At 47.2% G+C, this 142,502-nt stretch overlaps 2 protein-coding genes across 6 annotated transcripts in view; both read left to right on the forward strand.

Annotated features, from left to right (window-relative positions):
• The first annotated feature begins 15,762 nt into the window (after nucleotides 1-15,762).
• On the forward strand, nucleotides 15,763-87,692 carry Nfyc (nuclear transcription factor Y subunit gamma). Of its 5 annotated transcripts, none has more exons than XM_052715636.1 (10): nucleotides 15,765-15,952; nucleotides 52,530-52,642; nucleotides 64,139-64,210; nucleotides 66,483-66,596; nucleotides 71,410-71,505; nucleotides 76,434-76,607; nucleotides 80,015-80,173; nucleotides 83,529-83,636; nucleotides 85,809-85,868; nucleotides 86,879-87,692. In XM_052715636.1, exons 2-10 carry the CDS (start codon nucleotides 52,538-52,540, stop codon nucleotides 86,996-86,998), a joined length of 1,008 nt encoding a protein of 335 aa, XP_052571596.1. In that variant the 5' UTR covers nucleotides 15,765-15,952; nucleotides 52,530-52,537; the 3' UTR covers nucleotides 86,999-87,692. The 5 variants fall into 5 exon arrangements, with proteins under 5 accessions (XP_052571601.1, XP_052571600.1, XP_052571596.1 ...); XM_052715637.1 differs by lacking the exon at nucleotides 15,765-15,952 and adding an exon at nucleotides 16,322-16,640; XM_052715639.1 differs by lacking the exon at nucleotides 15,765-15,952 and adding an exon at nucleotides 27,034-27,247.
• A 13,380-nt stretch (nucleotides 87,693-101,072) lies between these two features.
• Nucleotides 101,073-142,502, forward strand: part of Kcnq4 (potassium voltage-gated channel subfamily Q member 4) — a 50,849-nt gene continuing 9,419 nt past the window's right edge. The window contains exons 1-9 of the mRNA XM_052717838.1: nucleotides 101,073-101,386; nucleotides 129,640-129,730; nucleotides 130,293-130,419; nucleotides 130,618-130,793; nucleotides 131,392-131,517; nucleotides 131,927-132,037; nucleotides 132,206-132,301; nucleotides 134,571-134,659; nucleotides 136,261-136,422. Of these exons, the coding sequence (XP_052573798.1) occupies nucleotides 101,073-101,386; nucleotides 129,640-129,730; nucleotides 130,293-130,419; nucleotides 130,618-130,793; nucleotides 131,392-131,517; nucleotides 131,927-132,037; nucleotides 132,206-132,301; nucleotides 134,571-134,659; nucleotides 136,261-136,422 (1,292 nt within the window). The remainder of the gene's footprint in view (nucleotides 101,387-129,639; nucleotides 129,731-130,292; nucleotides 130,420-130,617; nucleotides 130,794-131,391; nucleotides 131,518-131,926; nucleotides 132,038-132,205; nucleotides 132,302-134,570; nucleotides 134,660-136,260; nucleotides 136,423-142,502) is intronic.

A 142,502-nucleotide genomic window follows, 5' to 3' on the forward strand; every position in this document is an offset into this window, starting at 1 on the left:
TAACATTCCTGGTTCTCATAGTGCTTCTCTGTGAACACAAGGACCTCTGTGCCCCCAACATGGGACCAAGCATTCAAGCCTAAGAGCTGATGGGGCCCCTTCTCTTTGAAACCACCACAGTTGCCAAACTCCAAGGGCCATCCCACAGCAGCTCTTCCCTCTCTTCTCTCCTTGTGGTTCCACATGCCATTGACGGTCCTTTACATCTTTCCATTTTCCAGCTCAAGGAAGTAGATGGAGCTGGGAGTCAAATGCAGATCAGACTGATTCCAAATCACACTCTATAACTAATGCTCCCCTCTGCCTCCCAACATAGATCAAAAGTCTAGATGTGTGCTCTCTACTACCTGCTGATCTGCCATATGTAGCTTTTTAAGTTTTTTAAGGATCTTGTTGAGTACTTTACCACTGCACTTTTTTTTTTTTAAGATAAGGTCTCATGTAGCTCAGGTTGTCCTTAAACTCATGGTCCTCCTTCACCTCTGGCATGCTAGGATTACAGATGTATACCACAGACTGGGCTAAATTGAAATTGAAATGAAATTAGATTAAAATTTCAGTTTCTTAGTGTGATGGCTGGTCTTGGCTGTCAAGTTGACTACGTCTGGAATTAAAGCCCAAGTAGCTGGGCACACCTGTGAACAATTTGTTCTGGACTGGGTCGTTTGAGGTTGGAAGACACACCCTAAATCTGGGCCACACTTGGTGGCAGCCTATATAAAAGCCGTGGAAGAAGAGCGCATTTGCTTGCTCTTGGCCTGCTTGCTCTCAATTCTCACTGACAAGTTCATTCCCTCATTGGCATTAAAGCCTGTTTCTTTGGGATTCTGACGTACACTGAAGACCAGCCGAGACATCCAGCCTCATGGCCTGAACAACTACTGGATTCTCGGAATTCCTGTTGGGAGATAGCCCCTGTTGGACAATCTGGACCACAGCATGTAAGCCGTTCTAATAAATCCCATATATATATGTTCACTCTATCAGTTCTACTCCTCTAGAGAACCCTGACTGAAAAACTCAGGCATATCATCTTTCCAGAGCTCACTAGTGACCTGTGGCTAACATCCACTGTGTTGGACAGAGCAGATATATAAAGTGTTCCCACCATCACAGGAAGCTCTATTGACAGCACTTTATTTTCATTTCCTAGAATTTTATTGCATTTTATTTATTTATTGTGTATGTGTGTGTGTGTGTGTGTACACGCCACAGCATGTGTGGAAGTCAGAAGCCATCTTGTAGGAGTTCATTCTCTCCTTTTATAATTTGGGTCCCTGAGATCCAACTCAGGTCATCAGGCTCTTCGCCTATATTACACTCTGAGCTGTGTTGACAACCCCCCATTTTTTGTTTGTTTTGAGATAGGGTGTCTTAGTTAGGGTTTTTAATGCCGTGAAGAGACACCATAACCACGGCAACTCTTATAAAGGAAAACATTTAATTGGATGTGATGGTTGACTTTGGTTGTCAACTTGACTGGCTCTAGATCAATAGAGAGACAATCACTGGGTGGGGCTGTGAGGGTATTTCCTGGAAGGATTAACTCAAGGAGAAAGACCCTCCCTAACACCAGGCCCAGAATAGAGGTCTGGAAGAAAAGCAGGTCTGCCTTTGCCTGCCCACATTTTCTCCCTGCTGATAAGTGTATCTGCTCTGTTGTTGCTGATGCTGTGGCTGCCAACATTTGCTGACATTGGAACCCAGCTCCTCTGGTCTTCCAGCGTGGGTAGAAAACCAATCTTTTAGGCTTTCAGTGCCAGACTGAGGACCGCCAAGGTATCTAACTCCAGGCACTGAGCAGCTAGCCTCTCCCATGTGCTGACAGCTACTGTTAGACTGAAAGTCAGTGTAATAAATCCCCTTTGTGTGTGTGTGTGTGTGTGTGTGTGTGTGTGTGTATTCATTCTATTGGTTCTGTCCTTCTAGAGCAGTGGTTCTCAATCTGTGAGTCAAGACCCCTTTGGCAAACCTCTATCTCCAAAAAATATTTAATTGTGATTCGTAATAGTAGCAAAATTAGTTATGAAGTAGCAATGAAATAATTTTATGGTTGGGGGCCACCACAACATGAGGAACTGTATTAAAGGGTCGCAGCATTAGGAAGGTTGAGAACCACTGCTCTAGAGAACCTGACTAATAGAATGGTCTTGAACTCATGGCAATCCTTCTGCCCTAGCCTCTTGCGTGCTGAGATTACATGTATAAGCCATAATTGACTCTGTCAGTATGTTTTTATCTGGTAGTATTGGCGATCAAATCTAGGGCCTCATCGGCTTTATCACTGGTCTGTAGGCCTGGCCTGAAGTTCAATTTTCTGAACTTGTAACAGGCTTTCTTTTGGGTCACCAACCATCTCCCAAATCATGACACAGAGACTTCTTATTAGTTAGAATGCTTGGCCTTGTCTTATGATTGTCCCACTAACTCTTATAACTTAAAGTAACCTGTTTCTTTTCATCTACTTTTTTCCTTGGAGCTTTTGACCTTTCTTTCATTCTATATGTCCTACTCTGTGTCTATCTGGTGGGCATCTCCCTTTTTTTCTCCCTCATTTTTCTTGTCCCTTCTCTATTCTCTCTGCCTGCCAGCCCTGCCTATCCCACCTCTGCCCTGCTTTTTATTAGACTAATCAGGTGCCTTAGACAGGCAAGGGGAAACAGCAACACATCTTCACATAGTTAAACAAATACAGTATAAACAAAAGTAACACACCTTTACATAGTTAAAGTAATAGTCCACAACATAAACAAGTGTAACACTCCTTCACACAGTTAAAGGAATAGTCCACAACATAAACAAGTGTAACACTCCTTCACATAGTTAAAGTAATAGTCCACAACATAAACAAGTGTAACACACCTTTACATAGTTAAAGTAATAGTCCACAACATAAACAAGTGTAACACACCTTTACATAGTTAAAGTAATAGTCCACAACATAAACAAGTGTAACACACCTTCACATAGTTAAAGTAATAGTCCACAACATAAACAAGTGTAACACACCTTTACACAGTTAAAGTAATATTGCACAACATAAACAAGTGTAACACACCTTTACACAGTTAAAGTAATATTGCACAACATAAATATAAAACATCTTTAATAAGTAAAGTGATATTATACAACATGAATTCTTCATGCAAGCTCTCCCTTACTTCCTGTCAGGAAGTGGACAACCAGTGTCTGGTCTGTCTTTGACTCCCACTTTTCTAGGTAGTGTTACTCTGTCTCCCACTCTCCAGTATGCTTTCGTTCATAGTGACAATGCTTGCTGCCATCTTTTTTCACAACAATGCTGACTAATTAGTGGATGGGCACGTTGCCAAAATTAGCCCATGCAGGGTCTCTACCTCCCAGGAATTGGAGATTGATCCTAAGAATCCAGTCACCAGCATAGTTTTTTTGTTTTGTTTTGAGACAAGTTCTAGATATATAAGTCCATGATAACAAAAGAAAAGAAAAAAGAAAGAAAAACTTCTTTGTAGCCCAGGATGGCCTCTAGTCCTGAAATTATAGGCATGCATCACCACTCCAAGATTCTGGATGATGATGATGATGATGATGATGATGATGATGATGATGTGTGTGTGTGTTTTGTTTTTATTGTAGTCCCTGCTGGCCTTGAACTCATTATGTAGCTAAGGCTGGTCCTTGAATGCCTAATATTTTTATCTCTACTTCCTGAGTTCAAGATACTAGATATGTGCCATCACCTTGGCTCTTCATAGTGCTTTGAATGGAGGTGACTTGTGAGCCATGGGTGACTATGTTTTATAGGATATGGATTGTGGAATTTGGATTCTTAGAGAGATACATGATGAAACATGGGAGCTAAATATGGTGCCACACATCTGTCATTTCAGCACTCAGGAGGCAGAGGCAGGAGGAGTGAGAGGTTCAAGACCAGCCTGGCCCACATAGCAAGCCCCAGGCCCATCCTGCCCTGTAGATCAGGACCCTTGACTTTAAAAAAAAAAAAAAAATGAAAGAAATATATAGAGAGGAGAGAATGTCGGGTTTACCTGACTCCCTCTTCTTCAGATGCCTTTATGCTCTGGAGGCTCTCTCTGAGGCAGGAATGGCTGTAGCCTAAGGCATCTAGAAGAGAAATCCTGTCTCTATTACATTTTTATTTCAAATCTTTGGCAAGGATTTGTTTTGCTTAGCCTTTGGGTCATGTGCCCATCTGTTAAGAAATGGTGACCTAGCCGGGCAGCGATGGCGCATGCCTTTAATCTCAGCACTTGGGAGGCAGAGACAGGCAGAGCTCTGTGAGTTCGCGGCCAGCCCAGTCTACAGAGCAAGATCCAGGACAGGCACCAAAACTACACAGAGAAACCCTGTCTCGAAAAACCAAAAAAACAAAAACAAAAGCAAAAAAAACATTGTATTTTAGTGGGATGGGGCACTGTTGTGCCACTGTGGGTTCCAGGGATCCAACTCAGAGCACAGTCCTGGCTGGGTCTTGTGGGCAAGACAAGGGACAGCAGGAAATGGAAGAGCAGGCAGGGGATGGGAGGCCGTGTAGGAAAATGTTTGCCCTGAAAAGACACAGCCACTCTCCTGGCAGTGTGCCTACAGGACTATACAAAATGTCTCTGAGAGGGTTGGATGGAGAGATTATGCCTTGGGACAGTCCATCAGAGGCAGGAAGAGTGGACTTTTCCAGCCTGTTCCTGCCTGTCTCATCTCCCATTAATCAGTTTGTCTCAAGGGTAGTTGCGTCCCTTGTAGCAGGCAGCTTTCACCAGTTCATCTTGCAGCTGCTCCGGAAGTCACATCCTGTGTTCTGTGACGTAGTGTGCTACCAGGGTATGGACATTTCAGGAGAAGGCACAGACTCCAAGGTGACCTCAGGCAGCAAGCACACTTTGTCAGCCATGCCTTTGGGAGAGGTGCATCAAGTGGTTAGTGATTTGGAAACCAAGGGATGCTGAGATTCTGAAGAAGCGGTAGACTAAACGGTGGATCTCCAGCCCTACAGCTGCCCAGGCTCAGACCCAGGCTAATGATTTGGCCTGCCCCAACATCTATGGTCTGCTGGAGCCTGTGAAGGGACCTGACCCGCAGGCCCAAAGCTGCAGGATCTCCACAGCACAGGGTGCCAGCGGGATGTCCAGGAAGAGTCCTAGTGGGACCAGGGGCCTTGAACCACACCAGTGACTCTTTGCAATGAACACTTGCAAGTGGAGGTGTATGAACCAAGGAGTATACGGCGTGACTTGTTGGGTCACACTGCAGCTTCCATGACAAGATTTTTAATTCCTTCCCCCATATTTAAAACTTTTATCTCATTTTATTTTCTTCACTTTTTTGTTTTTGTTTTTTCGAGACAGGGTTTCTTTGTGTAGCTTTGGAGCCTGTCCTGGAACTCGCTCTGTAGCCCAGGCTGGCCTCGAACTCACAGAGATCCGCCTGGCTCTGCCTCCCGAGTGCTGGGATTAAAGGCGTGTGCCGTCGCAGCCACCACCACCACCCGGCTATTTTCTTCACTTTTCTCTCTTGAATTTTGTTTTATTTGGCGGGGAGTGGGGAGAGATGTAGGGGTGGAGGGTGGATGTGAAACGACAGGGAATGAATGGGATCATGATACATGATGTGAAAAACACATAGAATAAATGTATTTTATTAATTAAAACAGACAATAAAATTGTGGGTCTCAATCAATATGATTGGTCAGATGGAGTCATGTGCCTGCTCCTGCTTGGGATGGGGCTTAGGAGAACAACCACAGAAGGAAGCTTCCCATCCTGCCGCCCCTCATGTCGGTACATCCCCAGAAAGCCAGAGACCAAGAAGCATAATGCAAGAAACTCATCAAAACAAAACAAACAAACACCTGTGGGAGAAAATGGGCATGGACTGGGGAAGACTGGGGGAGCTGGGGAAGGCAGTGATGCAGGGTTGCCCCTGACTGAGGGATAGAAGGAAGGAAGAAGCTCAGAGGGAACCATCTAGATGGCAGCGTAGTTGTAGATAAAGGTTGGCGAGGGTACTGGGGAATCCTTGAGTCCAAGTGGTCCATCAGAAAAGTAAAGTGTTTCTGGGAACAGCGGCCTGGGGCCGGGGGGGTGGGGGGGAGGAAGGCCTCAGAGTAAGGGACAGTGGATTTCAGAGCTCTGTAGCTCCCTGTTGAAAATTACAGTGCCTCCAGCCAGAGAGCTGAGAGTTATGTTCATGGGGCTTTATACCCTCTGAAGCTGGAATCAACAGAGGTGAAGGATGACTCCACAACCTAAAAAGGGTGGCAGTAGGGGAGGTAGAGTGTGGCTAGCCACGTGAAGAAGCTCATAGCAAGTTCCAGCCAGCCTGGGCTACATGCAACCCTGTCTCTAAAGAAGGAAGGAAGGGAGGGAGGGAGGGAGGGAGGGAGAGAAGAAAGAAAAAAAGAAAGAAAGAATTGTTACCAGTTTAAAGTGCAAAGGGATTTCAGTTGTGTATTGAGACAACAGGTTCATCCCACAGCTTACAATCTACTTGTAATTGAAATGCCACATGCCCAGGCTTGAACTTTACATACTCGGTCTCCATCTGGATACTACCTACCATTGTTCCAGGTGCAAAATCTGAGAATTGTACCAACACCCTTATTTGTCTTCTGTCCCCTGTCCCCTCAATAGTCATCAACAGTCAATTCCTTTCGATCTCACCTCAGTAATCCGCCCCCTCTGCATCCATATCCTCTCCCCGTATTCTCATTGCTGATCGTGGGTTCAGGTCCTCATCACATCTTCCCCAACTATCATAGAAACCCTAACCGATCACACTAGTCCATTGACTCTGGTTTCTGGATTGTTTTATACACAGTTTTGACCATATTACACTGACCTTTAGAAAAACTTCTGTTTGGAATGTTAAATAGTGTAGACAATGGAAAATAGCAAGTTACTTACTTTAAAAAATTGAACATAGGCTTGTTATATAATTCAGTAAGGTCTCTTGTAGATATACACCCCAAAAGAGTTGAAAGGACTCCAACACCCCTACACTAAGTTTTGTGGTGGTTGTCTTGAAACCAGATTTCATTCTGTAGCCCAAACTGGCCTTGAAATCACAGAAATCCTCTAGTCTCAGTTTCCCCAGTATGAGCTACCACACCCTGCTCGTACACTGGTATTCAAAACAGTATTATTCATAACATCCAAAGGGCAGTAATGAATAACTCAACTGCCCATTACTGGAGGAACTGATAAATGAAGTGTACTATACTCACACATTAAATAAAACATTTACTATAAAAGAGAAACATGGTTACCAATGAGAGATGGCATACACTTTTAATGCTAGCACTCCGGAGACAGAGGCAGGCAGGTCTCTGTGAGTTTGAGGCCAGCCTGGTCTACATGTGAAGTTCCAGCCCAGCTAGAATTACAAGGTGAGAGTCTGTTTAAGGAAGAAGAGGAGGAGGAGGAGGAGAGGAAGAGGAAGAGGAAGAAGAAAAGAAGAAGAAGAAGAAGAAGAAGAAGAAGAAGAAGAAGAAGAAGAAGAAGAAGAAGAAGAAGAAGAAGAAGGCAACAATTACAACCAGAGATGGTGACACAATCCTGTAATTCCAGGTAGAGGGACTGAGAGCTTGAAGTGAGCCTAAACCACATAGTGCCTGGGCTGGGAGACAAATCAGTGGATAAAGTTCTTGTAGCGTGTGATGGTTGGTTTTAATGTCACTTGCCACAAATTAGAATCACCTGAATAGGGAGCTGCATTTCTCATATCCTTAACTGATGTGGGAAGACCCACTAGAGTGTGGGTGGCACCTTCTGGTCCCAGCCCGGATTTAAAAGGGGCGTGGCAGAAGGAAGGGAGATAGTTGTCCTTTGCTTTCAGGCTCTTCGCTCCTGCCTGTTCAGCCCTCCTTTCAGCTGGTGTGTTGATTTATCCTTCTGTTGCTGATGATTCCTTCACTGGGGACAGAACCAGCATTTCCAGGCTTCCATCACTGACGAGGGATCAGCAGCTCTCCAGGAACCTTCCAGGTTTTCGTCACCAGATTGGGACTGTGTAGGCACCCACTGAACGACTGACTACTGGGTTGTCAGCCTATGCAGTGAACATACTGTATAGTTGGTGGGACTACTCCAACTAAAGGAGGCACCCAGCTTTAAAGACTGAGCAGATGCTGGACTCTCAGCCTCTCAGGAGTGAAACAACTGTTACTACTTAAACAGAAAGTAATTTAATAAACCCTCTTCATATATGTATATATGTATATATATATGTATGTATATATTCATTTTATCTCTAGAGAACTCTGGCTAACACACTGTGCAAGCATAAGGACCAGAGTTGAAATCCCCAGCACCCTTATAAATACTGGGTTGGTATGGCAGCCTATCTCTAATTCCAGCACTTAGAAGGCAGAGAGGAATCCCTGGAACAAGCTGGCTAGACTTGCTAGTCTTAGCAGTGAGCTCTGGGTACAATCGAGGGACCCTACATCAATAATGTCAGCCTTGGGCCTCCATATGCATCCACAGTCATATACGCACATGCACTCACACACATGAAAACATACATTGCACGCACAGAGACACCAGAAAAACAGAAAAAGCAAACAACTCCTGCCTCAAAACAAAGCCAACCAACCAAATAAAAGAATTAGTTGAAAACAAAGCAAAACCAAAAATAACTAACAAAACATAATCCAACCAACAAAAAGCCACCACTAACTCTCCCTGGCAGGAAATTAAACCTCCATTTGACCCTTTATATATCCATCAATGGAGCCCTCACTCCCTATACTTGCTTATAGCCAGCTATACATGGCTTGTTCTTCACCAATTCTCTTCATTTTCCAAGATCTAGTTCAAAGTCACCTCCTTGCCGGTTTGCCTGAGTTCCCTCCACTATTTCATCAAGTGGCTATAATCTCTCTCTCTCTTTAAAACCAAACAGCACATCACTTTATCCCTCTGTCTTCCTCTCAGATCAAAGGCAGGGAGCACACCATGAAGGGAAGTGGTTTCAGAAATCCAGCTGGCGTTCTTCCAGACAGGCCTCCCTGGAGTGCTTAGAACCTTAAGGAATTTGGCATGGCCCCAAAGATGGTCTTTAACTTTTCACACCAGAAGCCTGAGTTTTACGGTGATTAGAGAGCAGAACAGTCTCCCGTGATGGGGAGCTTTGACAATCACACACTCACAGTAACTCTCATTTATTTATATATATCAGATCTGATGGATTTATGAGGAAAAATACCAAGTATTTTTGTTTGTTTTCGTTTTAGTGGCACATACCTGCCGTTTTAGCTACTCAGAAGGCTGAGGTAGAGGATGGCCTTGAGCCCAGGCATTGGAAGGCCAGCTGGGCAAGAGTGAGACACCATCTCAAGTAAATGTTTGCTGGGTCAGCATGCAATCGCATCAGGAAAGCATGTGTGATGACTATTCTTGGTTGTCAACGTTGACTACATCTGGAATTAACTAAAACCCAAGTGGCTTGGTGTTCCTTACCTGTGAGAGATTTTTATTGATTGAATTGTTTGAGGTGGAAAGAACCAATCTACATCCAGATTTTTTTTTTTTTTTTTTTTTTTTTTTTAGTTTTTTTGAGACAGGGTTTCTCTGTGTTTTTGCGCCTTTCCTGGAACTCACTTTGGAGACCAGGCTGGCCTCGAACTCACAGAGATTCGCCTGGCTCTGCCTCCCGAGTGCTGGGATTAAAGGCGTGCGCCACCACTGCCCGGCAACATCCAGATCTTTTGAGGTGGAAAGATCCACTTTAAATCTGGGCTACACCTTCTGGTGGCAGCCTATATAAAGGAAGCCTTTGCTTTTTCCAGGTTGCTCGCTTGTTGGCCCCTTACTGGCATTAGTGCCAACTTCTTTGAGATTCAGACATATACTGAAAACCAGCTGAGACATCCAGCCTTATGGACTGACCAACTACTGGATTCTTTCTGTTGGGAGAAAGGATTGTTGAACTAGTTGGACCACAGCCTATAAGCCACTCTAATAAATTTCATAAGATATCTCCAATACTAATGTTATTGTCTTAGTTTGGGTTTTTATTGCTGTGAGGAGACACCTTTTCGATATTGTTGTTGTTTTTGTTTTTGAAGACAGAGTTTCTCTTGTGTAACCTTGGCTGTCCTGGAACTTGCTTTGTAGACCAGGCTGGTCTTGAACTAGGATATCTGCCTGCCTATGCCTCTGGAGTGCTGGGATTAAAAGCATGTGCCACCACTGCCCAGCATGGTGACTGTTATAAAGAAAACATTTAATTATGGTGACTCACTTACAGTTTCAGAGATTTAGTCCATTATCATCGTGTCAGCATGCAGGCAGACATGGTGCTGGAGGAGTAGCTGAGAGTTCTACATCTTGAAGGCAACAGGAAGTCAACTGACTTACTAGATGGTGTCCTGAGCATAGCCCGCCCCCACAGTGACACACTTCCTCTAACAAGGCCATATCCTTTCCAACAAAGCTATACACCTCTTAATAGTGCCATTCTTGCCGTGTGGTGGTGGTGGCGCATAATCCCAGCACTCGGGAGGCAGAGGCAGGCGGATCTCTGTGAATTCGAGGCCAACCTGGGCTACAGAGTGAGTTCCAGGAAAGGCGCAAAGCTACACAGAGAAACCCTGTCCTGAAAAACAAAAACAAAAACAAAAACAAAAACCCCAAAAAATGCCATTCTCTATGAGATTATAGGGAGCCAATTACATTCAAACCAGCACAGTTACCTTCTGGGACTACCGTGTTTTGGGATGTCACTGTTGATCAAGCCCTTTGCCTCAAAGAATCTCTCCAAATAGAATACAATCAGATCACTGGACAAAACCGATTAAGCTTCTGTTTCTTACATTATATTCATACTTGCCTCCTTTGAAATTCTTCCCATATGACTTGACCAGTTTGTTTGTGATCATATTTGTAGATAAGTTCTTGGTTAACTCCCAGAGAGAGCTGTGGAAACAGCCAAAGGAATCACAGTGGTTTATAAGAACAAAGATGTATTTCTTGCTCAAACGACATTATATATCACATACGTTAGCTGTGACTCTGCTCATTTTCATTCTTGGAGAAGAAGGTTTATTTGTGATGTGCTGTTCTCATGGCAGGGGAAAAATAATAAGGCAGGACCATGGACAGTTCATCAATTTCTTCTTGAAAGGTTTTTATGCCAGCACTTGGGAGGTAGAAGCAGGAGGGTCAGAAGTTCAAGGCTATCTTTGACAATATAGCAAGTTCAAGGCTAATCTGGGTTGCATGAAGCCCTGTCTCCCTTCACATTTCCAGTACTTGGCCCTGTGCACGCCGCCAGGTAAGAACTAGGCAAACACTCTGCTACTTGGTTATATCTCCAGTCTTTGTTTATATTTCCTTGATCAACACAAGGCTAAGTTGGTGTCACATGCCTGGCACTAGAGAAGTGGAGACAAGAGAGTTCTGACTTTGTTTCAAACAAAACAAAACCAAGCTGGGCATCATGTCTCAGGCATGCAATCTAAGCACTTGGGAGGTAGAGACAGGAAGGTCAGGAGTTTGAGGTCATTCTCAACCACATAGCAAGTTAGATACCAGCCTAGGATGTGTGAGACCCTATCTAAAACCAAGCAAATAAAAACCAAGACAAAAATCCAGGCTGGGGAGATGGTTCAGTGGGTTAAAAGGCTTGAGTTACTATCATGAAGACCTGACTTCGAATTCTCAGCTCCCATGTAGAAGCCAGATGTCATGGTGTACATCTGTAACCCAGCCTAGGTGGGACAGAGACAGGCTGATCCTTTGAGATTTCTAGTCAGCCACTCTAACCGCCCCCCCCTCCCCCAGCTGATGACCCTCAGGATCAACAAGAGAACCTGCCTCAAAAAGAGTAATACGGAGAGCAATGGAGGAAGGCATACTCTGGCTTCCATGTGCATGTATGTTTACATGAACATGTACACATATGTACATGTCACAAATATACAAATTAAAAAAAATTTTAATTGAAAACAAACAACAAACAAAAAATCCAACCATCTAGCCATCCAAACTTCAAAACAAGACAAAACTTACTGAGTTTAATGGTTTGAAGTTCCCTAGGGACTTGCCACACTGGATTTCAGAAAGGGAGGCACAAAAACTATGGATAATAACCCAATCCACAGCGAGGATTCATGTTCATCTTGTGTTCCTATTATATTGTTATCAGTTATAATACTGACCACTGAAATACCAAAACACTTTAGTGCTGGTTAATAGCTCCTGTTCCCTGGCCTTCAGCTAACTCCCCTTCTCTGTGATCTGTTGCAACATAGTATCCAGAAACCAGCAAGTGAAGGGTTAAGAAGTAGCACAGGATACTTTTAGGGCACTAAATGGACGCTCCCTTTTTTCCCTCCTACCATTTTTGTGCTGGGGATCTAGCCCAGGGTGCTATGCACAGTGAATACATGTTCTTTCATGGAACTACATGCCCACTCTGAGTGGACTTCTTTTTATTATTTTTAATCATATGTATCTATGTGTGAGTATGTGCAGGTAACCCATGAAGTCCAGAAGAGGGCATTGGATCCCCTAGAGCAGGAGTTACAGGTGGTTGTAAGCTCCCCCATGGGTGCTGGGAACTGAACTCAGGTACCCTGGAAGTGCAGTGCACAGTCTTAATCACTGAGCCATCTCTTCAGCTCCTGTAAGTGGACTCCTCTGCTTGACCAGTGCTCCAGCATTATTTCTTTTTTTTTTTTTTTTTTTTTTTTTTTTGGTTTTTCGAGACAGGGTTTCTCTGTGTAGCTTTGCGCCTTTCCTGGAACTCACTTGGTAGTCCAGGCTGGCCTCGAACTCACAGAGATCCGCCTGGCTCTGCCTCCCGAGTGCTGGGATTAAAGGCGTGCGCCACCACTGCCCGGCCCATTATTTCTTAAGTAGGTAGTTGTTGGCTAATTTCCTTTCCTACGTAGACCTTCATTTAGTTTAATTCTAAGAGCAACTTAATTTTCAGGCTCTGAAGGGAAATGGTCTGCAGCCCCTGCACACTGTCCATACTTGATTACTTGGGCTGTTCCATGCACAGTTTTTACAATTTTCACAAACATAATCTTCTAATAAATATTGGCAGACTTCTCAAGTTTTTCTTTGTTTAGATAAGTTTATCTCTCTTTATCAACTCCCCCACCCCTTAAATGTAGCAGAGGATTACCTTGAACAACATTTTTTCTCATTTTTTTTTTTTGTGTGTGTGTGTGTGCATGCACGTATTTGTGAGGGGTATGCATGTAACACAGCACACTAGTGGAGTTGATAGAAAAACTGCCTGAGTCTGTCTCTCCTTCCATCACATGGACCTCAGGCACTGATTTCTGGCTATCTGGCAATTTAGTTTTCTCGATTTTGAATTTCTGATTGAATGAAAAAAAGAAATAAAAAGAAAGGAAGGGACATGACTGCTCCTAGGTATGGTGGAGGAGAAAGTTCATTATAGATAAAAGTGAGAGTGTAGATAGTGGCAGGGACATCTGGGAGAGTCCAGGCTGAGCTGGGCGTGTGTGTGTGTGTGTGTGTGTGTGTGTGTGTGTGTGTGTGTGTGTGTGTGTGTGTGTTTGGGATGGAGGGTAAACAGGTGCAGCAGCCAGGTGGGCAAAGGTACAAAGTGTCTGGATTATATAGGGAAGAGCCTTTGGGGGAAGGGCAACCCAGCCCCTGAACTGGAGAGTTCAGGATAAAGGGCAGGGTATACCAGCCATACCTTGTAACAGGCAGAGACTGAGGGATGCTGGGAGAGCCTGGAAGCCAGGTCTGCTTTGATACATTAAATAGGCACCTCAGCCATTTGTCTAGGGGTTTGAAACTTAGTACTGATCCTTCCACTTTCACCTTCAGGGTCTTGGGATTAAAGGCATGTACCACCACACCAGGTTTTATGCCACGCTTGAGACTGGACCCAGGGCTTCCACACCAGGCAAGCACTCTGAACCACATCCTGAGCCTGCCTCCTCTTTCTGGTGCTGGAGCATACCCCAGGGCCTTAAATATTTTAATAACTTGCCTCCTCAGCTACATCCACAGCTCAGTCAATATACAATTTCTTATTTAGTAAAACATGTCTTTTTTGAGCTGGGGATAGTAGTTTGTGTCTGTAATCCCAGGACCCGAGGCTAAGCAAGGAAGATTTTGCTGAGTTTAAGGCCAGAGTGGACTACATAATGAACACCAAAGCAACCAGTTATAGCAAGACCCTGTCCAAAAACAAAAAGTAAAATGGTGAAATACTACCCCCCCCCAGGCAAATGGCTGACTTCCATATTATGACCCCTGTACTTCAGCATCCTGAATGCTGGATTAGAGGCATGTTTCAACACACCTAGCCCTATTTGTGTGTGTGGGTGTATTTGCATGGGTACGCAGGTGCCATAGAAGGCAACATCTGGATGTCTTTAATGGCAACTCCACCCTATTTTTTGACACAGGGTATCCCTATGTAGCTCTGGCAGGCCCGGAACTCGATTTGTAGACAAAGCTGCTCTTGAACTCAGACATCCTCTTGCTTCTGCCTCCCAGGTGCTGGGATTAAAAGTATGTACTATTATGCCTAACCCTAACCCAATGTTATAGACAGGGACTCCCACTGAACTTGAAGCTTGCTGATTCAGCAAGGCTGGCTGATTTCCTTTCCAGCCCTGTAGTTACGGGAGGACCCCTGTGCTAGCTTCTTACATGGGTGTTGGGGATCTAACTCAGGTCTTCAAGATTGTAGCAAGCACTTTACTGAGCCACCTCCCAAACCCATCTTTAATCTTTTTATGCTAATTCTCAGGTTTGAAAATGTCATCACTGTGGTGATATTTGTAATTTAATAAAAGTTTGCCGATAATCAGAGGACAGAGCCAATCACAGAGTTAGCCGTAGAGAACAGGCAGTGGTGGCACACACCTTTAATTTTAGCATTTGGGAGGCAAAGGTAGAGATCCATCTGGATCTCTGAAGAGTTCAAGGCCACAGGATTAATCCAGTCTAAAAGAAAAAGAGCAAGGGAGTGGTGGCACACACCTTTAATCCCAGCATTTGGGATCACACACCTTTAATCCCAGCACTAGGAAGGTTGAGACAGGAAGTGATATGGCTGGGCAGAGAAAGGAATGTAAGGCAAGAGGAGACAGGAAGTCAATCCTTTCGGCTGAGGGCTCAGGGGCATTCAGGGAAACAGGATCTTCTCTTTTCGTTGAGGAGTTGGCGAGGTGAGAAGTGGCTGTGGCTTGTTTCCTCCGATCTTTCAGCATTTACCCCAATATCTGGCTCTGGGTTTTCATTATAAGACCATTTAGGATTCCTGCAACACATCACCTTTTCGGTTCTGTTTTTCAGTTGTACTATTGTGTGTGTATGAGCGCGCTCTGCGGCGCCGGTAAGATCAGAGGACAACTTTCCGGAGTCTTCTTCCGGTCTACGGGTTCTACAGCTCGAACTCAGGTTGTCAGGTTTGCTGAGCCATTTCGCTGGCCCCCGCGACTTTTTCAACTTGGAATGCTGGCGAAGTTCTTCTCCCCCCACCATTCATTTCCTTGAAAAACAAAACACGGAAAACTATTTCCTAAACACTCAGAAGCACGCACATCAAAGCTGAGATCTTCAGGAATAGAACGTCCTCGGAGGTCACCAGGAAACGCCTCCCGAGGCCCCGGGAAGGGGGCGGGGTCTGAGAAGTCTCCGCTCTCACTGATCCGTTTTGCCCGGCAGTCGGCCCTTCTCAATTCTCGCGAGACCTCGGGCGGCTCAGCTGCTGCGCACTACGCGGTGCTAAGAGTCAAGGCGCCGAGAGAGAGGGGGAGGGGCGGGGGGGGGGGGAGAGACGGTACAACGGCGTGGCCGCCATCTTGTTTGCGCCCCCGCTCCGCGCGCGCTCCGTTTTCCGTGACGCACGCTTCCCCCTCCCCTCCACCGCGCCCGGGGCCTCTGCATTGCTCGACGGCGCAGCAGCGCGGGGGCGGCTGCTGTCTTTGCTGGACTCCGGAGCAGAGAGGCCTGTGAGTGTATGGGAGCTTGGGCGAGGAGGGTGGAGAGGGCGGCGGCGGCGGCGGCGGCGGCGGCGACGGCCAGCCGTGGGGGCGGCGCTTCCCGCCTCTGGCGGAGATCTCACTGTCCTCTGCGGCCGCCGCTGCACTTCGGTCGGGCCTGCCGCCGCCATGTTGTGTCTTCGCCGGGCCCGCCGCTGTCGCCGCGGCTGCGCTCGCGGGGTCCGTGCGCCTGGGCCCGCGGGCTTTCTCCCATTGGCGGAAGGCGACTGCGGGGGGGCTCGCTCGTGATTGGTCGGCGGCGGGGAGGCCGCGGACCTGGCACCTTATTGGTCACGCCGGCTCCGGCCTGGGGGGTGATGAAGGAATTGGCGGCTGTCGGGATGCTAGCTAGCTAGCTGCTCAGGCTGCGGGGGTCGGGGAGACCATCCCTCCAAGGCCAGCGTGGCGAGGAGATTCCGGGGCGAAGCCGGAGGCCCTAAGGAGAAAGAAAGAGTGGTAGCCTGGCTTATGGCCTGCAAAAGGGGGCACTCCTAGTTCCAGAGGCACTCAGCCAACTACAGATGGGGGGCGTGCAAAGCCCCTGGTTTGTAAACACCGGAACAGGAGTTACAGAAGAAGGGTCTTCTAGATCCAAGGGTGCTAGACGTGGAGCGTGAACCAGCTTGGGAATGACCCTGAATAGAAGTCTGAGTGCATGGTATGGGAGTGGAGGGCCTGAGAACCAAAAACACAAGAGTCAGACGAAGGATTTTGCTGTAGAATTCAGGTTTTGAAACCCGGAGGATTTGGGTGGAGCCCCGGAGTTCATTCTGGGTTCTGGCATGGGGTGTGAGAAACAGGTAAACAGAAAGAGGAATCCCATTGGACAGGTGTGTCAGGTTTTAGACACTGAATGCCAAATTTAGCATTGCATTAAGTAGGCTCTGGATGGTATTTGCATAATTGGGAAGTTAGGGATTACAGGGTTTGGGATCATGCTAGTTTTGAGATGTGTCATATGAAATTACAGCGTTTGTGATCGTGCTAGTTTTGAGATGTTTCATATGAAATTTTCCTGCCATTAGAAGAACACAGGGTCAGGGCTTTGTGCATGATAGACAAACGCTACCAGCTGAGCTACACCCCCATCCCTAAATTTGATCTTTTTACCTTCAGTTCGGAGGTACTGAATCACGGTGGTCTGTGAGTTAAACTCAGGAATAATAGAGCTACTACTACCGTGTATTGCGTGCTTACATTGTACTAGCTGGGGTATATGTGCATTATATGTCACACAGATAATAGCAGTGTTACTCTCATTCTCTGAGTGAACAGTTTGTCCATTGCTGGAGCCAGGTGCACTGTCCCTGGTTTGGTGTTGCTGGAGTCCCAGCGGGCGGGCTAAGGTGGGAGGGTTGCTGGAGCCCAGGAATTTGAGGTCAGCCTATACGATATGATGAGGCTCTCTAAAAGCAAAATGAAACCACTAGGAATTTACTTAGGTTTGCAGCTAGTAAGTGATCGAGTCCAGATCCAGGCACAGGTCTGTAATTCTCAATTCCTACACTCTAGAATTGTTCCTCCCCACCCCCCCCAATCTCTCTCCTTCCCTCCTCTTCCTTTCCCTTTCTCATGTAGTCCAGGCTACCCTTGAACTCGCTGTGTAGCTGATTCTTGTCACTCCCGATTCTTCTGACTCCACCTCCTAACTGATGAGATTATCCGGAGGGCCCTGCCATGCTTGTATCTTGGAGCTCTTATTCTTTTATATTTTGAAATTTTTATTGCATTTTTATTTATTTATTGTGTATATTTGGCTGTGAGCCATCACATGTTTGAGGTCAGAGGACAGTTTGTAGGTGTATGTTCTCTCCTTCCACCGTGTGAAATCCACGTGTTACATTCCAGTCCTCAGGCTTTGCCAGCCTGGAGCTTATTTTATATTTTATTTTTTATTTTTACTTTATTTTTTGGTGTTTCGAGATGGTTTCTCTGTGTAGCTTTGGAGCCTGTCCTGGACCTCTCTCTGTAGACCAGGCTGGCCTCGAACTCACAGAGATCCGCCTGCCTCTGCCTCCTGAGTGCTGGGATTAAAGGCGTGTGTTACCACTGCCCGGCCTTATTTTTATTTTTGAGATAGGGTAGAGCAGGCTGGCCTAGAACTCATAGAGATTGACCTCTTGAATGCTGGTATTAAAGATAGGTGTCACTGTGACCAGCTGGAGCCCTTATTTATTTTTTTTGTTTTTGTTTTTTTTTTTTGAGACTGGGTTTCTCTGTGTAGCCGTGGCAGGCCTCGAACTCAGATCCTCCTGCTTCTGCCTCCCAAGTGCTGGGATTAAAGACCTACCACCGGGCAAGAGCCTTTATTTTTAAAGTCAGTATTGCCTTGGTACCATAGATACCTTGTTAGGGAAAAGAAACACTTGCCCTTTATCAGAAAGTTTTATCTGCAGCTGTTTTTAAGCATGTTCTTTGTGTTGAGGTCCTAAAGAGTAAGAGAATCTTTTCAAAGTCGCTTAGCTTTGTAAAGACATGCCTTGTCTATCCTCAGTCACTGGATAGGTGACTTCATTCCACTGGACAGCATTGCCTCACCTGTGGAAAGCAGTGACTTACTGGTAGAGACGGACCTTGGTTCCTGGACTGGTGATGTAGCTCAGTTGGTAGAGTATGAGTCTAGCATGCAGTAAGCCCTGGATTTGATACTAGCATCCAGTAGTTGTAATCCCAGCACCCAGGAGGTAGAGAAGGAAGGCTCAGTAGTTTGAGGCCAGACTGAGATATGTGAGACTCTGTCTCTAAATTAATCAATTATTAAAATGAAATAAAAATAAAGGCATGATCTTCCTATGTAGCTCAAGCTAGCCTCTAACTTGGGATCCTCTTGTCCTGGCCTCTTGAATATTTAGTCTATAGGGTATATTTTGACTTTTTCTTTAACCCCTTTGGTACAGTGCCCAGAGTCACATGCCAGGAAAGTATACTACCACATGATTCCAGTGATGACTTCAAGTATTAAGTTCAAGTTTACCTCATTCATTGGAAGGAGAATGGCAGAGGGCATACTTAGGGTCATAAATAACCTTAAATTTTATTCCAGCCTCAGATATTACAGTTTAAGGACATTCCTTAGCTAGCAAAGTTGTTCCTTTCACTTCTACTTGTTTCAGAGGAAACTGGTTGTGAGTTATGTAATGTCTTATAGTCTCTCTTTTGTTTACTCAGGTTCTCATGCATGAACTGGGATATTAGGGAGGTTAACATACAGCTCATTTTAGTATTTTCCCTGCAGAGACTCAAAGCACCCAGCATGTTTTCAGTGGATTAACTGCTGGAGGCAATGGATTCCATGGTATAGCAGCTGATGTTGGACCTAGGAAAGATCTGTGTTGCTGCAGTTTCTGCAGCTTCTACTCTGTGCTGGGGTATAGTCTTGTCTGAGTTTTAGATTTTTCCTTTGTAAAGTAGTAATTACAAGAAATGAGTATAATTGCATGAGAAGATAACACTGTGGACCTTAATAAATGAGAGAACTCATTATTTTCTTTTTGGAACGGCATAAAATGTGCCATTCTAACTGACATCCAGTTAGAGCTTTTTCAACAAGGAGGTCTTTTATAGTTCTCTCCTCCTTTGTGTGCAGTAGGATTCCACATGGGGGAGCAACCACTGATAGAAAAGAGAAACCTCAATCATTTGGACTATTGTGGCTTAGAGGCTGATTTTCCATGGGCCAGTGTGAGGTCAGTCTTAAACTTGTACATGCTCAAAGTGGTTGGGTAATTTGTTTCAGGGAATAGTGTCTTTTGATAGCTTCTGTTAACTTCCAGTTGCAGCCAGGTAAAGACGGTGGTGGAATGAAAAGCTTTTCCTATTTGCTAGAAGCAATTTTTTAAAGTTAGAACAACCAGTATTCCATACAGAGATTTATAGTAATTTTTTTTTTTTTTTTTAGTTTCCCTAGTGTAGAAAATTTTAGTTGAAGTTGGATTTTGGTTTGTGTGTTGCAGAAGATAACATTGTGGGGGGAAAAATCTGCCTGCCTTCAAGACCTTTTGTCAGGTTGCAAGATTTGTTTGCACTCTTCCACCTTTCATGTTTCTCAACAGTGATGTGTTGAGAAGTCTTTGAGAAGCACTCATGGTCATCTCCAGTCCAGTGTGGGCTCATGCTCCCAATCTGCAGAGAGAACTTTGTAATGGATAGATAACCTTCAGGTGTAGTTTAGAGAGGTGACTACAGACTACCTTTTCTGCACTTGAGTGTTCCTAGAATAGCTTTAAACTAAAGGTTTGAAGTGTCAATGTCTAAGGTACTTAAAGGTGTCCTATTTAAGCTATACTGTCCATTTAAAGTCAGTAGTATGTAAGATTCAAGGATTGCTCTGAGTATGAACCATAAATAGTAATCTTGAACAGTCTTTCAGTAAGAGAAGAAGTGAAATGACCCAGGAAATTATACTACATATACAGTGTTTTTGTTTGTTTGTTTGTTTTTCAAGACAGGATTTCTCAGTGTAATAAATAGCTCTGGCCGTCCTGGAATTCACTCTTGCTGGCCTTGAACTCCCAAAGATTCGCCTGCCTCTGCCTCCTGAGTGCTAGCATCAAAGGTGTGCGCCACCACTGCCCAGCCATATAGAATGTTTTATATCATGCCACTGGTGGAAAGCTATGAGTTTCTAAAGCTCTTCATGGTACCTAATTGCCCCAGTCCCTACCTAGACTCAAGCTGCAAATTGTCCAGGTAGCTATATAAAGTGAGGTTCTTTGCTCAGTGATAAGAATGCATATGATATGTCCATTTTAAGAGAATGAGGGGTGCCAGGCAGTGGTGGTGCACGCCTTTAATCCCAGCACTTGGAGGCAGAAGCCAGGCTGATCTCTGTAAATTGGAGGCCAGCCTGGTCTACAGAGTGAGATCCAGGACAGGCACCGAAACTACACAGAGAAACCCTGTCTTAAAAAAACAAACAACAACAGCAAAACAGAATGAGGGCTAATGAGGTATATACCATCTTCACAGTTGAATATCTGTCACTTCTGTCTTAAAAATCACTACTTTCCCAAGAGGGCTCAGTACCATAGAACTTGTTCATTATGAAATGGACAGTTTAGGAAGCAGAGTGTGCTTGGCTGACAGTAATCTGGAAGGCAGAATATTTTGTTTATGGTGATATTTAATGTCATTTTCAGTAATACTAAACTTAAAGGAAAACATAATGTGCATTAAACTTTATTTACTTACTTAAGGCAGGATCTCTCTACATAGCTATGGCTGTCCTGGAACTCACAGAGATCCTGCCACTGCCTGCCTAGTGCTGGGACTAAAGTAATGTGCTACCACGCCCAACTAGTGCATTAAACTGTTAGACAGCTATCCGAGTAGAGTTGCCTGGAGTCTCTCCTTCTACAAAAAATGTGTTACTAAATAGTGACCAAGTGAAATGTAATTCCTTATTTTACAATTATTAGTCAGGCCTTTGTATGTGTATGTTTGTGAGAATTAATAAAGGTTTTGTGCTATAACCATTGTGTATTGGAGCTCAGGTGAGATAGGGCAGACTGTGAATTAAAAATGAATGATCTGTGCAGGATAGCTGGGCCTATATTGGGAAAGGACTTTTCTGAGAATGTCTCAAAAGTGACGTAGATTCTTAGAGATTATTATTTTAAAGGTTATCCAATCTAATCGGTAATAAGTCATAATTAATAGCTCATTTTTTTGAGCTTATAACAGGCACATTGTTGTTGTTCTGTATGTGTCATTAACCACTGAGTTCTGGGCCATCAGAATGACTCAGTGGGTGAAAGTGTTTGCCATGCAAGCCTAATGACCTAAGTTTGATCCTTAGAACCTAAGGTGGAAAGAGAACTACTTCCAGAAGTTGTCCTGTGACCTCCACAGCCCACACATGGAGTAGTAATAAAATAACATCACAACTACTGAGTCTCACTGATTTTAGAGAAATCTTAATAGTTCCCTTTTTCTCCCACCTTCCCCCAGTCCCTCTTCTCTCCTTACTCTCTCCCCCTTTCTCATGCCCCCCCCCCCCCATTTTAAACAGACTTTCTCTGTTTAGACCTGGCTGTCCTGGAACTCAGTGTGTAGATCAGTCTGACTCAGAATGCACAGAGATCCTCCTGTTTCTGCCTACTGAATGCTGGGATTAAAGGCATTCATCACCATGCCTGGCCTCTTCTCTCTTTTGAGGCAGGGTTTAGTACACTATGTAACCCAGGCTGACCTCAGCCTTCTGAATGATGAGGTCACACATATATACACCAGCATGCTTGGCTTCCCATTCGTATTTTTCACCACTGACTGCTGTCATACCAGGGGCTCTTATTCTTAAGATTTTAACTCCCCCAAGAAGCCCTCTGAGCAGCCTGATTTTTAATAGGCTCGAGGCTTTACATACTATTGACTTTAATGAGGTCCTCTGCTTATCCTTCTGTAGCACTGCACATACGTCCTGGTAACTAGCACAACATCATGATACCTGGGTTAAATTTCTTATAATAGACTTTAACCCCATTGAAGACAGACATTGTGTCTGGTTTGGGATTCAGGGCTCAGCACCGTGCCTGTGCCTGTACGTATTTGTTGAACAAACAGTTATTTTAATCTTCCAACCTTGTGGGCTGTTACAGTACAGGAGACTGGCTGCAGTAGAGCTTTAAGTAACTAGCTTGAGGCCATCAGCTACACAGTCATGATGATGAGAAATTGGAGTCTAAATCTGTCTAGGTGGGTAGTCTGGGCTTTTGTGTGCTACTCTACATGGCTGCTCTTTTCCTTTTCTTGTCTTTACATATCCTCGTCAAGTGTTGAGACAGCCTGTGACTAACAGCCCCATTCATAGCTTTCCAGACAGCTTGTCCCCATGTTTGGACAGCTGAGAGCTGAAGTAAGTTCCTCCAGAATAATTTTTCATCCATTGATCTCAATTTATGCTTTGGTTTATCCCTGCCTGCCCCTCTCCTCGTCTGTGTGTGTGTGTGTGTGTGTGTGTGTTTTCTCGAGACAGGGTTTCTCTGGTAGCTTTGGAGCCTGTCTTGGAACTCACTCTGTAGACCAGGTTGGCCTCAAATTCACAGAGATCCACCTGTCTCTGCCTCCTGAGTGCTGGGATTAAAGGCATATGCCACCACAGCCTGGCGTGTGTTTTAATTTTAGTAGAGTCTCACTATGTATCCCTGACTAGCCCGGAACTTGCTGTGTAGTTCAGGCTGGCCTTGAAGACTATGTTTTACTTAACTGAATAATTTAGAATTTATCATCTATTAGAGGTCTTTTTCCCCCTCATTCATTCATTGAGTAACCATTTTCTTTTTTTGTTTTTCAAGACAGAGTTTCTTTGTGTAGCTCAAGGTACCATTTTCTAAGAACCAGTGCAGCATTCTTTTATTTTGAGGATATTTATTGCTCTTAATTGTTCCTAGGTTGCCTTTGGGGAGCATCTTAAAATAATTATTAAATTGGTTATTATTGTTTGTAGTTAGGATTGAACCTCGAGCTTTGTGTGTGTGTCTGTTTCTGTGTGTGTGTGTGTGTGTGTGTGTGTGTGTGTGTGTGGTGTCTGTGTTAGGCAAGTGCTCTACCACTGAGCCACTAATCAGCTCCTCTTACTTTTTTAGATGGTATCATGCTATCATCCTCCTGCCTTAGCCTGTTACTGGTATTATAGGCTCTCACCATCAGGCTTAGCTATTTCTGTCTTTTCAAGATATGTTGATACTTAAAAACAAACAAGCCTTGAGGTAGGTTTGATTTGGAAGTAGCTAATAGTAATTCAGAACTAAGTCAGGGGAAAAATTTGTGTCAGAAGCTGTAATCCAGTAAATAGCTTCTGATTTTCTTTCATTTGCTTATAACTTTTTTTGTTTGTTTGTTTTGAGATTGGGTCTCTGTGTAGTTCTGGGTGTCCTGGAACTCAACTGTGTAGATCAAGCTGGCTTTGAACTCAAGAGATTTGTCTGCCTCTGCCTCTTAAATGCTGGGATTAAAGGTGTGTACCACCATGCCCGGCCGATTTACTTATAACTTTTTTTTTCGTTTTTCTAGATGGTTTCTCTGTGTAGCTTTGCACCTTTCCTGGATCTCACTCTGTAGATCAGGCTGGCCTCGAACTCACAAAGATCCGCCTGCCTCTGCCTCCCATGTGCTGAGATTAAAGGCGTGCGCCACCACCGCCTGGCCCGCTTATAACTTTTTAAAAGATTTGAAACACATGCCAGGCGGTGGTGGCGCACGCCTTTAATCCCAGCACTCGGGAGGCAGAGCCAGGCGGATCTTTGTGAGTTCGAGGCCAGCCTGGACTATCAAGTGAGTTCCAGGAAAGGCGCAAAGCTACACAGAGAAACCCTGTCTCGAAAAAAAAAAAAAAAGAAAAAAAAAAAAAAGATTTGAAACACACATTAAAATACAAAGATTTGGCATTAAAGTAATTTGACTTTTGTGTCTTTAAAACATCTGGAGCTCAGAGTGCAGTAGGTTAGTGTTTCTTGTTAGTGCTTGCCCTTTAGATAGGCATTCACTCTGCAGTGTTCTCCAGCAGTCACTGTCACTATCCCGTTTACTGACACTGTGGCTAAAGCCAAGATTGGTTTATATCTTTGCAAGGGGTAGGAGGGCCTTTTTTTTTTTTTTTAGACGGGATCTTGTATAGCTCTGGTTGGCCTGGTAGTTACTGTGTGTAGCCAGGGTGTCCTTGAATTCATTGAAATCCTGCTTTAGCCTCCAGAGTCCTGGGATTACAAATGTGCACCTCATTTATATATTGATGCTGAGCACCGGGAACACATGCAGAAAGACAGAAAACACAGTTGCTGCCTTGAAGAATCTCTTCTGTGGTAATAAAGGTGTTTTTAAAAATAAATTAATAGTATGTATAAAGCACTGTAGTAAAATGTATGTTTAGATATTGATTGAGTCCCACTATATTACAGATTTGCTTAGTGCTCTCATTTATCTCAGCTCTCCTGTGAGTTAATTCTGTTTTATCACTTTCAACATGAAATGAGCTCAGGAATGCTTAAGTAACTTGGCTAAGATCAAACAGCTAATAAGGAGTTTGGCCAAGAGCATGAGTTCTCACCCTTCTATGAGAGCACTGAAGCTTGAACTGTGTAACCTGAGTTACAGGTTTTCTCTCTTAGTGATGAGAGTATTTTTTAGGATGAGTAGATGCAATTGTGTGGTATAGAGAGCTGCCAAGATTCGGGGCCAGGGAAGAACGAAAGTTAGAGTCCTAGATATCCCATGAGGCACTTAGTCTATGGTAATATCAGCTAGGGAAGAGAAAGTGAATGGGTCAGGTTGCCAAATGGAAATTCAGGGATAATTTGTGTTTTCTTCTCACTGTGGTTGGAATTCTACTGTGGTGACCGCTGATGAGAAATAGGAGTTGAAATGTTTTTCTTGTAAACTGCCAAGAACTAATAAAAACTATGCCCAAGAACTTCACAGAGTAGCAAGGGACTTGATTGGTTTAATCTGGTACATCAAAAACAGAGTTGAAAGGCAGACTTTTAGAACAATAACCAGACCTTGGCTGTGACTGGTGGTGAAAGGCCTGGATTTCCGGCCTAAAAACCAGGGATTTTTAGTTCCAGCTGGGAGTCCTCTTACACAGTTCTTTACAGCTGAGGAATTGCTTGCTGCAGGGATACAGGACATAGAAGGGAAATTACCACAAAGTAGCTTTAGGGCCTTAGCACAAGTCTTGTTTTCTTTTTGCATGGTGTCCTCTGTAAAAACTAGAAGGTAGAATTAGATGGCATTCAGCACTTCATATTTTTTCCATGCTTATTCAAGCATAGCATATAATGTACTTTATATATATTAATCCATTTAGTCCCTACAGTGTATACAAACTGTATTACAAATGAACTAACTATGGTTCAAGCTTAGTCTGTGTCATACAATTAAAAGGTAGGTTGTAGAGCCCAAAGTCTATAGGTAACTCTGTGGTTACCCCTGGTGACCTTCAGTACCCTAGAATGTTTCTAGAAACAGCAGTGAGCCAAGTAAAACTATTAATCTTTTCTGAGATCACTCCTGCTGCTTATTTAACAAAGCAAAAAAACCCAGGGTCTTGTTATGTAGACCACACTGGAATTCTGAATTCTTTTGCACCATCCTTCCTGCTGGTTAGCTGGGATTACAGGTATGTGCTCCCATGCCTGGTTCAGAGTTTTGATGTCATAGAAGGCATTTTCCCCTCCATCACATTTTCAGTAAGTTGAAGTGGAGCATTGTGGTGGGCTTCTTTTGAAATGCTCCCGCCAACTTCATACATTACCCCCAAATCTTCCTATTTGATTTGTTGGTGTTTTAAAATAAAATGCATTGCCTTTGTAGTGGTCTGTGCTTTTAAAATAAAATTGCCGTGAATACAAAGACAGGCACCTTTTTCGAAATCCTGAAGACTGTTGTATGAGCATAGCTTTACTGATATTATTGAGAAAGCTGTTTTTCTTTGATTAACCCTGCCTGGTTTTATTCTTCTTCTGTTAATAATGATCAGTAGAAACCTAGAGATATATGGTCACAACTTTCCAACCTTGTGCACATTGCTTCTCTGGTTTACTGCCATAGGATACTGTAGCAATGTCTTACAGACACCATTCATGGCCAATCAGAAGCAGTGAAATTATCTTAAATTTTTTAAATGGAACTCTGTAGCCAATAGGAAATCCTTTGGGTGGGAAGTGTAGCGAACCTTTCCTTTGGTTTTTAAGAACAATTCTAAATTTGCCCTCCCCCGTTTTTGAAGCGCATGAGACCATATATGTCTGCTGTGTGCATTTGCTGGGTATTTCCAATCCTTAAGTTCTTGGGTTTGAAGTGAAGAATCTGACCCCTGTTCTGCTTCTCAAGGTAACTTTAAAACAGGAAGTGTACAAAGGAGGTAACTGATGACGTGAACAGCCAATCATGGCTTTGTATTCTTAGCTGATAAAACGGCTCAGCCAATGGGACTGCTTTGGAGGCAAGGTTTGGTGTCAAATAGCAGGCTAGATTGAATGCCTTTGACTGTTAAAGTGGAAGGAGGCTGCAGGCTTCATTGGAGCCTCAGAGTTTTTCACTGAGGCAGGGGTCAGCTGAAAGACAAAGAAAAATGGCGAATAGTTTGCTGGGGGGTGGGAGGACAGCTGTTCGGGTTTTCACTGGAGTGGACATTCCAGACTCAGGTTTCTGCATCTTCTGCTGCCTTTTGTCCTCCGTTCTTTTTTTAGGGGGAGGGATAGGAGTGACTTAAATTCTCCCTGTCCGAGGAGATATAAATAACTCCATGTAAAATTAATGCAGTTCTCGGTAAGTTTAATTCTTTGTTTTGTGTTGAGCTGATAGAGACTGGTAGCTTCAGAGAGTATAGACAAGTTGCACTGTTTCAGAAAATGGCCACTTGACATTCCATGCATACCTTCTTGTGCACCTAGATTACCTTGCTCTGGTTAGATTTTGCATGTCCTTCAACTAGGATTTTCCTGCTTTAATATCGACAAGACAGATGCAGGAAGGGCTAATCATTTTTCATGGGCATACAGAAGCAAAGCACTGTGTCTTTGCATTGGGTAAACTTAACTGTTTTCTAAATAATTTTCCTTTGTTCAAGTGCACTGAAGCTTTTCTCCAGAATAAGCTGAGTTGTTTTAAGAGTTTTTCTATTTCCATGCACTTCGTTGACACACATGTTTTTAGAGATAGAAGCCACATTAATGCTCTTTCAATTTGTTTGAAAATATGATTTGCAACCGATGCAGGTTCTAATGCGAAAGGCCCACATGCCAGCCTGAAATTCTCCTATAACTTTCTTGATCTACCTGTCTGTCTCTAGATTCTAATAAGAATCAATTAAGTCTTTGTTGTTAAATGTTTATATTAATGTGCTGGTTAGTTTAGAGGCCAGTTAAAATTCGAAGTGACAAGGTTATCACATTTTTGTCAGCTGTTGATTTGGTTCTTTTAAATGATTCAAGCAAAATGCCTTTCATTTTCAGTATGAAATGTTTAAGGGGCTTACCTGCAGTTTGTAATTAGAAAAGTTAAGAGTGTAAGTAGCCTTTTTGCCCTTGATAGTTACCCCCTTCTTTAAGGATGTGAAGCTAATAGAGGTTGCTAATCAGTAAGTAACAAGTCAGTTCTTGTGAACAGTGGAATCATTAGTTCTGTGTACTAAGATCTGTAATATGCCTGGTTTTTAAAAAGCAGTTCTTTGTTTTTCTCTTTATTTGCAAATACTGAATGAAGGTCATTGGAACATTCCTGCTGCAGATTGAGTGTGGAGCAGTGAGGCAGCAGTAGCTCTGGACAGGGAAGGGAGGAAGCAGGCCTGGCTAGAGGAGAAGTTTGGAAGGTGTTGAGCTGCCTTCCCCTGCTTCCTCTTGAGGAAAGGATTTACCTGAGAGGATTCATTGGGGTTTAGGTTTAGACACTTCCAGCTGGAGTGGGATAACAGCCCAAGTTCCTGGATGCAGGCCTTTGTCGCTGCTCTGAAAAGTGACCTTGAAAAACTGCCGAGGAGTTGAAAGATTGAAGGACAAAGTTTGTTTATGCAGATTTGAACTGAAAAGCTCTCTTAAGATGAAAGACTACTTCTGGATGTTCTATCCAGCAGTTACTAGGAATCTGTTGTAGTTTAGATTTGGAGTTTTTAAGTAATAGGCCTGCTTCATCTACCATTTCTTTCTCACCCTCCACCCCCAGAAAAAAAAATTCTAAATTCTTCTGCTAGGACAGTTGAGTGAATTACCTAACAGATTCAGAATTCATTGCATGGTACTCTCTCACCCTTGTAATCTAGAGGGTTCTTAGTGAAGAGAATGGTATTCCAGGAGCTCAAGTAGTTGTATTTGTGAAACTCTTTTTGGTAGGAATGCTCATGGTAAAATATTCAGTTTGGGGGAGTTTTAAGTCCCAAGAGAAAGGAGTATGTGTTAAGTATTAAAATTCAAGTGACACTTAATTTAAATGTGTTGTGTATAGGCTGTTGGTGTATATTAGTTATTTCAAGTTGTATGTTAGTTTAAAAAAAAGATGGAGGTATCAGTGACCTTATTGGCTCTGAGAGAGGCCTGGAGAAGAGGGATAAAAATGAAGATGGGGAAAATAGGAGGCTGAGACAAAACTGTGTACTTTAGAACTTTGTGGAGCTAGTTGCATAGAAAAGTTTTCCATCTTTTTGAGGTCACCCACTGCCTGGGAAAACACATACAGGAGTGCCTGTATAAGGCCTGACGCAGCTGAGATGTTGTTTCCTGTATGTTGAATGGCATTTATGGACCCTTCATTTGATTCTTTGTTGAATGGCGCTGATACATTCCCCTCACTTAACACATTAGACTTGAAAACATTTTCTAGACAAAAGAGGAAAACTTTATATCTGGAAAGAGCAAAAACCTTATGGAATTAACATGGAATTAACCGTAACTCAGAGGGGATATGGCAGGAGTGGTAAGGGCCAGGGAGGCTTGGCTAGGGTTAGTTTGTTCACTCTGGTGACAGACTATATTTTGAGGCAGTAGAATATAAACTATTTAAAGCCAAGAGTCCTGTGTTCAGATCCCAAGGTCAAGTCACCTGTTTAGAGTCGACTTATAAAAACATGGGACCTAACAGACCATAGCTCAGTTGGTAAAATGCTTGTCTAGCATACGGGACACCCAGGGTTTGATTCCTAGCACTTCATAAACCAGGTATGATGGCCCATACCTATAATCCCAACTTGGGAGGAGGGAAGCAAGAGGATCCAGAAGTACAAGGTTATTTAAGACCAGCCATTGTCTCAAGAGACCTAGAAATAGCAGTTTGGGAGGTGGGATTGTAAATGTGTATGGGACAGGATTTGACCTTGAGTGATTTTCTTTACCATCCACTGTTTTTCTTTTGAGACAGGATTTCTCAGTCACCTGGGAGTCACATTGGCTAGACTGGCCAGTGACCCCCAGTATCCTTTTGTCTCTGCTTCCCAGTTACGGATTACAAACAGGCCTGTAACACCAAGCCTGACATTTTGACATGGATGCTGGGTATCCAGACTCGGGTCTTTAGGCTTGTATTTGCTTGCTCATATTCCTCCCACTTTTTTTCCTTTCTTAAAATTTTTTATTACATTTTTGTGTGTGTGTGTGTGTGTGTGTGTGAGAGAGAGAGAGAGAGAGAGAGAGAGAGAGAGAGAGAGAGAGAGAGAGAGAGAGAGGATCGTGCCATGGTGTACATTAGAGGTTAGAGGACAATTTCAGCAGTGGGTTCTCTCCTTTCACCTTTGTGGGACCTGTGGGCTGAACTTAGTTTGAAAGGCTTGGAGGCAGGGTCTTTTATCTGTTTAGTCCCCCCACCCCAACCTTATTTTTATTTTGGGATAGAACCTTATGTAGTCCAGGCAGGTCTAGGATTCTCTGTGTAGTCAAGGATGACCTTGAACTCCTGACCTTTCTCCACTTCCTGGGTGCTGAGGTTACTGGTGTACACCACTTGGCCTCAGGGCTGAGGATGGAAACTAGGAGCTTGTGCCTGCAAGGCAAATGCTCTGCTGAGCTACATCCCCTGCAGCATCTTACTCAGTGGTGAGTCTTGAATGAGGTCCTGTATGTTGTCAGTTCTCTGCACATTATGGATTCCTGCATAAATATTGCCTGTTACTGATGCAGCCTAATTGAGGGACTTAAATGTTTATGGAGATAGGTACAACATCAAAGAAAAAAATGTTGGTGTTACACGTTTATAAGATAATGTTTGATTCCCTCACTTGCATATTCCTATTTGTGTTAACAGGATCCTATTTTTAATTAATTGATTTATTATTTTGTGTATAGGTGTGGGCATGCATATGAAATGTCACAGGTGTGGGAGTCAGAGGACAACTTTCAGGAATCAGTTCTCTACAGTTACCATGGACTTCAGAGATCAAACTCAGGTCCCAACAAGTACTTGCTTACACATCTCACTAGCTAGAACCTGTCTATTTAATACATGTGTTGAGATTATTGAACCATCATCCATAAGTATTTCCTGTGAAGGATTTTTAACCCCTTTGTCAAAAATTAAGGTTCTCAGCCAGAGGATTGAGGAGGCCATCACCTTCTGTTAAACAGGGAGTTCAAGGCTAACCTGAGCTACATGAGGCCATCCTCAGAACAAACAAATTAAAGACCTCAGAATAGAATGAAGTGATAATACTTTGTTTTTAAAATGTGTGTGTGCACATGTGCATGTGCATCTGCAAGCTGCTGCATACATGTGAAGATCAGAGGATGACCCACTTATACATGGATTTTGGGATCAAACTCAGGTCTTCAGGCTTGCCTGGCAAATGTTTTTACCCACTGAGCCATCTGGCCTTTGTTTAAAAAATGGAATGCTGCTTTTAAAAACAACATTAAACTTAGGAGCTTCTCAGAATAAAGACTGGGAGCCTGTTCTGATTGGATACTGAGATGTGCATTTTATTTTCATGTGGGTAAGTTGTAATTATTGCTGATTGCTTAGCAGGGGTTACAGTTTTAGTTTGTATGCCAAATATTTATAAAGTACACTGGAGCCTTTTTGTTTGTTTGCTGTGAAGTCATATGATCTTTCTGTCTGTGATTATTTGGGAGCTTGAGAAGTAGCTATAGCTTGTAGAATAGTAGTGAGCAAGTAAATGTTGAAATGAGGACTTTAAGAAGAAATTAGGACCCGTTAGAATCTAAGCATGAACATGAATCTGACACAGTTGTTACTGTGTGATGCTTCTTTGGTATAAGTGGTAGAACCCCATGGAGGTGCTTTCTCTCCTATTTTACATGTCTAGTGTTACCAATTTTTAGGATTGCCCCCCCCCCAAACACTCACATTGATACTTTGTGATTTTTGATTTCCTGTCCTATTGAGTTACTTCCTCAGGCATGGTCAGTCAGCATTGATGTTGGCCTCTTTTTTGTGTGCATTGAAAAACTTAATTCAGACAGTAAGATTTAACAAAGTTAACATTTATTTAGCTAAGTTCCTTAGCAGTATATGCTTAAAGCAGCAGCCTTGGTGACTGGGCTTTTTGTTCCTAATTATGATTAGGCCACCTTTTCAAGAAGCTGTATACTGGGGCTGGAGAGATGGTTCAGTGGTTAAGACTTGCTCTTCCAGAGGACCTTGGTGCAGTTCCTAGCAACTACACGGTGGCTCAAAACCACCTGTAACTCCATAATGGGCCTCTTCTGGCCTCTGCAGACACTTGCCATGCATATAGTGCATGTACATAAGTGTAGGCAAAATATGCATACATATGAATTAAAAATAAATAAATCTAAAAAAGGGTAAAAACAAACAAAAAACCCAAGTTGTATACTTTTTTTTTTTTTTTTTGGTTTTTCGAGACAGGGTTTCTCTGTGTAGCTTTGCGCCTCTCCTGGAACTCACTTGGTAGCCCAGGCTGGCCTCGAACTCACAGAGATCCGCCTGGCTCTGCCTCCCGAGTGCTGGGATTAAAGGCGTGCGCCACCGCCCGGCCCAAGTTGTATACTTTTTGTGGGGGCTTCAGGAATCTAAAAAGCATTATTGCTGCTCCCTTCCTTCCTTCCTTTTTTTTTTTCTTTCCTCTCTTTTCCTTTTTGCAGTACTAAGCATCAAACCCAGGGCCTTATAAGGCTAGGCTAATCCTCCACTACTGAGCTACATTCCGTAGCCCCTAAAAAGCATTCTTGAAGCGGATCATGGTTGTCTTTGCGAGTCAGATTATTTTGCCCATACTCATCCCAGAGTTTGATTAATGCTGTGTTAGACTGACGGAATAATTTAGGCAAGCACTGTATAGCACATCTGCGGCTCCCTGGAGTCAGGGGATCTAGTCTAGTTTTTCTTGGAACAATTGAGGCCAGAGAGAGTTGGGGTTCTGTTACGATCTCAGCTTTTTAGGTACTGGCCGGGTAAGATCAGAGCTTTTACTCCCACTCAGTTCATTGCATTTTTTTTTTATTCCTGTGGGTGGTTTTTATCTTTTATGTTTCTTTTCCTTATGGTACACCTGTACAGGACACAGAAAGAACAGAGAAGTAGGCCATGGAGGAGGTTCAGTAGTCCACACATGGAGTCTCTTGGTTAGAATGCTTGCTGTGGCAGCAGGTTTAGTGTCCCTTTGGAATTGAAAATCTCTTGCGTCAGCCAGTTGCTTGTTCTGAAAACTGAGATTCAGCTAGGAAGCTAATGGTGCCCACCTGGCTGAGGTGTCTTAGAGAACTGGGTGACTTTTGTGTATTACAGAGAGGTAAAACAAGGTACACAGCATAACACCTGCGTGCCAGCTCATGCTGTTTATTCTTATTTGTTAGTAATACATTTGAAGAGCAAGCTGTTCTCACATATGTTTGGGCCTAGTTCATCAAATGCGTCTTTAATGTGACATTTTAATGAAGTAAAGATTCTAACGTTTGACAAGACTAAAAGCAGGAGCCTTTGTCTGTGTATGCCCAGGGTAATATTTTAACTGCCAAATTCCCACCCCAGCAAAGTGGTGTCATTGTGTGCTCATGGGTAGTTGTGAAGTTTTGTTCTTTGTTTATTCTTTGGTAGGATGTTTTGAAATTTTTAAAGTTTTTCTATCCATTGAATAAAAATTAGTTTATTGAAAGAGTGAGGGATTGAACTGTATAATTTACATCATATTAAGTCCTGAACTGTACTGTGATTGAAATTGGTGGTAGACACAGTTGGAAAGTATGTACTTCATGTCTGCATTATGCAGACTTTAATTTTCTTTTTAATCTCTTCTTAGTATTAGGGCCAGCTCTTCAGGGCTTGGTCAGTTTCTACTTATTATTCTCATCTCCTGTCTCTCTGTTCAGTAATTGACCCAAAGTTTTTCTCTACTCAAAGTATTGTAAGTTAAATTACCATTTAACACCCTGTAGTATAAAAGGGCAACTGAAGGATAAATAGCAGATAAATTCCAATGTAAAAGACTAAAGGGAAAAAAAACCCTTGTAAGTAACTTTCAAGTTGCATATAACATAGTTTGTGACCTTGTGTTCCTTTGTTCAGAGGAAGAAAGATGGCTGCGTAAAGAACTGCAGCCAGCTGCAGTGCTGATTGACTTGGTGATCTTTTTGTTGTTGAAAGTACTGTCATTTGGTTCCATTTCCATGGTGTTAATTACATGGGAAACTAAATAGAAGACTACATGACTAGAAATATTCAGATAAAATTAGGGTTTCTTTTCTTTACCTATACTCTGTAATTCTTACCTCTAAGGAGATTCTGAAGTTCGATGCTTACACATTCTTTCTCACCAGTTCATTATGTCTGCGTATTTTTGCACAAGTAAAATTTTACCCTAGGTCTGACAGTCTGGTTAGGGAGACATGATGCATATCAAATATTAGGAACTGATGTGGAAAGTGCAAGGAATGTAGCTCAGTTGGTAGAGTACCTTGCCTAGCATTCATAAAGCTTACCCCAAGTGGTATCATGACTCTGTAATCCTAGCACCGGGGAGGAGAGTGGGGGGAGTCAGATGCTGGAGGATCAGAAGTTCAAGGTCATTTTCAGCTATATGGAGTGTTAGAAGCTAGCCTAGGCTTAAAATTCAGGAGAGGAGACCTCAGCTTAAGAAGGCAGGCAGTTGAATTGGCTCTATCAGACTTCAGGAGGTAGAAACATGACTGAGGCATAGGTGACAGCAGGAGCAAGATCATGATTCACAGAGTGCAACTTTTGCACTGAGGAGAGCAATAAATAGGTTACCCTGCTCAGAGCATGAGTGAATGACAGGAAGGAGTGGTAAAAGAAAGACAACTGGGGAAGTAGGGGTCAGGTGATGGAAAGGCCTTGACACTGAGATCAGTTTCTGCTTGACATTAGTGACTGTTGAGGATCTAGGGCAGTAGATTGCTGTGGCTTTATCGGAAATGTGCTTTCACTAAATTTGTTGCATATCGTATGTAAAATGAAGATGGTACTAGAAATTTTGTGATTTTTATTTTAACTTGATCTTCCCTTTCTTGAACATAAACTTTGTAGATGACAGTGTCAAATGGTTGGACATGTCTGACATGCTAAAGGCTTCTGAGGAAGGTTAGAATTGTTGGTAATGTAAGTAGCTTACAGTTGTACTTGGCTCACAGTGATAGCTAAATGGGTCTTAGTTACTGTCATTGTAATCATCATTTTATTACTGCATGGAGGTGATGGAGGCCCAGAAAAAATGATAGTAGCATGAAGAAAGGTCAGGTGAGGACAGCACTGTTGAACACTGTCATTACTTAGTTCATGGAACTTGAGGGACAGCCTGAATGACTAGCAGAACAGAAAATGAAGGAGAAATGGAGAAGGTTTGGAGAAAAGTAAATTTGAGTTTGGCCATGGGGAGTTTTAGTTTTGTTTGACTTAGCTTTCCAGTTGGAAATGTCCAGTACATAGATTGTACATTTAGGACTGGACACTGGGGGAAGTATCAGAATTGGTAGTGTATTTGGGGATCCTCATCGTCCTCTCCCTCCCTCGTCTGTGACAATACTGGCGTCTTGTGCCTGGTTGGCAAGTGTACCACCATTAAGCTATATCCCTAGGCAATAATAATTGGAATTTAAACTCATAATAATTATAGCTAATCTGGGTGACAGATAAGAGAGAATCAAGGGAGAGAATGGTCAGAATTTACCAAGCTTCATGTCAGAGGTAGAGACACAGTGTTGGGCCCTTGTGGTACGGTGGCACAGGCCTTTAATCTTTGGCTGAGGAGCCAGAGGCAGGTGGAGCTCTGAATTTGAGGCCAGCCTGGTCTCCATAGAGTTCCAGGCCATCCAGGGCTACATAGTACACCTTATCTCAAAAAACAAACAAGCTAGAGAACATCTGTAACTAGGCATCCACAACAAGGTAAACATATTACTTAGCTCTCATCTTCCTCAGAATGTTTTGAGTACCATATGTGCATGATACCTGGTCTTGAGTGAGGGCATCATTTCCTACTTCTAGGTGTATATGCAATAAGCTAGTATGGGCATTTCTTTGTGTTTTGCCCTGCAAGAGAAACACAGCTCTAGAACCTGGTGGTCTTGACTTCCTCTAACGATGTGTAGATATTTTCTTGAGGTCTTACTAGGTAGTTGAAATGTGTGTATACAGAAATGTCCATCTCCATCCAGGGTAAAGATGAGATTCCGGGGTTGCACTGGATTTAGTATTACTGATATTAACTTTGAGAAGTCTGAAGTGGGAAACCAATGAAAAATGCATGTGTAGGAATTTGACAGTCCTTGTTTAGCAAATAATTTACATCCCAAAGGGATAGAGAACCACTGATCTATAAGCTCTAGCAGAATTTTCACCATAAACCACCTGTATTTAGTTTCTAGAATAACTGTGTCATAATTATCTTCAATCAAAAAGAAAGACAGTAAGAAACTTGTCACTAGAGAAATAATTGTAAATTTCCAGCTGTCTTACTTGGTTATTTTTATCCTGAACTCTTGTGAATTTTTTTTTTCTTCCTGGTAATTAACTGGCCAGATGCCCGTGCAGCTACTACTCTCAACAATATCTAAACTTGTAACAGTATGCAATATTTATGTGAATCAGTACTTTACAGCTAAGTAACTTTGTACTCTGAGTTGATATTTCTGATGTGGGTAGGACAGAGAAAGATCTCCATTTTGAGGGTGAGGAAGCAGGCTGCAGAAGCTGATGAAATGAGCCCAGTGCTCTTTACCCTGCACTTCCCCACTGTGTCTAGAAAAGTCTGTTCTAAGAGACTTAGTCCTCTCTGTTCACCCTTTCCTGTATTGAGGCTTCTACCCAAAGACACAGTTTTGTTTTTTATTTTTAAAAAGTTTTTAAGTGAGTATGGCTCATGCCCATATTGCTACTACTTGGAAAATTAATGCAAGAGGATGACCAGAATTTTAAGACATCTTGTTTTATAGAGTGAGACTCTGTCTCAAAACAGGAGGTGGGGATAGAGGGGGGATGGGGACAGGACAAAAACTGGGTGGTGGTTGCACATGTCTTTAATCCCAGCACAGCCTGTTCTATAGGGTGAGTTTCAAGACATCCAGGGCTACACAGGACATCCAGGGCTACACAGAGAAACCTTGTCTTTGAAAGAAAACAAAACAAAAAAACCAAACAAAAGGGACGTAAGAAAATTTCTCAAGAGTTCTCATTCCCCCCCCCCCCCCCCCCCAATCAGGGTTTCTCTGTGAAGCAGTGCTGGCTGTCCCGGAACTCACTCTGTAGACCAGGTTGGCCTAGAACTCACAGAGATCCGCCTGCCTCTGCCTCCCAAATGCTGGGATTAAAGGCATGCACCACCACTGCCCGGCTGAGAGTTCTCATTCTTATATTATGTAAATGATCACTTAAGTTGATTTTAAAAGGAACAAATGCATAGTAAAATTGAATTACTTTGAAAGGTTTTATTGAAAAAGGTAGCGTTTTAGTCACTTTTCAGAACAAATTATAAGTAGATACTTTGGGCAGTAATAAATATTTGGGGAATTGCCTTCTGTGAATCCTAAGTTCACTACAGTCATACAAATAGATACTTTCCAAAATGTACTTGGTTAGAGAGTTAGGATTTCTGTGGTCTTTTTCAGCCATGCAGGTGCACAGTTTGTGGTGTGTATTGGGTCTTTCCCTTGAACTACAGAGATCAGTATTTTTAGATGAATCATAGCTGGACAGCCTGCTTTAGATAACCTAGCTACGGCTTATAGCTCCTGCTTTACCCCCAGTGAAGTAATTAGAAGAAAGGAATCTGTGCAGCTATTGGAGCATTTGTAAGGAGGGCTGACTAAGGCTGTTGGGTACTGTAGCAAAAGCTCACCAGGCCCCAGAAAGTGAACTGGGTCTACAAGGCCACTCTGCTTTTGGCTGGTAACCTGGTGGTCTAGTCCCTCTCCTTGAAGGATTCTGCTGCTTACCAAACTTGAAAACTTTAAACTTAAAATTATCAGTTTCCACTTTGAAAAGTGTGTAGCATTCTGGTTACTTTGCACTTTAGATCTCTATTTTTCAGAATGATTAGGAACATTAAAGGAAGAAACAATAAAATAAAGATAGATGTATACAGGGGCCAGGAGAGGGCACCAGATCCCCTGGAGCTGGAGTTACAGGCAGTTGTGAGCTGTCTGATGTGGATGCTAAGCTCTGGTCCTCTGCAAGAGCAACAAGCACTCTTAACCATTCAGATAACTCTTTCTTGTTTTAAGACAGGGTCTGTCACTGTATAGCCTTCACTTGCTTGTAATTCTCCACTTAAACCAAGCTGGCCTTGAACTCACAGAAATCCACCTGCCTCTGCCTCCTGAGTGCTGGAATTAAAGGCATGCACCACCCTGCCCATCTTGAATAACCAATCTTAACAAAAGAAGAGAACTTTAACAAAAGAGCACAGGACTGGCCAGGCAGGAGGATGACTGCAGGTTTGAGGCCAGCCTGGAGGTATATATAAAACAGGTGGGTGTGGTAGCATTCACCTGTAATCCCAGTGCTGGAAAGGTGGAGACAAGAGGATCTGAGTCCACAAGCCAGCCACTCTAGATAAATCATGGCCTCCAGATTCAGTGAGAAATGCTATCTCAGAAGGTACAGTAGGGCCTGGAGAGATGCTTTAGCAATTAAGAGCACTGACTATTCTTCCAGAGGACATGGGTTCAATTAATTCCCAGCACCCACATGATAGCTCATAACTGTCTATAATCCAGTTCTAGGAGATCCAGTGCCCCTTTCTGGCCTCTGTGGGTACCAGGCATGCAAGTGGTACACGGACATACATGTTATCAAAACACCAATACACATTAAAAAAAAATGAAAATATGGTAATGAGGCCTGGGGATCCAGCTCAGTTAGGGTATTTGACTAGCATATATGGAGCCTTGGGTTTGATTCCTAACAACTCCTAAACTGGGTCTGGTGATACATATCTGTAACTCTTGAAAGATAGAGGCAAGAAGGATCAGAAGTTCAAGGGATATGTAGCAAGTTCAAGTCCAGTTTCATACATAAGAGCACAGGATATGGGTTCAAATTTCAGCTCTGACATGGACTTACCTCATTACCAGGTTTCTCAGTTTTCTTAGATTAATCTATCAGATGGGAATATTTGTACCTGTGCTCCCTTTTTTTTTTGTGTGTGTGTTTGTATTGAGGACAAAATAAGTAATGTAAAGCTGCTTCAGAAGTATAAAGGATAGGACTGGCGCAGTAGCTCAGTCAGTAATGTTTTTTGCACAAGCATGAGGATATGAGTATGGATCCCCAGCACTCACATAAAAAGCTCGGTATGGCTTTTTGTACCTGTAACCCCAGCAGGAGGGAGACGGAGGCAGGAGGAGGATCTGTGAGGTTTGTTGTAGACAAAGGTCTTAAAAAGTAGAGTGAGCCCAGCCGCACTTTAGACTCTTAGCATTGGTGGAGAAGGTGCCTGAACTGGCCTACTCCAGTAATCAGATTGGTGAATACTGTAACTGTCATTATAGAGCCTCTATCTAGTAATTGGTGGAAGCAGTTGCAGAGACCCACAGCTAGACACCAGGCTGAGCTCTCGGAGTCCAGTCGAAGAGAGAGAAGAGGGATTCTGTGAGCAAGGGGCATCAAGATCATGATGGGGAAACGTACAGAGACAACCAAACCAAACTAGTGGGAACTCATGGACCAATAGCTTTGGAGCCTCTATGGGACTGGACTAGACCCTCTGCAAAGGCAATACAGTTGTTTAGCTTGATTGCTTAAGAAGCCCCTGATGCATGAGCGGGCTTTTTGGAGCCCAGTGCCTATGGTGGGACACCTTACACAGCCTTGGTTCAGAAGGAGGGGCCTGGACCTGCCTCAACTGAATGTACCAGGCTCTGCTGACTCCCCATGGGGAGTGCCTTGGAGGAGGTGGGAATGGGGGGTGGGTTGGGGGAGAAGGCTGGGGGGCAGGAAGAGGGAGGAGAGGGGTACTTGTGGTTGGTATGCAAAAATGAACAGAAAATTTCTTAATAATAATAAAAAAAAAGTGAGGAAAAACCCAATGTCAACTTCTAGCCCTCATACATGAGCATACCCATGCACACACACTTACACACAAAAGTGTAAAAGATGTACAATTGTTGGAGATTAATGTAACCATTTATTGCTTTACACAGCAGTGGGAGATTTGGGTTTTGGTTGTCTTGGAGAATTAGTTCCTCCCACTCTCAATAATCAGTATAACCAACCCTGTATTTACAACTTTTGTAAAACTTTCCAGGGAGGTCTGGACAGATGGCTTAGTGGTTAAGAGCACTGTCTGCTCTTCCAGAGCACCTAGGTTCAATTTCCAGCACCCACATGGCAGCTCTAGTTCCAGAAAGGTGATGCCCTCTTTTGGCCTCTGCAGACACTTCATACATGTGGTGCACAGATATACATGCAGGCAAAAAAAGAAAAGAAAGAAAGAAAGATGTAAAGAAAATTTTATTCTCTGCTGGATGGTGGTGGTGCACGCCTTTAATCCCAGCACTCGGGAGGCAGAGCCAGGCAGATCTCTGTGAGTTTGAGGCCAGCCTGGTCTACAGAGTGAGTTCCAGGACAGGCTCCAAAGCTATACAGAGAAACCCTGTCTCAGGGGGGAAAAAAAAATTAATTCTCTCTCTTTTTTTTCTTTTTTTTGTGTGTGTGTGGTGGGGGGTTGGGACAGGATTTCTTTGTGTAGCCTTGGCTGTCCTGAAACTAGCTCAGTAGACCAGGCTGGCCTCGAACTCAGAGAGTTCTGCCTGTCTCTACCTTCTGAGTGCTAGAACTAAAGATGTGCACCAATACTGCCTGGCTAAAAAAACATTCTCAAAAAAGAAAAAACCCTTAAAGCCCTTCAGGTCTGTAATTGGGAATTGCTGTCTCCTTGCTGTTTTTAGACCTATTAATTTACTAGCGCACAGTCTCTGTTGTCCAAGGAAACGTGTGATTAGCTATTGTGCTGTATGTCTAAAGGAGAACAGCTCCTCTGCATCCCTACCCTTTACTTCTTTCCTGTCACTGTTTTTTTTTTTTTGTTCTTCTATTGGATTATTGCAAAGCGGTTTCTGTATAGATGAACACAAGTACTTAAGAAGGAATCTTCCTATATGCAAATTTCAAAAACCTGAGGCTAAGGATTATTGAGAACGTAGAGTAATTCTTGAGGAGCCTGTGTTTGGTCATTGGGTTCATGGCCCCTTCACTATATGCAAGGCATGTTTGTCTTGAGTGTGTGCCAGAAACAGATGGTATGTAAGAGCCAAGAAGAAAATAGGAGTGTAGACATTTGGAGCTTAAAAATAATATGCTAAAATAGTAATAAGCCGTATTAACAAGTCTGGAAATGCTACTTATAGAAGTAGATTTGATTGTACACTAAGGATGTTTTGAGAGGAAGGAGAAATGTTGTTTGGGACTAATTAGTAAATGTATTAAATTTCCTTATAGTTATAATGGAAAGCAAAGTTTCCTAATGGATGCTATACCTTAAATCTTTAAACCATGAAATGGTCCTCAGAATTCTTGCTTTGTAGAATCTTTCTGTATTTGGGAGTTTAAATAGAGCTGGACCCAGCTGGAGCTTTCTTTACTTTAACTTTTACGGATGGGTTGCCTGCTTATGTGTCTGTATGCTTGTGCATACAAAGCCAGAGGAGGCCAGAGGAGGGTGTCTAGATCCCCTGGAGCTGGCGTTATAGACAGTTGTGAGCTGCTATGTGAGTGCTGGGAATTGAACCCTGTTCCTCTGGAAGAGCAGTCACTGTTCTTAACCATGGAGCCATCTCTCCAGGGCCAAGACAAGGTCTCACCATTTGGATTTGGCTGGCCTGAAACTCACTCTGTAGACTAGGCTGACCTTAAACTCAGAAATCTGCCTGCCTCTGGCTCCCAAGTAATGGAATTAAAGGTGTTCCCTTCCAGAGCTTTCTTTAGAACTCAAAACAGACTTTCTCTTTTGGTGATAGGGGTAAGTGGGGTCAGATAGTGTGGTAGCTGCCCTAGACTATATTCTGATTGCTTCTACAAGATGAAATAGCCTTGCACTCCCAGTTTATATAAGCCTGCAGTGTTGAGATATCTCCTAAAGATTTACATGTTTCTGAATTAGTCTGGAGGGAAAGCCTGCATCTGTCCTGATCACTGGCTTTCCAGTTTTTAAGTTTGAAACGTTCCTAGTCACTTCCAGCTTTAATTGTTGGCCTTTTTTTTTTTTTTTAATTAAAACATTTCATTCTAAATTAAGTAGTTTAAGAGGATCTTAACTATCTGATATTTATGAAAGAGATGGGAGGTCTTTTTATTTTTATTTTTATCTCCATGCATGTGAAACACAGGGCTTTTTTTTTTTTTTTAAAGAAAAAAGTGACATAAGTAAACAGAAGAGCTCTGATGCCTGATGGTCTTGAGGCGTGGTACTGTCTAGAACTGTTGGGGGCATGAGTATGTGTCTGTCGTTGAGCCAACAATAGTGGCTCTAAGGAGTTAGGTGATTACCCAAGATCATAAACATACAGGAATGGTTAGTAAGGACCCCCAGGTCCTATGTGTTTTCTTTTTACTTATACTTTACTACCCCCCCTGCCTGCCCGCCCTGCACTGTTCACAGCTGAGTACTCATAGATGTCAGTATGTCAAGAAATTTGGGAAGGGAAAGGATAAAAGAAACAGCACGAAAAGAAGCCAAGGAGAGCAGGTGTGATGTGGCTTGTGTGTGTCCCAGCACTCAGGGGCCTGAGATGGGAGGATGACTTGAGAATGGGAATGGGAGCTGGATACTACCCTGGCCGTGTGTGTGTGTGTGTGTGTGTGTGTGTGTGTGTGTGTGTGTGTGTGTGTGTGTGTGTGTGTGTGTGAGTGTAGAGGGGGGAGAGGGAGAGGGAGGGAGGGAGAGAGAGAGAGAAAGAGCGAGAGAGAAATGAAAGCTACAGGGATATTGGAAGCACGTGGATGTTTGGTCTAAGGATTTAAATCAATAATCCCTTGTTGAGACTAATTGTCTTTGAATATTCTGAAAATACATACACCTGAAAACAGCAGAGAGCGGGAGAGAGACTGACTTAACAAGTTATACTATATAGATGGTCATGAGCCACCATGTGGGTGCTGGGAATTGAACTCAAGACCTCTGGAAGAGCAGCCAGTGCTCTTAACCCCTGAGCCATCTCTCCAGCCCCGTCATGTCATTTGTAAATTCCAAATTTCCAAAGTTGTCATCTTTGAAATACTATTTAGAATTATACTTCATTTTTGGACACAGAAATCTTGCCAGAAATTGGGCAAACGGTTATTTATAAACCTCAGATGGAGTCAGGCAGCGGTGGCACACACCTTTAATCCCAGCGCTCGGGAAGCAGAGCCAGGCAGATCTACATAGCGAGATCCAGGACGGGCACCAAAACTACACGGAGAAACCCTGTTTCAAAAAACAAACAAACAAACAAACAAACAAACAAACAAAAATCTCAGATGGTCCAGGAAGCAAAATGACTGTTCTCAGACACAACCTCACTGCATAGGCCTTGTTTCTAGTTCCAGCTGATGTCAGAATTTCCTTTAGTCTTAGGGCCTGAAAAACTAGTTGCTCTCCATTCTTTCACAAGAATGTGTTTCTCTCTTTAGGCTGGAGAGTCAAAGACAGTACAGTTATTATTTCTGTGGGGCCAAGGGAGCAGGTCCAGTCCACTTTTAATGAAGTGAGTTAGGCATTGGCGAAACCACAGAAGAGCTATGTGGTCCAGGGAAGCTTAAGCTTTCATGCCATGTTCCCTTTTTTTTAGGGGCCACATTGTATTTTCGGGTCTGCAGGTCCTATGGTTTCTATTGAAAGCCATGGACAGCATAAGCAAATGAGGATTGCTGTCTTCAAGGAAACATCATATATAAAACCAGACCACATGTCATACTGGTTTTGTGGGCAGTAGTTGTTGGGCTCATGCTTTAGCCTTCTTCACTCAGTATTTGGTCCTTTTACACCAGCCTGTAAACTAGTGATGGTAGTCTTTTATTACTGTCTGGTTTTTTTTGTTTGTTTGTTTTTGTTTTTGTTTTTTTTCGAGACAGGGTTTCTCTGTGTAGCTTTGCACCTTTCCTGGATCTCACACTGTAGACCAGGCTGGCCTCGAACTCACAAAGATCCACCTGCCTCTGCCTCCCAAGTGCTGGGATTAAAGGCGTGCGCCGCCGCCGCCGCCGCCGCCGCCGCCGCCGCCGCCGCCGCCGCCGCCGCCGCCGCCGCCGCCGCCGCCGCCGCCGCCGCCGCCGCCGCCGCCGCCGCCGCCGCCGCCGCCGCCGCCGCCGCCGCCGCCGCCACCCAGCTGCTCTTAACCTCTGAGCCATTTCTTCAGCCCCCCACAAGCAGGTCTCTCAATCTGTAGAGCAATGTTATTTTTTCCCTTCTGAAGTTGTCAGTTTGTGATTATTTTTTTGATAGAGAACTGAAGGTTTGAAATGACTTTTAGCCAATGTGATTGATAATGGCATATATTCTAAGGTTGATCTATATGAGAAGCAGATTATTGGTAGAAATCTTTATCTAGAAATTGAGTTTTCAAATTTACCTTTGATCGTAATTAGATGTTATCTAATGTAGTGAGCACAAACTAGCTTCAGTCCCACTACTTTCTTCCTCATCTGTTTATTCAGATTAACATTCTTTTCTATTCATTGTTCCATTACTGTTTTAAATATAACACTCTAATTTTGGCTGGTTTACACAAAGAATTTGGAGCTAATGATTTCACTGAATACTTAAGCAGAACTGGAACTAAAAGTGACAGAGGAAGACATGGTCAAAATGATTAAAAGATGGGAGGGGCTCAGTGGTAGAGCACTTGCCTCGTATGCAGAGGCTTGGGTTCCAGTCTCAGTACTTGGGGGTGGGAATTGAACATAGATGTAATCTTAAGCACTTAGGAAACTAAAGTGTGAGTGTTGAGGCAAGCAGTGAACTCTGCATAGTTCCTTGGAGGCCAACCACAGTAACATAATGATACCCTCTCTTAACATCCAGAGCTCCCCAGTGCCGTAAGAATAAACAGTGACTGGAAAGGAGTCGGGATAGGGGCTTTCCTACTTTTTTTTACTTGGTTAATTGATTGGTGTGTGTGTGTGTGTGTACAACTTGTGGAAGTTGGCACTCTAATTCCACTATATGGGGATCAAACTCAGGATGTGGGCGTGGTGACACATTCCTTTACCCACTAAGCCCTATCTTGCCCACCCAAGATAGGTGCTTTGAATATCAGAACATATTTGTTGGTTTATGTTAAGTTGGAGGCACTGGAATAAATAGTTGATAACTTAGCCTAAAAGGCCTATAGAAATTGGGTTGGAAACATTAATAGGAAGTGATGTAGGGCTGTAGTGATGGTTCAGTGGTTAAGAGAACGTGTTAACTCTTTCAGAGGACTTGTTCAGTTCCTAGCACTTATGTGGCAGATCACAAAGGCTTATAGCTCCAGTTCCAGGGGATCAGTGCCCTCTTCTGGCCTCTGAGAGCACTGCACACTTAGAGCACACCCATTGGGCATGGGTGGGTGGAAAGAAACCAAAAAAAGTGGGTAGAGTGTGTGTGCATGATTGCTCTCCAGATAGTAAAGGTCTAGAATTTATTTATATTTTAAAGAATTGGTCTTTTTTGTTTGTTCTTTTTTTAGATAGGTTCTCACTATTCAGCCCAGGTTGATCTCAAGCTCTTATTTGTTTATTTGTTAATTTAATCTGAAACATTTAATCCTTTGGCCTCTGCCTCCCAAGTGGTGAGATTGTGCTACCATGCTAGGCAATAAATGGTCTTGGAGGGAACTTTCTATGGTTTATGTTTTCATTGAACAGTTCTGTTGTGACAGTAGGTGTGTTTTTTGTTTATTGAGACAGGGCCTCATGTAGTCCAGGCTGGCATTCATTATGTAGCTGAAGTTGACCTTGAACTCTTTCTTGCTTCCACCTCCCAAGGGGTATGTAGAATGAAGTACATGCCAAGGAATAGAGAATTAAAAACCTAAAGATAGAGTTTTATCTAATCGGAAGTTTCTCTTCCACCCATCGGTTCCCAAATAACCTCTCAGAGGCTTAATATTAATTATAAATGTTTGGCAGATGGCTCAGGCTATTACTAGTTAGCTCCTACATTTAAATTAACCCTTTTCTATTAATCTAAGTATTGCAATGGCCGTGGTGTTAACCAGTTTGCTGGCATGTTGCTTCTTGGGCGGCTGGATGGTGTCTCCCAGACTGAGCCCTTCTTCACCTGTATCTCTGCTTGGATTTCGCCCCTGGCTCTATCCTGCCTTGCCATAGGCCAAAGCAGCTTTTTTTTTTTTTCTTTTTCTTTTTGTTTGTCTGTCTGTTTGAGACAGGGTTTCTTTGTGTAGCTTTACTCCTTTCCTGGAACTCACTCTGTAGCCCAGGCTGGCCTCAAACTCACAGAGATCCTCCTGGCTCTGCCTCCCGAGTGCTGGGATTAAAGGTGTGCGCCACCACCGCCCGGCCAAAGCAACTTTATTTATCAACCAAAGAGAGCAACACATATTCATAGCTTACAGAAAGATATCCCACAGCAGTTTTAGAAGAAGTTGTATCAAATATTCCAGTAAAGCCTTAAATTTTTTTAGTTTAATTTTATTTTACAATTTGGTATATTTTTTAGACAGGGTTTCTCTATGTAGCTCTGGCTGTCCTGGAACTCATTTTGTAGACCAGGCTGGCCTCAGATTCACGTAGATCTGGCTTCCTCTGCCTTTCCAGTGATAGGATTAAATATGTGTACCATCATGCCCATCTAAAATTTATTTAAAATTACATTTGTTTTGTTTGTGTATGTATGGAGGTGCACATATGCCATGGCATATGTGTGGAGGTCAAGGAGTTGATTGTCTCTTTTCATTATGTGGGTTCTGGTGATCCACTTCAGAACTTCATAGCAAGTTCCTCAATCTGCTGAACAGTCTTGCCATCCAAGCCTTACGTTTCTTTGTATCTTTTTTTACTTATTGGAACTCAATATAGTCTCCAATTTGCATTGGTCCTCCTGCTGGTAGCCTCTTGAGTGCTGGATTTCAGGTGTGCAACACAGTACTTTTTTGTTTGTTTGTTTTTTTCCAGACAGGGTTTCTCTGTGTAACAGCACTAGCTGTCCTGGAACTCACTTTTGTAGACTAGGCTGGCCTTGAACTCACAGAGATCCACCTGCCTCTGCCTCCCGAGTGCTGGGATTAAAGGCATGTGCCACCACTGCCCAGCAACACTTACTTTCCTTATTTTGATTTTGGTTTTTTGAGACAAGGTTTTTCTGGCTGTCCTGGAACTCACTCTGTAGACCAGGCTGGCCTCAAACTTGGAGATCCTCCTGCCTCTCTCTTGCAAGTGCTGAGATTAAAGGCTTAGCTCACCATTGCCTGGTTTATTTTGATTTTTTGAGGCAGGGTCTTGCTCTGTAGCCAGGTAGTCTGGCTTTATTTCTTATATTTTATGAGACTGGTGTTTGGCGGCCTCTGCCTCCCAAGTAAGTGCTGGGGCTAAAGGTATGCGTCAATATCACCCAGGCCTTGAATTCTGGTCTTGCAGCTTAAGGCAAGCATTTTTATCTGCTGAATCATCTTACCAGCCTGAGAAAACTCTTTATTCTGAGATTCCTGTGTAACCACTTCTCTTGGTTGTTCAGGTTCAAGCTGTCCGTTTTCCTAGAGAGGCCATATTCAGTGACTCTCTTGCCCATCTTGGTAGTTACCATACCATGTGCTAGTTGCTGTGAGGGAACTACAGATGACTCATACTTAGATCAGACTCAAGGAGGGACTACTAGGTGAGGGAGGATATTTAGAGAAGTCTTTGTGGAGATGTTGAGTTGAGCATTAGAGAAATAGCATTTTCATGATGGACTTTGAGCCTTCCCTCTTTAACTTTGGAAAGGAAACCATTTATAAAATCAGTTAATTTAAAATCACATAAATTAATAGATACTGGGAGTTGAAAATACTTTCAGCAACAGCATTGAATACTTCAGCTCATTAAACAGGAAGTCTTATTCAAGTACTTATAAAGTAATTAATAAACATGAATAATAAATTTAATATCAATAATGAATTAAATCTGAGAAATTCTATATTGCATTTTTGATAAGAGTGATGTAAGTTAATGTGCTTGGTCTAAAGACAGTTTTATCTTTTTTAGCATTATATAAATGGCTTTATCCAGTGGTAGGTAATAACTTAACAGAATGAAAAGAATCCTAAAGCTCCTGATTTCCTCAACCTCCTACATAGTCTCATTGTGTGGACAAGGCTGGCCTCAAAATTGCCGGTTCTGCTTCTGCCTCCCAAGTGCTGCCATTAGGAATAATTCTTCTAATTTAAATATGTGGTTCATCACCCAGATGAACCATGCATGTTTTTCCATGGGGTGTAAAGATTATAAATGAGCTAATTTTGTAGCAAGATCAATTCAGTTGCCATTTATGTGTTAATTACTGCAATAAGTAACTCAGGTTGCTCCCTTCCCACCTCTGTTTTGAGAATTTAGTCAGCAGAATTAGTTTGTATTTATAGTTAGGCTGTGTTACTTTAATACTAAAGTATGCTTCAGTGAGTAAATACTGAAAACACAAGTTTTTTTTTTAAGTGAACTGTATTGCTTGAGATATAGTGTAAATTTTAGAGCCAGTCCAGGTGGCTCATACATTTAATCCAGGTAGAGGAAGAATATGCACTGTGTAATTTAAGGCAAACTGCACAGATGGTTGTAAAAGTGCTTCTTGAATTGTGCACCCTTACATTTGTGTGCGTAGATGGAAGATCAGAAAACAGAGCTTACCAAACAGTTCATCTCACAGGTGTCTGTGCTCCAGCTAAATCTAGTCATCAGCAGCAGGTGAAGGAAAGGTATCACTAGCAATGGTACAGATTTTCCCTTCACTGGGTAGCAGTCTGCATGGCAGAGTGTGCTAAGGTCAGACCTGTCCATTATTCCCCACAACAAAGGTTAGAGTAGTTCTGTTTTTTCTCACTCAGTAGCCCAGGCTGCCCTCCAACTCAAGTGCTGAGATTATATGTATAAGCCACCATACTCTGTATTAAATATAGTATTTTTGTGTGTGATGCTAGGGAACCCAGGGCTTTGTGAATGCTAGGCTAGTCCTCTACTTCTGAGCTACATACCCATTTCCTAGTCACTACTACCCTTTTTTGAGACAGGGTCTCACTATGTAGCCTAAGCTAGCTTTGAACTCAATATCAGCTCCTGAAGGCTGCATTTATAGGTGTGTACTACCACCACATCTGGCTAGAAAGATTTTTATAAAAAATTTGCCTATTTAACAAGGTTGATTCTCACTCTCTTGTCATGAATATTTTATAGGAAATTATTAGTAAAACTAAATTAAAATTTTCTCCATGGAGCTGGAGATGTAGCTCAGTAGAATGTGTGCCTAGTAAGCACCAAGCCTGAGTTTGATCTCCATGACCACTTAAACTGGATGTGGTGATATATGTTTATAATGCCAGCACTCTGGAAGTGGAGGCAAGGGGATCAGAAATTCAAGGTCATCCTTTGATATGTAGAGAGTTCTAGGCTAGCCTGGACTGTCTCAGAACATTATTTTTCCTAATGATTTCTGTGTTCTGAGTACATCTGAAGTGCAATATAGGCCCAGTGGTAATAAATGAAGTGTCATAGAGCTGTGTTGTGAGGGATCTCTGTGGGTATTTAGTACTTAAGATTTTTATCTAGTCATTTCCAACTGTGATTCACCACTTCCCTTTAACTCTTTCCAGAAAGTTAAGATCACATTACTTCCCAGATACTTAAAGAGTTCCTGTTGATGTATAGAGCTGTTTATAGCCCTCCAGCATCAGAAAGTGGCTCCAACCATTTTCCCATTACATCATCACCCATTACACCAGAGCAATCTGCTTTGAAGTCTTAAGTGTTGTGCCCTCCCCCCAACACACACACACACACACACACACACACACACACACACACACACACACACACACACTCTCTCTCTCTCTCTCTCTCTCTCTCTCTCTCTCTCTCTCTCTCTCTCTCACTCTCTCACTCTCTCACTCTCATTTTCTTTATAAGGAAAATGGGGGAAAAATCAGACTGGTCAGACAGTCCTTAAACAAACATTTAGCAGTGATTTGAACATCCTAGGTTTACCAGCCATCCCACTCTGCTAGTGGAGAAGACCTACCCAACTGTACACACATGAAACCTAGAAAGTTATACATTTGAAGTCAGGTATAGTGTCGTATGCCTTTAATCCTAGCAGAAACAGGCAGTTCTGAGGACAACCTCATCTACATTGTGAGTTTCTGGACAACCAATGCTACATAGTGAGACCCCTTCTGGAAACAAGGCAAAACAAACAACAACAACAAAAACCCCAGAAAGCTGCATGTTTGGTCATGTGATACCTGGCTCTGGTACTTTTCTTTTAGCCCTGCAGAATTAGTTCTAAATTAGCTCACATAGTGGGCTGGAGAGATGGCTCAGTGGCTGAGAGGACTGACTGTTCTTCCAGAGGACCTGGGTTTCACTTCCCAGCACCCACGTGACAGTTCACAACGGTAACTCTAGTTCCGGGGGAACTGCCACCCATGGCAAAACATTAATGCATATAAAATAAAAATAAAATAAAGTAATTAAAAATTAAAAAAATAGTTTACATAGCTCTATCAGTGACTTGTCACTGGCATATTAGACTTTTTCAAATAATTCTCTACAATAGGAATTCTTTAGGAGATCAAAAGTTTCTTGTCCTTAAGTTGTTGAACTGTTTTCTGGTGTTAAGCGCTAGCCAGGTAAGCATTTGAACTAGAGGTTTTGAAAACACTTTGTTTCGACAGGTGCTGGTGGCGCACCCCTTTAATCCCAGCACTCAGGAGGCAGAGCCAGGCAGATCTCTGTGAGTTCAAGGCCAGCCTGGTCTACAGAGCGAGATCCAGGACAGGCACCAAAACTATACAGAGAAACCCTGTCTCAAAAAACCAAACACACATAGACACACACACACACACACACACACACACACACACACACACACACGACCAACTCTTTGTTTCTGTAAGTTTTTCAAAGGCATTATAGTATTTACAGTGATGGCTCCTGGGGGAATGCTTCATTTTCCTTACTACATTATAAAGCAGTTGGACAAATGTAGGCTCTGACCTTCCTCTTTTCGTCCCAATTTTAATCCTCTTCTTTTACCTGTCTTTGTTTTTTACCTCCAACATTTATTTTGTGTGTATGTGAGTGCTCTAGCACCATGTGGACGTCAAAGGACAACTTGAGGAAGATGGTCCTTTCCTCTTCCCGTGTGGGTGCCCACTGAGCCATCTCACCCCCACCCCTTTTCTTTCCTCTCCTTTCTTTCCTTTTCCTTTGTTTCTAAAACAGGGTTTCATGTAGCCCAGGCTGGCAAACTATTTTATCCAGAGCTGACGTTGACCTCATCCTCCTGCCTCCACCTCACACATGGTAAAATTATGACTTCAGCTCTTAAGAGCTTCTAACATTTGGTGTGTTGTGTGTGGTATTGTGCCAAAGCAAACTTGGAGTTATGAAACTATTAGGGAGTGCTCAGTTTCATTTCAGAGATTTCACACTACCCACTTAATTACGGTCCTGCTTTAGCATTTTTAATATCCTTATTCAAGACAGATTTGTTGGCAATCAGAAGGAACAATCACCATCAGAAACTCCAGAGAAATGGAGTATCAGTGTTTAAAAAATAAGTAAATAAAAATAATAAATGTGACTATTACTGTTATTTTACAAACCTCTTTAGCTTTCTCTTCTGTATTTATCATCAAACCCTTATGTATATGCTATAGGCTATGGCATGGAGTATGAGGAGCTATGGATAACTTAGGATGCTTTGAAGAGAATAATAATGAAAATTATGGGTTAGACTGGGACTACAGAATGCTTTTTTCATTCCCACGGGAAATTAAAACTGCAGATTCATATGAGGATTTCAGTTGGCTTTTCTCAAAACTTGATTTTCTCCCCCACCTCTTCCTTTCTTTCTGTTCGTTTGTTTTGTTTTGTTTTGTTTTGAGACAGGGTTTCTCTGTGTAGACCTGGCTGTCCTGGAACTCACTCTGTAGACCAGGTTGGCCTTGAGCTCAGAGATCCACCTGCCTTTGCCTCCTGAGTGCTGGGATTAAAGGCATGTGCCAACACTGCCCGGCTAAAACAGTTTGTTTGTTTGTTTGTTCTGTTTTTGAGACAGGGTTTCTCTGAGTAACAGCCCTGGCTGTCCTGGAACTCACTTTGTAGACCAGGCTGGCCTCGAATTCAGAGAGATCTGCCTGCCTCTGTGTCCCGTCTGTCCCTGTCCTGTGTCTCCTCACTCCGCAAAGTGCTGGGGTTAAAGCCACCATCCTCCGCTGCCCAGCTCAAAACTTAATTTTCTAAATTAGAACTTTTTGATAGTCTGTGCTGTAATCCAGGAAAATTTTGCTCCAAATATCTTTTGTAAAGATGTTATAAATATGTGCCAGAAAGCCTGTCAACCCAACATATACCTTAACACACTGAAACAATTAGACCAGTTGAAAACATCTACAGATAAACAACTAACCTGGACAGCGAGTATGACTTTATTATTTCTAATTAGTTTCATGTCTGTGTGTGTTTTCAGTTTCGAAAATGTCTACAGAAGGAGGGTTTGGCGGTACCGGCAGCAGTGATGCCCAGCAAAGCCTCCAGTCCTTCTGGCCCAGAGTCATGGAAGAAATCCGAAACTTAACAGTGGTAAGGAAGAACAATGAGCTTCTAAAGCAGATCAGCAGAAGCAAGACACAAACCTTTTATTTTCAAGCATGTTTACAAAGGCATAGTGCATTTCTGATCTATAAGTTGGGGAATGAAAGTAGAATTTCCCTTGAACAAGGCACTACCAGGGTATTGTTTGTGACTAAGTAGTTGTTTGGATCCGCTACTTGGAGGCAGACTAATGTGAAACTGGTACTTGAGGAAGTACAGAGAGGCAGAGGTTGCACCTTCCTGTAGTAGTTAGCCTGTTTCTTTAGCCTAATTCATTGGCTGTACCAGCTTTTTATAATTTGATGAAAACTGTTGAGCAGCTTATTTAGCAGATGTGTTGTGAGCCAGCACTCTTTCCAGGTGTTAAAAGATACGCTTAACTGGGCAGTGGTGGCGCACGCCTTTAATCCCAGCACTTGGGAGGCAGACGCAGGCGAATCTCTGAGTTCGAGGCCAGCCTGGTCTACAAAGCGAGTTCCAGGAAAGGTGCAAAGCTACACAGAGAAACCCTGTCTCGAAAAACCAAAAAACAAACAAACAAACAAACAAAAGATACACTTAGATTGGGCTTTCTCAGTAGCAGCAGCATTATGATGTTCTCAGGGGCTGTCCTTTGTATTTTAAGTTGTTTAGCAGCATCCTGGCCTTTACTCATTAACAGTCAGTAGCAGTTTTCCCCTACTTGTGAAAACAACAAAATACTTTCATAGACTGGCAAATGTTCCCTTGAGCTAAAATCATCTCCTGTTGATAACTGTGGACTTAGAAAAGTCACATGCAACCCCATCTTTGAGGAGCTTACAGTCTTCTATACAACTAGAGTGAATTAGTCAATAGGTATTTACTCAGTATTTATGGACACAGTCACAGTGGTGAGTCCTGAAGCAATAAAAGGGAACATGCCCTGAAGACAGTGTAGTACCTATTTTCTCTCTAGTTGAGCTAGAAAAGGCTTTAAATGACAGCATATAGAGATACTGAGATGGCTCAGCAGGTAAAGTGCTTGCTACCAACGTGATGACTTGAGCTTTAATAAAACTTAAGAAGAAGCAAAAAAGAAAAACAAAAAACAAAAAACAGCATGTTTATTTTTATTGAGTCTTGAAAGGTGAATGAATGAGCATTAGCCACATGGACAGGATGGTGTAAGCAGAGGCTTTTCTCTGTCCTGCCAGGTTCCACAGCCACTTCTAAATAATCATTCAAAGGCTTATATTAATTATAAATGATGGGCTGGTAGCTCAGGCTTATTACTAACTAGCTTTTACCCTTAAATTAACCCATAATTCTTACATATGTTTAACCACATGGCTTTGCACCTTTTCTCAGTACAGCATCCTATCTTGCTTTCTCTGTGTCTGGCTGGTGACTCCTGACTCTGCCCTTCTCCTTCTCAGAATTCTCAGTTTGAATTTCTCGCCTAACTTCCTGCCCAGCTACTGGCCTGTCAGCTTTTTATTAACAATAAGAGCAATGCACAGGGTACAAAGATTGTTCCACAACAGGATGGGAAAATAGTTCTATCCTAGGCAGCAAAAAGAGCACGTGCAAAGGCTTGGAGTCCCAGAGGAAAGGACCTTGTGTTAGAGGAATAACAAGAAAGAAGTTCCGTATGATAAAGGTTGGGGGTAGGAATGTAGTGTGTGGTTCAGGGATAGTAAAGGAGAAAGGCAGGATAAAACAGAAGTATTTTCAGAATACATTGTCATGTTCTTAATAAAGAGCATTCAGTTTGGTATCTTAGCAAGTACTGAAGGAACTCCCTGTGTCTTGTGCCATTGCTGCCTTAGAGGTATTAGCTCGCTGGCAGAGCAGACCCTGGATTTTTTTCATGATGTAGAAGCTAATGTCTTCGGTTTAGTGGTATACTAAACCAGTAAACCTAAATTTGGTATACTCACCAGGTGGCGGCGGTGGTGCACACCTTTAATCCCAGCACTTGGGAGGCAGAGCCAGGCAGATCTCTGTGAGTTTGAGGCCAGCCTGGTCTACAGAGCAAGATCCAGGACAGGCACCAAAACTACACAGAAACCTTGTCTCAAAAGACCCCCCCCCCCAAAAAAAAAAAAAAAAAAAGTTTGGTATACTCTGGTAAACAAGATTGATTTGTTTGTTTACTCAACACATTCTTAATTTTTCATCTACTTTGGCCTGTGCTGGCCTCTGTGGCTCTAGTAGTATGCCGACAGACTAGATCATTGTACTCATGGAAAATGTGTTCTCTCAAGACAGACTATAAATAAGTAACAAATTAAACTAACTTCTAACTGTGATAAATACCCACTGACACTGGGGTAATTAATGTTCTGAATGGACCACTGGGTGGTGTTCGTTTACACAAAAGGATAATTGGGCTTGGCTGAGCCTTTCTGGGTGGCTGTGGGCAGAGTGGATTTCCAGTGAGAAGACATGTTTCTTTTAAGTGTTCCCAAGTGTTGGTTATCCGTGCTGTTTCAGATAGAGAACAAGGGGGCTGACAGTGAAGTTACAAAGTCAGAAGTGGGGTGTTTTACACAGATTTTTGGAAGATAATCTTTATTAGGATTTTCTCTTTTGGGTTTTTGTTTTGTGTGGATTGTTTTTGTTGTTTTTTTCTTTCCCGAGAGATTTCTCTGTGTAGCCCTGGCTGTTCTAGAACTCACTCTGTAGACCAGGCTGGCCTGGAACTCATAGAGATCCACCTGCCTCTGTCTCCTGAGTGCTGAGATGAAAGGCATATGCCACCATCACCTGGTTAGTCAGAGTTTTCTAAAAGTACAAGTACGTGTGCATGATTGGCTTACAGGACGCAACCCAGATAGTCCACCAATGAGTGTCGTACACTGGAGAAGTCAAGAATATGGCAGTTGCTCAGCCAGGCCCAATCTGGTGCTGAAGGCCTAGAGAGGATTCTTGGAGGGCTGCTGGTCTCCAGTCTTTGTTGGAATCCTGAAGAAGTTGGTTCTAATATCAACAAAGGAATGCTGCAGCAAGGCATGGACTTGCCATGGACAGGGAGGGCAAACAGACAGAGCAAACAATTCTTTTCTCTGTGTGCTTTTAGGTAGGCTGCCACCAGGTGCCACTCAGATTTAGGGATGGGTCTGCCCACTTCAAATAATCTGATCAAGAAAATCCTTCACAGGAGTGCCCCAGCAGTTTGTGTTTTAATTGATTTCAAATACAGTAAAGTTGACAGCCAAGATTAGCCATCATATAATCTAATGGTTACATTTATTTGATTTTAAATGCTTACTTGATTTGGGTCAAACTGGTGCAATATGTACCCTTCTGGTTCAAGTTTTGTAGGTGAAGAGAAAGAATTGTAAGAAGAAAGTGTTGTTCTTCCATTGACTTAACTAAAATTTTCTTCTTGTATATCTCTGAAAGATTTCCTTAGACCTCTACTGTAGCATCTGCTTAGGAGAGTGACTGACATATAATAGCTGCATGATGAATGACTGAATGATTCAGACTCCACTCCAGACTTAGGGCAGAGCGACGCCAGTTCCAAGTGCCCATGAGAGAGTGAGGTTGGGGTGTTTGTTCTTTCTAAGAGCAGGCCTGTGGTAGTCTCAAGCGTGCAGCACACGGAGGCCTCCACTTCTCTGACATACCTCTGTCTGTGTAGCATTTTAGCACTTAATTTGGGAACTTGGTGTTGCTTAAAATCAGACTTTTGAGGGAAGGGAGTTGACAAGGTCTTGCTCTACAGCCTTGACCAGTCTAGAATATACTGTTTAGACCAGGCTAGCCTTGATTTTCAGCACTCCTCCTGTGCCTGCCTCCCAAGGGCTGAAATTACAGAAGTGTACCACCACACTCAGATTGATAACAGACTTTCCCAGATTGTCTTATCCTCTTAGCTGATACTTCAAAACATGAAACAGATTTTAAAAAGTCTGTTATGCTTAAATTATCCAAGTATAAGTAAAACAAGAATATTTGTAAAAGTGGTGTGGGACTCAGGTTCCAAAGCAAGTACCTAAACTTTGACAGGTGGTATTGTATTTCATGATGTAATGAACATACCTGTTCTCAGTTGTTTTAGTCTGAATCAAGTAATAGCAATTTATCCTTCATCTCAACTTGACCTTCCTGCTCCCACACTCTTAAAGTCCTGCAATTGGCCATGAATCCAAGTGTTCAGATGGGGATGGCATTGGTTACAAATCCTAATGAGTAATCATGCCCGTCAGTGATTACATAAAACATTCTATATTCCTGTTCATCAAGTTTCTAGGAAGAGTCAGTAACAGATGTTTCCTACCCTTGTAAGTGGTGGTGGGGATCTCATTGAGGATCCAAATTTTCTTCTACCCTCTCTGTCTCTCTCATTTTGGGGGGATAGAGAGTGTCCTTTCAGCATCCCAAACACTACAGTTATAAGCATTCTGAACCATGTGAAGTCATAGTAGACATCTTGTCATTGAGTTTTATAATTGTTGGGACCTCTTTGAGGGTGGGGAAGAAAAGGCTAACTTAGCCTTTGAGGGTAGTGATTTAGGTAGGGAGTGGATGGATCAAATGGTGAGGATCCTGAATCTTGAGAAATCTAACTTTCCCCTGACCTACTCTCTATGTCCAGTTCAGCCTTCAGATAGCTGTAATTTAGTAATTAAGTCATTTTCCTTTCATTTACAGCTTCATCTTTTCATGGTGTAACACTTCATCTTTTCATGGACAGTGACATTCCTAACATGACAATCAAATCATGTAATCAAGCAAGAACATTGAGGGTTGATGGACTGTTAAAAGGTCTGAAGAGATGACTCAATGGTTAAGAGCACTGGTGGCTGCTCTTCCTGAGGATCTGGATTCAATTCCCAGCATCCACATGGTAGCTCACAACCATCTGTAACTTCAATCTCAGGAGATACAATACCCTCTTCTGGTCTCTGTGGGCAACAAGCACTCATGTAGTCCATAGACATACATGCAGGCAAAGTATTCATACAAGTAAAATGAATAAAAACAAACAGGTCATGGGCCTGGCATGGTGGCTTCCTTTAACCCCAGCACTTGGGAGGCAGAAGCAGGTAGATCTCTAGAGTTCAAGGCCAGCTAGAGCCACACAATGAGACCCTGTCTCAACAACAAACCATAAAACAGGCCATGTGCTGTGAGCTCTTTCTGTAGATCTATGCTTTGCAGACTTAATGTCTATGAGAGCCCCAGAAGGGAATGCAGGTAAAAATTAATTCTGATTTAGTAGTCTGAAGTGGATCCTGAGTTTCCTTTGCATTCTTAGGTAATGCCATTACTAGTCTAAGGATAGCATTTGAGTAACAAGACCTAGTTAAGAGAGTGGCCCTCAATGCTCATTCCTAATGATAGTTATGAAGGGAATTTTCAAAACAACTTGATGTCAGGATTCTACCCTTGGAGTTCTGTTGTGGTCAGTCTGCAGCAGAGCCCAGGTAACTTGATTTTCAAAAGCTTCCCCTAGGCAATTCCAAAATGAAGCCAACCATGAGAATTATTGCTTTAAGAAGGATGAGAATCTTGACATTCTGTAGTGTTTCAGTGAGCTGAGTAGAAGAGATTTCTGTTACCTAAAACTCTGGATTCTGTAGTACAGCTTGAAGAACTCGCTGGTTTTCTTTGGCTTTCATCAGAGTAATTTAGGGACTCTTGAAACTTGGCACTTTAACATGGCGGTGATTTAAATACAGTTCTCAGACAGTAGTCAGGAGCATGAGAATGTTCAGAGAGTCTGTTCTGCAGCTCACTGATCCAGTTCCTGAAAAGTTGAGGAAGAGTTTGGGTGATAGTCCTTCCTCTTGGCTCAACTGGAAGAGAGGTCAGTACTGTTCACACTCACAGGGCTGCCAATGTGAGAGCCAGGGTGGGGCTTCAGTAAGCTCGTAGTAGAGAGACCCCCTTTCCTGCAAACTTACCTTGGGCTCTTATGTGTGTCTAGGAAGCTGAGATGGGAGTACAGAAAACTAGGCTGCTGTCAGGAACACCTTACTTTCATAAACCCCATGTGTCTTAGTTAGGGTTTCTATTGCTGTGAAGAGATACTGTGACCACAGCACCTCTTACAAGGAAACATTTTGTTGTTTTTGTTTTGTTTTTTTTTTTTTTTGGTTTTTCGAGACAGGGCTTCTCTGTGTAGCTTTGCGCCTGTCCTGGAACTCGCTCTGTAGCCCAGGCTGGCCTCGAACTCACAGAGATCCGCCTGGCTCTGCCTCCCGAGTGCTGGGATTAAAGGCGTGCGCCACCACCGCCCGGCTCTGTTTTGTTTTTTTTAGACAGGGTTTCTCTGTGTAGTTTTGGTGCCTGTCCTGGATCTTGCTCTGTAGACCAGGCTAGCCTCGAACTCACAGAGATCTGCCTGGCTCTGCCTCCCAAGTGCTGGGATTAAAGGCGTGCGCCACCACCGCCTGGCTACAAGGAAAACACTTAATTGGAAGGGAATCGCTCACAGTTTCAGAGGTTCAGTCCATTATCATCATGGCGGGGAGCATGGCAGCGTACAGGCAGACATGAGGGAGGAGTAGCTGAGAATTCTACATCTTGCAGGCAACAGGAAGTAGACTGACACACTGGGTGGTATCCTGAGCATACGAGACCTCAAAGCCCACCCCAACCATGACACACTTCCTCCAACAAGGCCATGCCCACTCCAACAAAGCCACGCCTCCTAATAGTGCCACTCCTTATGAGATTATGTGGGCCAATTACATTCAAACTGCTACACCATGTTATGATCCATTTTTCACAGAATGCCTCTTTAAAAAATTTTAAAATATATTTTTATTTTATATATATGAGTGTTTTTATTTTGCCTGTGTGTATATATATGCACTCCATGTGTGTCTAGTACCTGTGGTTGTCAGAAGAAGGCTTCAGGGCCCCTGGAACTAGAGTTATAGATGTTTGTGAGCTGTTGTGTGGTGCTGGGAGCCAACCCTGAGTCTTTTTCAAGAGCAGCAAGTGCTCGTAACCACTGAGCCATCTTCCCAGCCCCACATAGTTCTTCCTCTTTGGAGAGTTCAAGGCTTGGGGATCATGAGATCTCACAAAAGAAAAAGGTTGGATAGGTTAGCTTCAGGGAATTTGATGCTCTCTTCTATCCTCTGCAGGCGCTCATACACACGTGACATAGCATATACATACATAGATACACATGAGTACATACAAAAAAATCTTTAAGAAAATTCTTTAACAATTTCATGCATATATGCAATGCATCTTGATCATACCCACCCCAGATCTCTCCCTCTAGACATCCCTAAATGTTAGCCTTCCACTTTTGTGTCCTTTTTAAAAAGAAATAGCTCACTGTTCCCAGTTAGTTCTACCTGCATGGGCATGGATATGGCGTCATCTGTGGGAGTGTGGGTAATCTAGTAGTGACCACACTCCCAAGAAATGACTTTTCTTCCTGCAGCTGCCCTCTGTTATCAGTAGCGCCTCAGTTGGGGGTGGAACTTCATGAGTCCCTCTCATCCATGGTGAAATGTTGACTGGCTTGATCTTACAGGTCTTGTAGAGGTAACTATAGGGGCTGTGAGTTCCTGAGTTTAACAGCCATGTCATATCTTGAAGGCTTCACAGTATTCCTCCCAATACTTCAACTCTTACATTCTTCTTACCCTTTTACCACAATTTCCGTGAGCCTTTGAGGGATTGATATCAATGTCTCATTGAGGGCTAAGTGCTCAACATTCAACTATTCACAACACTTTGACCAGTTATGAATTACCCACTGTAGAAAGAAGCTTCTATGACCAAGATTGAAAACAGCATTAATCTATGGGTATAAACATAGATATTTAGAAGGCAGTTTTACATTTAGAAAAAAAACCATCAGTAATAGGGTCCCCCAAGGGTCTTTTTTTTTTTTTCTCTCCAGATCTAGAGTGCTAGCCATGCATTCCTTCCTATGGAGCAGGCCTCCGATTAAATCAGAAAGCTGTTGGTTACCACCCAGCATTGTGCTAGTATTGTACCCGAAGGTATAGCCTATCTTTCAGGTCGGTACTGTGTGATGCACCATCCACCACTCAGTAAGTCAGTTGATAACTTTCCTCTCTTGCATAGCACCCTCCAGCACTATCAAAGCTGGTCATCATTGAGGTCAGTCTTAGTTTAATTTCTTTGTTCTGCAACCAAAATGTGTTGTGTCTTCAGCAATAGGATCTCACTGTCTAGCTGTGGTGGGCATCAAAGAGCAATGGCAATAGCGTATGTTGTCTCGTGTGTGTGTGTGTGTGTGTGGGGGGTCCTCTGGGGCGTCACTGACGAGTAACTCATAGGGGTGTATTTTATACTTGGCACTGAAATTTTCATTTAGTAACCCGTGCTTTCTGACAGAAGCACGGTCCACTCAGGCAGGGTACCTCCATTCATACTCCTTTTTGAAAAAAAAAAATAACATTTTTTTTTTGTTAGCTTACATAGCAATGGGTTTCCATAAGGCTTTGGGGTGTGTGTGTCACTGTATACCAGGATGGCTTTGAACTCATAGATATGCCTGCCTTTTGAGTTCTGGGACTAAAGGTGTCTGTCACCACACCTTCAGTTTTGGATAGCTTATCACTCCTTCATCCGTCTTCATCCCCTTCTTTAACCCTGGTATTCCTGCACTCTATTTTCCTAGTATCTGTGTTCTGCTATTTCCCTTATTGCTTTTCTATTCAAATTGGAAGAAGTTTTGTGTGTGTGTGTGTGTGTGGGGGGGGAATTGTTGTTTGTTTTGAGTCCTATAACCCAGTCTGGCCTTGTACTAATCTTCCTACCTCTACCTCTCAAGTAGGGGATGTGCACTACTGTGTTTGGTTTTCCTTGTTTGTTCTGTGTAGTACCTTGCTATGTAGCTCTGGTTGTCCTAGAACTTGAAGCAGTCCTGCCTTTGCCTCTTGAGTACTGGGATTACAGTCATGTGATGACATACTGGGCAAAGGAGGGCTTTTTGATTTTGGAATGTGTGTGTGTGTGTGTGTGTGTGTGTGTGTGTGTGTGTGTGTGTTAGATTAACCCTGTGCTTTGGTTACGTAATCCTGGAAAAATCTTGTAGAAATGGCATTAAATGACAAGTGGCAGCTCATTTGCAGGAGAGCGAACTCCCGTGGTCATGTGCTGTGTGTATCCAGGGAGAACTTTGGGAGTTACATCCCTCACCTTCTCTCTCTCTCTCTCTGGCATTTCTGAACAGTGTTATCATCTTGTATGATGTGCCACACTAGTAAGAAGGCAAGGGATAGATTGCTGTGATTAAAGACTTAAAAAAATGCCTTCAAGTGTCTGGCCCTAATCCATCTCCCTCTTGCTTCTACTGTCCTACTGTCCCGAGTCATACTTTTGACACTGCAGGTGTTTGGTGCTTCCTTCCTATTCACTCTGTGAGAATACAAGTATCACTTGAACATAATCCTGTCACCTTTCCTGTGGACAGTTCCCGGCTCTTCTTTCCCTCTAGCCCCAGTTTGCCAGCTGGTTATTTATTCCCTTCCTTGTGTCCCTCTTTCTAGTGTAAGAGACTATATAATGTTTTTGATGTGACTGTGCTTGACAAATTACAAGTTCCTCAAAAATCGGGGTAGGATGGTACTTTGTACTTTCACACAGTCACAGGTGACGTAGGTTGGGTTGGGTTGCAGGGATGCAGTAAATAAAGAGGAGCAGAAACAAGGTTAGAAAGAATATGCTCTACTCTCTTCTGGTATTATTGTAATAACTGGACCTCTCGGCCTCTGTCACTCCAAGGCTAGTTATAGTGGAGGCTTTGAGGAGAATGCTACCTAATTTGGAAGACAAAAAGATTAAAAAGTGATATTTGAATTTGTAGAGCTGAGTGAAGCTTGTTCATCTGTGTAGAAACATTGGGTATCTTTTTTGAGTTTCTGCCTTGAAGGTATTCCTCTCTGCTGCCAGTTCTTTTTTGTTTGTTTTGAGACAGGGTCTCACTGTGTATCACTGGCTGGCCCGGAACTCACTCTGTAGACCAGGCTGGCCTCAGACTCACAGAGGTCTGCCTTCCTCTGCCTCCCTAGTGCTGGGGTTAAAGTTGTGCGCTATAGTGCCCGGCCCTGTTAGGTATCTTAGATATTTTAATCCTAATCATTTCTCCTAACTCTATATATATTAGTTATAAGGGAGAAACTGGGAAGCCTAATGATCTTTTTCTAGAATGCCTTCTTTGACATGCACATTAAGTTTTCTGTTGCTTTTGGAAAAGAAAGTTCCCTGTGCTTGTTAATTTTTATCAAATCTCAAGTAATAGTTCCTTCTTCTATAATGTGACAACGTGGATACCCAGGTGATCGCCCTGGATTTAGAGAGTCACACTCTAGGCTCTTATGGAACAGTCATTTAATGCCTAGCTTCAGCATGGACTTGATCTCATTAGCACTTCATTACTGCTCTAAAATTCCAAGTTATCTTTTATTTCTAGAATTATATCGACCCTTGGGCATGTGGTTAATAGTAGTAGTTTCAAAATAAAGCAAAAGGGGAGGGGCTTAAATTGCACATAATTGAGTAGTACTACTACTGCTCAAAAAAGCTTTTTTTTTTCCTTCTTTTCTTTTGGTCTTTTGAGACAGCATTTTTCTGTGTAGCTCTGGATGTCCTGGGACTTGTTCTGTAGACTAGGCTGGCCTCGAATGAAGAGATCCACCTGTCTCTGTGCCTGTCCCGTCCGCCTGTCCCCCCCCCCCCCCAAGCTGGGATTAAAGGTGTGCACCCCACTACTACCCAGCAAAACAAAACAAAAAAACCCACCTTTCTTAAATCCCAGCCAGTGCAGTTTATTTTCCTCATCCCATTTTTGTTGGTTAAGGAAAAAGTAGCTGGCCTATTTCAAGAAGGCAGCTGCTAAATTCCTCCTCACCCTTAGGGTCCTCACAGAGGAAAGAGCTGGCAGGAGGGCAGGCGCTCTGGAGGCAGAGGCAAGGAGATCTCTGTGAGTTGGAGACCAGTCAATAATGAGAGCCTGTCTCAGACAAACACAGAACACTGGCAGGATAGGGAAAAGCCTTGGAGGCAGCGATTTCACATTAATCCACATGTTGCAGCTTAGTAAACTTGGTTACAAAAAAGGAAGGAAGCTGGGCAGTGGTGGTACCCAGAACTTGGGAGGCAGAGGCAGGTGGATCTCTGTGATTTGGAGGCCAGCCTGGTTCAAAGCGAGTTCCAGGACTGCCAGAGTGTTATACAGAGAAAAACAAAACAATGACAACAACAACAACCAAAACAAACAAACAAACAAACAAACAAAGGAAGAGGAGATACTTGAAATGAATGAACCTCTACTGAGCAGAGACAAAGAACCTGCTACTGCTGTCTTTCCTTCGTTGGGGCACTGTGAGGGTTGGGAACTCTGCAAGGGCTTAGTGAAGAATTTTGTCTGGAGCTTGTATTTTGTTAATTTATCTTTCCTTCCTCCCCTGCTGTATTTCCTGAGAGGGGTTCTAGACCAGTCTGTGGCTTCTGCCTGTGCTCTGCCACTTGGCTGGCCATCCACCACTCATGTGCCTTTATTGCTCATTTCAGAAAGATTTCCGAGTGCAGGAACTCCCACTGGCTCGTATTAAGAAGATTATGAAACTGGATGAAGATGTGAAGGTGAATTCACGTTATTTTTAAGGTTCATATTAGAGCTAAAACTTTTGAGTATTGCTCATTCCTTTAGAGCTCAAAGTTAAACAGAAATGAAAATATTATGATATGTTGCCTATGGTTTTATTTGGTCTAAAATGAAGTGACCTTAAATTGAACAGTTTTAATTATTATATGATGTTTCTTTGAAAATCAGGGATATTATGGGAGGATATTTTTCCCAAATACTTAGTGGTTGCTTCTGAGATCAGGTGCTGTTCCTAATTCTTTTCTCTTCATAGTGTAAACATTTGTATCATTCAACAGAGCATTGCTATTCTCTCAGCGTCCTGCTGCAATCTTTTGTCTTTTTCTGAGCTATGAGAAAGGTCTACTAGGGCTGGAGAGATGGCTCGGTGGTTAAGAGTACTGGCTGTTCTTCCAGAGGTCCTGAGTTCAATTTCCAGCAACCACATGGTAGTTCACAACCTTCTGTAATGAGATCTGGTGCCCTCTTCTGGCCTGCAGGCATACATGCAGACATATACATATATATGTATACATAATAAATAAAATAAATCTTTTTTAAAAAAAAGAAAGTTCTTCTGATGATACTGTACTGCCTTAGTCACTTTTCTGTTGTTGTGATAAGACACCAAGACTAAGGTGACTTATAACAGAATATTGGGACTCGTAGTTTCAGGAGGTTAGAGTCCATGACCATTATGTCAGGGAGCATGCAGCAGGCAGGCGGGTATGGTTCAAGCAGCGGCTGGTAGCTCACATGTTAAGACACAATCACAAAGCAGAGGGACTGGAATGGTATGGGCTTTTGAAATCTTAAAGCTTGCCCCCAGTGATATACCTTCAATAAAGAGATGCCTCTTAATCCTTTTCAACCAATTCCACCATCTGGGGACCAAGTATTCAAATATATGAGCCTATGGGGGCCGTTCTCATTTAAACCACCACATGTACCTGACCTTCTTAAAAACAAACAGCCGTTCCTTTAATTCTAGCACTCGGGAGGCAGAGACAGGCAGATCTCTTGAGTTCCAGGCCAGCTTGGTCTATAGAGCAAGTTCCAGGACAGCCAGGGCTACACAGAGAAACCCTGTCTCAGAAAACCAGACTAAGTAAATAAATAAACAAAACAAACAGATCATGAGTGAATTAGACTTGTGAGAGGATCAGTTCTTGGCTTTTTTTTTTGGTATTTCTAGGAGATCACCTCTGATTATGATTCTCAGGGAAGAATAGCTCGGTTTCTTCTTCTCTGAAAATGTGTGCTGTCTTTGAATTTGCAAGGAAAACGTAACAGTTCATACAGCATTCATGTTCCCCTTTTATTACCTTCCTTCCTTGAATAATTCTGGCATTTAATTGGATAAATATTCCGTTTGTTTGTCGAGACAGGTGTTGCCTCATGTAGCCCAGCTTTTTCCCCTCTCGAGTACTGGGATATTCTAGGCATATGCCACCATGCATGCCCATTTTACAGCTGTGGAAGTATGCACAAAAATGAAATGACCACCTGTATTGGTAGAGCCAAGTTCTTGTCTCATGTATTGTTAACTCTATAGTGCATCTGTCTGTGTATTCTTTACAGCTTTGGTTGAACTTGGAAGTCAGGCATATTAAGACAGCTTAGTATTTTCAGGCACTGTGCTGGGTACACAGGCTACTCCTACTTACTTCTCCTAGTAACACTGGAGGTTTATCTTTGTTTTTTTTTTTTTTTTTTTTCCAGTTTAAGAAAAATAAAGCTCAGAAAAGTGAGAAATGTGAGATTTTACCAAGATCCATTGGCACCCAAGCTTTCCTCACATAGTTTCTTGGAATTAGAATCTAAACTCTGCCACCTACTGGCTCTGTAACTGTGGGCATGTCACTTACTTTTCTTAACCGTACTTTCTTTGAAAGGCTGTTAGGAAGGTTTAAAAAAAAGCACCTATATGCCTCTAATCCTAGCATTGAGAGGTAGAGGCAAGACAACCCAGCATCTAAGGAGTCTGGCCTGTATTACAAGAGACACTGACCAAGGCAAAAAGTGAACATCATGGATGGGACCTAGCAGTGGCAGGCACTAGATAAGTAAGCGTCCTTCTCCTCTTCCCTTCTTCCTGTTACCTGTCTTACCCCTACGCAGGGATTTATTTTACTCTGGACCCTCCAGAGGCCATCACTTTTTTTTTTTTTTTTTAAGCTCTTGTCCCAAGGTAGGTATTGACACAAGAGACTGACTGGCTTGAATGTTTTTTTCTGGTGGTTGACAGTGTGGGCCTACAATCTCTTCCAGATGATCAGTGCAGAAGCCCCTGTGCTCTTTGCCAAGGCAGCCCAAATTTTTATCACGGAGCTGACTCTTCGAGCCTGGATCCACACGGAGGACAATAAGCGCCGTACTCTTCAGGTAATGCTGACTCACATCAGGAAAACTGGGGTAAACCCTGCCTTCCCCTGCCCTGTCCTCTCCAGTGCTATGGACTGATGGCCTTTGCCAAGCTGATATGTAATTAGGATCTTCCTCTGTTGGAGCACAGGTATACTTTGTAGGCACATGATGATATTTCCTTTCTAAGAATGTTAGTTTCCAGTTCTCACATGGTTTTCACAGCTCAGTGATGGAGCTCTCTCTTTAGTTGGTGCACCTGTGTAGAGGCAAGGGCTCAAGTGGTCCAGTGTCTGTCTGTTTCCAGGTGTGCTTCTGGTTGGAAGCCCAGAGCCATCAGAAAAAGACAATCCCAGAAAGAATTCAAGGTCTCATTAACTGCTAGATTTTTTTTTTATTCCTTGTCTGTCTTCCTTGAAATTGTTTCCTTTTGTGCTCTTTTTGTTTTGTTATTATTTTTTGTTTGTTTGATTCGAGGCCTCACTGAGTAACTCTGGCTAGCCTAGAACTCATTATTTATTATGTAGACCAGACTGACCTTGAACTCACAGAGTCATTGTGCTCTCTTTATTTTAACTTAGCAAGTCAATATTTATATTGTATGTAGAACCTTTGGTGATATTAATTCCCAAAACCCTTTCTATTAGCTAGGCACTTTCCTATAGCAGTTCTCAATCCATGGGTCATGGCCCCTTTAGGGGGTCACATACCAGATATTTATATTATGATTCATAACCATAGCAAAATTATAATGATGAAGTAGCAACAAAATAATTTTATATTTGGGGGTCACCACAACATGAGGAACTGTATTAAAGATTTGAAACATTAGGAAGGTTAGAGAAAAGGTGTTCCAGATATAAAAGAAAAGATGTGATAGATACAAAACACTGAAAGGTTTTTTTGTTTTGTTTTTTGTTTTTTTGTTTTTCGAGACATTGTTTCTTCGTGTAGTTTTGGTGCCTGTCCTAGATCTCACTGTGTAGACCAGGCTGGCCTGGAACTCACAGAGATCCTCCTGCCTCTGCCTCCCGAGTGACCTCCTTCTCCAACTCTAGGCCTGAAATCCTTGATTCTCCCAAGGCCAGGACTATAAACTTCTGCCAACATGCCCAGCCACTGTTCAAAAAATGTTAAATTTTTAAAAATTGTGTGTGGTACCTGTACACTGTCTCTCACTCTCTCTCACATGTGTGAATGTGTATGTGTGCGTGCACATATCTCTATAGAATAATGTGCATGTGGAAATTGAAAAACTTTATACTGATTAAAGTAATTCTGTAAGTCTAGGAAGATCTTGTAAAAGCTACTGTCTAAGTCAGTTGAGATTAAAAAGTAAAATGAGGGAAAACACTTGAACAGCCCTCTTATAAAAGATGATGGCTGGAGGCAAGATGGCTTAGCCAGGAGAAATGCTTCACACACACACACACACACCACTTTGACAGCCTGGGTTCAGTCCATGGTAGAAGAAGAGAACAAACTCCCATAAGCTGTTCATTGATCTCTACACACACCATAGCATGCTCAATCTTGCAGTGGCCCCTCTACAAGTAATAAAAAGGGCTTTAAAGGTGATGGCCAGTAAGCTGATGTGCAGCATCACTAGTTATTTGTGAATAACAGCTTAAAGTCAAAGAGAAACAGTTCTAAGTATTGGTGTAGAAATTGAGTATCTAAAGTCACTGCTGGTCAGAATATAGAGTGGTGTAATCACTCTAGAAAACCTATTTGGCAGTTTGGAGTAGAATTAAACACATGGCCACCCTAACATGGCATTCCACTCCTAGGTTTGCATGCAGAAGAAATGTAGACATTCTTATATAACAACCTTATTTGTAATAGCTCCAAACTGGGAATAGCTCGGGAGCCCGTCAGACATACATAAATGAATTCTGATATATCACGAAATAGGTCACTATTCAGGATAAAACAACTACTGCTCCATATAACACAATAAACTCAAAATTGCATTAAACTAAAGAACTTAGAGGAAAATGTCTAGTGTATGATATTAAAGCAGTACCACATCCAGTGATAACCATTAGTGTTACCTCAACTGCAGGAGTTGCTAAAAGTGGAGATCTATCTGGTGTCAACTTCCTGGGTATATACATTTATCAGAATCCAAACTGCTTAGATTTTTTTTATTTCACTAAAATGAATAGTATCTCAGTAAAATATTAAGAAAGGCACAGTAAACCAGGAGTGGTGGCCCACACCTTTAATCCCAGTACTTGGGAGATGGAGGCAGATGGATCTCTGTGAGTTCAAGGCCTTCCTGGTCTACAGAGTGGGTTGCAGGTCAGCCAGGGCTACACAGAGTAATCCTGTCTTGAAAAGCAAAATGAAACAAAACATCAAACAAACAGTTGGGTTTTTTGTTTGTTTGTTTATTTGTTTTTTAAGGAAAGGTACAGTATAGTGGTATATACTTTTAATCTCAATACTATACACAGTAACTCTTAGTTTGGGTTTTTATTGCTATGAAGAGATACCATGACGATGGCATAAAGAAAAACATTTAATTGAGGGGCTTGCTTACAGTTTCAGAGGTTCAGTCCGTTATCATCATGTCGGGAAGCATGGTGGCATGCAGGCAGATGTGGTGCTGTAGCTGAGAGTTTTATATCTTGACTCAAGAGGCAACAGAAGTCGACTCATACTCAGGAAGCTTGAGAAAAAGAGATTTCAAAGCCCGCCCCCACAATGACACACTCCTCCAACAAGGCCACACCTCCTAATATGCCACTCCCTTTGAGGCCCATTTTCTTTCAAAACACCACAAACCCCTATCTTGGAAAAAAAAAAAAGAAAGAAAATGAAACACAAAACAAATAATTTTTTTTTTTTTTTTAAAGAAAGGCACAGTAAGATGGGGTGATACATACTAGTGATGTCAGCATTTGGGAGGTAGAGACAGGAGGTTCCAGAGTACAAGGTCATTCTTGGCTATATAGCAAGTTCAAGACTGACCTAGGCTATGAGAGAGGCAGAAAAGATCAATTTAAAATATATCTATATTAACAGAAGATTCCGGAATTGTGTGTGTGTGTGTGTGTGTGTGTGTGTGTGTGTGTGTGTGTGTGTGTGTGTGTGTGAAGTATGCGTGTGTGTGTGTGTGTGTGTGTGTGTGTGTGTGTGTGTGTGTGTGTCTTTATTTTTTTCCCCTTCATTCCATCCATACATGAGCTATTTACTTAGCTTGAACAGGTGACATCATCAAGGTTGTGACACTCTTGTACTCAGATGAGTTCTGGCAGACTTTAAGATATGCCCTACTTCATTTAGGAGGCTTTATTATCAAGCTGGTGGTTGGCAAGAAGGATAGATTTAGAGGTTTGCGTTTCAGTGGCTTGGGGCCATGACAGATACTAGGGGAAAAAACCAGAAATTTTCTACCCTACTAATTGTTCTAATGGGTATCCTTTGCTTAAGATGTGGAATATAGAAGTTTCTGAGGATTTTTGTGAGTTTGTTGCTTTTTCTTGTTAATTTATTGTGAAGAATTTCAAACATAAAGTTTGTAGTGAGTACCAGTATATTGTCTTCCCAAATTCTGCCTTTAAAATTTTACTCTAATCTACAACCATACCACCCTGAACATGCCCATTCTCTTCTGATCTCAGAAGCTAAGCAGGGTCCAGCCTGGTTAATACTTTGATGGAGACTATCTAGGACTACTGGATGCTGTAGGCTAAAAACAAAACAAAAAAAATGTACCCTTGCTGATTTATCGAACCTCTCACATCATCCAGCCATCAAGTAGTCTATTATTTTGTTTTGTTTTGTTTTTGGGTTTTCAAACAGGGTTTCTCTGTGTAGCCCTGGCTGTCCTGGAATTTGCTCTGTAGACCAGGCTGGCCTCAAACTCAGAGATTTGCCTGCCTCTGCCTGCCAAGTGCTGGGATTAAAGGTGTGTGCACCACCACCGTCAAAGTGATCTATTTTAAAATACATTTCAAAGTTTACTTTCTCCTACATACTTGAGTATATCACACTCTTGAGTTAGTGTTTTTTTTCTTTTCCCTTAAAACTTTCAATAAAGTACACACATGAAGAAAAAAAATGTGTGTTTGTTTTTTAGTTCATAGGAAGGAAGAATGTCAGACTTGAAGAGAAAGTCCACCTGAACATGCTGTGACATTCTTGTCAGCTACCTAGTAAATTCAGGCTTGAGCATTCAGGCTCAAGTTCAGAATTAAAGTCTGCATTAAATTAAGCAATGCAGTTTTGAGTTCCAAACTAAGAACTATAGCTAACATACAAGATCAAGTGACTAGATTATAACTGCCTGTAAAAGAAAGAAAAAAAATAGTGCATAGGCCTTGAGAAAGGTCATAGGAATAAATGATGGGCTAACCTTGCCAGCCATGGAATGCCAGTTGAAACTATTGGCTTTGTTTCCTGAATTAGTCAGAGGATGATACTTTGACAATTTTATGGAGGGTCTTGAAACCAGAACAAGCAGAAACAGTAGTGAGTAGGGCTCAGCTATCCTGTCCTAGAGCACGGGATGTGTGTATCTCTTTTGTTGATTTCTGTCCAACAAGTCTGATACAAGGTTGACTGTTCTTATTTTAGCTCTAGACACACCTAGGGATATTTAGTGCAGCCTGAAAGTCACCACCTTGGGCTGTCGTATAGCTCAGTGGTAGAATACCTACCCAGCATATGCAAAGCCCTAGGTTTAATCCCAGCTGCTGGGTGTGGGTGGGTGTGTGGGTGTGTGGGTGTGTGGGAGGAGTCATGTCCTCTTACTTGAAAGATAATAAAGCCAAAAGAACTATATTCTTTCTATACCAGTTTTTAACTCTGTTTTTCTTTGTTACAGCGGAATGATATTGCTATGGCAATTACAAAATTTGATCAGTTCGACTTTCTCATCGACATTGTTCCAAGAGATGAACTGAAACCTCCAAAGCGTCAGGTGAGCAGGGAGGGCATGCCTAGCTTCTGCCTGTCGGACCTGGGCACACTGCTGTCCAGGGCTCCTCCCACCCTCCCAAGGCATTTGCTGTTCCTGTTTCTCCTCTCTAGTCCAGATCATCCTCAACATCTCCTTCTACTCATTTATGGGTACTTTTAACTCAGTGCCTCTGGGGTGGTGTTGCAATGAAAGTTAAAGACATTAGTCACAAACAGTGGAATGAAACATTTCAAGACTCCTTGATCTAAAATAAAAACTTTCTCAGCCAGGCAGATTTCAGATTCTAAGAGTGGATTGGAGTGAGAGGCCTTTGTTTTCTTAGTCTGTTGTGTCTCTATTTAGTGCCCTGGCTCTAACCTCCATGCACTGATTCAGAGCCTGTGATGCCATGATCCCAGGAATCAATAATATTTAAAGCTCCCCAGATGCTTTAATGTCCAACCAAGTGTTAGAACCACCATTTACATTTTTCTTCTCAAGCACAAGAGCCGAGTGTCTGCCCTCTCTTCTGCCTGCTCACCTCCAGAGGTCACACCAACTATTTTGTTCCGACTTGAGTGCGTCTAACTCTTCATCGTGATTGTAATAGAGCCCGTCCTGTAGAGCTCCTTGGTTCAGGCACACAGTTTGCATGACTCACTAGGTTTAGTGGAACATTTGGGAAATAGTGGCAGAGCCTCACAGAAGTAAAGCCATACCGTGTTCTGCTTGCTTTATTTTTGTTCGTAAGTTTTGAAGTGTTTTTAACAAATTATTTAGTACACTGTCTAGAGTCATTTAATGACAACCATTCTCCCCATGCTGACCTGTACTAATTACTAGTCAGAAAATGTATCGGAGAAGTGGGCATCCTAATTGACATTAATTCTGACCCTTCATGAGGGTTTGGGTTGGCAAGCCCTGGGTCACCTTTATGGGAGCAGGGTGTGCCTCACCGAAGCTCCTTTTTTTCTGGGCAGTCTTTGCTACTGTAAACATCCTTGACTGGAAGCTGTAAGGTGTTGAGAAGAGCTTTCAGTCGGATGTTTACAGCGGCAGGCTGCCACAGTCGTCCCCGCTGCGTGCATCGGCTTTGAGACATTACAGGTTTGTGCCCTGGACTTGACTCCTCTTCTTGGGGTGCTTCCTTTCTCTCTGAGAAGTCACAGAACTCAAACTGCTTCTTTTCCTTTGGAGCTAATAATAACACACGCCTGCTTTCTTTGTTGGATTTTTGCTCCCATGTGTCCACCACGAGCCCCCTTTAAAAATAAGGTGGTAAGATCTGTAATACAGTCAGGCATTGCTCTTATTGCATTAACTAACTCCTTGTTCACTGTGGGCTGCTTGCTGAATAGACTGACTAAAGGGAATGGTGTTATTCTAGAGCAGTGCTTCTCAACCTTCCTAATGCCAGGACCTTTTGATGCAGTTTCTCATGTTGTGGGGACCCCAAACCATAAATTGTTTTTGTTGCTATTTCATAACTGTAACTTTGCGAATGCTATGAATCATAATGTAAATATCTGTGTTTTCCAGTGGTCTTAAGTGACCCTTGTGAAAAGGTTGACATTCCCCCCCAAGGGGTCACAACCCAAAGGTTGAGAACCACTGTCCTATATCTTCCTCCAGAGTTGTTTGTCCTTCAGGGTCTCAGAGTGTTTGTCCTTCAGAGTGTTAGACTTGAAGTACTCTTATCCCACTCCCTTTTTTGTTGATTGGTTTGGTTTGGGTTTTTGATACAGGATCTCACTGTGAATTTCTGGTTAGACTGAAACTCACTGTGTAGACCAGGCTGTCCTGGAATGCAGAGAGATCTGCCTGCCTCTGCCTCCTGAGTGCTAGGATTTAAGGCACACACCACTACACTTGGTCTATCTCCCTTTAAAGAGTATCTAGCAGGAACACTCCTTATGCTGCCTGGTTTTAGTTCTTTGTAGGTGTTTGAGCTATTGATTGGCATCCTATTCAGGACAGCTGCTGCCTGGCGTTTAAAAGGTTGAGACTGCTGAAAGCTAGCCTGAAATTCTAAGATAGCAGTTTTAAATTCTCTGTAGACATGAAGTTTTCCCAAGCTCCAAATTGGCTGGCACCTCCTAAAGTCCTTTAAAAGTGCCTACTCTCCAAAACACACCCTCTGAAGGAGGCAGCAGTTCACTCTGCTACTAAAGCAAATGTATTTTTTCCCCAATCTGGAGCTGGCTGCACATCAGTGTAGTGATGACCCTGTGAAGTGATTCTCTTTATGCACTGGCATTGTTTTTCAGTCTCAGCATTGGAGAGACCACTACTAATTTTAAGCAAGTACCCCCTTCTGTATTTTTTTTTTCCTTTTCTGGAGCTGAGGACCGAACCCAGGGCCTTGTGCTTGCTAGGCAAGCGCTCTACCACTGAGCTAAATCCCGACCCTCCCCACTTCTGTATTGACCCAGTCATGCAGGGATTATTCTATGGCTCAGGATGCTGTTCCACACCTGGAAAAGGGAAATACTGAATTGTGAGTCTAAGGTCCTGACTTCTCAGAGATGAATTGGAATCTCTCTCTCTTTTTCCGTGGAAGTGAATAGACTGTTTGCAAGTAAAAGTTAAGGGCTGACTTCTCCCCCACTAAGCTATGAGTTGAAAGTTCCTGCTCATTGAAATGTCATTGTCTTTTCACCCATTTCTTTATATCAAGCATAATCATTCCCTTGCTGGCTTGACCTCCATTTGCAGAATGAGTCTTCATAAAGCAGAAGAACCTTACTTGCGCCTCCTTCCATCCCAGGGATTTGAAAACAGTCATGCCTAGTCCTGACAGCATTGTCCTAGAAACTGTCTCGTTGTCATTACCTGAGAGGACGCAGTAGGAAGCATAGGAGAAGCTACCTGCCTGCTTGCTAGCTTTTGGTAAAGTGGTAATTTGGGTTCTGGCAGAGGTATATAAATAATTTGCTGTTTGTCTTACAAAAACAAAAACACATTTGGTGCTTGATAACTGTAATCATGGACACCTAGAGCCAGCCACAGATCAAAGGTAGGAGGTACCAGTGCCTCCCAGCTGCCTGACTGCTATCAGCTGGTCTGCGTTCTCAGGTCTTAATATCTCATGGCCAAGAGCTTGGTCTGTCAAGTCTGGTCTTCCTATTTATAAAATATGAAGGGAGACCTCAATGGGGGAAAAAAATACACATTGAACTTATTTCCACAGCTTTAGAAAGAGCATTTGACCTCCCTTTTGTGGTTTAAAGGGTATTGGTATGTTATCCCTGCCAAGACATGGTTGCTGGCTGACATTTGCTTAAAATGGACAAGAAGCTGGAGTTGAAATGGACCTGGCTTTGTCAGTGTTAAGGTGTTCTTGAATTTGAGACCTAGATGAAAGTAAAAGGGGCGCTCCTGCCTCTTCTGCATCTGCGTAATTATGTTGAGGAGCAAAGCCGTGTAGACTTGAAGCACGGACTACATTAACCCAGGTCAGTTTGTGTTTAAAGACTTCTTAGATGACAAGAACATTCAGAGGCCTTTCCTGCTCTGGGGATGACATTAGGGAACCTTGTTAGATATGATTCAAGTTTTTCAGAGGCCAGCTGTCCATAATCAGTTACAGTGTCCACAGGCAAATACAGAAGCACTCAGCCCAGGACTGCAAGGACAACTTTTCCACACCATGGTCACCGGATCTTAGGGAGACTAAGGAGAATGGAGGCACTGTCCTCTGGAGGTATTGGTGTAGCGTTGGGTTCAGAAGAATTTGCATACAGTCAGGATGCATTCAGAAAAGTCTCATCGTTTAGGCAACACTTACCAGGGCCTGTATGGGAGTACCAGGAACAGTAGCATGCAAGAGAGAGGCAGTATTTGCCCTCATGGGACTTAGATTTGAGCAGAACTGGCAGTCAGTTTGCCATGTAGGTACAAAATCTTGCAGTGAGGACAGTGCCATGGAAGCACACTTTGGGCAGTCCTGAGCGGAAGGTCTCAGTACCTTGTGGAAGTATCTCTTTTGAAGCTTGATAGACTTAGCTCTGAATGAGGACATGAATAAATAGCTAATATTTTTTACTCAGCCTATGTGGTTGAATGTTTTTGTTGTCCTAGACAGGGACACCATGTGTCACAGGTCCCTCGGAATGAGATGCTGATCTCTGTGGGTGGTCAGGGGCCCACCAACCCCTGGGCTGTAACCATGTTGTAGTGTGTGTAAACATCCTACACTCTCAGCTGTGAGCTCAAGGTGGCTGGGAGAGGGTTGTTTACTCCTTCTGCCATGGAAAACGTCAGCTGAAGAACAATCTCTTCACCTACCAGATCGGACAGAATGCTGCTTCCTCCCTAGTCAGCCAAGGCAGCACCCCAGCGGAGAGCTATCATCAGGCCCCCTGGGTTGCACTTCTGTGGCTAAGTACAAGTAGACTCAGATGTGATGCTGGGGTAGACACGGCCATGGTAAACATAGAGCTTTCAGTGTTCTGTGAAAAGCTGGCTCTGGAATTGGAGCCCAGGAAAAGCCTTTTCCCCTTTCCATGACATGTCCCTCCTAGAATGGGGATACTGCCTTTTATGGGACTTGGGGACAGTAAATTTTGGTATCATCTTCCTGTTGCTGGCAGGTAGCACTGTTCTCCTATCACAGGCCTTGACAGAATCTACTGACAAGTTCTTTTGGTACGTGGTTGTTGGTTACGGTAATTATTTGCCTGTTTGCAACTTATCACACAATGGATGATTACTCGGTGCTTCAGAAAATTGGCCGTATGTTCTGTGAAGCCTATAGAGCTGTTATTTTTAGTTTGATTTAGCACAACTGGTCTCTTCAGATTCCCCTTTTCCTTTGACTGCAAATGTGGAGAGCTCAGCATTCAGCAGGCAACTGCACATAGCCTGTTTGGGGGAAGAGTGGAAATTCACTGTGGCGGTTGCTGAGTTGGGTTTTTTTCCCCTTACCTGAGTCTCCTTCCACCCCACAGGAGGAGGTGCGCCAGTCTGTGACTCCTGCGGAGCCTGTCCAGTACTACTTCACGCTGGCTCAGCAGCCCACTGCTGTCCAGGTCCAGGGACAGCAGCAAGGCCAGCAGACTACCAGTTCCACGACTACCATCCAGCCTGGGCAGATCATCATTGCACAGCCTCAGCAGGGTCAGGTCTGTGAGCTGCAGAGGGTACCAGCCTAGCACAACAGTGCCTCTTAGGTTTGGGTGGGGAAAGTATGCTGTGCAGAGAGAGGCCATTACATCCTTACAGAGTGCTGCATTTGATGTCTGGAAACCTGAGCTTTCCCCTGATTGAGTCACAGAAGTCAAGTGTCACCCTAATCTCTCTGGACCCTGTTTTCCTCATAGGTCAGATGAGGAAAATGCAGTGGACAAGATGTTCTCCAGGATCCCTATGAGCTCAGACATTCTAGAAGGAAAAAAATTCTCTAATGCACCCCTGAACATTAGTGGGATGTCTGTAAAAGGTCTTCTCAGTGGACTCCACACCTGCTCTCTGTCTCTACCAGGACTGGAATTTGTACCCATAAAGGGGAGAGTGGTGTTATTGCCACCTTGCAAAGCTCTTCTTTCTGGCAGTTCTCTGTCCTACTGTATTTGTATCAGGTGATCTGCTCTTCTGACAATAGTAATCAGAGGATTTTTTTCTCTCCCCCATAGTACTGTTGAGAGCAGTACCATCCGTTGGGAGTCATGAAAGGCTGCAGAGGACTCAGTTCTGTGAGCTCTGAATCCAAATTCTGTCAGTCATTTCTTTATTTATTCATCAAACAGTGAGCATCCTCTGTGAGTAAAGTCCTATGCTAGGTACTGGGGACATAAGCATGAATAAAACAATCCTGATTTCCAAGGAATTCACAATAGTCTTAGTTGGGGATACAAATATTTTTAAAGGTTGTACCACCACATGGGATGAATAAGACTAAGACAGCTTTAGAATTATAGACAGAGTGTTGTCAACAGAGTCCCTAACAAAGATGTGAGGAGCCGGTGGAAGAGAAGGTGGTTAGAGGCCCCTGAACGGAGTAACGTGGATCTTAGAGGGATCACTAGAAGTGTTAATACACTGGGAAAGCATGGTATTTATTGCTGCTCGAAGGCTTACAAATGAAAAACAGCTAGACATGGTGGCACATGCCTGTAATCCCAGCACTCCAGAGTTGGGGATGGGAGAATCAGGAGTTTGAGACCAGCCTCAGCTGCATGAGATCCTGTCTCAGAACATGCAAGCAGAGCAAGCAGACAGACAGAAAAATGAGAAGCAGCAAAGGAAGTGGTAGGAGAATATAATTAGCATGGGAGATATTTAGGCAGGTACAGGAAACACATCCCGGAGAACCTTATGTATTCTGGTAAAGAGCTAAGTTTGCCTAGAAGAAAAACATTGGGAGTGGGATGGATTTAAATATTAATTTTGACTTTAGGGTTTTTTTCTTGCTCATTTATTTATTCATAAAATAGAAATATATTGAATGCTCTCTCTATGTCAGATAGTGCTAGTCAAGCAAGGTTCAAAGCTGATTATATAGCCCAGTCCTTACCTCAGGCATTCACTGCACCCTGAAGCCTCAGGGAGTTTCTTCTTTGGCTCATGCTTGTGCCTTTGCAGTGAGAGAGCTTTACCTGCCAAAGGCCTTGTCCCTTTACTGAGTGAACTTAGAGAGGCTGCCAAGGGCTGGCCCTGATTGGTGGATTATCCCAAGAAGTCCAGGACTGCTGTGCTTACAGCAGGGCACACCATAGGTGATTTGGCAGCTGCCATGCTAGCACAAGCCCTTATTTTCCTGAAATGAATTAGAAATACCTTGGAAATCCTCTCAAAAATTGGGTTAGCCGGGCGGTGGTGGCGCACGCCTTTAATCCCAGCACTCGGGAGGCAGAGGCAGGCGGATCTTTGTGAGTTCGAGGCTAGCCTGGTCTACAGAGTGAGATCCAGGAAAGGCACAAAGCTACACAGAGAAACCCTGTCTCGAAAAACCAAAAAAAAAAAAAAAAAAAAAAAAAAATTGGGTTGATGGAGTACAGTGATGAGTTGGCAGCATACTTTTTTGTTTTTTTGTTTGGTTGGTTTTGTGATGTGGGGGGGGCAGTGGTCAGCAAAAATTTCATCCATCTTCCTTGCCAACCAAGACCTGCTGGGCTTGGAGCCGAGAAAGCTTGTGAGGTTGGTGAGGTTGGTCTCCTCAAGCTGTTTTGCTGTCTTGCTGCTTCAGGGGACTGGGGGCTGGGGACTGGGTTCCACCTCCCTGGACCCATAGTGAATGAGTAATGAAGGCTGTTTCAATTCGAATACAAGTATTTTTCCTAAGATAAAATATACATTATAGCAGAGTTGGAAGGAACTGTGGTGAAGTGAATTCTGTGCTTCCTGTTTTTAGTTGGGAACTTACTTCTCTTAGTGTGGGATAGGCAGGTGGAACATCAGGACCATGATAGACAAATAGAAGAGATGTTTGGTGTTGTCCTAGCCCACCAAGGATACTTGTACTGAGAATTCTGTCTCTCCTTTCCTCTTGAAGTTTTCAGTAATTTTTCCTTACCTAGTAATCTCTTAAATCTCTTCTGTAGTTCCTAGGCCCCCTCCCCATAGTTTTAGTTACTGAGTTGTAATGTTCGGGGCACTTGTGCAATCAAGAGTTGGCATCAGAACAGCAACATCCTTTGAAGCCCATGACTCTTTGAGACTCCCAGTGTCATCTGGTTGACAAGGTTCTTAGTTCAAAGGGGGAAGTGATGTCTGAAGTGGGAGGAGAACGCAGGTTTAGTTGCTCCACCTATCTGCCCTCACTCTCATACCAGACAAGTCAGATACACTGGGTTCATTCCTCCCAGCTCCCATTAAGGGCTAAGGTCTTGAGATTCAGAGCCTGCTTCATGGTGACAAGCTGCTAAGTGCAAGCCATGGACATAAGGCAGAAGTTTTAACCCTGAGATCAACATTTCTAGACTGGTGAAGCTCTTGCTTTTCTGAGTTCTGTTGAATGAGGGTAGGCTTTGATGAGTTGTTCCCATGCTCTCCTGTGGGAAGGTGGACAAGATTCTCTGTGCTGCTTAAGTGAGTGAAAGCCTACATGCACTAGCCCCAGCCTTAGTGGCAAGCCTGTGTGCTTGTTCTTTTAGGGTCTTCCATGCTTATGACATAGTATAGGACCCTAAATATATGTTTGTGTAGGCTCTACTTTATGTTTCACTGTGCCCTCAAAATTCACCTGCTCCAAATTTGACATGGGTCGTTCATGTGAGCTGTTATGATTGCTTTGATTTTTTCCCCCTTATATTGTATGTGCCTTGCCATCACAGAAAGACTATGGAGTTGCAGCATTTGAAGCTCAGGCATTTAAGCTTAGACTCAGGCAGATATTCTGCATTGTGAGCCTAAAACTTGTTTTGTCTTTCTCGTTCCTAATTAAGACTTAACTTTAGCTGTGTTGTTGACCCATTGGGCTGCATGTTAAGAGGGTGACAGATCTAGGCATTAATGGAGTGTGTGCTCCCAGTTGACTTCTACAGGCACTCAGCCAGAACCCAAGCAACTCTCTCTCGACTCTTCCCTCTAGACCACACCCGTGACAATGCAGGTTGGAGAAGGTCAGCAGGTGCAGATTGTGCAGGCCCAGCCTCAGGGACAAACACAACAGGCCCAGAGTGGTACTGGACAGACCATGCAGGTGATGCAGCAGATCATCACCAACACTGGAGAGATCCAGCAGATCCCGGTAAGCCTGCACTGTCGTCCCCGACTCTTCTCAGCTCATGGTGTCAGTGTTCCCACCAGACACCCAGCTTTGTCCGTTGTTTCCCTTCCCTCTGCTTCAGTCCAGGTTCTGGCTCACCTTTGGTGTAGCTCTTCTCTCTTCCCCTCCTACACCTACACAGAGACATCATGGTAGCTGTATCTCATGCCTCTCTTTTTTATCATTATTACTACATTTATTTGTTTGCCCATGGGTGGGTGTGTTTCTTTGTATTCATGTGAGAATCAAGACAAGTTTGTGGGATGTGATTTTCCAAGGCACGTTCATCCGTACACGTGCCTACTGTTGTCAGCTGAGAGCTACAGGACAGAGCTGGCAGGGGATTGGGGTACCACAACTTCTTCTACCAGGTGGGTCCTGGGGATTGAACTCGGGTTATCAGGCTTGTCGGCAAGTGCTGTTTCACCACCCCTAGACCTATCTTTTGATTAGCCAAGAATGTAAGGGAGGTATGTAGGGAAGGCCATAAATACACTTGTTGCATATTCATGAGTTATTTCCCGGGGAGCCTGCCACAAAGTGTATTTTTGGCATTCATTTAACTTACCCATTCCTTTACTGTAGACTGTTGCTTCTTGCGTGCCTAGAGGGATTTCATTTCTTAGTTTGTTTTTTTTTTTTAAACCTGTCTTTTTTTAATTTATGCATATGGGTGTTCTCTTTGCATGTATGTCTGCACTATGTCCAAGCAGTGTGTACCTGGTGCCTGTGGAAGCCAGAACAGGGCATAGAATCCCTTGGAATTAGAGTTAGATACTTGTGAGCTGTCATGTGGGTGCTGGGAATTGAACCCATGTCCTTTGGAAGAGCGACTTTGTTTAAAAAACAAAACCAAAAACTAAAAAAACTCCACAAAAACGAACAAAAAAACCCCTGTCTTAGCACTTGCAAAGACTCTACATCAATCATTTTGCAACCAAAATGGGAAAGAGTGGAGCAGTCTTTGATGAAACGTAGGCTGATAGGCACCCGCTTGGACCTGCTTTGCTATTTCCCTTCTGAAACAAAGCCCAAAGAGCACCCTTTGTTCAGTGCGGGAACTTTTCTTAAGTTATGAAGTAACAGACCAGGCAAAACCGTAGGAAAGTGGACTTTGTAAGTATGTCTCTCTCCACCCCACTTCTGCCTGTCAGACACAAACATACCAGTAGTTCCAAGGACCTGGGTTCTACCTTTCATCACTATTTCAGCCACCAGTTCTGAGACCTCTGCTTGAATGGTTCTCTCTCTTTTTTTTTTTTTTTTTTTTTTTTTGTATGAACCAAAACAAGGTCATTTAACTGTAGCTCCCGTCTTGGAGCAGTAACTTTATCCCTCTGTGGAACAAACCATTGGTCCAGAAGATTGTTCCAGAATCTAGTGCTTCATCTTCTCTGTCCTCAGACATCCTCTCAGAAGTGGACATTTCGTGACTCTTGAGGCAGAAACTACCTCCCTCACAAAAGCTAAAGGGAGAAGCTTGTGTGCTGAGGAACTTGGGCAGCAAAGCCACGAGGAGCAGCAGTCCTGCTGTTGGAGACTGAGGAGCAGGGCAGCTCTAGCTTTCTGAAGCCTAACAGGCCAAGCTGCTTCCTTCTGTGCAGCTGCTTGGAACCACTTGGCTGCCCTAGGAGTTTCTGCAGGTGTCGCCTCCTGCTAGGAAATTTTAAATACTTGTGACTGTTAGGAGCCTTACCTATACCTGAGACAAGGCTTTAGTTTTTCACCCTAGGAGTCTTGGCTGGCCTTCTGGTAACTCCTGACTAGACAGACCACTGTCAGTTTGAGCAGATGAAGTTTCCAACCACTTTCATCCACAGAAGTGGCTTGATGGCGACTGGAAGCTGCAGTATAGATTTGGTAAGGAATTTGGGCACAACTTCCCAACAGCTCCTGTTGGCTCTAGAATAAAGTGGTGCAGGTCACAGTACACTTGCTGCATTTCCATCGAACCTGATGTTAACATCTGTATCTCCCCTATCTGCTTCAGGCAGATAGCTTTGGAACTTTCACCACGAGCTTGAGTTATGGGCTAGGGAACAGTGCCATCTTGCCTAGCATGCATGAAGCTCTCAGTTTGATCCTACCGCTGTTTAAACTGTAAGCTTGTAATCCCAGAACTTGTGAAGTAGAGGCAGGAGGATCAGAAGTTCAAGGTCAGTCTTGGCTATGTAGTGATTTCAGAGCCAGCCTGGGATGCCTGAGATATCTGTGTCTAAAACAACAACAACAACAACAAAACAAAACTTCCATTTTTCTTGATGGTTCAAATCCTTTGAGGCCAACATCACAGAGAAGCATTTGACATAGCCCTGCATGTAGGGCACAGTTTTGTCCTGTCAGCATTTTCCTCATGGAAGTAAGGTTGCTGTGATGGAGGTAGCTTTTGAAAGCCAGGAAGAAGCCTGTGCCGGTACAGCGGTGTGATGCTGTTTGCCTGAGGAAATTCTTCCTTGCACCAGAAGCAAGTTGAACAGCCAGGAGTGTGCTTTCTGGGCCCCTAGATAGAGACAGACCAAATTAGTTTGTGCTCCCTAACTTGTCCCATGTGCAGAGCCACAGGCCTCAGCTTCCCTTTATCTCTCTGGAGCCGTAGATCTCATAACTGTCTCATTCCTCCCTTCATCCCAGCTCGAAGTGACAGTGCTTCATGGCACAGTGGAATTCTAAGAGCCCGCGTTAAGGCTTTCAGGACACAGTTAAGTGTAGGCTGTGGTGTTACCCTGTTATGTGAGGCTCCATTGTAAGAACGAAGAGCATCAGGGGCAGTTTTTGTAGCTTTTCTGTCAGGGTTTTACTGACTGCTTCCCCTGGGGAGTATTTGGCCAGAAGCTAGTGCTGAACATCAAGGATCTTCATGGTCCACAGACACCCCCCTCCCCACACCCACACACCCACACACCCACACACATCGGTCCTGAATTTTGGGGCCAGGCTTTTCCTCCAAGATGAGTTAAATGACTCGAATTGACAGCCATCTGTTTTGGGCGCCTGGCAAATCCTGGAACTGTTCACAGTGGATGGAGATGGTGGGAGAGGTCTGCACTTAAAGCCCAGTCATTCTGATGTGTTGGGTAGTCTCAGGAAAGCCTTAGACAAGCTCTGATCAAATAGCCAACTGCTAGCAAGATGAGTGTGTGGTCATATTAGGGCATGCTCTTTTGTGTAGGGGTGGAGTGCTTTTCTTGTTCTGACCTCTGTTTAAAAGGACTTTTTTTCAGGGTAGGCTTCTTGGAGGGACTTGCAGGGCACGGGCAATCCCTAAATCTGGCCATGGGAAGTATGCCTATATGAGATTGTGTTCAGACCGCTGTGCTCTGTCTCTGCCCTGTCCTAGGTGCAGCTGAATGCCGGCCAGCTGCAGTATATCCGCTTAGCCCAGCCTGTGTCAGGCACCCAAGTTGTGCAGGGACAGATCCAGACACTTGCCACCAATGCCCAACAGGTATGTACACCAGAGAGGGACAAGAATCAGCTGGCCAACTTCTTGTAGCAAAGAGAGTGCTCAGCACACAGCTCTCATTACCTTGTCCTTCAGCAAGAACCATTCACCCCAAACGTTTATCTGTGTGGCAGCCAGGGGCTGATGGGATTGACTGGGCAGTTGGATTCACAATGTGTTTCTTACCATCTTGCTCTTGAGGGACAAAGGCCCAGACAGAGTATACCCAGAAGAGGCCAGGTATGAGTCCGTACATATCAGGCTGGAGAAACCCTAGTTGCCAGGCTGTGTTCCCCCCTAAGCCCCAATGGCAGTTGTGTTCTGGTATTTCTTGTGCCCTTGGGAAAACATACTTAATTTACTCTACCTCCATAGACAGACTCAGCCAGAGAAATCACCCCTCGTGTCCTCCTTGCCTTACAATCTTGAAGGCTCTGAGTCATAGGTGCCAAGGGGGTTACCTACTCCAGGCCTTGGGGGCTTAAGGGCCGTGGTCATCATTTGCAGATGATGGGGGACAGTGGTGAAGGGGATGTATTGTTAATGGATCCTTTTGCCTCAGGCCCAAAAAAAGCAGCAATCGTTTAAGAGCTGGACCCGTCTGGCCCGGTTGCATTTCTGGTGATGTATCTATTGACAGTGGTGACAGAGCTGAGTTAGAGCAGGTCTCCAAAGATCTCATTTGGGAAATGTGAGGGATGAGCCAAGAGTAAGACGTCTGAGCTCCACATCATCTCTGGGATCATTAAAGGACCCTTTCCATCCCTGCGACCCACTTGCCTACGGACCTGGGCTTCCCATAAGTTTCTTGGATATCAATGACACTTCTCAAGACTAGTTACGACCGTGAGCCCATCTCCCTTTTTACATTTTGTTTAAAAGCATGGAAGATTTCTGGTAATTTTCTTGAGATCCAAGAAGCCTTTTTGTGGCATGGAAACAGAAGGAAGTGAGAAGGGTTTGTGATTCCTCAGATGCCAATTTGGGCAGTAGAGTTCAGAAAGTGGAGAGAAGGGGAGATTCACAAAGTGGATTCTTTGAGGGCACTTACAGTCTCCATGATGTAAAATTTACAGCTTGGTACCTAGTAGGTGCTCAATAAATGTTTGTTGGGTGAATACTGGATAAAATGCATGTGATTTAAAGGTAAATTAAACTTTTCAGCTGCTGTGAATAGCAGTCTTGCTGGCCACAGGCACAATCGACTTTAATCTGTGAGAATTGTTTGTATGTCTCAGGTTTCTTTGTTTATCCTGAAGGCATTTCTACAAGACCGACTTTGTACTAGGGGAGTGTACAGATTAATCATAGCTCCTATCCTCAAGCAGCTTATAGACTTACAGAAGGAGACAAACCTAGAATAAGAGTAATAATAAGAAAGCTTCATACCTACCTCCTTGGTAGGTTAGCAGGAGCTGTTTGGGGCTGTTGTGAGGACCCGTGAGAGGGCAAGCTTTACCTGAGAGACTGGCTCTGCTGATTCTGAAAGCTGTACAGAGGCTGCCACAAGTTGCATATCCACAGACACAGATGCACACTGCAGTCTTTTCAGCTTTCCCAGCAATTCCCAGCAGTTGTCATATGCTGCAACTCTGCTTGTCAGTATAAAGTCCTTGTGTAAGATGTGAAGTGTGAGGGCAAATTTTTTCTTGCTGCACACACCTCTCCCTCTTGGCCCAGAGGGCTGTACACTGAGTGTGGGGAAGATGCTTCATGACTTGCCACTGTGAGACGGCAGGGCCAAGGCTGCTGCTCACCAGGGTGTTCCTGTTGCCGTCAGATAACCTGGGAGCTGAGTTTGGAGCCCACCTTCCAAGGACAACAGGGACCACTCACTGCTTTGCCTTTCATTCTGCAGTCTGCCTTCATTGGCTGAAAAACAAACTCTAAGGCTTCTATTTAAAGCCATAACTATTGTTAAAGCTGAGGAGATGTGTGTTCTTATTCTGAGCCTCAGACCTTGAGAGGAGAGGGTGGTTGTGATGTGCCTGTGTGAGACCAGACTTTTGCTAGCCCTCAGTGCAAAGAGACTCTTGCTTGCAAGCCTTTGCCAAGCAGCTGCTCAGTGACAGGCCTCATTCTGAACACTTTGTAGACCTTGTGTCATTCAGTCTTCGTGTGGTGGGCTGATAGACCCTGCAGCTAACGTGCCTTCTCTGTCCTTACTTTCCACAGATCACACAGACAGAAGTCCAACAAGGACAGCAGCAGTTCAGCCAGTTCACAGATGGACAGGTAGGGAGCCAGCCTGAGTTGGCGTCTAGGGATGCAGATGGTATGTGGGTTTGGATGGGTAGGGCTGTTGTCTCACTCCCTAATAGTGGACAAAACATTGTTAATACAAGTAGTAGTTAGTCCTTTAGGTCTTCAGGCTGTGCGAGCCAAAAACAAAAAACAAAAAATGGTAAGTGTTATATAGCCCAAATTGCCATCCTTCAGGTGAATGAACTGAGCCCTGGAGGTGGGTGTGCCTCTTCCAGGCTCACTCAGTTGTTGGTACAGACCCAGCACTAGAATGCAGGTTTTCTGTTTCTTCCTAAGCCAGGATGCTTAGACGTAGATTAGTTCAAATAAGGGAACATGTGACCTCTTGAGCATTCTTGTCCCTAAGAAAGAGGGGCCTTCTCTGTTCACCTGCTTTTCCCTCACAGCGTGGTCCCAGGGTCCACTGAGGATGAAGCTAGGCGACATGTTCTAACTTCTGTTCTCTGCTGCTCAAAGGGAGAAGGGTCAGCCTCCAGCCCTCTGCCAGGCTCTTGGGCCAGGGCTCCTCCTATGGGTGGTCTCTTTAGGGACTGATAGAAACCAGGAGGCTGGACAGCCCTAACTTGTCTTCTCTCTGATGGGCTTGGTTGTAGTACATGTTTAATACCAGGCCACATCTTCACAGAGCCCTTGGAGGAAAGGAAGAGGGAGGATCCTGGTTTGCAAGATGCTAGTGCTGTGGCCAAGTGCTGTATTTGTCAGAACAGAAAAGGCTGCAGCAGGTTTGGGTCTGAGCTAACTGGAGAGCACAGAGAAGTGAAAGGTACAGCAAGTGAAGCTCCCGTCCACTAAACTACCTCACATGGCACCTGGAGCCTCCTGTATCTGCTGCTTGGCTCCCTCCCCCATGAAGACTGCACTCTGTCCCCTTCCCTCTAGACGTTAAGGGGTCTGGGACCCCACGCAGTTGGAAGACTATCGAGAACTGCCTGCTGCCCCTATCCCAGGAGTGACCTCCCTCTTCTTTCTACCCTTTGCAGCAGCTGTACCAGATCCAGCAAGTCACCATGCCTGCAGGCCAAGACCTCGCCCAGCCCATGTTCATTCAGTCAACCAACCAGCCCTCCGATGGGCAGACCCCCCAGGTGACTGGAGACTGAGGGCCTGAGCAGGCAAGGCCAAGGACACCCAACACAATATTTGCCATCGAGCCCCAGGTGATGGGGACATACCCTCCCTCACTAGAGGACCCGGGACTTGAATGCCTCCTTCAGGCTAAGATACTGGTGCACTACTTTCCACATCTGGGACTGAGATTCTACAACAGAAAGATGCAATATTTTTTATTTTCTTTTTTCCACTTTTGTCTCCAAGGAATCAATATTTCAGTATATTGAGCTGTGTGTCCAATGCTATAAAACAAGAATATTAAATAACATATTTATGGCATTTTCTTGAAGCAAGTGGTTGAGGAAATAATTCTCTGTTTCCTGGCTTGGGCACTCACTGCCACTGCTAAGGGGCAGCCCATGCTCCCTTCCTAAGGGTGCCCAGGGTTTCCACTCTGCCAGTTCTGCCCTCAGAACAGACCCTTTCCCCCAGCGTCCTCTCTGCCCTTCTCCAGATCCCTCTGCATCTAGAAGCCGTGGAAACATTCCTTGTCTGTGGGCCATGAACTCATTCCCCACAGAGAGCTGGTTTCCTCCACAGCCCTTCTCTCCAAGACCCAAGGAGACTAGGGCCTCGTGCTCTGCTCTGCCCAGTTTTATTGTTTGAATACGTTATGATTGTGTTCATCTCCTTTGCTGCATGGACTTCAAACTGCATGAGATGCAATAAATCTCCTTTTAGGTACTCGAGAGTCTGTGTCTGTGTCTGGGGACAGTCATGGGGCCCCTCACTTGGGGAGGCTTGGAAAGGTTGATTTGTTTTTGGGTTGGCTGTCAGGAAAGGTGGACCACTTGTAAGGAGTGGGTCAGAGGAACTTGATGAGTTTAAACTGGCTTACAAATCACCCTCATCAGAACACATCACCTGCTCAGAAAAGCCTCGCCTTACCCAAATGGACCACCGCATGACATTGTGGGGACATCTCTCCTGAAGAACACTGGCTCCTCCAGCAAGCAAAGACCCCAGGAAATCTCAGCAGTCTTCCGTGGCACACAGTGGCTCTTGCCATTGCCTGCTGTAGTTCTAATTACTGGAGGTCTTTCCACTGAACGGGGGAAACAGGAAGGGCCAGCAGTGAGCCCTCTTTCTGATGTCTTTGTCTTTTTACAGCCAGAGTTGGGCCTGCTGTCATGGGGAAGGTAGTGAGCGGAATGCCAGGAGAAGAAGAGATCATTTTGCCATAAACCTGTGGGCAATTCCCTGGGCTTTGGGCTCGAGGGAAAGGTGCAGGGAAGAGACCGATTCTAGACCTTTCCAGCTGAGGCCTGGTATTCTTAGGATTCCATGGCTACAGACAGCTCACTGCAAACCTGCATGGTAGGGTAGGCATTGGCATAGGAAAATTGGGAAGGACTTAGGGTTTACACCTCCTACATTCCAGATTCCGGGGCTGGAATGTTCAGATCTGATCAAACTGTCCCTCACTCCCTGGATAGGCAAGACTGTTAGTGATGTGCTAATGTGTCAATTTAATTTTCATTCACTTACATGTACTCGCCTGAGTCCATAAAACAAACTAAGATTAGGAAAAAACAATTCAATAGGAGATTGGGATCCAAAAAATAGAAACACAAATTGTGCTAGCTATCAAGACCTATATAATTTTGAAATGATTTGATGCTGAGCTTCCTGGCCACCAAACCAAAAACTAGGACCAAGTATGGGAGTCATTCACACTATATAAGCAAGAAAAGGAACAGTTTTGCAAAACCATTTTCCTAGTTTTAAGGTGTTGGATAGAGGCTCCTTACCAGAGAAGATAAAGTGATTTCACCATTAATGTCAGTAAGTAGGTTTAGGAAAAATAACTCTCATATCAACTCCACCCCAATTCAGCTGTCCTCATCTAGCTGTGTCTCTATAAAGGGAGCATCTGGCCTTTCCACCTGCCCCGAGTGGGACATCCCATCTAATGAACAGGTAGAGAGGCCTGCTCACAGTAAAGGAGCTGTATCCTGTTTCCTGGTGCCCTCTGTCCCACCTCACTCCTCCACTCATTCTTCAATGTCCAAGTGCTGGCCATTACAGCCTGCTTTTACTCAGACTTCATCCTTGTTCTGTAAGTATTCAATTGGTGTGATTGGCAAGCAGCTAGCTAGCACGTTCCCTTTAAATGGCCCTGCCAGCAGGCCTGTTCAGATGTAAACAAACCCTTTGGTGCCGCCCCAGAGAGCCCCTATCTAATCCCCAGCATGATCCCCTTACATCCATCCGGAGCACTCTGAGTATTTCCTAGTGTTCATAGCCCCAAGGTAACAGTGGTCTTCACGGTGACCCTTCAGAAGCCATGGAGAGGGAGCATAGTCCCTGAGGGACAGGCGGCAAGAGAGGCCTAGTACAATGAGTTGTCCAAAGTCATTCTGAATTAGGGGTGGGATTAGATCCAAACCCTGGTGTCCTGACCCCTGTTCACCTCCTTTGTCTGAAGGTAGGAAGTGTGAGAAGACAGCTTTACATAATAGCTCACATTGGCTTTTACTTGGCTCCCCAGGATCCCTGGCCAACCTTGAGTGTGTATGGAGTAGTAAAAAGTTGTTGGTGCTGTTCTGGGGGTAGAGATTGAAGACCCCTGGGATTATGGGACCTAGATGATGCCTTGCTGCCCTGGTTGGCCAAGGCCACGAGGGGGCAGCATACCACCCTTACCGAGTCCAGTCACCTAGTCCCATCCTCTTCTGGGTTTGAAATAGTTCCAGGAACTAAAGAGGGTGTGACTATCCCTTTTCTGCTAAGACACCAACCAACCCCTTGAAGAGAGGGGCCTCTGGATAACAGTAGGACTGGAAACTACTCTCTTTGGAGTATTGTATGAACGTAAGTAGTTGGGTTTAAATAAAGACTTTCCGACAAAACTCCATACAAGGTACTCCATAACTCCTTCGTCTCTGCACCCTCTTGCCCTGACTGCCACTGCAGTGAGTGTTCTTGTCTTAACCGTAGTTTCCTGAACTTGAAGCCATATTTTCAGAATGTGCTGGCCCCGGTGCCTGGAAAGCCCTTTCCGTGTATTGATCTCTTATACATCCATCAAAGCCCAATTGAAATGGCTCTCACTGAAAAACTTCTAATTCCTTGGGCAGAGTCAGCGAGGACTCTTTCGATGCTCCTGTATCAACGTCTACAAACTATTATTAGAGCTCACATACACAGCTGTTCAGCAGAGATTTCTTTGGCACCCTGTGCCTATGTCAGATATTGTTTGGGACATTCTGAGTCCAGCTGAAAACAAGCCAGGCGAGGTCCCTGCTGTTGCGGACTGGAGCACCCCTGCACACATCCACCCTCTCAGCTGCTCACCATGGCATTCTGTTAGGGGTTTGTTGTTGTTGTTGTTTGTTTTTGTTTTTTTTTTAACTGAGCATTGATGGTCTGTCTGCTGGGCTGAGTCTTCTGAGAATGACCTTCTAAGATGCTATTGTATAGGAAAATAGAGGTAGGCTAGGGGAGAGAGGGCTTGCCTTAACATGTTTAAAGCCTTGCGTTTGATCCCCAGCTCAACGTAAACTGGCCATAAATAGTGCACACCTGTAATTTCAGCAGCTGGAAGGTAAAGATGGGTATCACCAGAAGTTCAAGGTTGCCAGGCGGTGGTGGCACATGTCTTTGATCCAATTACTTGGGAGTCAGAGGCAGGAAGATCTCTGAGTTCTAGGCCAGCCTGGTCTACAAAGCGAGTTCCAGGACAGTCAGGACTGTAGGAAGAGAAACCCTACCTTGAAAAAAAACAAAAAAAAAACAAAAAGTTCAAGGTTATTCTTGGCCACATAGCAAGTTTGAAGTCAGTCTAGGCTATATGAGACCCTGAGTCCAAAATAAATAAATGAAGGAAGGAAGGAAGGAAGGAAGGAAGGAAGGAAGGAAGGAAGGAAGGAAGGAAGAAAGAAAAGTTTGGTATTACATTGATTCACATTTCATCATCATCATCATGGGGGTGAGCAATCTCCCCCATTTTATAAGGAAGAAACTGAGGCACAAAGAAGTTAAGAAATTGCTCAAGGGCACCAGCTGGCTGTCAGTCTTGTGACCTGTCCTCCACTGGTCTTGTCCCTTTCCACAGCACTACCTGCCTGTAGGGCTTTCTGAGGTGACATCTAAGCTGTCTAGAGAAGACCCTTCAGTGGTCAAGTACCCAGTCATATGAGTAGCTTGGGCATGGCCTCTTCAAGGCCCCAGAGCCAGACCAGTGATATCACCCCTAGCTTGGGTATCATGCCATTACCACAGCCCAGAAAGAGGGGACGAGAAGACCGCAGGGCTGGCATTCAAGAGGGGAAAATCTTAGCTGGGCAGGCTGGCCTGGGTTCCTCTGTCTGGCCAGTGCTGAGGCAAGATCCAAAACAGCTCTGCCCTGCATGTCAAAGCCTCCTGCCCCTCCTTGGAGACCTGGCCTCCACTGAGCCTCTTGGTACCTGTGTGATCTCCTAGCCCCTCCCCCTGGGCCCTGCACCTTTTTTTTCCAGAGGAAGTTTGTGGGACAGAAGCTTTCTAAGACAATGTACATGTCCAAATGTCTTTATTTTGCCCTTTGATTTCAAAGACAGTTTGGCAATAGATGGAAACGAAGGTTCCCAGTTCTTTGCCCTCAGCACTCTGAAAGATGCTCTTTTGTCTTTTGGCATCTGTTGTTGCTGATGAGAAGTTTACTGTCAATTCAATTATTGGACCTTTGTAGATAAGCGATCTTTTCTCTCTGGTGGCTTTTAGAATTTCCTCTTTATTCTTGATATTCTACACTTTTGACTAAAAGGTGTCTAGATGTAGTTTTTTTGTAATGTCTTACTAGGCAGTCTGTAGACTTTCTAACTAGAAATTCATGTTTCCGTTCTGGAAAGAGCTTGGTTGCTCCTCAGTATCTGCTGAGTAATGATAGGCACACTTGAGATTCCCATTCATTCTGTGATGCTTCTCCTTTCACATGTTTATTTCCCTTATTCTACACTTCATTCTGAAGGATTTCCCCAATTCTAGCTTCTAAACCAGTGATTCTCTCTTCAGCTCTATTTACTAGTTTGCCTATTGAGTTGGTTATTTTTCATTGTCAATAACTTCTGTTTCTTAAAAATTCTAGATAGCTGTGTTCATTTCTGCTGTATATGTCTGCTTGGTGTCCTTCAGGTTTTGTTCATAGATGCTGATTCTTCCTTTATCTTCTTGAAGATTTTAACTGTATCAAGCTTTTTAGACTTTTATTTTCTCTAGGTCTTTAGGTATGAATTCTCCCATGGGGGGAAATGTTTCTCAAGTTATTGTACTACTCATTTGTTATGAAATTTGTTCTCTGGGTTACTTTCAGCACATTTTCCTGACTGTGCCAGAGTGTAGCCATCATCCTGAGAAGTGATTTCTTGAATTGATGTGCCCAAGCCATATAGGAGTAGCACCTACCTCAAGTGTCTTGGCTTAGAGTATTTGCATACCATGGATCTGAGTCTCCAATGCATATGGACCAGCTGAGGTGTCCCATTCACATGGGGCTCTTTCTACCTAAAGCTGTGGCTGACAGGAAGAGATGGATTAGCACTACCCCAGATCTAGCCTAGGCGAGGAGTCTACTGTAGCCCCTCATTCTGCTCATGTGGGCCAGCTATACGGCCGTCCTCCTTAGAACAAAGAATCCTCTAAGGTACAGCTTCCACTCTTGTTCATAGGAAGGGGATGTTCTCTTACCTTTGCTTTTAAGGAGTTCTCAATTTTGCTTTAATGCTTGGATAACTATTGTTAAAAAGAAATACCCCAGGACTCTATCTCTGAGAAGCCCATGCTCTAGGTTGTGTCTTTCTTCCCAACCGTCTTTCTCTTAACCTTTGTGCTGAAAATGTATATTTAAAATGTCTTTTAATACCCCCCTAAATTGATAATCCAAAGCCGGATGTAGTGGCTCCTAACTGTAATCCCAGCCCTTAGGAGGCAGAGGCAGGAGAATTGTAGCAATTTAGAGGCTAGCCCAATTTATGGTGAATTTCAGACCAGCCATGGATACATAGCAAGGCCCTGTCTAAAATAAATAATAAATAAACAAACAAAAATAAAAATTCAGCATTTGTCTCCCATATCTAGTATTTCAAGAAAAGGCTTCTACTGATATCTGATGAGGTTTGAGGCCAGAGACAGGAAGGCTCCAGAAGCCTGAGATAGTTTAAGAGCAAGCCTGACCTGGAAGTACTGTTCTCTGTGCCTCTCAGCATTGCCACTGAGCCTCGTGCTTCTTGTAAGACTCCCTGAACTCCCACCTCCCTTACCAAGTACTAAGCATCTCCCTTCTGAATCCCTTCCCCTGCCACTCAAGGTCTTCAGTCCTGCCTACTCTCAAAATCTGCCTCCTAATATAAGTTTATTTTGTCAGGAGAGCTAGCTAGCTAGCCTGCTTGCTTGCTTGCTTGTTTTATTTGTTTGTTTGTTTGTTTGTACTGGAGATTGAACTTAGGTCCTTGTACATGCTAGCAAGCACTCTTCCACTGAATACATCCTCAGTCCTGTTTTGCACTTTATTTGGAGACAAGGTCTCACAAAGTTGCCCAAGCTTGCTGTAGTGGTTTGAAAGAGAATAGCCTCCAAAGCGAGTGGCACTATTAGGAGGTGTGGCATTGTTGAAGTAGGTATGGCTTTGTTGGAGGAAGTGTGTCACTGTGGGGATAGGCTTTGAAGTCCCATATATGCTCAAGCCATACCCAGTGTCTCAGATCACTTCCTGTTGCCTGCATGTCAATATGTAAAAATCTCAGCTCCTTCTCCAGCACCATGCCTTGCCTGCACGCCACCATGTTCCACCATGGTGATAACGAACTGAACCTCTAAAACTGTAAATCACCCTGTTAAATGTTTTCCTTTATAAGAGTTGCCATGGTCATGGTATATTTTCACAGCAATAGAAACCCTAAGTAAGACAGAAGTTGGTACCAGAGACAGGGGTATTACAGTGATAGGCTAGACCATGTTTTTGTTTGAAGGAATATGGACCTTGGGACTGTGGATTAGAAAAGCAGTTGAAGGCTTTAAGTGCTGCTTAACCAGTCATCCTAGTAGAAACATGGAAGACAGTGGTGCTGAGTGTGATTTGAACTGTGGGTACCTGGCTCAAGAAGTTTCAGAGGAGAAGAATGTTGCCTAGAGATCATTCTTGTGATATTTTGGTGAAGAATGTGATATTTTGGTGAAGAAAGACAATTTTGCCCTTGTCTTTGAAGAGTCTGCCTAAGGCTAAAGTGAAGAGTTTTGGATTAATTCTGTTGGCAGAGAAAGATCTCCAAACAGCCTACTATTGACTCTGTCATGTGGTTATTAGTGGTAATTCTAATGATGATGTATAATAAAAAGGAGCAAGCTGAGCAGGGTAAATTACAAAATGTAATAGTTAAGGAGAAAAGGAGCACCAGGAAGTGGAATGGAACTAAGTCCTGTGTTCAAGGAGATAAACAGATTAAGAAATGGAATAAAGGGAGTCAGGACCTCAGGGCAAGATTGTACCCAGCTAAATTTCCAGCTTGTGAAAGGAATTAAAGAAAAGCTTAGAGCCAGGTGTGGTGGTGCACATCTTTATTTCAACACTCCAGAGGCAGAGGCTGGCTGATATCTAAGTTTGAGGCCACCCTGGTCTACAGGGCAAGTTCCAGAACAGCCAAGCTTAGGCAGTGAAGGAAACCATTGAAAACAGGAAGCTAGTGAAGATGTAATTGAATGAGGGGGTCATGTTCCAGCCCCAGCAAGCAGCAGAACTTGGCAGCTTTGGCCATGTGGTTATGGCTGTAGAGTCAAGGATAGAACAAAGGCATTATGGAACCTTCCTCTGAGACTAAGGAAAGCCACTGAGGCCAGGCATGTGTCAGGGGTGTCCCTGAATGGAGGCCCAAATAATCCATTCTGTGAAACCTGGATTGCCTTGGACACCCCAAAATGGTAGAGATGCCAGAGCTGTGAGATACCAGCCGAGGAGAGCTACTAACAGAGTGGAACCAGACCAAGAGAAAGAAGTGTGTTGCAGTCAACAAAACTGAAAGGAGTTGGAGATCTGAAGAGCGTTTTGACACTATACATGGAGATGCAGAGTTTGGAGTTTGCCCAGCTGGTTTTCAGTCTTGCTTTGGTCCTGCATTTCCTCACTATGCTCCCTTCCCTATGTTTTGGAATGGTAATGTATATTTCGTGCCATTATATGTTGGAACGATGTGATCTGCTTTTTGATTTTGATTTTACAGGGGATTACAATTAAGAAATTGCATGAAGCCGGGCAGTGGTGGCGCACGCCTTTAATTCCTTTTAATCAGGAAGCAGAGCCAGGCAGATCTCTGTGAGTTTGAGGCCAGCCCGGTCTACAGAGCGAGATCCAGGACGGGCACCAAAACTACATGGAGAAACCCTGTCTCAAAAAATAAACAAAACAAAACAAAACAAACAAACAAAAAAACCAAAACCAAAACAAAACAAAAAAAAGAGATTATATGAATCTCAGAAGAGACTTTGAACTTTAGACTTTTAAATAAGTTTGAGGCTGTTATAGACTATAGGGACTTTTGAAGTTGAACTGAATGCATTTTTTTTTAAAGATTTACTTTATTTATTATGTATACAGTGTTCTGCCTGCATGTGTCTTTGCAGGCCAGAAGAGGGCACCAGATCTAATTGCAGGTGGTTGAGAGCCACCATGTGGTTGCTGGGAATTGAACTCAGGACCTCTGGAAGAGCAGTCAGTGCTCTTAACCACTGAGCCATCTCTCCAGCCTGAACTGAATGCATTTTTGCATTATGATATAAGTGTTTGGGTGCCAAGGAGTGGAATGTAGTGGTTTAAAAGAAAATGCCCCCCAAAGGGAGTGGCACTATTAGGAGATATAGCTTTGTTAGAGTAGTTATGGCCTTGTTGGAGAAAGTGTGTCACGTGGAATCCAGCTTTAGATCTCATATATGCTCAAGCCATACCCAGTGTCTCAGACCACTTCCTGTTGCCTGCATATCAAGATGTAAAATTCTCAGCTCCTTCTCCAGTACCATGTCTGCCTGCATACCACCATGTCCCACCATGATGATAATGGACTGAACCTCTAAAACTGTAAATCACCCCATTAAATGTTTTCCTTTACGGGAGTTGCCATGGGGCAGGAGAGATGGCTCAGAGTTTAAGAGCACTGGCTGCTCTTCCAGAGGTCCTGAGTTCAATTCCCAGCAACTACATGGTAGCTCACAACCATCTGTAATGAGATCTGGTGCCCTCTCCTGGTGTACAGGCAGAACACTGTATACATAAATAAATAAATAAATAAATCTTTATTATTTTTTTTTAAAGGGTTGCTGTGGTCATGTTGTCTCTTCACAGCAACAGAAACCCTAAGATACTTGCCTTGAACTCCAGTGCTTGTGATCTCTCTGCATCAGCCTCCTGAGCAGCTGGGATGACGGATCTGAGCCTCCAGAAGACACTTGGTGACTCAACACAGCCCTTCCTCTGTACTCCAACAGTTCTACTGTTTTAGTGACTCTTGCTGAGACCAGGAACCTACCAGGAGACCCCAGGACCACACTCATCTGCATGGCCAGCCCTCCCCCACCTAGGGAAGGAGGAAGAGCCCCAAGGGTAGAGGAGTCGTGCACATTAGGAATGAATTTGACTTTGTTTCCACACCCCCTACCCCTTCCTTGTCTTCTGCAGGTAACCCCACCACCCCAGGCCTTAAGATCAGTGGGCATTTACTTTTGCTGAGCTCAGAGATACTCCTCCCTCTCCACTTCTGTGGCTCTTAACTGTCTGGCCAGACAAGCTTGGTCCAGGGAAGGAGCAGGCAAGTGACACACTCAGGTCCAGGGGAATTGGCTCCCTAGCTAGTTCTTCTGACCCCTGGGTGGCTTAATCCTTCTGTCCATGCTTGGCTGTATAGGGAAAAGAGAGAAGGCTTCCACATCCCCCAGTGGCTCCCAAAGGCAATGATGTGACACTATCATCCTGTGAGCACCCTCTGCCACTTCTCACCTGCACAGTAAGATAAATGCCTCTTACTTGTACAACCCCAGCTGACCTGTGGCTTCATGAATTATTGTGTCTAGCCCTCCTGAGTCCTCCTCCGCTCTGTGCCTAACTCAGGCCCCTTGTCTGCTCTCTGGACTCTTCAGTCTGGTGTTCAAGGCCTCTGCCCTGCTAGCCACACTCCTTCCTCCCCTGTGCCCTAGAACACCTCCCCCATCCCAGACCCTACCTACTCACACACACTGTAGCCTGATGCTCCGCTGGGCCAGTCTTCGCCCAGCCTGAGGCTGCCTGACGGGTCTGAACCTCGTGAGCTCCCAGAGTGTTTGGGAGATGCTGAAAGAGGAGCCTCAGAGGCCTTGCTCGGGCAAAGATGACGAAGGCTACTTTCAAGCCCCCTCCACTCCTGTCCTCAAAGAAGGCTCCCTGTCATTGCCAGCTGCAGCTTCTCTGTCCTTGGGCCTCCAGCAATCCGGCAACCATAAGAAAACCCAGGGGAAAGCCAGGTGAGGTGGCACACACTGATAATCCCAGCACCGGGTGATGGGCAGGTGGATTGCCATAAATTCAAGACTACCTGGACTATATAGCCAGCTGTGCGGGGAGACCAACCAGAGATCGGGAGAAATAGGTAGGTGGGCGGAGCCTGGAGCCCCTCACCCCAGTCACTCTTTACCACCTTATGATTCTGTCTGTTAAAAAAGGACTCCTGGTGCTGACAAGGGGCTGGAAACTGCTGAGTGAAGCTAACCCTCCCACTCCAGCAAGGAATCTGAGCCGTGAAATGACCTGAGGTCATGACAGGAGTCAATACCAGCCTTGAACCTAGCCTCAAGAACCAAGGTGCCAGCTACTTGATCCTTTCAGATCTGGGCATCCTACCCCCTGGCAGGAGCCAGTGCTAGAGACCCAGAATCAACTCTTACAATTCCTTCCCTGCCAGCACTCAGGGCCCAGCATGCAAGTGCTGGGGAAACTCAGGGCACTGGCTGTCTGAGGTCACCGCCTGGTTGTATATCCTTAGGTGTGTCTCCCTACCTCTCAGCCCATTTCCCACAAAGCACAGGACTGTATTCTTTGTAAAGGATAGGACCTGGCCCACAGCTAGTGCTCAGCAAATGGGAACACTCACCCTCCCCACCCTTCCTCTCAATCAATATCTGCTCCATTGATGGATGATGGGGACAGTGATGGATTACAGCAGATGGGCGAGTTGGCCTGTTCTTATACAGCCATGGAAACTCAGAGCCAGGGAGAAACATGGGGCAGGGGATGAGTAAACAGAGCTGAGAAGAGGGGCAGGGTTGCCAAGGAGCTGGGGCGGTGGTGAGAAAGTTGCTGAGGATGGAGTGAAGGAGATAGATGGGGGAGCCAGAGGATGGGGTGTGGGAGACCACAGCATTCGTTACCCCATCTCCCTCCGTCAGGGATCGAGAGACAGCTGTCTGCTCAGAAAAGTGTCTTAGTCACTAAAGGCTGCCGTGGGGAAAGTCCATTCTCTGTCATGTCCTGGGAATCCGGATGGGCACAGGAAGGCCACCAAGTGACTCTCAGAGTGGCCACCTGTCCTCTCTGGACTCTCTCTTCTGCCTCCTACACACACACGCCCCACACACCACACCAGCTCAACTTTGCCAGGCCCTCCTATTACCACCCCCCCCACACACACACCTCGGGAAAAACTGGCCCCCCTCACTCTCAGTGCATATGACCCTCCCTGAGGTGCCTACCTGCAGAGATGGCCTCTGGGACCCTGGAAGTGCTTCTGAAACCCAACTTCCACTCCTCCAGCAGGAACTACAGCCTCTTACCTCTCCGCAGCCATCGATGGGCAATCGACAGCATGAGTTGGAAAAGCTAATGAGACCCTCTCTCTGAAGAGAGCAGTCTACTCAAGGAGGAAAAGGAAGCTCAGCCGTCCCCCACATGCGAAGAAGAGAGGCATGGGTTCATAGGTGGTGCTGAACTGGAGGATCAGATTTCCCAGAACAGACCCAGTTTTAGATATTCCGAGTGCTGATAGGGACAACCTGAATTCAAGTTCCATTTCATCCAAGATCAAAACCTCAAAAGACTCCCAGCGACGACCACTTTCCATTGTGCAGTTTGAATCCCAGACTTGAGTCCCCCCCCGGGCCCCTGATGGAGCACTGCCAGTTACAGTCAGGAGAGGCAACGCCATATATGGGAAGGGGGATATACGGGCTTCAGCTTATAGGGAGAGGATGGCTCCATCCAGCTCTGGCACTGCATCCATAGTGGGGCCCTGAGATCTAGAAACCTCCAGTCGTCAGTAGGTCCGACCATGACCTACGCAGGAGCGCCAGGCCCCGAGCACTCGCAGCACCAGCAGCAGTGGGAGAGATCCAGGTCAGACCTCAGAATGCACCCCAGCCGGGCAGGAGGGGAAAGGGTCACTAGGGGTTGGGGGTACGGCTGGCTGCCAAGCCTAGCTTGGGGATCTCAGATCCTGCACGCCCTCCCGGCCCACAGCCCTCCCTCCCGCCCTCCCCTACTGACGCTCAGCAGATCAATGCTGCCTTTGCTGACAGTTGAGAATCGAGCTTGCAGCCCGCCCCCTCCCCCGCCCCTCCGGCTAGCTGTGTCCCCCGAGATCCTCCCCGAGGGGGGAAGAGTTTGCTGCGGAAGCGTTTCACCCTGGGGCAGGGCCTACGGAGAGAGAGCGGCTGGTTTGGCCACTGCTTTAGGCTGGGGAAGAGGGAAGGAGGGCCAGCAAACCCGAATCACCACCTAGCACAGGGCGAAGGGAAGGGGCCAGCCAGCTCACACCTGGAGATGGAGGTCAGGCACCGAGAACTTTCTGCCGGAGAGGGTTGCTCCTAGAGAAAGTACGAATAGGATACTATGGGCTTTGCGGAGGGCTCTGTCCAGTCCTCCTAACACTTGCTCAGTGCTTACTTCTCTACTTCCTATCTGCCCTAAACAAGGTTCCCTGGATAAATTGGAGAGAGGGGTGGGGGATGGGGGAATTCTCACGGAGGCGGGGACGAGATGGGAAGTTGAGGACAGGTCTGTGATCAGGAGAGCGCCCCCTCTGCTCAGGGTGGTCAGCTGGGGTCTCCTCCTCCATCACCAAGAAGGGAAGCTTCAAGGAGAGACTCATCTGGGCCCAGCTGTGAGCTACACCGCCCCACACTTCTCGGTAGCTGTAGAGCACCAGACCCTTCAGGTAGCGGCTGGAGGAGCAGCAGCTGCTGTCCCAACCTCACTCACTCAGCGAACTTTAAACACCCTGCACAAGAAACCAAGGGCACAACCCGATGGGCACACCTCTCGCTTACACCACCCGTCGTGCGGCACTGCCCGGCTCTGCACACCCATCTTCCCATCCATCCATCCATGCATGCATCCATCCACCCACCCATCCACTCACAGTGAACCCACACAGAACCACGGGTAGCCTGCCAGCGTGCACAAGTAGGCACTTCGCTGGATACCCACACCTTCACTGTACAGTATGAGTAGTGTCCCTCGCGCAACCGCGGCCACAACTCCACACTCCACGCCCCACTTTGCACAACCCCACACGAGGCGTCCCAATCTCCCTCCCGAGGGCCGGCCGGCTCCCAGGGACACCACTAGTACACGCCCGGCCTCGAGGGCCCTCTCGCTGCCCGCGCCACGCGCTCGGGGCCAGCACACACCGACTGGCCGGACCGCGCGCCCTGCCCCGCCGCGTCGGGCGCGGGTCCCCTCCCCGCGCTCGCCTCTCTCGCTCCCTCCCGATTTGGGAAGGCGGCCGCGGGGCGGGCGGGGGAGGGGCGGGGCGGGGCGGGGGAGGGTGACATGTGAGCGGCGCGCCGGCGGCAGGTGGAAAGGCGAGCGGCATGGAGCGCGTAATAAGAGAGTTGGAGTCGGAAAGAGCCGCCCCAGTCGCCGGGGAAGCGGGCGGTCAGTACGGGCTCCCGCGGCCCCGAGGCTCCGAGCGACCGCCCCCGGCCCCCGCACGGCCCCGGCCCGGCCCCTAGCCCCCGCCGTCCGCGTGCGCGCCCAGGGTCGCCTCGCCGGCCCGGGGTTCGAGCCATGCGCCTCTGAGCGGCCCGAGTGCGCCCCCGCCCCGCAACGCCCCGGCCCCCCGCCCGGCGCCACCCATGGCCGAGGCCCCCCCGCGCCGCCTCGGCCTGGGCCCCCCGCCCGGGGACGCCCCCCGCGCCGAGCTGGTGGCGCTCACGGCCGTGCAGAGCGAACAGGGCGAGGCGGGCGGGGGCGGCTCTCCGCGCCGTCTCGGCCTCCTGGGCAGCCCCCTGCCGCCGGGCGCGCCCCTCCCTGGGCCGGGCTCGGGCTCGGGCTCCGCCTGTGGCCAGCGCTCCTCCGCCGCGCACAAGCGCTACCGCCGCCTGCAGAACTGGGTCTACAACGTGCTCGAGCGGCCCCGCGGCTGGGCCTTCGTCTATCACGTCTTCATGTAAGTTGGGGACCCCGCGCCCCTTCGCGTGCCCCAGCGCTGACCCCGCGTGAGCCGGGCTCCTTGGGGACGGCCGCCCGGCGCTGGCTCCACCTCCTGCCCCCTGCCCCGCGGCAGTCCCTCAGCCGTCACTCTAGGACCAGAGCCCCCTTTTCGGTCCCCCAGCTTGACCCTAACCCCTGATCTCCCAGCGCTGACCCCTGCTGCCCTCGCGTCTGACCTCTTCTGCCTCTTCTCCTTACTTCCATCCTGGTCGCAGAGCCCCGCCGCTCTGTCCCAGCTACTCTCGGCATTCAGCTTCTTGCCCTCCTTCTCTGCTCCACCAAGTCCGAAGCCACTAAAGTGAGGCTCTCCTTTTCTTCACCTCTCCCGCACTGTGTCCTAGACACAGAAGACCCTGGCCCCCACATCTTCCTGCCATCTCCTCTCAGATTCAGTAGCTGTGTCGTGCTCCCACCTCGTCCCCTTGGAGATTTCCCTCTTCAGAAACAGGCTGTCCCCAGCTCAGGGCTGGCCTCTGATTGTAGGTGTCTGGGGTCCCTATGGCCCTGACAGGCCTGTGTGCTGTTTCCAACTTTATCTGTGTCTTCATTAGCCTTGCCCTGCACCCTCAACTTCGAAGCAGGGAGGCAGCAGGCTGCCCTGGCTGCCCTGCCCCGTCTTGTCCTGCCTTGCCCTGCAGGCTGGGCCCAGCTCTCCTGCCTTGCTGGCCGCTGTACTAGGCCTGGCTCTGGGCATGGGGAAAAAGAAAGAAGAGAGGGGTATGTTTGGAAACAATGACGCTGTGGGGCCCCTCCTTCCCTCAGCAGGCTCCTACAACTTTCAAAACACTGACCCCTCTTGGATGTAAAGAGTGAATTTTGGCAGCTCAGAAGGCGGTCTTGGGGGACGGCCTGGCCCAGCCAGGAACATGAGAGGCCCAGGCCATATCGGTTAATGGGCTGGGCCTGGTGCTGGGATGCTTAGGAGTGCCCGGGAGGGACAGTATGCTGCTCTTAAGCATACTGCCAGTCTTAGGGTCTCCTGGGCGGCCCACTTTGTCCACCTGCTGGTCACTTTACAATCTGTCTGTCTGTCCCTCTGCTAGACTTGAGTTTCTCCGTGTGTGTGTGTGTGTGTGTGTGTGTGTGTGTGTGTGTGTTAGCCTGTCTGTTCATCTCTCCACCTGTCTGTCCCACAGCCTTTCTGTTGGTCTGTTTCCATGCTATGTGGGCCTGTCCAGTTATTTATTTGATGCCTGTGTGTCTGTCATCTGTCTGTCTACCTGTCCACCTGCCTGTCCACCCTTCTACCTGGCTTTTCTCACCTGTGTTTAGCCTGTCTTTCTGCTTGCTCCGCTGGTGTGTACTCACCTGCCTCTGCCCCATGGGAATAGGGGCCACAGAACCTCAGGAGGCGGGGAAGGTGGCACAAAGAAGAACAGAGAAAGGGAACTTTCTATTGATCATAAGCATGTAGAGGTGGCAACCATGACTCGTGCAGAGACCCCTCAGATTAAGATTCTGCAGAATGTAAGGTCAGGCTTTGGGTCCAGGTCAGTGATCAGGAGCAGCCCACATCTCAGTGCGTCCCAATAAGACCTGGATGAACATCTGTCGGATGTAGAGGACCAGTGGAGTGGTACCGTTCAGTGCTGGTGGGCTAGGGTTCCGGTGCCCATTGAAAGTGAATGCACCAGACTTAAGGTAGAGCTTCCTGAGAGAGCCCTGGGTGCCCCCATCTAAAGAAGAAGAAAAAAGAAGCACTCTGTGTGTGTGTGTGTGTGTGTGTGTGTGTGTGTGTGTGTGTGTGTAAAGCAGTTGCATGGCGGGCCCCTCATGTGCCCGTGAAGGCTAAGACACAGGACACAGCTGTGCCTTCCAAAGTTTCCTTCCTGAGGTGACTTTTCCAAGGCAGATCTGGGCTTGGAGACGTCAGTTGGCTCCAAGCTGGGTTCCTCAGCCTGCAGGCCTGGCCTCTTAGTCCCCAGGACAGTCATTGGAGATGAGGGCAACCTAACCCAGACCAGCCACTACCATGGCTCCTTTGGAGGGGCCTCCCCTTCCTCCCAGGAGCTAAATCTGACGACACCTTTGCCCCACATCCGGCCCTTTCCGGATGCCAGGAATGCCCTGGCTAGAGGCACCTATGTCCTGAGCACTTGTCTCTAGGAGCTCAGTGAGAAGGCATTCCTTGGAGCTCCAGGGGAAGACACATGGTGTGACAGTGTCTGGATGTTTAGGGATCTCGGAGAACTGGCCATGGACCTGGGAGGTCAGGGAGACGGAGATGCCAGGAGCCTGTTGAGTGCCGTGTGACACCGTTAGCTTTAGAGTCTCTCTGAGCTTTAGATATGTAGGTCATCAGAGCGAGTAGAGACCCCACCCCCCCAGTTTGGGCTGTCTTCATGGATGGGTTGATGGGTGGGAAAGAGCCGGGCAAACAGCTAGGGGCTGTCTGAGCGGGAGGAGTGGGTGTTAGTGGCGGGGGTCGGAAGGAGCCTACACAGAAGCATCTCCTGTCTCCGGGGGTTCCAGACATGGAGTTTCTCAGCCTCTAACTGTAGGGTCTTGCGTGTTCTTGTCAAGAATTTCTTGTAGTTGTACTTCTAGCTTAACTCCCACACTCTCCAAGTTGGGTGTGTGTGTGTGTGTGTGTGTGTGTGTGTGTGTGTGTGTGTGTGTGTGTATGTGTGTTTCCACGCATAGCATCAGTTAGGGCCTGTTGTCACAGACCCGGGCCAGCATGGGGGGGGTTCCCACAGAAGAGCCTCGGAGAGAGGACTTGGAGAGAGGGAGGAGGGGGCTAAGACACCTCCCTCACACCAGCCAGCTAGCCCACCAGGACCAGCACCACCCCTGGCATCTAGGAGTGTAATCGGCTTCTCCTGTCCTCAACTGTGCCCCCAGGGAATGAACATTGCCTGTCCTGTTTTCTCCTTGTAAAGACCAGAATGAAGGGTCACTGGACCCTTCTCAGTTCTTTCTGTCTCGAGGCCCTTCAATCTGCCACTTTGCCTTTCGCCCTGTGCCCTGGCCACTGGTGTGTATCCCCACCCTCCCCAGGCCCTGTCCTCATTGCTGAGTCCCTAGGGGCAGACTCCCTCCTTGTGGTACCCTCTCCGATCACACTAGCACCTTCGGAGACCCAGACCTGGAAGGGTCTACGACAGAGCGAGCGCCCCTTCCCCCAACCGCACTGTGCTTCCCCGGCCACGGGGAAATTCTCACCACTCAACAATCCTTGCTCCCAGCCCCCAGCAAACTTCTCTAAGTGAAGGTTTAAGACTCTGTAAACATCCTCCCTCAGCCTTGTCCCTGGGGTCAGAAACTGTGGGAATGGGGAGGGGAGGAGGTGGCCACAGCTTCTGGGGCCTGTTCACTCCTAGCCCTGGAGTCCCCCACCCCAGCCTCCTACCCCAAGCCTGTGAGACACAACATGGCCTAGACTGGATGTCATCCCCACACAGGACACCCAGGCCAGGTCAGTTCTCACGTTCTGACTGCCCCATTCTGCCTCTGAGAAAACCACGGCTCTGGAGACCAAAATCACGTGGCAAATTGGTAGCAGATGCAGAGGGCCAGACTTTTAAGTCCACACTCCCTGTCCAGAACCATTCCCTCTGCTCTCTGAGGCCACCTGACGGGGCCCTTGGAGTTGGAACTGAGATTTCTGACTTCGTGTAGAAGCACACCCTTCCCAGCCTGGTGAGGTGGGTCCTGTTATTCTCCCCAGTTGACAGATGAGGAATGTGAAACCCAGGAAAGGCCATGTCATTCACAAGGAGCAGCCTCAACCCAGAACTGTCATCCCTCGACCTCGGCTGGACCAGGCCCCAGACCCCTCCAGAGCAGCGCTTTGTGTCCCTAGCATCCTGCACACCTGCAGCCAGGGGGCAGTGATAAGATTTTTATAGACTCAAGTGGAAAGGTCTCAGCTGCTCCCAGGGCAGTCAAGCTCACCACAGCCCACAGACGGCACAGATGCACATGCAGCCTCATCCAGAAGGAACTAATGCCCCACCTTCACACTGGCTTCAGAGACGGACATCCGGACCGGGACAGACCAGGGGTGACTCCCTTCATGCAGTTTCTGCCTTTCCTTTCCTAGGGCTTCAGATTACCCCCTGGTCAGCCTGGGGACTATGTGACTCAGTGGGGCTGGCTTGGGCTCCTCCCATAGGGCCCCCTTTGCCCAACCCTGCATTGTGTGGCTGTGTATATACCCAGGCATAGAACGGGACACACTCCCATCCAAGGTCACACTTAGCCTCCCAGACAGCACTGCAGAAACCTGATGCTCCAACACCTTCACGCCGTGACTGGGACTGACTTGGAGTGTGTGATCCGTGGCACACACTGTTTTTCCTTTGTGAGGAGTGGGAGAGTGACCATCTTGAATGGCTTCTCCCTTTGGCTTCCCCTGGCACCTGCTGCTCCCCACGCCTTCTGGAGTTCTTCCTCTGGGTTAGGTCACTGTCTGTCTGTCTCCCTCCAGTTCCCAGCACATTTCTTCTTCCCATTGACGGGGCCCTGCTGGATGTGAGGGCAAGCCCTGCTGCTAAAGAAGCCCATGGCCACACGATGTTGGAGCCAGGCGTACTTGAGGAGACGATTATTCTTTGGCTGGTGGCAGCACTTTGAGTGGGTGATTAATTTAAAGTTCTCTGAGCTATCAGAGTTACTGAAGTGGTCCAGGAGCAGGAGGAGAAGGCTCTGGGGCCTGCCCCAAAGGAGCCCTGTGGGAAACTTTCCCCATTCCGGTTCTCCCCAGTGCTAGACCTGGACAGCCCTGCTGTGGAGATGGAGGGTTGGAGGGGAATGGGGGGCTTTTCGCGCCCCCAGAGCTAGCCCCACAGGGACATGAGAGTGTGGGCTCAGTCTGGCAGATGGGCTCTGTTTCTGCGGCTGCCCTTAGCTGTTCTGAAAGTTGCTTAGTCTCTGAGCCTCCTCCGGCTCTCCAGTCTGAGCAGTGGGAATCACAGCCGCCTCCTGGGTGGCCAGAGCTGAAGAGGGAGAGCAGCCAGTGCCGCACCAGGCACGAGTTCTCCGTCGTTGTTGTCATTGTCGTCGTCGTCCTTGTGTGTATGATGTCCTTACTGTCATCATTCTGTGCCTCCGATGGGAGGTCTGACCGAGGTCCTGGGCTCAGCAGGAGTGTGTGTACTGAGGAGGTAGTATGGGTGGTATTGCCTACATCACTCGTGTGTCTGCTGGGAGCCTGAGACTATGTCTTTGTGGCTTTCTGTGGAGCACCCTCCAGGCCCATTTGAGTCTTTTTTTTTTTTTTATTCTAGGATGAATCTCCTTATGTAGCCCAGGCTAGCCTCAAAATCCTAGGCTCATGTTCTCCTGCCTCAGGTGGAGTCAGTGCCTCTCCCTCCCAGCTTCTTCCTTGCATCATTCAGGCCTCACAGCCACTGGATCAGGGGACAGTCATCCTCACTTCACACTGAGTAGGGGACGTCACCCAGCTAGTGACTGGAGCCACTAGCCTGAGTCTCTGGACTGCTTATGGATTTTGTTTCTTCCTTTGTGTCATGAATGACATCAGCCAGCACGGTGCTTTGCCAGGCTTGGGGAACCAGAGCCTTGCCTGCGGGGAAGCTGCTTGTCTTTAAGAACACTGGTCTCTAAGCCTCCTGGGGCCCGGGGTTCTGGCTCGCTCTCTCTCTCTCTCTCTCTCTCTCTCTCTCTCTCTCTCTCTCTCTCTCTCTTTCTCTCTCTCTGTGTGTGTGTGTGTGTGTGTGTGTGTGTGTGTGTGTGTGTGTGTGTGTTGTCTCTGCCCCAAGGTGCCATTGTGCAGTCAAGGTTTGGGCGTCATGGTTCATATCTCTCCCTCCCCACCCCCAGCTAACTGACAGAGAGGTGCCCAGTAGCAGTGGTCTCTGGAACAAACCCAGGGACCCATCATGGGATGCCCATCCCCCTCCCCCTCTAATCCTCAGCCTTGTGTCCTCTTCTGCCAGATGGGCCTAGCAGGAAAGAGGACCCACTTAGTCAGGATTGCAGACACAGAGCTATGCTCATGGAGAGGTGCTGCTGACTTAAGAGCTGGGATGTGAGAGGGGCATCTCATAATATCTTCTGCTGGGGCCCCTCAGAAGACAGGGGATCGTTTAGAGGGGTACCCAGGAGGTTGCCAATCCCCTGGAGGCTCTGTGGGGATGGGAAGAAGGTGTAGTCTGACCTATGGAACCCCCCAAGACTCTGGGCAGACTGGGCAACTCTGTCCCCAAGGTAGGATCTGTGTGCCCTGGAGCTTGGCACCTGGGGGTGAAGAGCAGGGGGGTGTGCAGCCCCAGGCAGCAGACTCATTGGGCTAAGAATCCGTGGGCTGTGCCTGAGGGAGGCAGGCAAAGAGAGCAGAGAGCACGGTTATTCTTCTCTCTTCTTCTGTGGAGAATTGGGAACGGATGGTGGTCTGGGGTCTCTGGCCTGGGAGCTGGAGGGAAATCCTCTGACTCCTCAGACCTCTGGTCCAGCTTGTGGTACAGGAGCAAGCTTGCTGGAGATGATAGAACTTGGTTCTCACAGAAACCAAAGGGAGAGAAGTCAGATAACAAGGAGGACTGCCAGATGAGAGTCTGTGGGATACACTTTCCAAAATGTGGGAAACCCTGTCTAGCAGCGCCAAACATGATTTATTCTAATCATCCTCATCGGGCAAAGGGACAGCACCCCTCCACAGCATGGAGGACAGATGGTAGATACCTGCTTCCTGTGAGTCCAGTTTTGGAAAGGAAATAAGATCAGGACCGGAAGGCTCTGGAGCAAGGGAGAGGGTCTCTACTGCTCTCTCATCCTTCCCTCCTTGCAGCCCCTCCCTGGAGTGTCCGGGTCTCTGCCTTTGGGTTTATTTTTTGCTGGGCTTGGCTGTCTCTGGGAGTTGGGGAGGGGGGGCGGAGAGAGAAGAAGGGCAAGAAGGAACGGCTTTGTCAGCACAACCCAGGTGCTGCTCCTCTGGCCCATCTGGGCCCAACCGCCACCCTCTGCAGGAGGGACAGCCCCCACCCAGGTGCAGTCTGGAGCCCCAGGGAGCATCCTCCTTTGGTGGGGCGGGCAGGGCATGCAGAGCTTCTCTGTGTAGTCTATCCTGGCCACAGAGCATCAGAGCCGAGACCTCAGAGCTCCAGAGGCCCCGAACCTTGGGCAGACACATAGATAGCTTCATTTCACAGATGAGGAACCGGAGTCAGGAGACGGGACCTGATGGCCCAGGCAGGACACAGCTCAACAGATATTGTCGTGGTGTGTGCCATATATCCCCAGGGAATGGAGCAGCCCCTGAGTACACATTCACTCGTCTCTTCTGCCAGCCTGTTTGAAGGCCACTTAGCAGGAGAGGTGGGATGGGGAGGAAAGGGGGACCCTTGGTCCAGCAGAAGGAGGAGGGAGGGTGCATAACCTGGGAATGGAGTGAGGCTGAGTGAACACATCAGCAGCTCCTTCAGGCTCTCTTTTATTTTTGGGGTGTGTGTGTGTGTGTACAAGTACATACAGGGTCTTTGTAACTGGCCTAGGCCGACCCAACTCTCCAGCTCCTCCTCCATCCTTGTCTCAAGTGCTGGGATCACCACATCTGGCACTGTTTTTTTGTAGTGGGGCTAGAATGGCTAACAAGTGGTAGACGCAGCATTTGAACCCAGGACAAGACTCCGGGAACCATGTGCTTAGCTGTCTGCTGTTCTCTACCTTAGCAAGGGTGTGAGTTTAGGGGCCCCGTTATCCACTTCCTGTCCACCCAGGATGCAGGATACTGAACTCAGGACCTTGTGCTGTGGAGCAAGCACTCTGCCACTAGTATCCCGTCCCACCCCCCACCCCCACTCCTTGAGGTGGGGAGGGGCAGGGATGGCTCATGCCTCGTGCCCCTTCCCTCTGCCCCCTCTTCCTGTCCTTGAACTCTGGACTTTTGTCTTGGGCCCTTTCCTCTCCGTTTCATGGTGGGTTCAGAATCCTGCTACATGTTACCTTTTTGAGGACGGTTTCGCCTTCAGGGTTTTAGCCCTTAGCTCCCAGATAGTACCCAGACAGTGAACACCTCAAAAAACGGTCTTCCTTCCTGGATCCAGTGGCTTTCACACCTCCAAACCCCCAGGAAGTTCTTCCCAGAGACACCCTTTGTGCCTTCTCTTGGAAATGACCCACGATGTGCTGTTAGGTGCTCCTTGTACTTTTCCTTGGGCTGGTCACTTACTCCTCTCTCACATCCACTGCTGTGTTGCTGACTCCTATTCATCCTTCAAAGCCCAGTTTGAACATCATCTCTTCTTGGAAACACTCTCTGCCCACTCTACTTCAGATCTACTGGAGACCCTACAGTGTCCCCGGAGTTTAACTTCCGGCCCCATGCATTCTTGCTTGGTTCTTCCTCGATGGGCTGTAGGCCTGGGTAGGGAGGGGTGAGCATAGTGTGTGGCTCACATTTGGGAATGAGTTACTGTCCATGCATGAGAGAACAATGGCGGCCAGGTTTTAAAGAGGAGAGGGGTTTTGCCCACTAGAGAGAAGTGGAGAACGGACCTCTTGGCCCTCCAAGGGCTAGAAGCTCGCTCCAGCCGTTATCCTGAGTGCAGGGCTCCGACAGACAGGAATAGCTACGATGAAGTTTTGAGGCAGGCTTTCTGGGTCCCTTTGCCACAGGTTCTGCAGGGCCCTTGGTCACTGAGCTATGAAGGGGCCCCTATCCTTTGGTCCGCGGGGAGCTGTAGGCAGGGCAGATGGGGGAAGGGCCCTGAGATGCTACCTGCACCACTGCTCTGCAGACACAAGGCTTCCAGTCCCTGTGGCCAGCACAGCTGTTATCCCCATTCTGCTGCCAGAACGTGGAGGCACACCAAGTCATGCAGCTTGTCTGTGGGCAGAGCCAGAATTCAAACCCATCTATGTGACCCTCAGATGTATAGGCAGACCCCAGGGTGGTTTTCAGTGGCCAAGGGAAAAACTGAGCACAATAAGGACAGCGTGGTGATTTTTTCATTAAGCTAAATGCAGCCCATTTCAAAGACTGCCGTAGTCTGAGGTTATGTGCTTTCTTCTGTGAGGTGGTAGGGCGGGGATTTTAAAAATTGTCCTTACTGGACAAAATAAAAAGTTGACAGCCTTACACAGTCCCTAAAGTGTTTTTGGAAATTTGACCAAAACATGAAATCCCCAAGAGCTGGGGTCCTGTCCTGGCTCCCGGGCAATGGAGGCCAGAAGAACTGGAAGAGACCTGGCAGCTGGAAGGATTAGGGAACAGAGGAGCCCCAGGTCCTGCCCTCAGGCACTGCCCCGGACTGTTTCCCAAGAGTGGCCTGAGGGGTTGGGCCTTAAACACTGGACCAGTAGCTTCCAGGCTGCAATTGGCTTCTGCTTCTGCGTCCTGTGTAACAGCAACCAGGTCCAACTTTACCGAGGTACTAGCCTCTTTCCACCCCAGGACTGCAGTCTCCTGCCCATCCATCAGGGCAGTCTGCTGATTGAAGTTTGGTGAATGAAGTGTTCTGAAGAACAGGGCAGTATGATGATTTTCTTTTTTTCTTTATTTTTACATCTATCTATCTATCTATCTATCTATCTATCTATCTATCTATCTATCTATCTATTTTTGGTTTTCCCAGACAGAGTTTCTCTGTGTAGCCCTAGTTGTCCTGGAACTCACTTTGTAGACCAGGCTAACCTCAAATTCACAGAGACCCACCTGCCTCTGCCTCTCGAGTGCTGGGATTAAAGGCGTGAGCCACCACCGCCTGGCTGGTTTCCTCTTTTTTGTCTTCCCATCACAGGCTCCCAATTCCCTGGAGCCTTGAAGCCCTCATCTGTCTCTTGCTGACTCTAGTTTGAGCCTTGAGAAACTGCCATGGAGGAGCAGATTGGCCCTGGAAGAACAGGTTAGCCATGCTGGCAGTTCCTTTCTTGGGGAACCCTGGACCACTGCTCAGAGATGCACCAGGCTGAGGTCCTCAGTGCCCATATTTAGTAACAAGGTCTTTGCCTGGTGTCTAACAGGAATTGTGTTAACTGGTTTCCACATAGTCCTTCATGAGTCCCCACCAAGATCCCTATAAGGTAGCCATGTCACTGTGGCCATTGTTTAGAAAGGGAAGCTGCAGCTTGCGGGTTAAGGACGAGCCCTTGTCATGACAAGAGGAAGTGGCAGGAAGGGGTGAGTGTCTGGAGGATGAGAATGTCCTAGGTTCACACCAGACAGAGTGTCCAGAGAGTCTAAGTGTGCAGAAACCCTGTGCTGTGTCTGGGTAGGAACCCTGTGCATGGCTGCTGCAGGTCAGGCTTGCCGTGGGAAGGCAAGAGACCCACGCCTGCTGGGCGGCAACCAGCAGCACCTCCCTTCCTGGGGCTCCTCCCCCTGCCCCAGCTCTCAGTAACAGTAAAGATAATAATAGCGAGTGTTTATTGAGTGCTTACCGAAGGCCAGACAGATGTTGCTCTGAGAACTTGCCCCTCAACAGCCCTGTGATTCGAGCCCTGCCAGTGGGCCCATTTTCCAGGTGAGGGCTGAGGCCCAAAGACGTTAGCAGGGCCAGGACCCGAACCCTGAGGTCCAGCTTTGGAGGTTATGGCCTCGTGAACCTTCCTCATCCTCACAGTACCTCTTTCTCCAGGAGACTGTCCTAAATAGAACTTCAGCCATCAAGTTCAAGATCCTGCTCCCACCCGCCTCTGCAGGGGACTCATTCCTTCCCCCTTTGTTCCCCTGCTTTCATTGAAAAAGAGCCACTGGCAGTTTCTGGGACATGGTCCCTAAGCTGTAAGCTGAGGATAGAGCAGTGAATCGGGACCCACACCCTATTTCCTGAGGGACATGGATGGGCCTCTGCACTGGGTGATAAGTGCCACTGTTCCTAGGTGCTGCAGATCCTGTGGGATCCCAGCATAGAGTGGTCCAGGGTAGCCCCAAACCAAGCCTTGGCAGGGAAACCCTCCTGGAGGAGGCAGCTCACACGGCAACAGAAAAGGCCGATGACGACAGGAGCCAGGCAGAGGGTCTGATACAGGCCAGGGTCCAGAGGTGAGACCAGTGTGACTTTCGCCTAAGAGAGCAGAACATCACACCACAGGGCACTTAGCATGGTGTCCAGAGAAGAGGCTGGGACTTAAACTGTGCCTGGTTTGGTGGGGACAGTCCTGGCTGGGCAGCAGCTCCCTGGGGAAGAAGATGGAAGGGGCTGAGTGTGGGTGTAGGTGTGACAGGCAAAATTCTGTTAGAGATGCCTTTCTGGGACCGACCAGGACCCCAGTGGTGGAAGGACTCCGAAAGGGACCCCAGGAGGCCATCCCAATTGGCCTGTTCTTCCTCTGCTCGCCCCAAGACCCATATCCCAGAGCACCCTTCCGAAGCTGCCAATAACTCTGTCTTGGGCCTGGCTGTCCCAGCCTGGCCTGCAGCCCTGGGAACTTTGCCTGTAGGGAAAGCTCCAGGCATGTATGCAAACCCTGCCCTGGGAGAGGCCGCAGAGCTGGGGGTGTGCTCGAAGCAGGAAGAGTGAGAGCGGGTCCAAAGACTGCTTGGAAAGAGCCAAAGGGTTTAGGATTGAGGTCTGTGGGTATCCCCAGAGGAGTGGTCTAGAACAGTCCCGTGAGCACATGCAAGGATTGACTGAGCCAAGTGTGGCATAGTCTGGAGGAAGAGTCAGGGCCTATCTCCTCTTCCTCCTCCGGCCCTATCACTTAACAGGGCAGTGTCTGCCCCCTACAGTACCCCACTCTGCCATTCTGCTACTAAAGAAACCAGGGCTCCAAACTGGACAAAGACTAAACTGAAATCAGCAGTTGGGCTCAGACCAGAACTGAGGCTCAACGTGAGTTTCAGTTATCCCTGGCAGTGGTAAGCCAGGACGACAGCCTTCCTCCAAAGCCTCCCCACCCTCTGAGTTCCCATTGTGTTGGAAAGGAGGTCCCTCTCCCACGTGGACCCACCGAGCGCTTTGTGGTCAGCACCTAGCCTATTGTGGGCTTTAATTATTGTGTGTTCAACTAATCTCCCTGAATCCTGACGACAGAAATTCTCATGGTGGTATCTTCGGGAAGGAATGTTCCTACACCATTTCATCCTAAGGCTGGGAAAGGAGTTTAGGAATGTAACTCAACGGTAGAACATTTGCGTAGCATGCACAGGGTCCTGTGTTTAAGACTTCAAAAATGAATGTGTGTGTGTGTGTGTGTGTGTGTGTGTGTGTGTGTGTGTGTGTGTGTGTGTGTGTTAGACTGAGCTGACCTGCTGACTGGAACTCACTCATCAACCCCAGCCCAGGCCTGGTGCAGCTGCTGCCCATGGGGAAAGACCTTCCCACTTGCCTGCTGCATCAATGGTCTTTGCCTTGATCTGTGTGGCTGCCAGTGCATGATCAAGAGGGCACCTGCCAGCCCTCCCCATGACGGGTTTGGCCATCTAATGCTCTCACATGACAGGCATGGGATGAAGTGTGGGCTGGGGAAAGGGATTTGCACTCTCCTAATCTGGGGGCTGCAGCCCTCCCTGTGCCTTGGCCAGGGCCGTGGGAGAGGTTTGTCTCTGCTCTATACCCAGTGGCCCCAGCTAGATGCTGGCACACACCCAGGTTTCTGCTCAAGGCCCTCCCTGCCCTTCTCATGATCCCCACCCTTTCAATCTTTGAGCAGAGTAGGTCTTGGTGGGGGAAGGCTGGAGTACTTGGGGTGGATAGAGATACAGCCTGCAGCATTTGGGGCTAGAGGAGGCCAGAAATGGCAGGGAGGTTTAGGGCTTATGTCAGGCAGATGATCCATCAGTTGGGGTGTAAAGTTGGAGTGTTTGGGGCTAATCCTGGGCCACCCCTTCCTGGAGAAATTTGGCTACAAGTCAGGGAGGCAAATGTGTGGGTTGCCCCCCCCTCGCTGGGCAGTAAACACAGCCGTCGCCTGGGAGATGGGCCCAAACATCCCGGCCCCCCACTGTTATTTATACCAGGGCTCCCTTCCTTCTCTGGAGCCTGGTCCTGGCTCTTCAATCTATCTCTGAGCTGGGCAACCAGAGTTGAAGTCCGAGTCAAGGTCCCAGGAGCAAGCTCACTCACGCCTCGCAGACACTGCTGATGGTGGCCTGGTGTTTGGGAGGGTCTCAGGTCTTACCCATCAGAAAAGGCTGGCTGGGAGGCAGGAGTGCTGGGACTGTGTGGTGAGTTTGTGCTTGCCTGTTGTTGCCTTGCTGTGGTCGCCCAGCCCTTACTTCCTCCTGCCTTCAACAGGTGAGGGGCTAGAGTAGCGCTTTTCAGCCTGTTTGAAGCGGTAGACCCGGTTCTCTAATAGGATCCTGAATGGTGCGTGCGCGCGCGCACACACACACACACACACACACACACACACACACACACACACATATATATCAGATCAGAGTGGGGCTGGTTTGGGTGAACTCCAGGGTAAAGGCCTAGTATCCTGTCCATTCTGCCGATGTAGCCCTGCATGGGGATTTGTAACCTGCATGTGCTTCTCTCCTAGGTAATCCAGGGGTGTGTGTGTGTGGGGGGGGAGATGAGGGTCTGCTGATTCCTAGTGAGTACAGGCAGAGCCTGATGAGATAGATAGGCTCAGTGGGGGAAGAGAATGGGGCTACACCATGGGCTGCCCGACCCTGCCGTATTCCAGCACAGAACTCAAAAGAATCCCGGAACTGAAATTCAAACTTGGTCGTCCAGATCATTATGAAGGCAGACGTGCCAGGAAGAACAGAACGCATTTTATTTAACAGCTTGTTAACTTGATTTAAACTTTCAAATATTTAGACTTGCCATATGTGGGTCTCTCTCCATTTGAACTCTTTCTCCGCCCTGCCAGCGTCAGAGGTATGCTCCCATCCCGTCGGCTCTCCCTCTACCCAGACCTCTCTGCAACAACTCCAAGACAACTTTCCCCAGAACCCTCAGGCTCCACAAGGTTGGCAAAGTCCCAAGTCACCAAGGTTGAAGCCCTTGGCATCCCCTTGGACCAGCCTGGTGGACAGGAAAGAACAGAACTGGGCTGCTTTAGAAAATCAGTGTCAGTGGGGTGGGACAGAGGAGCAGCTGTTGACACCGTGCAGACCAGACAGAGAAGACAGAGGGTAATGGAGGGTCCTGAGGGTGCCCAGCCGCGGCAGGCTTGAAATCCTAAGGGTCTCGAGGGGTCCTTTTTCCCAAAGTTGAACAGGGGTGCTTGGGAGTGGAGAGGGGGTTCCAAGGATGGCAGAGAGCGTAGAAGTCGCCAAGGTGGAAGTGTGGGGAGCAGATCAGGGCTGAGGGACTGACATGGGACAGGAACACTCACACTGGGTTCCAAACAGACTGGATGTGGGGCCAGGCCTGACTCCTAGGAGGTTGGGAAGAACCAGCTGGAGGGACCAGACTGAGTCCTAGTGGGTAGTGGGGGGCCAGGAGATAGACAATCTTAGTTCTGCCTCCCGAGAATGCCATCTCTCTTCTCTGTCTCCCCATCTGTCTCTCCTCCTGTCATGCCACTTGCCCTGGGTTTCTGGGTGGGAGGGAACTCACCCTCACTCCCTGCTCCCTTGACACAGGGGCTGCGGTTGTACAAGAGGCTTTCCCAGGCTCATTGGGCCTGCTCATTCATTCATTGATTCGATCACTCACTCAATAATTATTCACCGGGAACCTCCATCCCACCAAGCTTGTTCTAGGTGTTGGAGAGAGACAGCAAGCAAGATGAAGTTTTTGCATTCACAGAGCTTGCACTACAGGGAAAAGAGGACCAAAAATTCTCTAGAGTGTTCATCGCCTGTGCCTAGGCGCCAGGGAACAGGAAGTCTCTCTATTACCGCTCATACACTGAGCATCAAGGAGATGCCCATGATGCAGGCCCAGCACCACTCCTCTCTGTAGGAGGAGCCCAGGCCTTCTCATTCAGCCAGTCTTTGAGCCCCTTACCAGATTTCCTTTCCTGGTTTCGGGCTCTCCAAGGAGGCTCTGAGACCTTGGTCAGAGCACCCTTAGTCACGGTGAGAAGAAGAGGGGTACCTAGGACTTAGTACTACCACATCATTGTCAACACAGGTAATAGTTGCTACCTAGAGGTTTCTCTGTGAGCCAGCCTCCTTTATCTGTTCCGCGCACGCTGCTTCTTTTCTCTCCATTTTCCAGATGAGGAAATCGAGTCTTGGCAAGGTGAAATGACTTGCTTGAGGTCACACGTGAAACTCCCTGACACTAGGAGCCTTTAAGGACGGTGCTATGAGGTGCTGCCTGGCACCTGCTGCTCGGGCTGGGCACTCAGCCTGTGAGTGGAAACCTAGCCCGAGCGCGCTCTCCCCTTTCCCCTCTTCGTCCTCGCAGGGGCTGGCATTGTCCCGAGCCTGAGCACTGGGTCCTGCGACCCTGGCCAGAGCCGCACCGGGAGGGCTGCATCAGGCCAAGACTCCGCTGGGTCGCTGCCCTCTGGCCTTCATCGGTGGGCATTTGGTGGCGGGTCGGGGTGTCGAATGCTCTCTCACCGCCCCCCGGCCTCGGTGACGCGGCAGCACCTTCACACTTTCCGCTTGGCCCGCTGCTCGCCTTTCAGGCCGCCGCGTTTTCAATTGTTAATTTGGAAACGGAAAATAAGCCGGCCGGGCGGGGAGGCGGCGGGGAGGTAACCGGAGCCGCAGCGTGCCTGGAGCTTGCAGTGCCAAAGCCCCGCCCCCACAAGCCCCGCCCACCAAGAGCCCCGCCCCTTCCACAATGTCTCCTCCCGGGCCAAGATCTGGGGTCCGGTGGCTCGCACCCTAGAGCAGGTGGAGTTCCCTGTGGCAGAAAGCTCTCCTGGGCCAAAGGCTGAGCCAGGGAGGGGTCCCCAGGAGCTTCCCCCAAGCACATCTTCCTCTCCCGAGGAGCCCCGCCTAGTGTCAGCCTCCTGTGTCCCCAGGTGAACCTGAGCCTTGCTCAGGCTTCATCCCAGGAGACCCCGACCTCCAGGCTGCAGCATCTGGGATCATTGATCCCGTTGGACAGAGAGAAAAACTGAGTCCTAGAGAGGGACAGATCACGTGCTTTAGGCCCATCAGCCAACACAGAGCTGAATTCAAGCTTGTTCTGGCGGTGATCCTGGCAGGGTCTATCTATCCGCAGAGGACAGGGCATCGGCACCAGGGACCAACAGTTGTCCCTTTCCTCCTTAATTTGCACAGCCTTGTGGCTAATGAAGTTCAGCTCTGGTACTCCTTGATGGCATTCTTCAGTAATGGGAGAGTTCTGAAGGTCCCATCTAGCTTCTGCAAGCAAATAAAATGTAAAAGACCCTCTTCTAGGTGACCCCAGAGCGCTCACTGACTTCCTAGAGAACAAGAAACAGGCAGCTTCAGAAGCTGACAGAGCCTCGCTTCCTGTCCCGGAAGCCAGAGTAGCCAGCTGGACCAGCCACAAATAAGGCCCTTGATACCTTCCCTCCTGCAGAGGAGTATGCAAGTACTCTTGGCCGATGGGTTAGCCGAGTTACCTAGGTTCCCGGCGCTGCTTATGCCCTCTGGTGCCCTCAGTCCTGACACTTCTCAGAGCAGTGAGAGTCTTGCCTTTTAGAGGACTTTTGTCTGCTGGAATAGTAGGCTGGGTAGCCCTCCGTTACCAAGAAGCTGAAGAAACCGAGACAGTGTCTGCAGATACCCTCTACCTTAAGACTCTCCCAACCCTCCTTCACCTCAGCTATGGAACAGCCCACCCCCACACCCTGCTCTCAGCCTGAGCTCACAGGGCTTATTAGCTTCCTTCAGGCTGGTTCTGGCCTTGGGGTTCCTAGGGGGGCACTCAGCTGCCCCGGGTGTGGCCTGTGAGTTTGCATGTTGCTTTGCTTATTCATACCCACAAACTTCGGTCTGGGTGGGGTCCTCAATGGCTGAGTCTGCAGAACTCCCAGGCTGGGCTCTGTCTTGGCACCTGAGCTCCCCAGGGGGCCCTGCCCTCCCCACAGCTCCTGTTCCACCCTGTCAGCTCTTGCCAGTGCACTCTCAGCTTTGGGAGTACTGAGAACTAAGTGGCTGGGACTAAAATCCCCCCTCCCCGTCAGCACAGACCTGCTGACTCGGAGAATAGAAGCTTCCTTAGAGGTGACCCTGACCCCTGTTCGACTCAAGTAGCTAGGGAACTGGGAAACCCTCAAACAGAGTGTCACCTGGGTCACGTGCTGCAGGAAGGGCCAGGACGGGTTCTGTCCTCGACCCTTGGTTTTGGGAAGGGTGGGTGGGGGTAGGGCAAGGGCTGAGTCTTACCTCTGCTGACACACAAAAAAAGTTACCCTCAGGGCTGGGAAATTCAGGGCCAGGCCCAGGACTGTGTCTGATCTACTGTAGGAGCTCAGGTAGGCAGACCTCCTTCTGGGACTCAGTTTCCCCAACTAGAAATGAGAGGATTGGTAGCTTTCTAAGGGATCTTCAGTGCCAAAATTTAGCCCAGATCCAATCACATCTTGCCATCTCAACTGCTCCTTGAACAAATCACGGGAGGCTCCTGTTGGGATTGTACCATTAGCCTCCCAGCCCAGGTGGGGCCAGTGTTCACTGCTTCTCTCGGTGTGTCCTCAGTTCCCTGGTTCATGCTGCTCCTGCTCACACTTCTGTGTCTCCTGGGAGTGAGGAACCATATCTTCAGCTACCCAGAGGCTGATATCTGCTTCCACCTCCCACCCTCCCTTGCTTCTCCCTCTCCTTCCCTGATGGCCTGGAACACACCCTGCAGGCTCAGGCCTTTTGCATTGGCTTTACCCTCTGCTCAGATGCCTGCATGGCTCCCTACTTCCTCCACTGTGCCCAAACACCACCTTCCCAAGGCTGCTTTCCCGGCCCACTCTCTGTACAATAGCTTCCTCATTCCCACACTGGGGCTCTGTGTCCCTTAATTTTTTTCTCCACCATCATCTGATGACTTGAACCTTTAGATGTTTATTATCTCCTACCAAGAACGTAAGCTTGCTAAAGGCAGGGCTTGTGTGACTGTGCTTGGCTCATGAAGAGTCTTCAGTAAATGATTTCTGAGTGAATAGTAAATGGTTACTGAATGAATGAATGAATAAATGAATGAGAGTGAATGAATGAATAAATACTTTGTGGTTCTGGGCTGCGTCATTTCCCCACAATTCCTCCAGCTTCAGGGGGTGTTGAGATGTGGAGTCAGGAGGGGCCAGTGTGCTGGAGAGGAGGGGCATGCCTTTCTTTTCTCAGGGAACTCACCCAGCATCTCTTTGAGTCAGACACGGTACGTGCATGATAAAGAGGATGGACCTCTGGGGCTGTGGTGGCGGCTATTTCAACAGAGGTTTTCACTCCACCATGGAAGGTCACAAAGAGATGGGAGTGGGGGAATCTCAGGAGTATGAGGTGTCGTCCACCCAACCAGCCAGGTTAGAGGCACACACATGCGAAGATGGTGAGGAGCGCGAGCAAAGCCTTGTGTGCTATGGTGGGGGAGCAGAGCATGCTAATGGAATGGCTTGAGTCAGGCTGCCAGCCCGGGCCCGGAATAAGGTGGCTTGGTGACAGGACCTTCCTTGCTAAGGCACTTGAGCCTGAGTCAAAGGTCAATGGATTCACCTTAAAAAACAAAAACAAAAACAAAAACAAAACCAGCAGAGATCTTCGTGCAAGTAAAACCTTGTGTCAAACACAGCTTGTGTCAAAGCAAACTGGGCCACGGAATACACACACACACACACACATACACACACACACGCACGCACGCACGCACGCACGTGCACGTGCACGAGCACACACACAAGCACACACACACACACACACGCGCGCGCGCGCACACACACACGGAACTACTTGATGGTGCCAACGGGGAGTTTCTACTGGCCACCTTGCATACCTTCCTCAGATTTAGGCAGCCTGTGTTCCAGCCCTTAGTTCCTCTTCACCTAAAAGGCCTTAGCAGTTAGCTGTTAGAGAAGCTGGGACTGCCTTGTTAGCCTCAAATAGCTCCCGTTTCCTCCTTGTTCCGTTATTGGCTTGTTGACATGTTGTGCGGCTCCTTCACCTGCTGCAGAAGGTGGTCTGGCTGGTAGGGCAGATGGAAGCAGAGAGGACAAGCGGAGGTTTGGTGGCTGGTCCAGCTGAGAAAAGAGGAGGCGATTCATTAAATTATGAGCCCATTTTGTGTTACTATAACAAAATACTCAAAGCTAGGTGCTTCACATAGGAAAGAGCTGTTTTTAGCTCATAATGCTGGAAGTTCAAGGGAGTGTCAGCAGCATTGGCTCAGGTCTAGTGAAGCCCTCATGGATGATAATATCACAGTCTTGGGAGCGAATGAGATTGGGTGATCACATGGTAGCACAGGAAGCCTGGAGTTCAAGGAAAACTCTGCTAATGCCTCTGAGGTCACACTCTCAAGGATCTAACAACCTCCCACCAGGCTCCTGTCTTACTATTGCCACACTGAGGACCAAGCTCGAGACCCTCAAATCCCTAGGACATAACCACATTCCAAGCATGGCACTCAAGCGCCTTGTCCAGAAACCACCATTTCCCATGCCCTGTGCTCCAGAGGAGCTAGCTCAAGAAAGACTGGCCTAGGAGGTGGAGGGCAGTAAGAACAGGGGATGTTACAGAGTCCTTGTAGCCAGAAGTACATCTGGGATTCGTGGACTAGAGCGTGGGAGGTGCCGTCACCGCTGCTCTCTGTACCTCTGGGCTCCTTCCCTCCATGGCTCATGGCTCCCTCTGGAGAGAGAAGCTGATGGAAGGGCGGATGAGATGGTTCAGTGAGTAGGAGAGTGCTTGCTGCACAGACATGACGACCTGAGTTTGGATCCCCAGTACCCACGAAAAAAAAATTGGTCAAGGCCACATGTGCCTGTGACTCAAATGCTGGGCATAGGGGCAGAGGCAGGAGGGTCTCTAGGGGCCTGCTGGCAGCCAAGCTAGCTGAAAAATGGTGAGCTCTAGGTTCAGTGAGAGACCCCGTTTCAAGGGATTAAGGTGGAGAGTGACAGAGTAGGATGTTTGAATGTCCTTTGATCTATGCACATGTGGACCTGTGTGGGCACATGTAACATGCACATACCCTCCCACACAAGCACACTAAAAAAAAAATCCTGTTGGCTCAGACCACCCTCTGTTGTAAGTATACACACACACACACACACACACACACACACACACACACACACACCACCCTAGTTTTATTTTTTGGAGACAAGGTCTGACGTACTCAAACGGGCTTTGAACCAGCTATGTGGCTGACACTGGCCTTGAGCTCCCGATGCTCTTTCTCAACCTCCTAAGTGTTGGAATTACAAGCATGTGCCACCATGCCCAGCTGGTGGACTCTTCTTGGTTCAAATTCCAGCCAGGAGGGGCTGTGGAGTCACCCCTGGGCTTTCCATGAGGTGCCCAGCTGGGCTGAGAGGACTCCAGTAGCTCAGGGGTGGGTCAGCCCACAGCAAGCAATTCCAGTTTCTAATGGAGCCAGCTCAAGGGGTCAAGTTTTTGCAACTTGTCCAGCTAAAGGGAATGCATCTTCTAATTGGTCCTCCAAGAGGAGGCATTTTTTTCATAGTTTGCACTGTGTGCTGGCAGCTGCTGTCCCTCCAGGGACATCCTTAGAGAAAGTGAACTGAGCTGAGGGCTGCCTCTCCCCCACCACTGCCCTGCTGAACAGTCATTAAGCGGAAGGACCCTTAACCACTATTGGACTGCCTCTCCCTTTTGTGTTAGAGACAGGGAAACTAAGGCTCCTTTAAGACCTCATCCCATCCCTGAGCCCCATTATGGACCTCTGGCCCAGAGATGCAGCCCTGCCAGCAGCAGCCTTGTGTGGGGCCCTGGGTCACGTGTTCTTACTCCCTCAGCCGTATTTAGAATCGCTGGATCAGGGGAAACTCTCCTCCCAGCCCTTGAGGATTCTTGGAAAGAATCGCTCTGAGGCCTGCTTAACGCCCCTCCCATCAATACCCCAACCCACACGATAAAGCAAGTGTTCACCCTCCTTAGAGGACTTTGGGACCCTTTGGGCTTTTCTGCAACCCCCTTGTCAGGATGTGGGTGTCAAGTCTATTGAAGTCCCTTCTCAGCATCAGTTCTGGTTTGGGGCTCAAGAAATACCTTTCTGTAGGCAGGTGGAACGGGGGTCATGGCCTTTGCCCTCCAGGAATCTTGGCTGAGTGGTGACACACTGGCACCAGGTCCCCCCCGCCCCCCGAGGGGAACAGAGCAGCCATGCTCAGGGGGCCCTAGTCTGGAGAGCAAAGGAGTCACATACTTCCCAGGCCAGAGGTGAATATCAGGGATCTGGCTGCTAGGCAGGTCCCAGGCACTGACTGGCAAGGCTCAGGCTGGGGGCGGGACCTTGGAGGGAGGGAAAGAAGGAAGGAGGTTCTGGAGGAAAGAAGGCAGAGGGCCTGCGTCTGGTTTGGTGAGGGAAACATCCCCTAATTCCATCCACATAGGCTGCTTCCTCACTGGATAATCAAATGTGAAGAAACAGAAAAACCAGACCTGGATGGTGCAGGTTTTGATACCCATCAGCCCTCTCAGGCTCTACTCCTGCAGCTCCTTTCTTAGTTCCTGGGTACCCACACTCATTTCCCTCCTCTGACCCAGCCTGGTCTCCCACTGAACTGTCCCCTGCCTCCCTTCCCCTCACCCTGCCAACCTGGAATCCACCTTGGGCTTACCCCACTCTCTCCAGATCTTCAGCTTCCTGTTCTCCTGGCTCCTCCACTCCTCTCTCTTCTGAGAAAGATTCCTGTGTCCATCTTTCTCCAGCTCCTTGACCTTTCTCCTTTGCAGTCCTGGCTCACCCCCACTTATGTGCTCTCACTCAGGCTGGGCCTGCTCAGGTCCTTCTCTGCCTGTGAGGCTGCCCAGACCCAGGGACCCAGGGACCAACATGTCACCAAGTCCAATAGGCATTTTTCAGGGTGAACACTGTGGTCCCCCTGACTTCCTTCTTGCTTCTCTTGGCTTCTGTGCCTCTCTTCTGTCTTCCTTCCCTGGGTCTGCTCTTTTGGTCTGGACAGAGGGCTCCTCCCTTCACACTGCTAGATGTCACTGGGTTCTCCTCTAAATTCACATGCTCATTGGATTGTCACAGCTGTCCCCATGTCTACCCCAATATCTCCACAACTGTTCTACCCAGCTCTGTCTTCTTACCCAACATGCCTTGTCCCCAGTACCTGCATCTCCTCTGGGGTCTCCCATTTCCCAGGTGTTACTCAGCGCTTTCACCAGCCCAATGCCCTTGCCAAAAACAGAGGGGTCATTCTTCCTCATTGTCCCCAAGTCCCCTTTCCTACGATGCCGCCAGTCCATCCAGTTCCCTCTATTCTCTGTTGCCGCTTTGCCGGTCCAGACCTCTGTCATTTCCCAGATGAGTTACCCTGGAGCCTTCTAGTGAGTGTTTCTCGTCTGTGTCTCCGTCCTGCTCCATGGTCTATACTACCCAGGCGGTGGCCCTGAAACACAAGAGGGACATTGTCATTTCCTTTCCCTGAACTCCCCAGTGGCTCCCCGTTGCCTTTAGGATCTCATTCCAGTACCAGAGGATGCTCTCATGGATCTCACCTCTGTTCCCTACGGGGTCAAGAACTGCTAGCCTTCTGGGCTGGCTTCCACAGATGCCCACATGCTGCTGGCATACCACGCTTCCTCTGTCTGGGTCACCCCCGTCCCTGTCTGGTTACATCTCTACTTCAGCTGAACCGACATCTTCTTGGAGCAGCCTCAGTCTCTTTAGGACAGTCACCAGCTCTCCCAGTGTGTCCCCACTGTTACCCTTGCCAGTGTCTTGGGATCTGGATTATTTATTCCTGACTTTACCATAAACGCACCTGAGTGTAGATGAGATTAGCGTTTCTGAAGTGAGTGTGGTTCAGATGACTCGGGGGCAACCTCTTTCCTTTCTGCTCTGAGATTCCCCTGTCACCCTCCTTCCCATCTGCCATATGTCCATCTCTCTAGTCTCTGAACATCTGTCCTTCCAGGGATGTCTCTGGGGGAATCTGGAACTGAGTTGGTGGCTATCTTCTCCCTCCCCACCCCACTACTGAAGAGTCACCAGGGCGATGAGAACCCTACTTATCGTTCAGTGTCCTCTACCTTTGTGTGGCGGGCTGGGAACTTGAAGCTCGGAGAAATAGTTTGACCTTGTGGTTCAGGTGGCCTTGGGCTCCGGTCTTGCATTATGACGTGGGGAAAGTTAACACCTCTCTCTCTCTCTCTCTCTCTCTCTCTCTCTCTCTCTCTCTCTCTCTCTCTCTCTCTCAGCTTTGTTGAGAAAGCAAGTCCTATTATATAGCATAACTCCCATTAAAGTGCATATTTCAGGACTCTGTGCACACTCACAGACTGGCATAACCATCCCTGGATACTTGTATCTTTTTTTTTGTTTTTGTTTTTTTGTTTTTTCGAGACAGGGTTTCTCTGTGTAGCTTTGCGCCTCTCCTGGAACTCACTTGGTAGCCCAGGCTGGCCTCGAACTCACAGAGATCCGCCTGGCTCTGCCTCCCGAGTGCTGGGATTAAAGGCGTGCGCCACCACCGCCCGGCGGATACTTATATCTTATATCCCGTTACCTCACATACATGCTTGAGGAATCACAGTAGGGACTGGGGAGGATTTGATGGAGAACATGTGTGTGGAGGGGTTGATATTGTGCTGGACCAGTGGGATTGCACATCAAACCAGTGGTGATGCTGAGGTTGGCATGACACCTGCCTCCCTGACGGCCCCAGTCCTGGCCACTTCTGGTGGTGATTTGAGGAGGTGTGGAAGGGGAGACAGTAAGAACTGTCATTGTTGTAAAGGTGCTGACTTGGTGCCAAATGTGGAGGCTCATGCCTGTAGTCCCAGCATTTAGGAGGTTGAGGGAGGGGGATCTTGAGTTCTAGGTTAGCCTGGATACATAGTGAGACCCTGTCAAAAGGAAAACAAATAAAACGCCGAGCTGGTTAGTAATCGAGCCCCATTTCCACCTTGAACTTTCTGAATCAGACATTGCCAAGGAAGTGCCCAGAAATCAGCATTTTTCTTTTCAAGACAAGGTCTCAGCGTAGTCAAGGATGACCTTGAGTTTCTGAGCCTCTTGCTTACACCTTGTGAGTGCTGGGATTACAGGCACGTGCCACTATTAACAAGCCTTTGGGGAGTTCTGGTGTCTTCTGTAGTTTGAGAACCATGGATCTAAGCAAGTATCTACCTTTCTCTCCCTAATCTTCCTGAGTGGGTAGGAGGAATAGTTGCCGAATGGGGATAGGGAACAGGAAAGACCGTGATAGGCCTCCTGACAAGCCTACAGGGTGCCCCCATCTGCTACAACTCTAACTCCAGGTTGGCTAAGAGGATACATGGGCCCTCTTGCCCACAGATGGGATACATAGAGATGTAGCAGAAAGGAGCCTCCAGTCTGGCGCTCTGCTAGGGAAGTAGCAAAGGCCCTGGCCAGCCAGGACCTGTATACCATCTCTACTCTTGTAGCTGGAGAAACTGAGCCCCACAGGGGCCGAAAACAATCCTCAGGTAATCCTATTTGTCATATGATGAAGTCATACACCAGCGTGGCCAGACTTCCTCCATCTGCTAAGCTCTAAACATTGAGCGTGTGTTTCTCCAAGAGCATCTGGCATCTCTTATGTGATGGCTAAGGCCAAGGCAGCATTGAGGCCAGAAGCTGAAGAGGGTCTAGCCTCAGCCCTACCACTGAGTCACTGTGGGATCTTAAACAAACCTGTCAGTCTTGGGTCTCATGTCTTCATCTTGAAGATAGGAATAATTATTCGGGTAACAGGACAGGGTGTTTTTCGTCATCAGCTTGAACACATCCTTTCAAATGATTTGAGGGCCTAGGGTAAAAAAGTTCCTATCCCTGTCAGTGATAAAGGGAAGAGAAGATGAAATTCAGGGTTTTGTTGTTGCTATCGACAGAGTCTTGACTCATACCCAGCTGGTATGGAACTTACTGTATAGATCAGGCTGGCCCTTAAATTGTGCTGATCTTCCTGCCTTTAAGAGTGCTGGGATTAGCCGGGCGGTGGTGGCGCACGCCTTTAATCCCAGCACTCGGGAAGCAGAGCCAGGCAGATCTCTGTGAGTTCGAGGCCAGCCTGGTCTACAGAGTGAGATCCAGGACAGGCACCAAAACTACACAGAGAAACCCTGTCTCGCTGGGATTAAAGGTGTACACTGCCACTCCCAGCCGGTTCAAGGGAGCTGGGGTGTTGCAGTGAGTAAGAGAGCAGAGAGGATTAGGTGCAGAGGTGGGCGGGCAGGCTTGGGTGAGGGTAGGCCTCTGAGGGCCTTGCTGGCAATGCTGAAGAGTTTGACCTTCGCTTTCCAAGCGACACCTCCTAGTCCTTCCCAACAGTCCACCAACTGAGAACCAAGGATTCAAATATATGAACCTATGGGGGCCAGTCTCATTCAAGTCACCATGAGACCGTAGGATCTGAGAATGGAGCTGGACAACTGAGCCCTTAACGGAGGGTACAAATAAATGGACGTACGTTAGTTTGTTATTATCTAAGCAGTCCATAGTCATTCTTAAAAAAAAACAATCTGGCCGGGCGGTGGTGGCGCACGCCTTTAATCCCAGCACTCGGGAGGCAGAGCCAGGCGGATCTCTGTGAGTTCGAGGCCAGCCTGGGCTACCAAGTGAGTTCCAGGAGAGGCGCAAAGCTACACAGAGAAACCCTGTCTCGAAAAACCAAAAAAAAAAAAAAAAAACAATCTTAGGTAGCGCAGATAGGCAACAAAAGCAAAAACCCAATCACTTCATTTTTGCTTGACCAGAGATGAGCCTGCCACTATTGGTGCGTATGTAAAAGGTACCTTTTTAATCACCATGATCACATGACCCTTCAGGTTCTGTAATCTGCTTTTTTGGCTTAGTCTACTGTGGATAGTTGATGCCCGTGTAACTACTGGAATAGCAAGAAAAAAAAAGTGGAGGAAAGGAATTCCGGAAGTGCTCCACAGAGAACTGCGGATGCCCACGGCAGCCAGCCAAGGGCTTACCGACAGCTAAGAAAGTCAGCGGAGGAGCTGGGCTAGAGCAAAGGCCCGTGATGTTCCCACCGCAGCCCTGCACATCCCTACTCTGTGTCAGCTGCAGCTCCCATTCCAGGTAGCCTGGCTGCTGCTGGTCCTGCGGTTGGTACTGGAGCTGAGGGGTGGAGGGGGTGCGTCCCTCCCCACTGGCCTTGTGTCTTTGCTGACTCAGCTCTGGGCTGGGACTGACCGCAGAGGCCTCCATCTTACTCATTCATCTCAAGTCCCTACCGACAGCTGCTTCTTGCCTCCTTGATCCAGGGGCATTTCCTGTGATGCAGCACCAGATCCTGCCCTTCAAGGAGTTGTAAGTGGGCCAGGGCCCAGCCAGACCCTACTCTCAATTGTCCATCAGCCCATGTAACAGAGAAGGAGGCTGAGTAAAGAGGTCGGTGGTTTTCCTAGGTTACATATAACTCTCTCTCTCTCTCTCTCTCTCTCTCTCTCTCTCTCTCTCTCTCTCTCACACACACACACACACACACACACACACACACACAAAGTGTGCATGCATGCTTGAACAGAAATAAAAATAAGTGGAAAGAGATTTGGGCTGGGCATGGTGTTGCACACTTGTAATCCTAGTACTAGGAAGGCAGAGACAGGAGAGGAAGATAGAGTTCGAGGCTAGCCTGGGCTACATAGCAAGATCCTGTCTCAAAAATTAACAAAAGAAAGAGCAAGCCGGGCGGTGGTGGCACACGCCTTTAATCCCAGCACTCGGGAGGCAGAGGCAGGCGGATCTTTGTGAGTTCAAGGCCAGCCTGGTCTACAGAGCGAGATCTAGGAAAGGCGCAAAGCTACACAGAGAAACCCTGTCTCGAAAAACCAAAAAGAAAAGAAAAAAAAGAAAGAAAGAAAGAGCAACCCCTGGGGCACATACAGGAAGGCAGGCTCTGGAAGGGGACTCTGAAGAGGAAGCCGTGAGTAGGAGTCAGAGGTTCTGGGGAGAGGTAGAGTGTGTTAGGGCTGAAGGTGTGCAGGAGCTCTGGCGGTGAGGCAGCAATAGAGCTCTGAGGACATGTGGGACACTGGCGGGTCAGTGCGTTGCGATGCGTTTCCAGGGAACAAGCTCATTCCTTCTGGTGTTTTCTGGGGGCAAGTGCATGCTTAACACGCCTTGTTCCAAAGAGCCCACACTCCCCTCACTACACCTGCAGCCCGCCCGTGTGTATACATGCCTCAAGGCACCTGCTTATGGACTCTCCCCCACTTCCTCTCAGCTGGGGACTCCTGGCTCCAATCTCAGGTCATCCCTGGAAATACTCAGCAACCTCGGGTGAAGCCCTTTCCTGCTGTAGACTGTTGTTTCTTCACGCGCAGCTGACAACAAGGGAAGTGTGGCATGAGTTACATTCTAGAGTTCCCGTCTAACAGGGCCACTTGGTAGCTTCATGCTGCCCACAGAGTCCTTCCAGGCCTTCGTCCCCAGCTCCTCACTACCTGATCCCCCTTTTCCTTCATCCCTATGTTGCTGTTTCCATGCCTACTCTGTCCCCTTGCTTTGTATTTGTGGTGTGTGTGTGTGTGTGTGTGTGTGTGTGTGTGTGTGTGTGTGTGTGTGTGTTGTTGATGGGTGTGAGTGTCTACTTGTGGAGACCAAAGGAGGACATTGTATGCCCTATGATATCATTCTCTGCCTTATTCCCTTGGGACGGGGTCCTTCGGTGATCCAGAAGCTCACTGTTTTAGCTGAACTGACTGGCCCGTGAGCTGTTGTGATCTGCCTGTCTGATCCCAACACTAGGGTTGTGGACACACGTGGTCACGCCCAGCCTTTTTACATGTGTCTTTGGGATTCAAACAGGGGGCCTTAAACCCGCACAGTAAGCGCTGCCACGGAGCCACCTCCCCAGCCCCTCTCTTCTCTAGCGGACTCATTATGAATTCCATAAAAACACGGAGGCAGAGCAGCTGTTCCTATTCTTCAGTTGAGGCTACAGCTTCTGAGCTCTGTTGACCTTTGGAACACTTTTCTTGGGCCATAAAACGGAGCCCGGAGCCAAGGCTGGTGGGTGGCTAAGCCCAGGGAAACACAGCCTCTATGTTTTCTTGCTAGCCGGGACAAAATCGGGAGGCCTCCTCCCTAAGTCTCAGTCACATTAGTCTTGTCCGGAGAGGGCTTGGGAGGTGTCTGTGCTCAGCAGCCTGCAGCTTGCCTGTCCATGACGCTACAGAACTCTGCTTGGATTCTGTTTTCCAAAGAATTCCACCCAAATCTTGAGTCTCCTAACTCTGCGACCCTGCCAGGGGACCCTCAGTTATTCTGTACCCCCAACCACCTAACCTTTCCTATCATGCTCTAATTGCAGATTTTTGCTAGTCTTCAGCTGCCTGGTGCTGTCCGTGCTGTCCACTATCCAGGAGCACCAGGAACTTGCCAATGAGTGTCTCCTCATCTTGGTGAGTGCTGGGAGTCCCCTTTAGAGTCTCCTCCAAGGCCGAGCTGCATGTGACATAGCACCTCCCACCTGAGGAGAGAGGCCTCCTAGACTGCGGTCAGGGAGCAGAAGGCTGCTCCTCTCTGGCTATCATTCCCGGCTTTGTAGCTGGCGCAGGGGGATCTCCTGTTCTAAGTGAGGCCTGAGGATGGGCCCAGGATGGACTAGGTGAGCAGGCTCCATTCTGTACCAGAGCGGAAACAAACCTCACCCTGTTAAACAGAAACACCCACAGAAGGCCTTCCGCCAAAGGAGAGCCGCCCTTAATGTCACTCAGTCAGGGCTAAGAGTGTAGAATGGTTGGAAGGCTGAGGGCAGGGAGAAGAAGAAATGCAGGCATCTTATGGAGCCAGACATTTGTGTATGGGGGCAGACTTGGGCTTCTCTTCTCCCTGGAGGACAAAGAGGAGGTCACCTCCCTTCTGGAATCCTCTCAAATCTTTCCAGGTATAGGAGGGACCTAACCAGGTGCCGGTGTTCCTAACATAGGGTTGGGCTCTGATCTGGGTCCTGGTCCCCTGCAGGAATTCGTCATGATTGTGGTCTTTGGCTTGGAGTATATAATCCGCGTCTGGTCAGCTGGCTGCTGTTGCCGCTACAGAGGATGGCAGGGTCGCTTCCGCTTCGCCAGGAAACCTTTCTGTGTCATCGGTATAAGCCTTCCCTACCCTGCCCCACCCCAAGCCTCAGGGAGGCATTTTAATCTCATCCTTGACCCCGATCCTGGCTTCTCATGAATTTAATGGACCTTCCCAATCTGCACCTCCTCCCCCATTATGGTCCCAAGAGTCCCAGACCCCAGGTCTTGACACGAGGTGGGCTGGTGACTTCGACACCTCTGCCCTGCAGACTTTATCGTGTTCGTGGCCTCGGTGGCGGTGATCGCCGCGGGCACACAGGGCAACATCTTTGCCACGTCCGCGTTGCGCAGTATGCGCTTCCTGCAGATCCTGCGCATGGTGCGTATGGACCGCCGTGGAGGCACCTGGAAGCTGCTGGGCTCGGTGGTCTATGCGCACAGTAAGGTGAGGCTGGGGAAAGGGGCGGGGGAACGAAGCTCCTGGAAACTACCCGAGGTGCAAGCAAGAGGCGGAGCTGGGGCGGGGCCAACGCCGGGGCAAGCGGGCACTGGAACCAGACCGAGGCGGCCTAGTCAAGGACTGATGCGAGATAGGCCTACTTTGAGCCAAGAACAATCAGGGCTTGGCAGGGGCGTGACCTATCTGAGGAAAGGGGCTGGAGCTGAGCAGGGGTGGGGCCTAATAATGAGAGCCCTGAGGAGGGGGCGGGACCTACGCTGGGGGGTGGGTGTCGAGGCGGCTGGAGCCAGCAGGGGCGGGGCTTAGGCAGGGCCTCAGAGGTAGAGCTTAAGGATCACATCTGCAAGCACCTTGGTTTGGACAGGACTGCTCCCAGTGGAGTGGGGGAACTGGGTAGGTCCTAAGGGTGAGTCTGGGAAGGGATCAGACGGGTTGAAGCCCGAAAAGATTAAGGACAGGCCTGGGGTCTGGCTCTGGGGGTTTCTGAGAAGGCCGGGCAGGGGCTCCTTCCTTGAAGAAGGGGGAGACTGGAGAAGTGTGTGCAGCTTTATCCCCTGACAGGCACCCCTTCTTTTTCCCTCAGGAGCTGATCACCGCCTGGTACATCGGGTTCCTGGTGCTCATCTTTGCCTCTTTCCTCGTCTACCTGGCTGAGAAGGATGCCAACTCTGACTTCTCCTCCTATGCTGACTCGCTCTGGTGGGGGACGGTGCGTGAGGGTCTGGGCAGGTCCGCCCTTCCCCCTAAGAACTTCCCTGGACACTTCCCAGGTTCTGTTCCCTTACCGCGGTGCCCCAACTCAGGCTGAGGTTGGCACTTCTGAGACTAGTCCCTATGCTAGCCCCTAGCTACTCTGTTGGACCTGTTTGTGGCCCACATCCAGCCCTTCACTCAGCCCTTGTGACCTGTACTGCTTTTCCTTAACTAGCGTGAGAACCCATCTGTACCCCTCCAGTCTCTCTGAGAAGTCCTTGAGATCAGTCCCTGTGGCCGCTGTAGGAGTTTGTCGGGGAAGGCCTTCTCTGGTCCTCAGTTTTCTACTTGCGTTTGCTGTACCTTCAAGTCCTTGTGGCTGGCCGCTATGCCCAGTCCTATGGGTAACCTGTTTCTATCTCCAGATTACACTGACAACCATTGGCTATGGTGACAAGACACCACACACATGGCTGGGCAGGGTTCTGGCTGCCGGCTTCGCCTTACTGGGCATCTCCTTCTTTGCCCTGCCTGCCGTGAGTTCTCTGCTGGTTGGAGAGGGATGCTGGGACCAAGACCTAACCAGCCTATCCTAAATTTGCTTTAGGCAACCTGGGGTACCTCAGATAGGGAGGTATGGGAATGTTTTAGTAGCCCCTTGTCCTCCTTTCTACATTACCTGCAGCCATGCCCTATCCCCATAGGGTATCCTGGGTTCTGGCTTCGCCCTGAAGGTCCAGGAGCAGCATAGGCAGAAGCACTTTGAGAAGCGAAGGATGCCAGCAGCCAACCTCATCCAGGTACATGGTGCTTAGGAGGCCCTGTGCTTGTCAGCCCTGTGTGCTGACCCATGTGTCCCAACTTAAAAACTACAAGTCTACTTCAAAGCTCAGAGAGGGACGGGACTTTGGGGGAGGCGGTGTCTTAGTAAGGGTTTTTATTGCTGTGACGAGACACATGACCACTGCAACTCTTATAAAGGAAAAACATTTAATTAGGGTGGCTCACTTACAGTTTCAGAGGTTCAGTCCATTATCATCATGATGGGAGCATGGTATTATGAAGGCAGATTGTAGCTGAGAATCCTACATCTTACAGGCAACAGGAAGTTGACTGACTCACTGGGTGGGATCCAGAGCATAGGAAACCTCAAAGCCAGCCCCACAGCGACACACTTCCTCCAACAAGGCCATAGCCACTCCAACAAAGCCACACTTCCTAATAGTGCCACTCCCTATGAGATTATGGGGGCCAATTACATTCAAACCTCCATGGGAGGGTCACATGCCACATTACAGAGCTGGGATGCTGGCTGAGTTATCAGTAATGTTCCCCTGCAGCCAATAGCTGGTTTTTTTCAGGGTGACTCCCTAGAGCCACCCTGTTGCCACCTGTGGCCATGACCTGGGATGGGGAGAGCCTGTACAAGAGTCCCCCATCTCCTAATGGAGACCTAACTCGGCCATCTTGAAACTGGGTAGTTGTCAGCCTGCTCCACTCCTGGTGCCTTGATATACTCACTGTGTCCTCAGGAAGTCGTATAATAAGAAGATGGTCCAGAGTTGGACTTTTAGAATTGCCAGCATTTAATGGGCAGGTGAGAAGGGAGCCAACCAAGGAAATGGGAGTGGCCAGGGATGGGAGCAGGTGTAGGAAGCCAGGGCCATGTGACCTCAACTTCCCTCAGTGTGATGGACGCGGTCTGAGTGGGCTCTGATCTGTGAGCCTGTCGCTGCCTTGGCTTCTCTCCAGCGTAGGGACGTGCAGGAGAACTCCCTGTAGGAAATAGCTGAGGAATCCTGACACAGCACACTTTTGCCTGCTCCCCAGCAACCTCTGACCCCCCCAAACCCCAGCCTGACTCGGCCCCTCCTTATCTCTTCTTCCCAGGATACAGCCCCTTCTCCCTCCCTGCTGTCTCCCACTACCAGCTCGGCCTTTTCTTCTTAGCATCCCTTGGGGCACAATGGCCACTGTCCTCTGGGAGCTGGCCTCCCTAGAGGCATTGTAGGGGCAGGCAGCTGGCACTGTCCCTGCTGAGAGACAGCTGGTATTGTGGTACCCATAATTAATGAGAGCTCTGGCAGCTGCTCCCCAGCCCATGCCAGGGACCCAGGCAAGCAGGAAGTAAAAATATTTCTGTCTTAGGAAGGCGCCAGGCTGGTGAGGTCACTCGTGGCAACCCCTTAAGGACAAGAGGCACCCAAAGGAGGGGAGGCGTCGGGGGCTGCCCCAGTTCTGCTTTGTCCTGCCTAACGCTCTCCATATCTCCCTGCCCTGGTGGATCAGTCCACTCACAGTCCTTCCCAGACTCTTTTTACCTGGATAGAGAGAGGCAGTCTTTTCTCCCTCATCTAACTGCAGTTCCTTCTGCTGTAGAGTCCGTGGCTGTTGAAGAGTTTGTGGTCAGTAATCTTCCCTGCTCTCCCTCAGGCCTTAGTAGTCCCGTGGTCGCAGTAGGCAGCTGATGGAGATACAGTGGACTCACTGTTTGTAAAGCCAATCACTTAGTCAACATTCCCTCCCCCGAAACATTTGCAGAACCACCCGCGTGTGCCAGATACTGTACTTGGCACTGGGGATGCAGTGATGCCCAAGACGCAGCTTATGAAGAAAGACACTAACCAGACACTGTGAATGTGTACTTAGCTAAGGGAGCTAACGGGACGGCTTAAAGGAGCCTGGCCATAAGTGCCAGGCAATGAGTTTGGCGTTGGATAGACATCTGTCCATTTCATCCTCATAACAGTTTGTTAGGTCAACAACAGTCAGTCTAGCCTGCATGGGAAAATGGGTTAGAAACGTATGCCTGCCTGACCACAGACCCCAGCTCTTACCCAGGGCTTGTAAGCCCCTGGCTCTGGTGCCAATTTACTGGGTCACCTTGAGGAAGTCACTTCTTGGTTTGGTCTTGGTTTCTTGACTGGCCCTGCTGGTGGCTATGGAATTAGACTTGGCCTCTGGTCCTGACATCAATCTTAGCTGGCCTGGGACTGGGTTCGCTCAGGGACGGAGGGCTGATGGGTGGCTAAGGACTTCTATGGCACCCCATTCTCCCCACACCTCCAGGCTGCATGGCGCCTGTACTCCACTGACACAAGCCGGGCCTACTTGACAGCCACCTGGTACTACTATGACAGTATTCTCCCGTCTTTCAGGTAGGTGCTGCTGGAGTGGGAGTGGGTAGGGACTGGCACTGATTCCCCTTGAGAAGATGCCCTCAGAGTTAAGAAAGGAGACTGCTCCCAACAGAGCATTTGGGGCTGGCGCTGCAGGTCCTGCATAATTTGGAGTCTGGTTGGTCCTCTCCCCAACTCTTCTGTGCCCACTGGGCTCAGGGTATCGGTGCAACTTTGCCCCTGAAGCTGAGCCCCACACATGGAGTGCTGCCAGACTCACCAATAGGCAATGCCACCTAGGGAAGCGACAGCCAGCTCACCCCCCCCTCAGTCCTGAGTGGGGGTACATTAGCCTTGTACCAACCAATGTATTGCTGGTTAGAGAGGATGCTATGGCAGAAACGTGTGCCTGCCCCAGAGCCCCTGTGTGTGACTGTGTGGCCCCTGTTACTGTTCTGGGCAGCAACCCCTGAGGCCAGCAGTGAGTCTGTTCTGCTAGCCCAGGCTGGGCTCAGGCTGAATGGGGGCGGCTCTGTGCCGGAGGTTATTAATAGCATCATCAAGGTGCGTGGAGCCAGGTGCCTGGCCAGGCCCTGGGGCAGGAGTGAAGACTGCAGAGCCGGCTTGGTTGGCTCAGTCCCACGGGTAGGATGGCATGGAGTGCGTGCTAGTCCGGGCTGCTGTGCTCAGCGCTTCTCTCCATCGTCTTTGCCTCATTAGTTATCCTCAAGCAGCTGTTGCGTGATCCCACTTGCCCGCACCCGCACCTGGCCCCCTCTTGCTCCCTCCCTGTCCCACAGGCTTCCCAGGGGAGGAGCAGGAGGTAGAGGCTGGAAAGGGGGGCTCCCCACATCACTCCTCCTTCTCCTCATCTCCACACCTGGCGGAGGCTAGCTCCTACCTCAGAGGCAGAGCTGGAGGCTGGATTTGAAGCAGTCCCTTTGGGGAGGAGGGGGATGTTCGAAGGGATCAAGGCCAAGCAAGAGAGGGAACAGGGACTGGATGCTTAGAAATTGCCGTGGAAGTGGGGGAACTCTGGATGGGGTAGCCTGGGTTTCCTGGTAAGAGGAACAGAGCCTGGTCTGGAGATTTGGGCTCCGTTGGAAAGGCAGGTGAGGGGTGAGGGGTGGCTACCTTCCTTCCTGGTTATGGCAATAGGAAATGACCCAGAGATAGCCAACCCAACCATTTCCAGGAACTCCGTGGTAGGAGGAAGGAACACCACAGGGCAGGGTGGCTGGACTGGCCACCCTATTAAATCTGTCTTCAGCTCCGGTTTCTCCTAAAATCCCAGTCAGGCTGGGAGACTAAGGATTTCAGAGCTGCTGATGGCCACACAGCTCCGCGAAGAGGAGCAGCGTCAGCTAGATTCGAGCTCCCTCTAAGTGTGGGTGCTTTGGAGTTGTGCCCAACCTGCATAACCATACCTAGATTCCTTCCGATTTCCCAGAAACTCCTGCAAAGCGGGGAGAAAGCTAGCCTCTCCACCCTGCCTGTTCTGACCTGGGGTTATTTGTGAGTGCCCTGAGGGGGTGGCTCAAGACTTGGCAGGATCTGAGCTCAGTAGCTCTGGGCCCACTGGGTGAGGTGGGTGGTGTCCCGAAAGCCCTGCCTGTAGCTGATGGCGCCCTCTCCTGCAGAGAGCTGGCCCTCTTGTTTGAGCACGTACAACGGGCCCGCAATGGGGGCCTCCGGCCCCTGGAGGTGAGGCGGGCGCCAGTACCTGATGGAGCGCCCTCTCGCTACCCGCCCGTTGCCACCTGCCACCGGCCGGGCAGCGCCTCCTTCTGCCCTGGGGAAAGGTAGGGGCCCCCGGAGGCCACCACCTCCTCTTGCTTCTCCTCTTCCTTTTCCATTTTCTGTCTCACCCTCTCTCAGACCTCCTGCAGCCACCATACGGGTGTGTGGACCTGTCTGGGGGAAATCTCTGACATTGTTGTGAGGCCTGGTAGTTGTCGTCAGATGGCCAGACAGGTACAGACTGAGGGTCCTCTCTAGAGAGGCCACACTGGACTTACCTTTCTGTTCTCTGGGTCTCCCAGGGTCTGAGAGGGAGAGCTATCCACACCATTCTCTCCTGTCATCTCCACCGTTCATACCATTGTCCTCTTTCTCTCTCTGTTTCCACGTCCGTCCATCCCCCCCCTTCCATCCCTGCACCCCCATCCCTCCCGGGAAGCTGGAGAGAGGAGGAGGCCGCTGGCCCCAGGTGCTTACGGCTCAGGTAATGGAGGGTGCTTTTCTGTTCTGGGGTGTGAGGGCAGGGACCCCCTCCCCCGGCATGCTGCTGTTGGCGGGAAGCAGATGCCTGCTGGAAGAGAGCTCTGTGACTAAGACGGCTCCAGGACCCGCGGAAAACTCCACCAGTGTCTAACACGCTTATCTCTGCAGCTCTTCTCTGCGGCTTTGCTGGGGCGGGGAGGTCACCCTGGGGCTCTCTCCTTCTGGACTGAGACACTCTTTGCCGTCCCCAACCCTCTCTGCCAACTTGACCTGGAGCTTTGGCCTGTTGAAAGAATCAAGACAGAACAACGCTTGCTTCCTCTACATGTTCCGAACTGGAGGAGTCCCGGGCACGTTAGGATAATGGAAGCCCCTCCTCACGTCTTAGGAAAAAGCAGTTGCTTCTGTGAGGGTTTAGCTTTGAGGTCAAGGGTCAGTTTAGTCCCCTCATGCCCTCCCCAGCTTTGCCCATCTTTTTTCCTCTGCCTCATCCCACACATCATCCTCGAACTAGCCAGGTGGACACCTGCTCCCTGAATCTGGGCTATCATTAAGCCCAGGTTCAACATTCGCAGCCAGGAAAGAGGCAAGTCCCTCTACACTCAGAGATGCTCACCTCGGCTGTGTGCCTGGAGAAAGTCAAGTAACTCTGCTCTTGGCAAAACATTGGCGCTGGTCAGTGGTCAGGGTCGTGCCCAACCTGCAGATGGTTATGCAGACTGCTCAGGGGCTCTGGGTTCTCTGTTGGGGGCTGAAGGGGCTTGGAGAATGGATTGATGGGGATGGTTGCTCTCAGTGAGGGCTCTTACTGGCCAGGGGCTAGACAGGTCTGGAACTTCCGAGAGAGGAATGATTGGGCAAGCGAGACTGGGAGCGCCCTCTAAGAGAAACCTATGGTGTAACCAGACTTGGGTTCTCCATCAATGCCTGCAGGGACCGTGCCTGCCAAACCACAACTTATAGCCAGAAACTCACCATGTTTGGCATTCTGGCAACCCTGGGCAGGGCCAAATATGTGCTCTGAGCTTCCAGTTCATTCTTGTCTTCCTTCCCCTGAATCAGAAGACACTAGGGATGGATGAGAGCTTGGGCCTTGTGCCCCTTAATGATTCTGGGTCCCTGAGTCCTCAGAGGCCTGGGAACAGACAAACGCTGAAAGCCTGGCATTGTTAACACTGTGTCTGTCTGCTCTGGAGTGTCTGTGTCTATGTGTCTGATGGCGGAAGGACTCAGGATCCTGGGACGGGGCATTGAGCTGTGGCTTTTGGATCTGTCACCAGGCTCAAGCCAAATGGCCATGTCCTTTATCTTGGCTATCTTGACCCTAGGAAATAGGGTGTAACTCCTGCTAGGATATCCCCAAACTCATGTGTGTATATATATATATATATATGCATATACACGCATGTGTATTCTGCTACCTCCCATCCCCCACCCTGGTTTGGACACATGGAGCTTGGGGATGGTCCACACTGAGCATGTTTTCAGGAAGTGGGGCTCCAAGGAGCAGGACTTCCTGGGAATGGCATTCCCAGGACCAGGGTTTCCCTTTGAGGGTTATGGGATGAGTTCTAAAAGCCTGGCTTCCTGACCACCACATCCCATGGAGCATGTATTCAAAATGCAAAGGACAGGACTTCTCCATTCCACAGACTCAGTCACTGGAGAAGGGGCCCTGAGTCCTGCAGGCTCGACATACACCCAAGGGATCGTATGCAGAGCCCGGGCACCTCTGCATCCTGGGGTTGGGACTGGAGGGAGGCTCGAGTGGGAACCCTTCTCTCCCTCCAGCCACAGGAGACCAGCCCCGTCCTGGCAGCACTCCATGCTCTAACCACCTGTCTCTTTGTCACTAACCTCTGTTCGTGTCTTGTTCTCAACTTTCCAGCCAGATGTTTAGTAATAAGCGGAGTTTCTTTCGGATCCACGCCAGCTGGAGACCGAGGTACCCCCTCATCTGCTCCTCCTGTCCCCTTTCCTCCGTGCTCCCCCCCATTTTAGGGGCTGGAGAGGGGGACAGGATGGGCCAAGGACAAGGTGCATGTGCCTGCCGCCTGCAATCTGCCTTGGGGCCCTAAGCCCCCTTGCCTTCCTGGGGTTGCCTCTGCCAGGTTTAGGGCATGTGCCCAGTGTCAGAAGGGGCACTCTCAGGAGCTTTGAGGATATGCTGGCTATGCTGCTGACCCCTGTTATCTTGGCTACATTACTTCTCTTCTTCAGACCTGTTTCCCTTCTGTGGGATGGACAGGTTGAACTAGAGGCTCTCTGAGGGTCCTTCCCACTCTGACCTGTGCCAGCCTTGTGATTGGTTCCCTGGCTCTCCCCCACCCACCTGGGAAGCCCACAGGTACCTGAAGGGGCCGTGCCCAGCACCTGCGTCACCAGTTTCAGAGCCCCGGCTCGTTCAGCTGCACCACAACTACATTTGTGGTACCTGCCCCATGCCAGGCCCCGCTCTGTGCACTGGGGAAATGGTGATGAATAAAACATGGTCCGCGGAGAGTCGCAAAGAGTAATTGTGGTTCAGTGCATTGAGCACAACACAGGAGGGGAGCAGAGGGGCTGTGGAGCTGAGGTCAGACATTTAGCCCAGAAGCAGTCCTGGAAGAGGTGGCTGTGGTGGTGGTGGTGGTGGGGGGCGGTACTCTGGCCAGGGAGCTGCATAGATCGAGCTTGGAAGTGAAAGAGAAGGCGCAGCTGTGGGAGATGAGCCTGCAGCCCAGTAGGGCCTGATCTGAGAGTGGCCCCTGGAGCCACTCTGGGACAGGATGGGATCAGGAAGACCCCAACAACCAGTATGAGCCTCATTCTGTTGGCATTTGGGTGGCCTACGTTTGGGGAGCCTTGTGGTTGGAGATAGGGCCAGGGCCCCTACTAGGCTTCTGTTGAGAGGCAGCCATTCTCAGAATTGTCATTTCAGGCCACCCTCTAGCTCCAATTTGCTAGCTATGTGTCCTTGCACACACCACCTAGCTTTCTAGGCCTCAGTTTCCTTCCATGTAAAATATAGGTGCTAATGGGGGTTTGCTTCTGCTAAAACTGACTGGCTTCTGTAAATGTAAGTTGGCCTCATTCAATCTAGTATGTTTGTAAGTTAAGAAGGCCTTTGGGGCGTGGCTCAGTTGGTAGAGTGCTTGCCTAGCATGCATGAGTTTGCTTCCAAGTGCTGCATAAACTGGATGTGGTGGTGCATGCCTACTGTCATAGCACATGGGAGGTAGAGGCAGGAGGATCAGAAGTTCAAGGTTATCCTTGGCTATATATCAAGTTTCAGGCCAGACTGGACTACATGAGATCCTATCTTCTAAATAAATAAATAAATAAATAAATAAATAAATAAATAAATAAAATAAAAGCCATACTTTTGAAAAGTAGTTTGGAAGCTGAGAAGGATATAGCTTTATGGCAGACCTCTCGAGTTCTATTCCCAATCTTGAAAAAAGAAAAATCGAAAGCTTGTGAACATGTCTGTAGGAAATAGGGGCTCCCCGAAGGTGGCGCTGAGGAGGCTGGGTTAGACCTGCCCAGTGTAGGTTGGAGGTCAAGAATGTCCAAAGGTAGAGAGGCCAGTGGTAAGGGTGTTTCCCCATAGTCCTTGAAGAGGTGCTGTGTGGAGCAGTACAGGGTTGGGTGTCTGCCTTTCTCAGCCTGGGCTGTGGTGGGCAGAGTTCCCTATGGCTGGGTTTTCAGGGCAGTTGGAGAGCAGCCAATGAAGGGTTTACTCCCCTCCTTCCCCTTCCCCCACATCTTCCCACCCCCATGCACTAGTGCAGCCACTCCCCATCTGTCCAGGCACCAACAGCCCCCCCTTTTTTCTATCTCAACACTGTTGACATTTTGAATCTGATGATTCTTTTGCTGTGGCCTACGGCATGCATCTTGGGATGATGGACAGAATTTCTGGCTTCCACCCAGGAGGTACCAGGAGAGCACCTTTACAGAGTGATAACCTACAGTATCCATTGTCAGGTGCCTCCTGGTGGGCAAGATCGCCCCCAGCTGAGGACCACTGCCGTAGTTCCCACACTAAACCCTGGTCCTGGGAAAAGGCAGTCTCTAAAGACAGAGAAAACAGATCCTGATCTTGTTCTTATTTTAGGTGAATCGTTTCTTTCTTTCTGCATCTATAAACTTAGGGGTGGCAGATTCAAGGACCCTACCAGGGGAGGCTTAGAGACCTAAAGGCACCAAACTCTGCAGATGGACCCTGTGTGCTCCTAGGGGCCTAGGAAGAAAAGAGCTGTTTGGTGCTTACCATGTGCCAGGTTTCTTTCCATTTTCTTTGAGCTTTCAGGCTCCAGAGAGGCTGACGTGAGCCTTTTTCTGGTCCCTGCCCAAGGAATTGGAATCCAGGGCTGCTCCAGGGGGAAAACAGTGTCTTCTTGCATTCAAGAGGAGCCAAGACCTTTGACTGGCTGGAAAGTTACAGAATCCCTAAATCAGGCCAGAAGCTCCCTCCACCACCAGGGAATTAGAGCCAGGAAGGGACTTTGTAAGCCCCAGTGCAAGCCTCGGCCTCCTTCCTCTGAGAGCTCTGCCAGGTGCAAGCACAACCTTGTACACGCCAGTAATGGAGGCCACGCTTCCCCAGAACTTCAAGAAGCAATGTGGAGTTCCAGTCCTTGGACCGAAGCGAAAGGACTCCCCAGCCTCCTCTCTCTCGACATTGGAGGAGCAGAGGACAGGGTGGTCCTGCATGGCCTGGGTGGGTGTGGGTGCTTGCCAGCATGAGGAGAGCCCACAGGAATGGGGCTGCAGAGGCAAGTTTGGGAAAGCCACACTCAAACTTCTCTTAGAATCTTTGGGGTGTGTCAAAGAGATCCCAGGATTTCAAAGAACATGATGGATTCCTTCTACTAGCCCCAAGCTTCCAACTTGTGACCTATAACCTCTACCCCTAGGCAGGGACCCACCCCTCAGGTTGGCCCCACATCTGGGCCACCTTTCCCAAGGTGGCCCTGGTTTGGTCCACTCCCCCACCTCACCACACTGGCTCTGCTCTCTACTCCATGCCCTAGGCATGGGGGCCCTGCCTCCCACCTAATACGGAAACCAGATTCTGTTATCTGCTCAGCCCTTGATCTGAAAGACCTCAGGCAGGGGCTAGGACCCCCTCTTCACCTCTGCCTCTTCTCAAGCCTTGTCTGAACCTGGCTGGTGTTTTCCTGCACTATGGCTCTAGACACTGGGTGTGGGAACCTCTGGAGCTGTCGGCCGGGGTTCTCCAGCAGGGGAAATGCTGCAGGGTGTGGGGTGGAGGATGCTTGCTGAGGTCTTACCAACAGCATAGCAGGGTTCTTGAACCTCTTGGACACAGAGTTGCTCTACCAGGTATTGGTTAACCGGGGCCTGTCTGAGGGAAATGGAGGCCGCCTTCTGTTTGTCCTCCAAGGTTTGGGGGAAGTGACGGGGAGCAGGGTGCAGGAAGAGTAGGGAGAACAAGCTTTCTTGCACACACGTGTGTTCACAAGCACACAGGTGAGTAGGCAGAAAGATGAGCCTTCCAGGTGCTCCAAGACCATGTGGGTAGGATGTCAGTCTTAGCAGAACTCGGGCAGGGAAAAACCACAGGAGAACAGGTTACCACACACAAATCCTCACGGAGGGGACCTGTCCCTGCTGTGTCCTGGACATTCAGAGCCTCAGCAGGCCATCATAT

Source organism: Peromyscus californicus, unplaced genomic scaffold, assembly GCF_007827085.1.
Source record: "Peromyscus californicus insignis strain IS unplaced genomic scaffold, ASM782708v3 Scaffold_5__1_contigs__length_169319896, whole genome shotgun sequence".
Taxonomy (NCBI): domain Eukaryota; kingdom Metazoa; phylum Chordata; class Mammalia; order Rodentia; family Cricetidae; genus Peromyscus; species Peromyscus californicus.

What these genes read in the sequence shown, in the direction of transcription:
- Nfyc (XM_052715636.1), top strand. Translation starts at nt 52,538, where the DNA reads ATGTCTACAGAAGGAGGGTTTGGCGGTACCGGCAGCAGTGATGCCCAG. An exon ending in CACAGCCTCAGCAGGGTCAG is followed by an intron (nt 76,608 to 80,014) that starts GTCTGTGAGCTG and finishes TCTTCCCTCTAG; the next exon opens with ACCACACCCGTGACAATGCA. An exon ending in TTGCCACCAATGCCCAACAG is followed by an intron (nt 83,637 to 85,808) that starts GTATGTACACCA and finishes TACTTTCCACAG; the next exon opens with ATCACACAGACAGAAGTCCA.